The sequence below is a fragment of the Gavia stellata genome, chromosome Z, assembly GCF_030936135.1.
Source record: "Gavia stellata isolate bGavSte3 chromosome Z, bGavSte3.hap2, whole genome shotgun sequence".
Classification (NCBI taxonomy): Eukaryota; Metazoa; Chordata; class Aves; order Gaviiformes; family Gaviidae; genus Gavia; species Gavia stellata.
In genome coordinates, this window is record NC_082637.1 from 13,777,703 (window position 1) to 13,899,598 (window position 121,896).

Below are 121,896 nucleotides of genomic sequence, written 5' to 3' on the forward strand. Positions count from 1 at the left end.
CCCTTTTAGTTAAAGAACCCAAGTAAAGATGAGAAAACAGCATAGAATCCAAGTATAGAAGAGGAACAGTATCATTAAAGCAGAGTAGTTTTCTTCCATGCAGTCAGACAGCCAAGCAAAGGGCATGTCTACAATACTAGATGCTGACCATCACATGTCCACCTGACCTAGAAAGTGGATGGACCACACATGAACAAAAAGTAGTGTAGTAACATCATTGTGACACCGAGTTTGAGTTATTAGGCCCCACTTCTCTGCAGGGCCTGTTAACTTCAGCTCAGGATGATGCTTGCAGTTTTGATGTCTGCTATCCTTTACTGGCCAGTTCAGTGATGACTTCCCTTATTCCACCTAAATACCTTTGCTGGTGCCAAGTCGCATTTTGCCGTATACTTAAGCAATATTCCCTCATTTCAATGGTGACGTTTCCAATTTCTGACTGTTTCTTGTCTGATAATTGTGCTCTGATATCTCCTTCTTTGGCAATATGTTTTTTTTACCTCTGGTCTCTTACACAACTCTCTATTCTTACCCCATTGCTTTTTAGGACTCTTCATTGGACTTTGCATGATTTTCTCCTTTGGTTAATTTCTAAAGACTCAGTTCTTCTAGACCTCTTTCTACCACAAGTTCTGGCTCTCAAACATCATCTACAGCTCTATGTTTGGCTGTAACTTAATAAAAAAGTTCGTATTAAACAAAATTTGGCATTTTAAAAATGCAATTTGCTACATTTAGGAACAATGTGTATTTCTGAAATTCTCTAATGAATATAACTGAACAAATTAATATGCTACTGAAAGTGATTTTAAGAGAAGAAATATTGTCTAATTACTAATCAGAATTGCAAAAAGTAGCTGATTGTACCACAGTGCTTTGGGATTAAAACCATAAAAATATTGCAGCATCTGTAAGCAAGGTTTAAAAATATGATCCATCAATTTTTTTTTTTTTACAAAATGTTTAATTACAATAATAATAGGCCATAAATATAATACAACATGTGAATCATGCCGTAACAACTCACGTCGCTCAAAATATAAAGGAGTAAGATACAGATCTAGTCAATCTCTCCAAGCATGTTATTTCCTTATTTACCACCAATGTAATATAGTACAGTTTTGTTTTACTAGGGCTAGTTTCATGCCAACTAAAACTTCAGTATGATTGATCACACTTGATGTATGTTATATATCTGCATTGTGTTTGCAAGGTTATAGCTTTGAAATGGCAAAAAAGGCCAATGTCTTTAATAGTGTTTGGAGTGTTTTATCTCAAATATCTGAATCAAGATTATATTTCTGTTATGAAAACATGCTTTATATTCAGCAAGTATATGTTGTTTTTCTTCCTCCCACTCCCCAAATGCATTAGTTACTGTTAGCAGATAAGTGTAGTTTATCTGAGTTAGACAGATGACCATTTCTTGACTGGTATTATAACAAAGTGAAGATTACTTATAACAATATTCTGACACTTAAGGTGAGTATATAAATATATTCTTTCTATTTTTTTTCAAAAATAAAAAACTATTCTTACCCAGAGGAAGGACAGCTGAAGTAAACGACTGCTGAAGCAATTAGGAAGCAGAGATGCATTTCTTTTTATAAAGACAGAGAAATCTAGATAGACCGGAGCATTGGGCAATCATCAATGCAATGAAATTTTACAAGAACAAATGCCAGATTTTGCACCTGGGATGGAGTAATGCTGGGCACAAGTATAGATTGGGAGAGGAGTGGCTGGAGAGCAGCCCTGCAGAAAGGGATCTGAGGGTGCTGGTCGAAGCAGGCTCAATGGGAGTCAGCAGTGTGCCCTGGCAGCCAAGAGGGCAAACGGCATCCTGGGGTGCATCAAGCACCGCATAACCAGTCGGTCAAAAGAGGCGATTATCCCGCTGCATTCAGCATTGCGGTGCCGGGTGCAAGGGGATTTCTCCACAAAGCTTGCACACCGGGTTAAAATCATGACAGGTATTTAAAACAGTTAACAAAGTTAGTTACGCTGACTGGTTCTACCCCTTAATTAACTATTGGTTAATACTTTTCTTACTTCATCTTAAAGTTACAGTTCTCTTTTAATTCACCACGTATGCTCAGAGAGTAGGGGGCTTAATTGGGTTGGGGCTTTTCTAGCTAGGAGGTGTGTTTTTTAGTATTAAAATGAGATTATAATGAGACAAGTTAACTCTAGGGCACTATTTTGGCAGTCCCTTCTATTTTTCTATGATTCGTCCTTGTGCTAATCATTATTGCTAGTTAGCAGAGAGTCAGTGGAGACAGTCTTTATCTCTAAGTGCCAGGCACAGTTCTTACAAAGTATCTTCTTTACATTCTTCTTTCTTACTTTTAACCCTTGTTTTTCAAGATGCCCTGTAACAGCACTGTGTGCAGTTCTGGGCCCCAAAATTTAAGAAAGATGTGAAGGTCCTTGAATGCGTCCAGAGAGGGGCAACAAAGCTGGTGAGAGGGCTGGAAGGAATGTTCTATGAGGAGTGGTTGAGGGCTCTGGGCTCGTCTAATTTGGAGAAAAGGAGACTGAGGGGCAACCTCATTGCTCTCTACAGCTTCCTGAGGAGGGGAAGTGGAGAGTGAAGTGGTATCCAGTGATAGGAAGTGTGGGAATGGTTCAACGCTGCACCAGGGGAAGTTCAGACTTGACATGAGGAAGCATTTCTTTACGCAGAGGGCGGTCAAACACTGGAACAGGCTTCCTAGAGAGGTGGTCAATGCCCCAACCCTGTCAGTGTTTCAGAGGCATTTGGACAATGCCCTTAATATCATGCTTTAACTTTTCGTCAGCCCTGAATTGGTCAGGCAGTTGGACTAGGTGATCATTGTAGGTCCCTTCCAACTGAACTATTCTATTCTATTCTATTTTATTCTATTCCATAAAAAAATACTAGCAGCTAATTGTCCAGAGTTGCTCACAGCTGGAGTTTCAATCCCATTGTTATTGTGTGGCTCAAACGTATTGATGTTTGTGACAACCTTAGGATAAAACATTAACCCATACCTTCTCAGAATAGCAATGACAGATGCTTGATAACTACTATATGTAAACATATAGACAGAACTTTTTAAATGTCTTGGAAGGATGGGGGTATGACCCTGACCCCAACAATCCATGTACGTTTTTATGTTGACAGTGCTCGTTTCAGTGCCTTTCATCACAACCTACACTACTTGTTTCCTCCCCTCTGATGCCACTTCAGTTACATCTGCTTATTTATTCTGCAGGATCTATTGTGAACTGGATCTAGAAACTGGTCAACCTGAAACAACTTGCAAATTTCATCAGACCTTCCACAAAATAAGAGTTTGTTAGTTGCTTGCTTCAGTTCACAGTCTCACTCCACAGTCAATTGTGTCAAAACAAGAGAGAGGCAATGCACTCTGACTTGAAATGAGGGGGGGCTTTTCTTAATCTATGAAGAATGACTAAAGAAAGTGTAATTTAATGTAGGGAAGTAAAGACTGAATGAAAACATTCTATATCTTCAAATATTGAAAAATAGAAAGGTCTTACACCAGTGCTGCTGTTGAATGTGGAACTTTACCCTAAGAATCACTGCAAAATACGGTCAGAAACAGCCCTAGAACAGCATCTGCTCTATCTCCAATAGCAAAGTGCTTTCTCATTCCTGAAAGACATTTTTGTAACTTAGTCTTAATGATTCAGTGATGGATTTCCACAGTCTGCCAAGAAACCTAGAAATCTTAAAAAAAATCTGCCTTCTCCTTAACCTCTCCTAAACTCTTACATGATTCCTAATCTCTCACCTGAATCTCCTGGTCTGTGATTTGGAACTATTTCTGTTTGCTCTATGTATCACAGACAGAGAACAGATTAACCTGTTTCTTTTTGCAGTGGCTCTTGAGTATTTGAAAATTCTTATCATATCCCTGTATTCTCATCCTCCTATCTTATCTTCTCAAGATTAAAGATTTCAATTTTTTCCCTTGCCATAGATGTCTCTGAATTTCTGAGAGAGCTTTCTGCTTTCTCTTAGATTCTCTGAAATTATTCTACCTCTTCTTGTAGCAAAATATCCCCAAAATGAATTAAGTACTTCAATTCAGTCATTACTATTACTGAAGAGTACAAGGAAAAATACACATCTTACAAACTGTATTCCTCTTTATAGCCGACATAATGCTTGCCCTTCTCACGAATGAGTAAACGAGGAAGTAGCCGTATGTCTAACTCAGATAAAATATGTTTATCTGCAAAGAATAACTGAAACATATGCCAAACCAGAAAGTCTTCCTTTTGCAAACAAAGCATGGTTTCAATGTGCAAACAGGTTTCATATTCAGACACTTGAAGTGAAATACATCAAACAGTATTCAACAGGCTTAACTCTTGCTCAGCTTGTGATCTGCTGTATTCTATGTATCCTTTTATTTTTTCAGAATCAGTATTTAGTTTTTCCCCATCCTATCACTGTGTGGTTATTTTTTCCTACCTACATTCATAAGTTCCCATCCTTTCTTGTGTTGTCTCCTACTTTTTTGTAACATTATTTCAATTTTGAAAGGCTATTTTGGATTATCTGCCATTGCAGCTCCACCACACGAATTTTCTTTCATTTGTTTACTTACTATGCTGATGTTTAAGGATGTTAATAAAAATCTTGACTAGTACTGGATACAGGACAGACGCATATAGAACTCCACTTGACACAGACTTTTGATGCTGAACCATTGGTAATTACCTCTGGTTTGATTTTCCAACTAGTTTTGTTTTCACCCTAACATAAATTCACCTTGACCATGTTTGATCATGTTGACCATGGGTGTTGGTCGACAGCCGGCTGAAGATGAGCCAGCAGTGTGCCCAGGTGGCCAAGAAGGCCAACGGCATCCTGGCCTGTATCAGAAATAGTGTGGCAGCAGGAGTAGGGAGGTGATCGTGCCCCTGTACTCGACACTGGTGAGGCTGCACCTCGAATACTGTGTTCAGTTTTGGGCCCCTCACTACAAGAAGGACATTGAGGTGCTGGAGCGTGTCCAGAGAAGGGCGACGAAGCTGGTGAGGGGTCTGGAGCACAAGTCTGATGAGGAGTGGCTGAGGGAGCTGGGGTTGTTCAGTCTGGAGAAGAGGAGGCTGAGGGGAGACCTTATCACTCTCTACAACTACCTGAAAGGGGGTTGCAGAGAGGTGGGTGTTGGCCTCTTCTCCCAAGTGACGAGTGACAGGACTAGAGGAAATGGCCTCAAGTTGCGCCAGGGGAGGTTCAGACTGGATATTAGGAAAAATTTCTTTACTGAGAGAGTGGTGACACACTGGAATAAACTGCCCAGGGAAGCAGTGGAGTCACCCTCCCTGGAGGTATTCAAGGAACATGTGGACGTGGCATTATGGCACATTGCTTAATGGGCATGGTGGTGGGTTTTTTTGGTTGATGGTTGGACTTGATCTTACAGGTCTCTTCCAACCTTAGTGATTCTGTGATTCTGTGATTCCCTGCTAGCTCGTGAGAATGGCATTTGATACAGCACTGAAAGCCTTACTAAAATCAAGTTATCTAATATTTAGTGTTTCTTTATCTATGAGGTGTGCTATCCTCTCAGAGCAAAAGAGATACACTGCTTTGACATCATTTTTTTCTGACAGAGCTGTTAGGTTACTTATCTGCTTGCTCCCTCTTGATGTTTATAGGTAAGTAGTTTGATTATATTGTTCTATTTCTCTTTTTCAAAATTGAACAGATTCCACTAGCTCTCCCTTTTGGTATTAACTGCATTCAGCAGCTCACTGAAACTGACTTGTTCAGTGAAAGCTAATTAAAATCTTTGGCCTTTCCACTTTTTAGAGAACTAAAATTCTCTCGGTGTTTCTCTTACTTCTCTTGGTGTACCAGAGAGATATTTCACATTTGCCAAAGTGTTCCTTTTCAGTCACATCTCATTTCATGTCTTGTGCTTGGGAAAGCTGATGATCTTGAATTATAAGAAAACCAAGAGCCTATGCTGTTAGTAAGTTGAGGAAGATTCATTCCTATTCAAAGGCTTTAAACAGGGACTAAACCCAGGAAGATGAATGTGCTGTATTAAACTTGTCCCCTGAGGGAAAGGATAAGCAGGGCATGGAAGGATCTCTGTAAGGAAAAGAAATATATTCTACAGTAAAATGTGAAACAGACTCTCCCGGCAATATCTACTATAGTAAACAAAATAAGGTCATGGCACAAGCTCAAGCACTAGTATGCATCTGTCCATACTATTTAACAGTTAGCACACTCCTGGTCCAGTTTCAGCCTGTTCAAATCAGCACTCTTCCAGAGGGTGCACTGGAGCATTTGGGAAGTAGCATGGACCAGTTACTGTTCCCTACAGGGAGTATGGGACAAGGCCATACTATTTCGGAGGAAACAGAGTTTAACAATATGGATTTGGGATGTGTGGTGCCACATGTTCTTAGTGCTGCAGAATTGTCCCTGGCTCATTTTATATATTGGTATAGACACAGCCACTAATCTTTGTCTAAATAATCAGTGGTTTCCTTTATTTCGAGTACTCCAAGTGTTCTGGATTTGTCTGAATTTGTCCCTGGTTTATACAATTCTCAAACAACAACTTACAGTTTATGTGGGCTGTTGTTCTTTACGCTGTATAACCTCTGCATTGGAGGAGTGTGTAGTTAATATAATAGTATACTGTATTTAAGGTGATACCTGTTTTCCTTTAGTCTTTTGTTAGGCTAACCCCCTGTGAAATATTACATATTAATTTTCAGAGCTGAAGTCTGCTAATTTGGAATCGGATGGTTTTATTTCGCTGTATTCCTTTCATCAAAAGATATCTGAGTAGTCAAAATCCTTCACTATCACTATCAGTGGCAGGTCATTCTGTTAGTTGCTCATTTAAAGCTTTGTTTTCTTAATCTTTTTAGGTTAATTGTGTTTACTAGGCCCTCACCATGATAACTGTCTATGTTCTTGTCCCCTTAAAAATTATCCCAAAATTTCAGTATGTTTGTCTGCCACTGTATTACAGACTCCAAACCAAGTATCCAAGCAAACATCACTGAGACTTTCCTATATCTATTCATATAGTCAGTACAGAAAGTACAATCAGCCTGTTTTGAATTGATATAGCAGAGAATCAGTAGGATAATATGTGTTACTATAAATCAATGTAGCTTCTTTGTGAAGGACAAAGGGTGGGAAAAAGGAGATGGTGTTTGCTTGGACATTGGAAACAATGCAATCATCAGCTATATACATTTGGAGGAAATGATCTGAAGTGTGAGTTGGAAGAGCATTCTTAGGAAACAAGAATTTTACACGTGAACAACAGTGAAACAGGAGCATATTAGTTTGGAATGCAACAACAGATAGAAACACGCTTTCTGAAGTGACAGAAAGGAAGGCAGCCTCAGCATGCAAGGACTAATGAATTCTGTTCATTCAAAATCTACCTTACTGAAAGCTTCCAGCAGCTTGTCATAGAACATTCTCAAGCCCTGAAGCTCACTGCAATGGAAGGCTGTGAGACAGAGGCAGCAGCCCCAGATGAAAGAAAAACAAATTAAAATTAAAATGCAGTGGTGTAGGTGCTAAGGAGAAATTGTCTAAATACAAAAGAGCAAAGAATGTAAGGACCAGAGACAACCCAAGAAGTCTCCGCTGTGGTAAAAGAGAAGGCCTAACTGAGTAATGCAGCAAAATCCCAATGGTTTTAAAATATTTTTAGTAGAAAAAAAACCATAAAAGCACATTATATATGTATAACAATATATACAGCTGGAGGAGAATTTCCCTAAATAAACAGTAGTTTCAAAACCATAAGCAAGAAACAGCTAGAATAGCAAAAATACAAAAAGGAAAGGACTCTGATCCACATCTCTCAGTTAACCTCTCAATTAATTGTATGTTGCCCGCTTGCCCCATTAACTCTTCAGCACAGAGATTTCTGTTTCTGTGTGTCTAAAAAATTAATAAACTACATCAGTAAATTACACTTTTATGTTTTTAAAGTGGTTGTCGATGCTGTGATGGAATCCTGCAGCTCTTGAACTGGAAAAACTACCATTTTTCAAGTTGTAGTTATTTTCTGTTACAGATCTGCCAAAATGATTGGCCTAGAAATGAATTATTTTACAGAAATATTCTCTGTAAGCTGATAGATATCTTAAAGTATGTGTAAGAAAGACGCCAGCACAGCTTCACCAAGGGCAAGTCTTGCCTGACCAACCTAGTGGCCTTCTATGATGGAGTGACTACATCAGTGGACAGGGGAAGAGCTGTGGAAGTCATGTATCTGGACTTCTGTAAGGCCTTTGACATGGTCCCCCACAAACATCCTTCTCTCTAAATTGGAGAGCTATGGATTTGATGGGTGGACTGTTCAGTGGATGAGGAATTGGTTGGATGGTCGCATCCAGAGGGTAGTGGTCAATGGCTCAATGTCCGGATGGAGATCAGTGATGAGTGGTGTCCCTCAGGGGTCCGTACTGGGACCAGTACTGCTCATCCTATCTCCAACAATGACATAGACAGTGGGATCAAGTGCACCCTCAGCAAGTTTGCAGATGGCACCAAGCTGTGTGGTGCAGTTGACACGTCTGAGGGATGCGATACCATCCAGACGGACCTAGACAAGCTCAAGAAGTGGGCTCATGTGAACCTCATGAGGTTCAGCAAGGCCAAGGGCAAGGTCCTGCACCTGGGTCAGGGCAACTCCCCTGGTATCAATACAGGCTGGGGGATGAAGGGATTCAGAGCAGCCCTGCTGAGAAGGACTTGGGGGTACTGGTGGATGAAAAGCTGGACATGAGCCTGCAACGTGCGCTCGCAGCCCAGAAACCCAACCATATCCTGGCTGCATCAAAAGAAGGGTGGCCAGCAGGTCGAGGGAGGTGGTTCTGCCCCTCTGCTCCACTCTGGTGAGACCCCACCTGGAGTACTGCATCCAGCTCTGGAGTCCTCAGCACAGGAGAGATGTGGATCTGTTGGAGTGGGTCCAGAGGAGGGCCACAAAAACGATCAGAGGGCTGGAGCACCTCTCCTCTGAGGACAGGCTGAGAGTTGGGGTTGTTCAGCCTGGAGAAGAGAAGGTTCCAGTAAGACCTTATTGTGGCCTTTCAATACTTCAAGATGGCTTACAAGAAAGATGGGGACAGACTTTTTAGCAGGGCCTGTAGTGACAGGTCAAGGGGTAATGGTTTTAAACTGAAAGAGGGTAGATTTAGACTAGATATAAGGAAGAAGTTTTATATGATGAAGGTGGCAAAACACTGGAAGAGCAACGTTGCCCAGGGAGGTGGTAGCTGCCCCATCCCTGGAAACATTCAAGGTCAGGTTGGATGGGGCTCTGAGCAACCTGATCTAGTTGAAGATGTCCCTGCTTATTGCAGGGGGGTTTGGATTAGATGACCTTTAAAGGTCCCTTTCAACCCAAAGTATTCTATGATTCTAAGAATAAACAAGTATTTTACTTTTGTAAGTAGATATTATGACTAGTAAACTGTAAGTGGTGTTTTATACAACGTCAAAGCTGCATATGCTAAGAAACTATGATGATCTGTAAGACATGATACTTTACTGTCTGTTGTTTTCCATATTTCAGCAATGTAACCTTTCTAGCTGTCCAAATGGTTGTTCTGTAAAATGGAGCTAAACAATTAGAGGGCAGCAGAGAAAAGTGTGTGAATTTTAAGAGTGTCACTGTTTGTTTTTGTTTTTTTCCTGTAAGCTCAGGCAAAGTCTCTCCATTTGTAAAGCTGCAGAGGTGGGGGTGGAGAAGAAGGAACTATTCCTTGAGTCTAATGTTCATTACTGCTATCTGTCATATTTTCTGCATGCTAAAGGAATGGGATTAAGGGAATACCCTCAGATTATAAAGTACTCTAATACGATTGAACTAACAATCTGATTACAGAATGAGCTGTGCGGTGCTCAAGAAACACACAGTGAAAACAGTATGCATGCAAACATGCACATACATGTATATCATCATAAAAAAACTTTGCATCACAGTACTTCTGATCTTATTAACAATTTAAGGATCATTGTATTACTACTACATCCTTATTACCCCGTAAAAATTCTTTGTGTTTGAAAAACATAGCACACTGTTCATTGGATAAAGAAAGACTGATTAATCCCATCTAATTTTAGTCATGTAACACACACATATAGATTATAAACACGCTTTTCAACAGTAAAATGGACAAAATGTTAAAAGGAGCTGAGCCATCCCCAGCTTCCTTTAAAATCATTCCAAGCACCAAAACAATATTCTAGGAAAGACTTGATTATTTACATTTATTTAAAGAAAATCTGATTAATTGCTCTAAGAAAAACATACTTTCCTGAATAGCCTACTTATTAGTTATGCACCCTGTTAGTGTATTAATTAAAATAACAGGAATGGCTGTGGCAAATGCTAAATGTGTAATATATGCAAAGATGTTCGTCAGCCTATTAACAGCTGCAGTGTTGATATAATTGGTATCTGGACTTCTTTACCTACATCATTGTGTCTCTAAGAGCTGAATTTTATGGTATTTTGTAAAAGGCAAAATATTTGGGATTGGATTTTGCTTTGGCTCTTTATGATTTATTGAGGAATTCAGAAGTTCTTCTTTTCTTCCAGCTTAATGTTAAAGGTAAAATCGCAGGGTGTCTCAAATAACACTTGGAAATTATAATAGCACATGAGACAAAGCAATGAAAGTCAGGGAATTGAAAGAAATTTTATTTGCCTTTTGACATTATGAGAGCTGGTGGTTTTTAAAGAATCCCAACCCCACATATTAACTGATGTATGCTATAAAACGTGTGATTTAACACGTTATTAACTAATTAAGATGAACACCAGGGAGCTTTGGCTTCAATAAGATTACTTAAAAGGTTAAAGTCTTTCTCAGTGGAGTCAAAATTTTCAGTAAAGCCATCTTTGTTTGGATAACCACCCCCCACCCCATTCAAACAGAATATAAATAGTTGCCTGAGACTGATGTACGGTTTATTAAGGTAACTTCTTATTTCAGCTGAAAAACACAGAAATAGAAAAATGCCTTTAAAATTACTAATGCAGAGTCTAATCCAGATTGTGTATTAGAAGTCTTAACTGTTTTACCTTGTTGAAATAGAAAAGCATACAGAAAGATTATAGATCCAAGATCCTGAGATACACTCAACCCAAATGCCAAATAAAGAAATAAAAAGGGGAGTTTTCATTTTGGCTATTCATTGTACTTTCTTCATTTGTAGTCTATTTTTACACTTTTATTTGGGTGTTCATTTGTTCATAAAATTCAAATACCTTAATATAGCCAAAATAAGAATAATCATGCATATTAAATATACAGCACTATCAAAAGAAAAATAATAACAAAACCAAGAAATGAGTTGTATATGGATATTGGAGGAAGTTAGGTGACAGTTTCTACCTTAGTGAACAACTGTCACTAAGAGACAATTAATTATAGATAATTTAGTCCAAACCAAAAGCTGATTTTGCCACCTGGCCTGTTTTAGGCCAAGCAGCTGGCAGTTAGTAAAAGTAACCTAAACTGAACCCAAAATGTAACAAGACAATGAGCACCTGCCACAGTGATTTATGTCTTCTTAAACAAGATTGAAGGAGATAAAGAAAATAGCATAAAACGTCACGGAAGTACAACTGCTGAATTAAGTGAAAACATGACAAACAAGGAACTGGGAAAATTACTGAAAGTGACCAGAACAATGAACTTGTGAACACTCAGAACAAAGAAAAGCTGAGTACTTCTGAGTTACATAATTTCCAAGCTCTCCAGACTCCCAGGACATTTAGAGAACAGATGTAAGATCTTGTTAACAGGGATTATACATTACTGGTGAGTTTTGCATAGTTATATGTGCAGCCAGTAAACTTTGTCCATTATGTTATGGACAGTCTTTAGGTCACTGGCTGCTCAACTACCCAATCCCCAGAGTGACAGTTTGGACAATGGATTTCATATCCATGGGTGGGTTTGGTGGTTGAGTGAACCAAAGTAAGCTGTTTGGATTGAAAGACTGTGACCTTCCAGCTCTTACTGATCTCAAACCCCCTATTTAATGGGGCAATAAAGCTATTCTGTATGGTTAATATGTTAACATCCTTCAAAAATAACTCACTTTGCCTAGGAAGGAATGACCCAGAAACACCAATGTATGTGAATTCTTCCTTCAGAACTTTCTGCATAACAGTTTTCATTCACACTTGATTAGATGAAATGCTTTTTTGAAAAAGGAAATTGAGTTATGATCTTGGTACTTAAAAGAAAAAAAAAGACAGCTACTATCATCCAACCTTTCTCAGCCATTAATAAGCCATTAGCAGTTATTAATAATATCTCCAGAACATCATGATACATGCAATCATCTTCTCATTAACATACACTGGAGCTTGGATTTTAAGTCCAATCAATCATAAAATTACTTATTTAAAATTAAATGTTGAACTATTAAGTTTTTCTTAAAACTCTTGAGTTTTTCCTATCTACTTAACTTTCCATATGACAAACTTACTTCTCTGAGCATAACTTTGTTTGTAAGAATATGTATACCGTCTGCGTGCCAGACTGTGCCCTGAAGATTTTTCAGGCTTGCTTCTTTTCCTCTCCTGCTGCTATTTATCCTCCCTTACAACTTCTGTTATTTGAGTCCACTGGGCAATCTCACTCCTTGCAAGCAGTATAAGTGGGTCTAGATCCCAGGAACTGCCACCCAGCATAGCTGCTATGCATGGGAGACAGTCAGCAGCTCTAATGGGTAAGCTCTTCTGGCACTTTCATTTTTCTGTCATTCCAGAAACAAGATGAAGACAGGTCACTGTTTATTGTAAAGCCTGTTTTGCAGAAAACGTGCTTTTGCAGGGAAAAGCTTGTGGCAGAGGCCCCTGGGCTATTGTATATCAATTTAATCTTAAGTCTTGTCATATTTTTCTGTTTCAGCATTCCTATGCAGGCAGGTAAGATGCAGCTTGGCCAGGTTTTCTAAAACCTCTGTCAAAACAGGAACTTTTGTTGCGTTCTTTTCAACTTTTGAGCAGGCAGGCTCAAATGACTGGTACAGCTAATAGGAGTATAACAGTATGTCCCAGTAATCAGTCAGACCATGAGTCTAAAGTATGAGACCATCAAAACTATGGGTATAGAAGACAGGACTAAGAGCAAAAAAGCAGGCCTCGGGATGGAAAAATCTCAGGAACAGAAAAGGCTGGGAGGATGTGATGTGCAAATACCTGCTTCCACCAATCCACATTCCAGCTGTTGGATGTACAATAGCCCTGCAATCCACAATGAGAGAAATAGAGTGGAAAATCTCTTCTCTGCATTCATAACTACAGTCTCTGCACAACAAAGATGCGAGAGCAGAAAGGATTCTCAGTAGGAATACATTCTGTCACAGCAGATTTCAAACACCTCTTTAATACTCTTGCATATATTTCTGATTAGGCAAAGAAATTAACACTGTAACCATGTATCTCTTTAAATCCTTCATTTCTGTATGTTGTTTAATTCCAAAACCAAAGTAGTGTACTTATTTTCAGAAAAAAAGAAGAAAAAAATCAAAATGAAGCAGAAAGAACTGACACTTACACCTTGGAGTTTTTCTTCACTCCTAGAAAAGGACTATTCTCTTTCCTCCCCCCTCTGCCCCTGCACATCCACCTTCCCTATTTTTTTGGTTCTACTTAACCGATTCATCATCTTTCTCTCACAACTAGCTATAATAAATATTTTTTCCATGAATTAAGTAACATGCATGCCGTTTCTGGGTAGATAAGAAGTGGAATCAATTGAAACCACCTCTAACTCACTAGTATCATTGCACTCATATTTCCTTTTTGAGTCACAGAGCAAGAGCAATATCGAATCCAGGAATTATTAAAGTGCAAAAAATGCTATAGCAAAATGAACAGCACTGTCTTTTTCCTTTTTTCAGACCAAAGCCCCAGCTAGTCTAAAAATTTGTTTTTGCTCAAAGTCTATGACCATCAATAGGGCCCAGAGATAATACCAGAAATAAGACATATATGTCTTCTTTGATACTTGAAGGTAATTTTGTAGAAATATTTTATTACATGTAGTCACTGTTACCTAACTTTATGGTATTCTCTATTTTGCTACCACAGCGGTGAAACTGGAATTAGAAATTACAAATGTACAACTTTAAGCAAATCAGATGCACTAAAAATCATGCTCAACCAAAAGCTTATGCACAGACCTAGCAGCAAATGCAAATCCTGTATTCTCCACCAAATGTAGAAAAAAAGTATTTCTTTGCAATGGAAACAAACGTTTCTGAATTACTGTCAACCTACTGAAGTCATGCCAAAGAAGAAACAGCTGGACTAGTATATAAAAGAATACCTTTGCATTGAAGGATTCCATTGAGGAAGGAATTTTCCATGTCAACTTAGCAGCCTGTGGGAAAGAACTGTTTTTATTTTACCATGTTGTGATCAGAAATATTTCTTTCTTTGTTGACATTTACAGAGTTTAATAAGCAAACATAAAAATCTTCCAAAAAAGCAATGGAAACAGTTTTACAATCATATCCTTTCAGAAACAAAATGCACTATAAGTCATCATAATCAAAGGAAAAATATTTCCATCAATTTTTAGTTATCTCTTACCATTTTTGTAATTTTAGTCATCAGCTTGCAGTTTGAAATCTCCTACTTATCCACAAAATACATAAAAAGCTGGCATCACTGAGGAAAGATATTCTACCTCTGCTTTTTTCTTGAAGAGACCAAATAATTTGGAAAGAAATACCTAAGAGTAAATTAAAATAATGTGCTCAACAAACACTGTAAGCCTATCTAGATGATACCTAAGCATAATAAATGGTTCTCTTTTGTTTCCGTAATCTTCGCAATTTTGTAATATTTCAATAAGAATTTTTAGAAATACTTCAGGAAGAGATTAAGAAGTCCTTGTAACTGCAGCAGCTTAAGGCACAGTGATTTTGCTTTAGACCTAAAAATTCTATATGTAGAATAATATCACCATATATTATGCTTTATTCAATAGGAAAAATCTATATTTTCCTTGAACTCTTTTTAAACCTATGAGGGATAGTTAGGTTTTGTGTGTAGTTCCACATCTATTAATTCATTTCTCATAGGAGTCTTTAGCCAGTTTACAGCAAAATTTACTAAGAGGTGAACAAAAGCAAATGCACAAGATAACTCTTAATTATACTTCATTTCTCACTATGTTGATATAACTGAAAACTACTGAATTAAATTCACACCACTGATAAAGCTCAATATTAACATAAATATTATTATTCCAGGTATATCTTGTCAGTTTCCTTTAATCTTAAAACCTAATTAGAATTAATTTAAATTACCTAAAACCAGGGGATGTAAATGTAGTCATTTAGAAGGAATATAGAATCTCATAAATCACACCTGAAATAAGAACTCAGGTGGGCTAAGACACAGGTATGCATCCTGACAGCAGAATAAGGAACTGCAAATTATGGCAAAATGAACTTCAATTATTCTATTTAGTGAAGAGCAGCTGTATTAAATCTGAAGATGACAGTTCCCTTTATGAGTGGAACAAATGAGCAGTTCCCTGGTGCTGAAAGGGAGAGGTCTTTCTTCCTCACTTTTTCTTGGTTCCTCTTGCTTTTGATTCAGTTCCTTCCATCCCACCCTCAGTAATGCAGTTTCCCCACCCTGCCTCACTGTCCAGGATACAGCATCTGTATGATCTCAAGATTAAAGATTTAATGGGTTAAACTGCTACTGTTTTTCCCAAACTAGTTTGCTGACATTTTAGTAAGCTGGCTATGATCATGTGCAAGGTAAACAACAGACATTTGGGGCCAGAACTGGGGAAAGGGAAACAAGATACGGGATTTCTCATTCTGTCCTGGAGAGTTGTTAATGTGTCTATGTCTATTTCATGTAACCATGTTTTATTAGTGTAGTTTAAAGGGAAATATACTGTTCATTCATTAAGTCGTAGCCTGTATCAAAGTTTCAGGTTCTATTAATATTTGCAGGGAAAGAGAAATTAAGGCAAAAGATTTTCTGCTCAATAAATGTAAAAAAGGTGAATCTGAAGATTTAGAGAAATCTGTAGCTGGAAGAAGCAATCCTGAAAGTACTATAGGCAACTAGAGGACAGCAAAACACAGTCAACTCTGTCAAGTCATTGTAACTTGCCCATCTTGGAACAAAGAAGTAGATTGTGTGCTCCCTAAGAGATAATACTTTCAGAATGACAAATCAGGATTCACCTCACTTAACCAGATGCCTATAGCTGAGCTTGTAGCAGAGCTATATAGGGGTCCCTGTATCGTCAATATAGAGAAACAGGCTCCTACAGAATGTGCCTTATCTTACCTGTTTTAGATAAAGGATAAGTCAAATTTATCTGAGAAGTGCCTGTTTCTTCACTGACTATGAACAGGAGTCTATGCAGGCTGTTGTAAGTATCCACACTTGGTCGGAAGAATTGCAATTACAGTAACAAGTGGGATGGAGTTGAGAGACAAACAGGAAAAAATCAGAAAAAAATAGAGAGAGATAGTAACTAAGCCTCATCATCACAGACAACTGCAAACACCCTCTAGGGGCACATCTTTGGAGACTGAAGCTTTCACCCATGTCCAGGTATGATACCCAGCCTTTTTTCACTCTACCCCCCTGACTAGCATAAAAATAATGGCAGAATCCTGTTAATCTTGATGAACTTAGGACTTAGACCTAAAGTCTGAATGAGATGTGGGGTTACATTTTCTTTTAATAAAATAGTAATGAAAGATTGAGGATGGATGAAAAAAGTATAAACTGTAGCAGGAAATATACACAAGTAGTAAGGCCAACATACTTTTTATGGTTTATGTGTGAGTCTTCAAAGAACACAGAAGATAAAAGGGAAGCTCAAATGAAAATTAAAGAAATCCCTTTTATGCAATATTGCCTGATAAAATATATTAGCTATCTTTCTGTCTCTCTCTTATATCACATTTTATTGTTGATTATTTGGATCATAGGATGGATATTAAGGTCTCTAAGACAAATATATTGTGAGTGAATCTACAGAATACCTACCCTACATGCCCAGTTTGAAAGCAATCTTATTTTTGCTGCCAATTTTTATTAATAATTTTTGGCAACTTCCACATTCCGTTCTATTTTGCTTCTCTAGTCAAGTTCATAACCTGGTATGTGGAATGCACCTACCTGGGGGTGAAACAGCAGGCCTGTTCTTTATGCTTTGAAGACTGGGCAAAGATAAGACAGAGTAAACTTGGGTTTAAGAAGGAGCACTTCAGTGAGCGTGGAGGGCAGAACCAGTCTGAAAGTTCATGTTTACTAACATTTACTAATTGTAACCAAACAACACAAATCCTAACAGCAGGCACACAATACACTGACACCTGCTTTTACAATCTGTAAAAACAATTAAAAATTTTTTCTTCTAATCATAGTATTTAGGATTTTTCCTAACAGAAAAAAAATTTCATATTATTAATAAAACCATTTACTGTAAAGTAAAATGGCATACATTATACCTTTTATAAATTAAACATTAGTTAAGCTATTAATTTATTTAACATTCCTAACATCATCTCACTGATGTTTGGAAAGAAATACTAATAACTTGCAGTTTAAGTTCCCTTGTCAATCAGGCCAAGGTCAGGGACTTGTGAAAAGAAATAGATGAGGGGGCTAAGGGGGAGAAAAACATTTACAATTTTAATTCCAAGGAGTAACTAGAATAATGCTTTTGGTTTTGAGAAATTCTTATAATTGTATTGCTTTAGACAAGAATACCAATTTTAACTTTCCATTATGAAATCTGCATGTACAACCTTAAAATTACCTTACTAAACATAGGGTACAATTTTATGCGAAAGATGGATGAATTGAATGTGCTGGCAGACTCTCCTGATTTTGTTTCCTGAAGTGCTTTAGAACTGTAATGATGGCTTTTTCATTATGGTAATGACTTACAGATTGTTTGAATATCTGTAATTACGTAAATTCTGTTTTTGACATAAGCAAGGGCTATTGCATTGTAATTGGACATCTATTTGTACTGAAAATTCATGTAATTTGATTTTTTCTATCTCTGTCAAGATCTACTGTCTTGCATTTATGTTTTCTTTTGTTATGAAACAGACGACAAAACACAACCAAAAATCCTTCTCTTGATGCCCTTACCTTTCCACTCAATAAAGAAAACAAAGCAAAATAATTTCCAGAAGGCTGTAATCAAGCCAAAGAGTGCCATATAAAAGGAAACTTTCTGCATGAATGTAATAGGAAAGGGGAGTTTCATGCATCCAGCACCAGGCTAAAATCTAAGTTGTCTTTCCCAGATCCTCTGAGTTTAAAATAACAAAATAGTGACTGTGTGGTTCATCATTAATTCAGATCTAAAGTACTGCTAAGCATGCTAAATAACACTGAGCATGAATATCACTGAGCCATTTAATGCAAATAGTCTCACACTCTCAGAGGAAATGGCTGCTACAATACCTAGAAAATCAGAGGAGGATTAAAGTAGGAAATAAATAAATATTTAGCAAAAAAAAAGCCTCCGTTTCCTGCTAACTTTTTGAGCAGGCCTTTTATTATTTAATACTGGAAATTCAATTCTTTCATAGTCTCCTCAGTTTCTTGAAAGTGTAGAACAGTGAGTTGAGATACCAGGAAAAAAATATAGAAACATGTATGAACTATTGCATAATTACATTTCTTAGTGCACCTACAAAAACAATATTAATTTGTCTCTACTAGGCATGATGAAAATTGTAGCCTTCTCCCACAAAAGATACGTCAATTCATAAACATTTCATAGTCATACTTATGTGGCTCTGCACTCAAACTTTAGAATTCTGATGTAATTGCTTCCCTTTAATTTTTGTATCGGATTTTCTTTTTAATCTTACAGTAATCAAATATGGGGTAATTTTGTCTCAGACATACTCAATTTTAAGACAGTAATACCATACAGTTTATATTGCACTGGTGGAAGTGAAGGGCAAGTTAAGAGTAAAAGGAAATATTTACCTGAATTGTTTTGTACATATGAGAGAATTCAGTTTATTGGTTAGTTAACAATAAAGTCCCATTTAAACAGGGTATGGTAACTCAAAAAATACTATCAAATGTATGAAAACACACAAGTACAAAAAAATGAAAAAGTAAAATGGGGGAAACAGAATGACTGTTTTTAAATTATTTTAGTAACATTGTACACATATAAAAACATGGTGGAAGAAAAATAATAAGTGGAATGCTGTAGTTCAGTACACAAAACATAGGAAAAAATATTGTTGACTCCAACAGAGGAGTGGTGTTAAACGCTAAAATAACTGAATCAAATCAGATAAACAAGTTCACTGCATTAATAAGGAGAATAGGATCAGTATGGATTGGGATTCCACACTTAAGTAGGAAAGCACAGGATTTTTAAGACTATAATGCTGACAGTGGAACTAGGATGATGACAGTGACTGTGAGATAACAGGAAACCTGAGAGCAAGAAGCTAACAATAATGCAAAACAGATAAATTCCACAGGGCTGCACTTCTGAGGCAAAAATTTATAATACTATAACGGATTATTTCACTGAATCCAGTCAGGAAACCCACAAGAGGAGAAATAACTCCTGAGTTAGTCCTCCACAAAGTACAGGACATGATTCAAAATGATATTAAGGAGCTAATCTGTTACTGTGTCCACCATGGTCTTCATTTCATGGGCAACATAAGCTAAAAAAAACCCACAAAACCCCACCAATCTAGGGTTTAATTTCAAAAAAAGTAAATTATTTTTAGATGAGTGGCCTTGTTAAAAACAAACAAAAAAGGAAATTTTATATCTTATCTGCTTGTAAGTGCCATGAAGACTTTTCAGTGGCACCACAAGAGTGTTTCAGAAAAAAATAGAAGGAGCTTTCCTTACAGGGGTTATACTGGAAAATCTGTTTCAAATATGTGTGGCAGTAGAAGACTGGGAACAGAATAACAAAATGAATTGTCGCAAATTGCCAAAACTGAATGAAAAGTACTAGTTTTGAAGGAACACACCTCCAAAGTAACAAAATTACTAGTGTAGATGTGCAACCTACCTTGATTCCAGTGGTTCCCAAAGCAGGCTGCCTGGGTACATGCCTGGGTTCCCCTCCTTTTGCCCTGAATGTAAGCTTAGTACTATGTTTCCCACTCATTTGCAGTCTGACAATGCTGCAAATGAATTCAGTTCACTGTGGGAAAAGCTGCAGAATAGAACAGCCACAGCAACAAAAAATAAGTGAACATAAAATGCTAACAAATCAGACAATTCTATTAAAATAATTATTCTTGCAGTATCTTAGAAAAATAACAAATCATATTAAAAAAGAAACACACAGAATCAATGGCATCTGGAGATTTAGTTACTCCATTCTCTCAAAGCTATTGCTTTTGCTATTGGTTGAGACTGAATTAATATTGTGCATCTTACTTAACTATTAAAATCAATTTAATAGCATTGTATTTCCTTTTTGCAACAATACAAAGATTTAAATTGTATCACCTGTCACTAGGTTTCCAAGAGGGAGCTTAGACAGCTTCATGAGTTACATATGTAATCCATAGGACGCAACACAAGGAAGTGAAGAGAGATAAGGAAGATAAACAAGAATGAAAGAAAGTAGAAATAAGATAAGATACAGGTGCGAAACAAAATGAACTGTCACAAAGATCATGTGTATTGTTACTGGATGCTCAAGAAAAGATCAAAAAAAATGGAGTGCCACCTTTGGTCATTTAAACTTCAAAATTGCACAATGGACAGTATTCTAGGTCACAAAAATGGAGAAGTTCAAAATACTAGTATTTTTTAATCGAGCAGAAGAATGGGAAAAATATGATAAGTATACTTGGACAAAGAATACAGAATTATTCTTTAAAGAAGCCAACAAGAAGTCGCAATAATAAATACTAAATTTGTAACAAAAGATTATTTTATTAAATACACCTGGTTTTCATACCTGAGGAAGCAGAATATCTTCCATTAAAATATCTTCCAAAAATAGACATGCTTTTAGTAAGTTCTTTTTTTAACACAACAATCTGGCTGCACTGACTCAAAGTGACTTACACTGATTTAAAACAGTTAAAACAGTCCAGACCAATAAATTTAAACTATCTTCTAATAATACTCCCAGTTAGGAAAAAAGCAATGAAAGTCAATACACTGAAGGGGCAAAACTTTAACACAAATGCAAGTTCTATACTCAGTGATCCTGGTATACTCACTCTTCCCTTAATAGCAGAGGTTTTAATCATATCCTCTCAAGACCCATGGAGTTATCAAAAGCAGGCCCACAAACCAGAAGTCTTTCCAATTTCATTTGTTCGGTAAAATTAAATTTCACTCTGATTTTGAATAATGTTCAGTTTTATTACACATATATGACATATATAATATCAAATTGGTTATATGTTACTAGACTCCATGAGAACTGCCAATTATCACCGAAGAATACAATTATAAAGGGTAAGCAAACCAGTATGATCAGTAAATGGTTCATGTTTAAACAAGAAAGTCACCAAAACCCTATGAAGAGATTTCATGGGGACACAGGAACCATCAAAGAGTCATAAGAACAGGAATCATTCTTGAATACCATAGTAAGTTGGACTAGATGATTGTTGTAGCTCCCTTCCAACTGAACTATTCTATTCTATTTTATTCTACCAAAGAATTACAAATTTTGAAAAACAATCTTCTTGACATTTCTGCCCATGGATTGGCAAAGATTTGCAGCCCAACCTGGGATTAATGTCCTACCTAATTCCTTTCATTAAGGTTCTGCGCAGGATAAACTTACTGCAGACATGCCAATAAGAGAAAAACTTAGAGATCAACCAAAGGGAATTTTTAGCTAGAATAAAATAATTAGAGACATTAACACTCATGTATGGGAACAGCTGAACACTACTATTATAAAAAAATACAATTATAACAATAAAACTAAATGAATCAGAATATTTATTTCAAAAAACCCTGCAATACCTGGAGTTGCCAGTTTCTGGAGTTGCCAAAATGCCAGTGAAGTGATGGGCTAATTGAACAGAACCTTGTTAAGAAATGTGATGCAGCAGTCATGTAGATATGCCAAATTATATTAAAGGTTTACGCGCAGCTCACATTGCCAGCAAAACAGGAACTACGTATCTAATACCTGTGATTCCTGCAGATCTCCTACCTGTCCTAACCAGTGAAAGTTACTGTCTTAGCCAAAACTGAAATCTGATATTTGAATGTTTTTTTAGAAAAAGCATAGGTTTAAGTTGCAGAATGACCTTTAAAGGTCCCTTCCAACCCAAACTATTCTATGATCCTATGATTGCTTGTATGTGGTACAGTTTAAAATACAGAAGTAACTGGTTTTCTTCTGTTGGGTTCTTCTGAAGCTTGCATATAACTATATTTTTAGAAGCTTTGAAAGACAAGTAAGTTGAAAATTCCTGGAAAAAGTTCAAGGAGAACATTTAAGCTGCAGTTAATGAATGTGCTCGACTAAACAGGGTGGGACCTATAAAAAAAAGAATCAATACCACAGGCTAAGGAATTCAACATTGCTTAAGAAGGGAGCTGTAGTCCAGGAAATCCACAATCCTGAACACTCAAGAATAGACCAGTCACCCGACTAAAAGGACCACTGGATGAAAGAATATCTGTTTGCCTAACTGTATTCTGGTTGTCCAGACACGACACTGCTCTGTTAAATACACTATCTGCTTTGACAGATAGGGAGTTTGTAACCTAGGCTCTTAAAAGTTGAAAGACACATTCTAAAAGGAAAAAAAGAAAGGTGGGGGTGTCAGAGAATAGCACATGCTATCTTATGATCTCAAGCAGAGAGGACTAAACTGCGAGAAACAAATGACTAAGTAAGGTAACAGCAAGAACCTCTAGTCGCACCTCTGCAAGCTCCAGTGTATGATGTATGCAAATTATCTGTGCTTCGTATTTAAGCTCTGCTCTACAACCAAGAGAACATAGACAGACTTCATTTCCACTTCGAAATTAACATGAGCAAATACAAATTCCTTGATAACTACAAACCCAGTGGACACTGGAAGAAAAAAAATAAACTACTTGTACATGTACTGGAGATGGGATGGAATGAAATGCACCTACTAAGAAAGAAACCCCTCTTCTCAATATCCAAAGTTGCCCAAAAGCTTAAGCAAAAACAAGGCATAAGAATTAGAATGGAAGAGAATATTATCAGTGTTCCTATGGACTACAGAAATCAAAGACATATCTATGCTAGTAATACTGATTTCAGTTCTAAGAATCACATCTCAAAAAAAGAAGAAAACAGGAAGAATACAAAAATAGCAGAAGGAAGTTCAGACAGGAATTTTAAATATGTTAAAAATACAAAAAGAGGTATAGAAAAAACTACCATACAAAAGGGAAAAAAATGTTGCACTCTGTAATTTAGAAGGGAGATGACTATGTGGGCATACAAAACAACAAATGATGCAATGAAAATGAACTAGGCTGCTGTTACTCTGAAACCAAAAAATGTTAAACTCAAAATTGACAAAAGGAAATGCTGAAAACTCTTTTTCACAAGGGAAAAGTTCTTGTTCTTGTCTTGTTTACCATCAGGGGCTGAACATGGAGCTCTTCAGATAACACATAGATTTCTTATCACTGTTACCTAATAAGCTGTGTATCAGGAAATGTAATTAGCATCAATCAATATTCCCAAAGCCTCTTCCTTCCCCTTACAATATATCCAAGGTTCTCACCACACTCATGACAGACACAATCATATCCTCTCCCTGAAACTGTATTCTACCCTATTTCTCCATTCTTGTTCAGGCAGTCCCCATCAAATACTGATTATTCAGAAGACACTGTCAGCTACTTGTGTCATTGTCAATCTGAGTCTCTGTCTTTCCTCTTCCTTCTATCGCTCTTCCTTACTCTTCTCCTTTACCCAGCAGCACTATGTAACTTTTACCTTTCCTTCATTTTCTCCATCCAACTCAACAGAGCAGAGTCTTCGCATATAAATCAAGCCTCACAAGCAGTGACTGGGAGAACCTAACATGAAATTTTCTTTATTAAGCTGATTATTCTGTAAATGCAACAGATTCTTGCCTTTTTCTCTGAAGAACGGGTTATCAGCTCCAATCACAGGCTGAATATCAGAAAAATGAACAAGAGCTTTGACCCAGTACAGCAATTTCTATGTTCTTGTGTATGAAAGGACTTAAATACCTCCTAAGGAAACACAACAGTTTTGTGTTAGCAACTATGTGCCTCAGTATAAATCCTAAGCAACAAGCACTGAAATAATCAACTCCTTGGATGTGGGCCTGTTAATACCCTTAAACCAGAACTGGTAATCAAAATGATCCTCTGTGTGGTTTTCCCAGCCAACCTGAAGGGCTGTTAACAAGATGAATGTTATTACTTCCAAAAGAATATTGTATCTCTCAGTGAAAGCATCACCAATATTTACTCAGGTATCAAGACTGCAAACTGGAAATGGAGACACCAAAGAATGTCAGCAAATCAGTTGAACCTGTTCTCTCAATTCTTCTATCAATAATTTTCTGGATTTCGTTCTATCACTTCTAAAACATTAAACTGAAACACTGTCACTTTAAATAAAAGTAGTAATGGAAAATATGCATGTTGCACATTGTTTCAATAAATAACCTGGAAAAGTCCACCACACGTATCAAGAGATCAAAAAACCCAACAGGCATTGTGGCTTCCCAAAAGACCCTCTTTCTTAAGGTGTTTGACAATGAAATAGCAAGGTAGTAAGTTATGCATTGCTGGCAAGTATTACATTTAGTAACTTCCAGAAGTTACTAAGCCAAACTACCTTGATTCTGAAATTAAATACCTTCCCTATCTGCAGACAGAAGACAGCTGTGAAAGCCACTCTTCCCTCTCCTCCAGTGCAGACCTACAGCTTTACAATTCTGTATCTCTGCAGCAGGCTCCTTGCTCTCTGAGCTAAGATGTGAACAGGCACGGGAGAATGCAGTCAGCTACTGCCCACTATTTGAAAGCCATTTGCTGTCTCCTGGAAGAGGCACTGAGCTGAATGGGAGCATCCTTAAGCCAGTCCAGCTTGTGGACTGCTTGTTGGATCACAGTAAGCCACAGTAAAATTATCTTAAATATGATTAACTACTGCTGCTGCCAAACAATTTGAATTTAGGAATGATATGGATTCAAACATAGTGATAACAGTCTTACAATTGAAGTTTTGGTTTGGTTCTCGATCTAAGTTTAAACTGGGTTGTAAATTGAAAATCAGTACACACATGCAAAAACCTCACTCACAGTGAATTGATTTTTAAAAATATCCATAGATCTTAAAGCCTACTGCTGTCTATTTTCTATTTGTTTTATTATTTTTGTATAGAAAAGACACATAATATAAATACTAAAGGAGCAAACACAAATAAAAAAATGTGCAGTCAAGTATGCAGAAGAATACAAAAATATTGATGTAAACATTTTGCACAGTTTTCTATATAACAAATGTCAATTAGCTTCAGGAAAACAGGGCAAGCAATTTGCAAAAGCATGAGGTACTTTCTGGCTAGTTGTTAGATTAGTACCCTTGATTTCTGTTAGGATTACCTATTATTCCAGTGATACAAAGACACATACTACAAATGTCTTTAGTTGTGTTGTACACAGATAGCTACTGTGGCTGAAAGTCCTTGACTTAAAACTGCATATTGCTATATGTTATTTATTTAAAGAAACTACACATCTGTTGATTAATACACTCACCAAAAAATCCGGATTTCATAACCTGAAAAAGTGTGCTCAAGTTTGAAAGTTCCACTCATCAAAACCTGTTCAGAAAGTGATTTATGGCTACTAAGCTACCCTCGTGAGAAATTTACTTTTAGATGTGTAAATCGGATCAGAGATCTAAAGGTAAGTTAGGAAAAAAAAGCACCTGAGGTACACATTTGTATATATGTTTTATGAACCAAATTAAAAACATTCAAAATACTACAATACAGTGCAAAACTACAAAGTTTCTTAATAACAATGGAATTAATGCACCATAATCTAAGGGGATATAATACACATGCAAAAGATTCAAGAAGAACATATGAATAAATTAATTTGACTTGCACATATTACATTCCTCTTTATTTTAACTGTAATTAAAACTACAGTTCTCTGTTCAGCCCTTTGGTAATAGTAGCCTAAGCACTGGAGGTCTTCCACAGACTCATTTTTTCTGGGGTTTTGATGTCAACGTTAAATATATGCCAAATGTGAACACTTTGAGTTGATAAAACTGTTCTTCCATTTTACAGAACTGTAAATAACTATGTAAGATGAAAGATGAAGAAGAATTAGACATGAGTACCGTAGGTCTAGTTCTGATTTCCTCCATACTGATATTACAGAATTAATTTGATTTCACAGTAGTATGTTTCCAGTGACTACTCCTGAATTCAATGTCTGAATTTGATCAAATAAATTAAATCTCCTCGGTACAATGCACTTAGAATGAATGGACCAAAGTTAAGCCAATAATTTAAAATGGAATGAGAAAATCATATTTGCCAGCATTTCACATGGAAGAAAAGATATCTACTACACAAGTTGGAACACCTGGACACATGGTTTTAGGACATGCACAGATGGCCTGCTGTAAATCTACAGCATCAGAAATATCTTAGACTTGTTATGCACACACGGATCAGTTGCACAGCACATGCACAGGAGGCATGACATGTCCTGGATGCGTATAACTGACTCTATAAGCAGGGAAAGGCTGATCTGCGTATTTGTCCACAAATAACCCAACTGGAGAGACTGCTGCTCTTCTGCCTATTGTTCAGGATTACAGATTATCCCAGAAAGTGGCAGGGTAGTAGATAACATGCAGTAATTTACTGGCACACTGTTAAAGCAGTTAGTTGAAGAAAAAAAGTTGGATTCTACTTGTTGCTCCCTAATTTAGTGATAACTGGTCAAGGTAATTCCTATTAGTCATCTCTAGATTAAAAGTTAAATCTAATTCACATCAAACTCCTTATAGAAGCCAGACTATTTTACAAAAGCATAGATTTTTGTGATTGGAAAGCTAAGAAAAATTACAATAAAGTTAGAGATAGAAGATGGACCGAGAGAAAATAATGACAGATTTCTGCACGTATTCTAACAACTTTGATGTTATGCTCTTAAATACTTAAGCATTAAATATGCTCTCGTCTCTAACTTTTCTATTGCACATTTCACATAGTTAAGACTGACATCATATTCAGCTCACAGAAGTGGCCAAGTCTTCCCTGTTCTCTCTGCTTCATTTATTCTCCTGATGTTCTGATAGAAAATCTTATCAGGAGAGTGGCAACTCTCAGAAATGAAGCAATGAAATCAGATCAGTTTCAAGTTTTCTATAATGGCCTTAAATGTGCTGCAAAATGTCTGAACTTCTCTCTTTAAAAAGAAATACCTTATACACAGAATTTTCCTGTAACATAGTTGAAATGGTAAAAATAGCAATTCTGGAAAAAAATCGGATATTTTAAATAATCAGATACAAAAAAAAAAGAAATGCAGAAGCACTGAAAAAAAGGAGTGGGATGCAAGAAAAGAATAATCAAAATCTGACAAAATCCATTGGCTTTGGCAAGTTTAGATTAACCTCTGTAGGAAAAAAAACACCAAGAAAATAAATAACAAGATGATGTTAGACGCAAAATCACTGTGATAATCAGATGTGTCTCATTTCACAGTTTGCTTCCTCCCTTCTTTCTATAAGACACTGGACAGTATCACTATTGAAAAAGGTTCATCTCGCATTATCTGCAGATCATGGATTTTTTTCTTAATGGGCATGTAACACCACAAAAGATATTGCACCACAAGAAAAATTACAATGGTTGATACAAATAAATCCAGATTAACAATTAAAGCATAGTGTTAATTAAGAAAGACATTTAATCACCTTTGATGTTATGTGACAATGTAAAAAAAGAAAAGCACAATAAACTCCAGAGATTCTGCCAAAGCATGTAAAATTCAGTTGCTCGTTCACTCATTCTTATTTATTATGAACCTTCAACTAAAGTGTAACATTCCATTTTGCTTTAGAAACAAAAAGGAATAATATTTTAAAGTTTAAGCAGAAAACAATTAACTTTTGGCAGAAATTTAAACAACTTTTCCAACTTTCTTCCCCACCCAGCAAAAACCTATTAGGCATCTTTCTCTTGCACTTATTTATCTCAGTTCCATTTGGATTTTGATTCTTTTAGATATGAAAAACTGGATGAAATAACATATGTATGTTGGAGTATGAGTTTACTTCAGTGACACATGCATTATACTAAAGAACACCACTGTGGTTGAAACTGTTGACAACTGTTCTGCACCTCAGTGTTCTATAAACTTTGTTTCTTATCATTGGGAAATTAACACATTTTTATAGTGGCACACTTCTGTGTGAATTTTAACCTCATTATAAAGCTACAACAAAAATCAAAAAGACTTCCAGAGTTCACCATACTTCAATTATCTCTTCCTCATTTCATAGCTTATAGAAAAACATGTCACATTAATTCCTTCTCTATTATTTAATTTTACTTTATATAAACGTTTTACTTACACAAATGCAGTCTTTTAATCCATCTAACTGGGAAATGCATTCATTTGTTTGAATAGTCCAGGTCTGACATTTAAATCAAGTATATTGTATGTATGGTTTTGCCTGTGCATATCTCCCTCAGTCCTGAGGGACACCTGCACAGTGAAGAACAGGCAGATCTTGTTGCTCCCTGATAAGGTCACCGAGGCTTAGCTATAATATAGCCTTGCTTAATCCTCATTGGTTTTGCCTACTGAGCACAAGGCCGTTTCCTTGACAACACAGCTGCAGTTGCCACAGCATCCAGAGCCACATGTGATGTCCAGGTTTAGGGTATGGCCCAGCTGAAAATCTATTATTCAATGCTATTTTCTACAAGTCATTTTAGGCTAAAAACAAAATCAGTGAAAATCTTCCTTACGTTCTATATCTTCTGTTAATGTTAAGCCCTTTCCTAATACTTACTTGCAAAAACATTTCCTGTATGGGATGGACACTTCTGAAACTCAGGAGCCATGACAATTCCTGTCTTGGTGAGCACACAGTCTAAGGGTATTCTTTATTCAAGGCATGTCATTTGCATGTGATACGCAAGTAAGAATTAATCATCAGCTTGCGATATAAGAACGCAGACAGAATTAGGAAATATACATAAAAAATGTAGTAATAATCTGGAAGGTGGAAATATGACTAATGACATCACAAACGGAGACAATTTTACTTTTTTTTTTACTTCCTGAAATGTTTTTTCAAAAAGTGACTGGCATACATTATACCCAGTGAACTAGTTTTGAAGTTGAGAACCATGCAAGACCATGCAAAGCCTATCCTATTTCTTAAGCCTCTCCCCACATCTTAACCAAGGTGGTCAACTGTCTATACTGTTGATGTTAATAAGAGATTTGTCATCTAACAGTGTCACTATAATGACTTGGTACTAAAATCACTTATGGGCTTTCTCTGCTGAAATGGCTAATGCATTATAGGAAAAGTGACCCAGAGAAGTTCCTTTCTGCTGTTTTATTATCACTGAATTAGAAAGAGGTTATCCGATTTATAAATGCTCACAGTGTGTTTATCACTTACATGACACAGTAACCTTGCTGACCTTGTGGTTTTGCTTAATGAATTCCACATATTCCTGAAGCTTTTACACGACAGTAATTAATCTGGATTTAAGTATTTCCTGGAAATTTCAGGGATGAGTTGAAACTGCTAGGTGTATATGTATGTAACTGCTGAAAACCATCTCACCTATCCCATGGGACATGGATACTGGGCAATACACAAAGATTTCAGAAGCAGAAGTATGATTAGATCCTCTTGTTAGAAGTTGAAGGCAGACACATTGAGGACAGATGTAAGGCACAGAATTTCAACATTACTGACAATTAGGCATTCAAATAAACTGCTGGAGGCCTGTGTGGAATATTCCATGAATACTAGATTATTTTCTAGGTTATACATTCTACTTTAAAAAAACAATAAATGCATGGAAATTCTACAGCATCATACTATACAGAAAAGCTGATTAGGTGTTGATAGCACTATAATCTATAACTTCTTACTGGGGAAAAGAAGTGTTCAGAATAGATCCATATACAGTAATCTTTTGCACTAGGAATTTTAAAGATGCACATATTTTTGAGTTTCATAGAAATAGAGCAGACTCACCCAAGAACTATACATGCAAGGTTCCAGTGATCAGCTAATTGTATGTATGTACCTTGTTTCTGTGAAATGCAAGAACACTGAAAATCTGTCTTCCACCAAGTTTGAGCTTAGGAAGACATAAAACTTGGTATTCAGAGGTTACAGCTGTACTCATAACTTAACAGTGCCCAGTACCACTCTCTGGCACTCAGACTAACTGCCCTAGGACAGTACAATATTATTAAACTCTAAATCTTCCAAAAGAGGTTGTCTGCAAGCAAACTGCCAACTGGAAATGACCCACAACCTGTACAAACTCCCAAACTTTGGAAATTTTTAGTAATGTCCTGCGTAAAACTCTACTCCCTTGTAGAAATAATAAAACAGTATCGAAAACTGACTTCCAGTGAGGGGGGAAATTCTCTGGCACTGAGCAACTTACTAACATTCACATAATCAAGAAGGTGAGGCCTCATGTGGCAGAAATGTTCTGACCTCAGAGGTTGGGAGGTTGTCGTGATCCTGCATCTGTCAATGAAGAAATATCTTATTATTGTGAACGGCAGGACCAACCAACTTCTACTGAATTTAGAACTAATATGAAATCTAGCCTCTTTCAAGCACTGGAAATAACAGTAATAGTGGACTATGGTGTTTAGTTCCATTCAGAAACCCCAGAACAAAATGAGCCTGATGGAATTTAAATTGAGAAACAAACCAAAAACTTAAACCCAGAAACGCATGACTTGTGCAAGTAGAAGACAGAAATCCTCCATTATTTCATAAGTCGTATGTCTAAAGTAGGGCTCAAAGCCATGATTGAATAATCTCTAATAAAATAAGCTAAGAATTCCAAATTAGTCTGGGATACGAAGATTTCATAGGAATTTTTTTTTTTCCTGAGGAGGAGGGGCATTACTGCTACTGTAAAACAGTAGAGCTACTGAGCATCTGATATTTGTCCTAAAAATATTTCAGAATGAGTATGAAGTGAGGATCAGCAAAAAGTAGCTGAGATTGTGTGACAGTTGATCTACAAAGCTATTTGTACTACCTGAAAATACAAGCCTGGGAATAATAAATGAAATATATCAAATTAAGAAAAACATGGAAAGGTATAAAGATAATGGCGAATGCCTGACGAGTCACAGCCATACAACATTAACTGATAAATCCAAGAGATTGTAGACTGTAATTTGTAATGTTCTACCAGCTTCAGTTAATACATTTCGGATCTTCTCTGGGTACATGATTTGTTCCGAATGCTTAGATTTATATATTTGGATTAAAATTCCAGTTTCACATAAATCAAGGGCAAAACTATGGTGAAAGACTAGAAATTGATATAGACAGGTGGGGAAGACTGAAGCAATGAATACAGTGATCAGTATTATAGGCTGTAATCTCAGCAAAACCTTGATCTAAGCATTATGAACTTTGCGCAGCTAGAAGAGCAAAAGTGATAGTAAGAAGACATGTAACTAAATGTTACACAAATTCCTATCAAGTGTGAAAGATAACATGAGAGAAAGCAAAAAAATTACCTTTTGAAAATTTAACAAGTGAGCGATAATGGCTGGCATAGAAAGGGAGAGAGGCAGGGAGGGAGGGAGCATTGGTAGTCCAAAGTGAAAGGTTTAGGAACGGGTTTAGAGGTGGATACAGAAATGAGATGGTGACAAACTACACACTGCAGCAACATTTTACATAAATACACATGGAACAAGGCTACATTTTTCAAACTTCAAAAAAAAGATTTTACAATAATTAAAATAAACGGTGAAACAAGAGAAAACACGTTATCAGTTCTGTAGCTGAGTAAGAAAAGTGCTATTTTAGAAATACTATTCAGTAAGTACAGGCAAAAAGATTATATAGTATATCTAGCTAGATAATTCATTTTACTACAAAGTTATGCAGTACTGCAATGCACAGAATAGATCCTATATAATATGACTTTATTGGTTTAAATTTGTTCAAACAATGCTGAAAGTAACTTTGTATTGGCAGACTTTCTATCTGATGACATACCAACTATCATTCCACATCTAATAAAAAACCAAAAAGCTGTTAAAAAGCTTTTCCTGTGTGCCTATTTGACAGAAATGCACTAGGTGTTTTAACTCAGTTTGCACTGGGCAAATTCAGTACTAATGACGGTGAAACAAGAATGAGCTGATGATGGCACCCAGGCTCCAGTACCGCGTGACAAATGGATTACCAGGATCAATGCAAGAAACAGGAGAGGGAGATAAGTCTGGAGAAATAGGAAGAGTTTTGTTTTGTCCCCTTTTGAACTGGAACTTTATACTAAATGTTCATGGAGAGTTGTCTGAGTGATTTTAGTTTAGATGGAGAAAGACTGAAGTAAGTAAAGAAGCAGATAATAGCTTGACCTCATAGTTAGTGGATTTAAGCTCTCCAAGCCTGAATAAGGCATTACAATGTACCTTGTGGTAAAAACACTTAGAAGATAAGGATTTAATCAACTGAGAACACAGAGGTTTGTTTCATAGCAACACAGGTCACCAAGAATACATCACTCAATACACATCTTGCCAGCTAACTGAAGGAGTCATTAGAGCTATGAACACCTGGTTTAAATATAAGCTACTCAGGATTCCCAATTCATTCCCCTTGCCTTGTCTTTAAACAATTTAATTACGTCCTCTCTACTACAGAACGAGCTCTACTACCCTAGCTCGTCAAGAAATTCCTCTGAAAATTCTATTACCTATTTCCTTAAGTTGTTATGAATGTATGTTCCTCAGATTGTAACACAGATTAGTTCAAAGATGCTGATATTCTACTTGCAAGGGAGATTCTCTGCTAATACTGTGTTAACATGGACACTGAACTGAAAATTGACACTCTTTTTTGATTCGTGCAGAGAACTAAATGTTTTTCTCCTACGAACTCTCCATTTGATATTTCCCTATATTACCTATATCTTATATTTTGGAGCCTGTTTATTTATTTTATGTGAGATCACTTCTTTTGCTGGTTCCACTAGCAAGTAGAACACCTTCCAGACAACTGGGACTTGAACACTGAAATTGTAATTCAACAGCTCCAAAAGAATTAAATGATTTAAAACATCATCAAGCAGATAACAAGATTATAAAACTGCAGCTGATAACAACACTTACTTGTTAAACAGCTATATACATTAAATGTTCAAAACATTGTAAACCATTAAGTAACAGTCTAAAAACGGTAAGTAACAATAAGCAGTCTCACATGCATCAGGCTTAGGTCAGCTGACATTACTTGTGAAAGTGTTAGAAATCTAATTAATAGTTTTAGCTGGAAAAATAGTGAAGTAAGGTTTCATTTTATAATTTCTTCAAAACAAGTCTTCTGTACTAAATTAACTTCCATTTAAAAATAATATTAATTTTTTCATCATGATTGGTAGGGAATTGAATCAAAACAAAGCATTCCTAAAAATACAGAAAACAGTAAATTTTCATCATCTATAAAGGAAAAAATAGACATAAAATGGTTAAATGACTTACATCATGTCACACAGTCAGCAGCTTGGGCAGGAGAAGGACTTCACACTTCTTGTTTCAAAAACTCTATGGATTCTTTCAGCCTCCAGTATCTGAAAGGAGAGTTAAGCACAGGTTAAGAAGGGAGCAGTAATACAGGTACTAAAATCAGACAGAAAATTTTCCATTTCCTAAAAACCGATGTAGCTATCAGCAGTACAGAATGTATTTTTTTAATGTGATGGTAATAGGTTTTTCTTTTTGTTATACTTCATGATGCCTTGTCAAGTGCGTTCAGGTAATTGCCAGAGGTCTAATAGCAAAATGAAACAACCCAAATTGCCAGCATCTCCACGTATCTGTCATACAAGTTTTCAATCATGGCAGCTCCAATTTCAATTTCTGTATCATAATTATCCTTCGTTACAGCAACAACATTAAGACATGAAACTAATTTCCACTAATCTTAATTGTCTTACAGGAGTAATTCATGTTTAACCTCCTGCTTGTCTCTATACTCCTTGTTTATACTTTTCCTACATGACAATATTTTTTTGATTGCATAGTTATAACGACATCACATAATTTGCCCCTTTTCTTTGAAAGAATGAAGTTTTAAGATGTGGTTAGCACATCATACAAGGAAACACAGACATCTAGTGATATCTTTTGACCTCACCTTTCTCCCATTAAAGTCAGTCTTCTAAAAACAGTGCTAGCAGAGTCTCAAACTCTTCAGTGATGGGATATGCCATGTAAAATTTGTAAAATTTCAGCATCCTTCTCAATGCAAATGTAAAAAAACCATGAAGTCTTACATAGTCTGTAAAGTGTGACAGATCAAGTGATTGTCTCTGGTTTTGATGAAATTCATCACTTTAGAAAACATCACTAACTTAGAATAATTCAACTGATTTAAACCAAAATATTCTTTATACAATGAACACATTTCAACACAATGCAGCAAATCTATTGTAATTTCCTATTAAGAAATGAGAAAGTTTCAACAGTGTTAAACATTTGGTATATTTTTTCTTTTTCAGAATTAATCATGCAGTCAAACCACAAAGAAATTCCATGCCAGAAAATTTATACTTATAGCAATTTCAGTGCTGCTAACTTAAAATACAAATAGGTTATCTTGAGATTATTAGTTAAGTGCTATCTAACGTTTGGAGAGCCCAGGAACATAGTGTCATATGCATCAACCAACTTGCTTTACCAGATTGTATATTATTACCTGAAGACACTCAATGAGTCGTTAGTTGTGACAAATTTGAGGACAAAGTCTGCCAAAATGATCAATACTGAGAAAAAGAAAGAAAAGAATATGCTTCATTATTGAGCAAATGTTTTTTTTTTTTTCTTTTTTAATTCCAGAAATGTTAAGCAAAAATAGCTAGTAGCTTGATAATTACTTGATAATCACTGAATATGAGTTTGCTGGTCAGAAGCTTTCACATTAGTTGCGACAAGAAATAAGATAAATCACCAAGAATGCAAAATAGTTTAAAGCAACTATTTTAGATTATAGCCTGCTCATTTTCCAGAATTCTTAGACTCTGGTGAACTAGCACATTAACTGCACACCACTTTATACAATTTAGCTTTTCAACACATGGTGACAGCTGATACAACTCAGTGGTCATTCACTTCCATGTATGAACCAACAATTAACAACTTTTTATGTAGATTTTTGTGTATTTCTATTTCCTTGTTTATTATTGCCGTCTAAGTTCATAATTTCTATGTTCTTTCCCTTTCAGTTTTTCAGAAATGTCGTTTTCATTAACAGATTACAGTCGTAGTTCAATGATCTTAAATGATAGAAAAGACTTCCTAATGAAAAATATAAACAAAAATGAATGTTTTTTTTTAAAAAAAAAAAACAAACCACAAACAGTTTTTTTCAATTTCATTGAGTGTGTAGCAGATGGATTTTTTGTAATCTTGCTGTTCTTACTGTCTGTAAAATTCCAGCAGCGATAGGATCAGAAAGACTGGAGCTAATATATCTTCCAAAAGTGCATTTGTTTCCTGCTCCAGTCTTCTGTATGTTATTAGAGTAGATCACCCCTTCCTAAGCAGAGGGACAAAAATATTTAGAACTGGTTAGTAATCACTTCATCTATAAAAAGGCCTAAAGGCAAGACACACAAGGATAAAGTGTATAATGTAATAAAATATTACAGTATTCTCAACATGAGGAAAAACCTAAATTTTAAGGATATTTAGGAAAAAGAAAATCTTATTATTCCCATAAGCTAATAACAATAGGCATCATAAGAAAATACATTACTTTCATGGTCACTTTGCCTAGTCTCTTCCATTTCAATCTCCGCAGCCAACACAAATCTGTCTCTTACCCCCTTTCCTGTGTTCTTACACCTCAGTTATTGTTGTCTACATCCTTTCACTCTGTCTAGCAAACCCCAGCTTCTCCATTTTTCCAACTTCTATCAGAGCTGCAACTCTCTCACACCAAGTGACTCTCTACCATTCTCTGGCTTCCTCATTGTTTCCTGTCCCCTGCATGGCTTTCAATCCTACTCTCCTCATTCACTCTGTTCTTGACTATAAAATCATCTTCCCAGTTGCATGGAACCTTTTTTTGCAGACAGAAATGCTATGCTTTTAATGGGAAGTGGCTTAACTTTCACTTTTTTAATATACAGTGGCAAGATACCTCCTGCCTTGTACATTAACTTTACTACGTGCAATACATATATTGTACTGTCTCGGTACAGGTCCTTTTAATATTTTTTCTTCTTCATTTAATAGAAAGAAGTGAAGTAGTTAAGTCTTTAGCCGGCCTGAATTTTGCAGCAATGCAAAATTTTGCAGCAATGTCCAAGTCAACCAAACTGTACTTCCAAAGTATGGAAAGGGGTGCCTTCCCTGTCATGGGGATCATTTTACTGGAATTAGCACTGACTGTCTTGGAAGAGGGATGGTAAATGTTAACAGAAAAGGATGCATTAATGGAAAAACCCAAAGAAGAAGGAAGAAAGGAACAAGCTGCTCCCCAGATCCTTTCTTTGTGAAGGGTAGAAAATAGTGTATTTGCCATTCTTGATTGCTGAAAAAAGTATTTAATAATTTGTCATATCAACTGGTTAGAGGATATCTTGGGGCTTCTATTCCCCTGGGAAAGAAAATTTTCACTCAATCTGCTTCAAGATTGATCACATTAGTTAAGCCATGTCATTCTGATAGCTGCCAGTCAAACTTCTATCCCAATCATACACTGGGAAGTGTAATGATGACTTACCTGCTGTGTAATTCACTCACAAACTGGCACTATTTGATTTATCTATTGTGATATAATTATGAATGCAAATCATACTATCTGCAAAGACAAAGATGCACAGCTTTTCTCATTCTGTTTCAATGATGATACAAGCTTAAGCAACCCAGAATGCAACAGACAACAAATAATCAAGGATATTGTGATTACATGTGCAAAACTTTTGGTTACTCTGGCTGGTGCAGAAAACCTTTGCTGCATCTCAATAATCAGTTGCTGGCATAGCTGAAGTGGCTTCCCTTCTTTGAACCATACAACAGATCATCAGTCCTCTGGGGACATGATGCAGAGATTTGAAACATATCCACCCAACCATACTTCACAGTAATTGTGCTTTCCATATTTATGATATCGCCTTCCAAACAACCCCGTTCACTAATTTGGTAGGTGAACAACTTAATCTGGGTTCATGGCCAAACAGCAACAAGTCTAAGCAATTCTGCTGCCTTGCAGTTCGGTCCTCAGTAACTTCTTCACAAAAAAAAGAGGACATAAATGTAAATTTCCATGAAAATCTTGTTTTCTCAGTCAAGCTTCCTTTTTAGCTCCCTATGCTTGGGCCCATATTTATAGTCAATTTCATAAGCTCTCAAAACGTTGATGCTGAATAGTCTTAACAAATATTCTTGCAAAATATTGTCCAGATTGTATCTATCAGCAACTGGTTAGAGAAGTTTCAATTGTACTCAACCATTTAACTCATTTGTTGCAACATTTTTAAGAATGCTGCTTGCAAATTATATGTGTTGTTTTGTTTGAGATGTTACAATTAATTTCCACCACCTTGAGCCAAGACAGGCAAGCCAAATGGGTTACTGCAAAAAGTAATGAAAAGAGTAATGTCATTAATGTCATGTTAGATGAAAAGCTGCACGAGATCAACAAAGAGCTCTGGAAAAATTAGGCCAGCTGCAAGGTAAGATATTAAATGCAACCAAGACAAGCTAAGTTGAAAAATATTTTGTAGAGATGCAGAGAAGCTTAATCCTTTCAAATGGCAGACTAACATAGCTGATGGAAAAGGTACAGCTGTTTCATAAGCAAATACATAATTAAATGCAATTAAGCATTTAAACGAATATGAATCAGCTCTAATATTAACTGCCACAAAGCTTTAGCCCAATTAATTTCTGAAGAGCAACTGGCATTATCTACAGATCACTACTGATATGATTAGCATATCAATAATATGTACTAAAATTGCTGGAGAGGATTACTTAAATAATACAATTGCTCCATGTTCCCTTTTTGGTTCTATTGTTACTCCAAGTAGACTTAAAAATGACAAAAAAGAAGTGGCTTACAGAAGGCAAAAGGAAGGAGTTGAATTTGGGAAAAAAATTATGGTTACACAAAGTAAACTGTACATGTTACATAGACTGTGCATCATATATACTAAAATCATTGTTGGTTTTACACACACCTATTCAGGCTTTCATTGTTTATGAAAGAACTCTTTCTTAGTACACTCAGTTGTTCATCTAGATGATACTACATAATGCTTTGTAAGTCTCCAGAGGCAGCTGCTCAAGACATAGTCTACCCATATTTTGATAGATCTCTTTGAAATCCAGATCGAATACTTCAGGGATTGAGATCGTCATCATGGTACTTTCCTATTTTTAATTTTGTTTGTGACTCCACAATTGCAAAGATAACTTCTTCAGCTCACTGAATCTCAGCTGATTCCAAGAACAAATTTTGACTTATCACATATGGTGAACAGTTTGAAGTGCAGCAGCAAAACTCTTCATTCACACACTCAGACCTGGCTATTGATGCTTTCTCTATATATCAGTCATAAAACAGCCAGTCTTAATCCGGACCAGAGTTTGCATTTCAACTCACCTCACAGGCCACCAAGTGCTCTATAAACAAAACAGCAAACAAGCCATTTAGACCTGACATAAAGTACCAACAACACCATATTCATATGGATAAGGAGTGAAGGGAGCCAATATAAATTCTTTACATTGACTTATATTTCTGTATCCAATAATTTATCTGTACGTTCTGGGACTGCATGGCTTTGTACATCTAACAGGACTATTACTTGCAATGATTGGGGGAGGGTGGGCACGGAGAGCAGGAAATACACACTTTGCTTAGTGTGTAAGAAGTACTAATTCTGCCTTTCAGGCTCGTAAGAGGGTAAGCCAATAGTCTTACAGGTATACTATTCCTTATGAATTTAGAAAAGGCTCATTTTTTATCACTGTGTCTGCAGCAAGGTTTCCCTTGATTTCAAAACCATGTACCTGTCTTCAGAAAAAACCCAAATCAACAGACAGCATCAATTATTACAAAGCTCACATCATCTCTTTGAGCAGGTTACTGTTCCTCATACACAGTTAAATTATACAGTACCAAGTAATTTATGATACCAGCTTACTAACATAAGTTAAAATATTTAAAAGACAGTAGAGGACATTATTTCTTTCCTAATATCAATACAATATTATTAAAAAAACAAAGTTGGAAAAGAAACAGACTTTTATGCCAGTTCAAAATGAGTTTTCTCTCTCCAAAATTATTGCTCTTTCCTCTTTTGACAATGACTACTGTTAAAGTGAAACTAAAGTAAAGATTTTCTCACAGGGTCAAGAAGAGTAATTGCAAGTTGCATCATTTTCATTTTTTTAAATGTATTTTTTGAAGTATGTCTTTCTTATGCACAAAGCAAAAGTCAATAAGGAAGCTAGTAATGATGAATGTTTTCTAACAACTCTAGGGTACAGATTTATAAAGAGATAGCTTCATATAGAAGGGGTAATACTACATATGTATGTACATGAGTTATGTATATTTACATACATATATATACATACACACAAAAAAATAGATATATTCACTAAACTTTATTCTGAAATATAAGAAAAAAATTATATACATGTTCTATCAATGTTTAAAAAAACCTCACCACAATGCAAATACACATTTGCCTTTATAGTCATATCATCTGCTTCCAAAAATTAAAGTTGTGTGTGCAAAAAAGCCTGTATTCTAGAAGAAACCAGACAGTTCATGACTGAAAAGTAAAAAAAAGCCAAACAAAAAACCATGCAAAGAATACGTAAAAACAAGTCCATTCATAATAACATTTGATTTAGCACTTCATCTAAAAACATTCAAAGGAAATTCAGAAACTTAAGGTATATACAATAACTAATTCGACAGCAAAAATACAGGCAACGTGTTAAAAAAATGAAAAAATCCTTTCAGACTGACTGCTCTGGGATTGAAGTGAGAAGCAGATAATACACAAGAAGGGACAGAACAGGAGAGCACTAGACTGATAATTTCTTTTGTAGTTCAATTTCTTGTAAGAAAACATCTTCTAGACTAATGTAGCATTATAGAATATTGCTTTAAAAGGCTGTAACACCAGATCCACTTTCAATGATGTAAGCCAATTTAATATCAAATATTCAGAAGACATGCCTAAATTAAGACAAATGTGGCATTTGCTGTATCTAGCAGAAAGGACACAGAATTTTGATGAAACCTTAAAAAACTAATTAAAGTTAAGACTAAAGAAAAGGTTATTGGGCAACATTAAGATGAGCAAAGCAGCACAGTTTACATAGCAACAAATATGGTCTACATCTGCTAGTTTAAACTGTGTTGATTTCCAGAGATTGTCCCTCAGTTAAATGATAGACTACACCATATTTTTGCAGGGAAAATAAACTAAATGGATAGCTCAGCATCCATCTGTGGATAGCACACTGAGAATTAGTCCCAAGTTACATTAACTGATGAGCTGCCACAAATAAACATGTTTAAAGTCAAATGCTAAACTAAGAAAGAAAGAAAAAAAATAATCCCGAACTAGAAAGCATGTTTTTAACCTTCAGCTCATACATTTTCTCAGGCATCATGATCTCTTGTGTTAAAATCCTATCATAAATGAATTTCTGAGTCATGGCGAGGCAATAAACAGTAACTACTGGCAATAACGATAAATTACAACATATAATTTTCTACTCCATTTAAACATACAGTCTGCCTACACAAGCCATCAATGGACCACACCTGTCACAAATGAGATCCAGTATATTGATCATAATGTCAGGTCAGACTGGCTCCTAATGATTTAGCAGGCTCCCATTTTGTTGCAAGGACTAGTATTTTGTGTCCCAGCATTTGATTTTATTTTCTTAAAAAAAAAAAGTAAAATGGATCTACCATAAAGTGGATTAAATAACAAACAAGTCCCCAAATTAGAAAAAAATTAGAATTTCATACTATACTTAATTTCAATTTATAAATAAAAAAATACTAAATTGTGTAAGAACAGAAATAAAACCGTTCACATATATGAAAAAGAATTTCCAAGTTTACAACTTGATTGAAAATAAATCTTCAAATCAAAAAATCAGTGGCACAGTAGTCTAGCCAAAATATTAAAGGAAAAGATAATCCAAAATCCTTTAAGTAGATTGCATTGTACCTCAGCAATGGAGCTGGAAACCATTGTGCAGCGGGAAAACTATGATACAGTTGCAATCACGGAAACATGGTGGGATGACTCACACAACTGGCATGCTCCACTGGGGCATGAAAAATAATAGCCAAGTTAATCCTCAAAATGTGTGTGACGGGGATATATAAAAGCTAAACTTAGCCACCTTTTAATCAAAAACTACTCATCATCAAAACTTTTCTTAGATTTTTAGATTATCAAAATTATAAGGATTAGGCAAGGAAACATACCAACATTTGCCAGCTAAGCACATAGCCCCCACTTTCTTTGCTTCTCTTTTCTCTCTCCAAACACCTTATTTTCTTATTACTTACAAACGGACTCTGAACTAAAAGGCCTTTGCTTCATTTATTTTATTATTCTACTGATTTGTTTGTTCTACAGCTTCACAATTAAAAGTCTAGTCAAAATGGTGATTTCAAAAAAATAAAATAAATAAAAAAAAAATTAACCAGAACCTCTTCCTCTAATTTTCTGCACATTCAAGTTTACTAGTCATTGCTTGCTTTCTTTGGGAAAGTGGCATTCTTATTCTATACAGCGTGTTCTATCCAGAAAAACTGCTTTAATGAGAATTGCTTCAATAATGGTTGTGTAATCTCTATCCAGAACCTGATTATTAACGATTTTATCTTACTGCTTTACCTACTTGCTACCTTGAAGGTATTGAAATATTTCCAGGCTTTCAATGTGCTAGCAATACAGCATGCATATGTTTCATACTACATAATGAAAGTGTTTATCATACATCAGTAGCTTATGAGAACAGTGATAAATCCAGGTTCAGTAAACCATTTCTCTGGTTTCTTTGGCTAGCAAATTTCTGTTTATCTTAACAAAATGATATGTTAGGAAAGAATGTGGTCCACTGTTATTTACTGTGATATACATGCCTGTTTAAGCTTTAAATTTTATCTTGCTCAGTAATGACAATACTTCACAAAATCACCTATGACAAGGATGATTATTTTAGGGCCTTAAGCTTAACTTTGATCACAAAGTTAAACGTTAAACACATTTTTTCTACGTAAATATGTTATTTTCTTCTGGCTGCTGTAAATGAGCAGATTGTTAAAGAGCTGCTGACAGAACTTGCTAGACTTCCATCACGCTAGGGCAAAATTATTTCCCTTAAACTCACACATTCTCTTCTTTCTTTTGTGGAGGTATTCTACATACTTAGATTAGGAGTTCTATTTACATTGCCAAGACCTGATGTAAAACTCATTATAATATGAAAACTTTGTGGAAAAAGAATCATTTTTACAGACTGGTTAAAATGTAGAAGAATTTTAGGCCTTCTAGTATTTCTGAAATATGAAATAAATATGAAAAGAAATGGAATCTGAACTGAGTACAGCAGAAAAAAATCCTCTCTTCAGTGAAGAAATATGACAACATAGAAAGAAGAGGGATAGCAGAAAGAAGTGTGAAGGACAATAAGCAGGTCTTGCATAGGAGAACCCAAAAGCTGGCAGAATTAAAGATCATATGCTTCCTGAGTACTCAACAAACTTGCACAAACAGCCGTCAATAAAAGTTATAGTAATATCAGTTGAATAAGGAGGAGGAAGTAAGGAACATACTAGAAGGCAGAGGCTGGAGAAATATTAGTAAGATTCAGCTAGGGTCTGAAATGGAACTTCTCACAAAGTGAGAAGTGGGGGGTTTTATTATTTTTATTTTTAGGAATTTTGCCATTTCACACAACAGGGTTTGAACTGTTACTACATTTTTTCCCCAAACACTATTCCAGAGAATTACAATTACAACATTAAGAATGTAAGCAGAATATATATATATATATATATATGGAATACATACTATACCTGAATATCTAGAATATTAGGATAAGTAAGATTTGCAATAGGAATATTACGGCATAATATCTACAGTTCTCATAAGAAGTTCTTGATACCTACACGGACAATGCATGCAAAGGAAGAAATCAAATAATTTAGAAGCTTACCCTCCTCAGTTCTCCCTTTTTATGCTTTAACTCTGAATACGACCTTAGAAAGGGAGACAGGTCTTTCAACTACATGAAACTAGCACAGAGACAATTCTGTGACATGACACCAGTAAGACAGGTTCAGCCTAACATTGCGGTAAAGATGGTAACTGTAACTTTCTCATCAGGGTAAGCAGCAATGCCTTGTGATAGGATGAATTTCTGAAAAAGTCAAAGATGGATCACCATTAGAAGTCAGCATAAATTTCTAAATGGTATGCTTAAAAGTTATGGCCAGTACACATAAACTGCCTCCCCAGTTAACCCAGGCTGTTATGTAGTGAGCAGGTAGGTGAACTATCAACAGATCTACAGAATTTGATGAGAATTTCTGCTAAGCATTATCATTGTCTCTTCCTTTACTACCACATGTATTTTGCTGATTATGACTGAAGGCACATTTAGATGAAAACCAAAATTCCCTTCATCTCCAAAGTTTTTTTTCCTTTAAGTAACATTCATACCACCAAATAGCACTTGCTAAGGCAAATTGTAATTACAAACTCTTAATACAGTGTTTACATCTCCATTATTTAATAATTACATCCTTTATACTTCCACTATTTGTCCTGAATTTCTTGTAGTCTATCACCTTGCAAAACATACATTTTTTTCTGCTTGTTAAATTCCCACATTACAGACTTGTCTCATAAACCATGGCTGAACCACACCTGCATACTCTGAACATTGTAAGGGATCCTCCCCGAGAATGAATGTTCAACAATTAAGTCTTCCTCACTAGTGAGGATATCCTCATAAACAAAGCACAAGCTGTACAATAAATATGGATCATCATATTCAGCTCAAAGATGAAGGGAAAAGACTAACCGTATTTAAAAGTCTCTGTTGTGTAATACAGACAGAGTATAAGAAATCACAAAGCTGAACAAAACAAAATGTTACAATTATTGAAAAGCTATACCTGTAGCAGCTGCTGTTCTATATGCTGACATGTTATACACAGGACAGAAAAACCTACTTTTAATCTTACAAAAAGGTTGTAAATAGTAACTCACAAATACAGACGTGATAGGGACAATAGAAACAAATTATCTAAATATCAAAAACTATCATAAGGAAAGCAATGTTACTTACTCTATTTCACAGCAAGTGAGCCAGAGATATCTACAAAAAACTGCTACACTCATTCTCTTCTCTTTGCACAAACCAGCTGATGAATGATAAATTAAAAAGACAAATGTTTGATGAAGGTGTATTTATATAATTATTCAAATATCAAAAATATGTCATGAAGGAAGAAAATATTATTAATTCCATTAATTACATTTAGAATTCAGAAAAAAAATATAATTATTTATTTTCATTCGAATATGTAACTTTATAGGAAGAAACTACATTGCAGCAGTAAAAAAAGCAATCACTATTTTTTTGTTTATTGGTGATTTGAAACACTGAACTCTGTGTTTGCAAAAGAGCTTTTAAAATCATTGGATGTTTTAAAAAATATTTTAAAACATATACACATGTGCTTGCACACCCACACGTAATCTATACATAATTTTTCTTATTAATCTCACTGGTTTCTGTAAAGCTGGGTGTCATGAGACAGATGGGATAGAGTTTGACTTTACAAAATGTCCTTTTATTTTCGCCCTGAGTTGCTTTGGGGTGGTTGTGATCACCAAGATCCATTTCCACTGGTAAAGAGTTTTCCATATTAACATACCAAAGTAAAAGCAAACTTCCTTCCTTAGCTTTAGACACAAATGATAAGATGACCAGATCTTGAAACAATTGAATCAAAATGCATATGAATTTAACTCCGGCACTGTCCGATTTTGTTTGCATGAATGTCTGGGTCCCTAAGAAAGCAACTACAATGTTGCAATTTAATTTACTTGCTTTTTGGTTATGTTTGGCATTCCTGGGCTTTCCGTATCTGATTCCTCTCTCAGCATGGAACAGAAACTGTTAAAAACATTCTTAAAATGGATCGTTGAACAGAGTTTCCCAAGGCAGCTAATCACAGGAAGCAGCTGCATAATTCCAGAAACAGAATTATATGAATTTTAGGTTCCAAGTAACATATTATGCAGTAAATTATTACATTTTATTTGCATGGCCTGTACATATAAATGAGATTAATTTGATGCTGTATAAGCAGTGAAGTCCGTCAAGTATGCTTATTTCTTTTTTCAATTTTAAAACTATTTTTCTGTGCTTCACCTGGCCCATTCAAGTAATACCATGCATTAATCTGTAAAAAAAAATAAATAAAACCAAACAATAGAATTTATTTGATTTAAAATAACTTAGTAAACAGTATGCTGCACTTGCCTTTTATAGGCCTGGGCCTTTTTTTATTCCAAATATGATGAAGAAGAAATCAAAAATGTATACCTAAATCTTAGAATGGCACCTTTCTCTAAATGGAGGATATGGACTACTCTGTCTCTGTAAGATTCTTCTGATGTGTGCAGAATATATGGATTATGTGTCTGCAGCAGGTATGAGCTTTAGTGAAAGAATTTTCTGCTGCCATCCAATGGTAAACTGACCAAAAGATGGCATAAGTGGGCTTCATTTACATATTTTATTATCTACCATGCAGGATAATTCTTGTCAGAGAAAATGTGAACTTCTTAATTTTTAAAATGGAAATGAAAGAAGAATTTATTAAATTGTTGTGATCAGCAAGAATTCTGTTCAAGGTTGTACTAAACCTTCAAATCCTCTACTGAATATAATTTCAAAAAAGAAGAAATTCTACCAGCGACTTACTAGTACTTGTATAAGAAAACATTTAACATCAGTAAGTACCCACTCTTAGAACTGTTTTGAGTGGTACAGCCTCAGCATCTGTATTTGGTATTGTGAAACAGAATTAACAGTACGGTGAGAGGTAAAACAAGAGAAAGGGCGGAATGAGCTTTACTGTCAGAAGTCATCAGTGAGAAGAAGAAAGAGAAACAGTGATGTGGCATATCACCTCTTTACTGACACTGAAGACCGGCCTACCTGAGTATATACCTAGACTAACGCTACTTCAAACTCTGAGGTTTTCAGAAGAGGCAGGAAGAAAATGGAGCATTCCGGATATTGTTAATGCTTCAGTTTGATAAATGCTGCTACTGTGCTGCTAAAAAGGAACTTGTCATTGATAATCATCTCTTTTGGAGCATTCATCTGCATAAAAAGCTAAATACACTGACAACTAGCTGATCCTAGTGGGAGGAAGCAGCTTTTGAAACCCAAGGGCAGAAAAAGATGTGCCAGACTTGGAACCTAAATTGCGTAAGATAAATTAGAACTTATATCATAGGTTCAGAATAAGGCACAATATACATATGAACACAGGCACAATTATGCAAATTTGGGGATAAATGATCAACGGTTTCCCAAGAGACTTGGGAAAAAATATACTCTGTCTAGTCTCAGGGTTTTTATAAAGCTGGCATATTCACCAGCTGGTTTTGTGCATACCAGACAGTCCAACCATGATTTTGCTTGGTTTTAATTTTAAATCTCATTCATACAACATTTCTCTGGGATGGAACAGGACACCTACCACCCCTCTGTGGAAGGAATTTCAAAACTATAATTTGCAAAAAACACTAAGCTGTGTAGATAGGCATGTGCCAAACATCCGTATGCCAAATAATAGCTTACAAAGTACTTGTACAAAATGAACAACTGAAGGGGTTTTTGGCCTACTACTCTGCACATGACTCAAATGGCAAAAGGGACAAACTCTTGCCATTGAACCTAAAAAGCAATTCTAACAGTTTCTACCACCACTCTGGAGAATAAGGAGAAAAGAGAACGATCAGAGTTGTTACAGTAAAAATCTGACATGACACGTAATTCAGAATGTGTATAAAATACTTTGAAAACAAAGTGTGCATACGAGCCTTGGTAGGAAAGAAGGATTAGGGCAGTAGATGAAAACAAGAAGACACATCATCAGATGCGCAGACCTGAGGAACATGAAGAAGGAAATCACAGAATCATAGAATCATTAAGGTTGGAAAAGACCTGTAAGATCATCAAGTCCAACCATCAACCAACACCACCATGCCCATTAAACCATGTCCTGCAATGCCTCGTCCACACGTTCCTTGAACACCTCCAGGGATGGTGACTCCACCACTTCCCTGGGCAGCTTATTCCAGTGTGTCACCACTCTCTCAGTAAAGAAATTTTTCCTAATATCCAGTCTAAACCTCCCCTGGCGCAACTTGAGGCCATTTCCTCTTGTCCTGTCGCTACTCACTTGGGCGAAGAGACCAACTCCTCTGCAACCTCCTTTCAGGTAATTGTAGAGAGCAATAATAATAGTAATAATTAATAATTATTATAAATTATTAATTATAATAATATAAATGGAAACATATGGGTAAGAATAATTCTGATTGATGGAGAGAATAAGAATCAATGCAGCAGAAAAAGTTGGAAATGGGAAAAAATGGTAGGACAGCCAGAGAAAATCAGAGGCAGAGTAGCACACTATTTTAGATTCTTACTACTGGTTTGAATGTAGAGCATTCTACGTTATATGATTTGAAGTGATCCATCAGTAACAGTAAGGCAGCCATTGCTCAAGCACAGAAGTCCTTAACAGTTATAATTTCTGTCATTTCTTCAAAATGCTTATTTGTGCCACAACTTAAAGCACGAACAGTTGGATGGCGTTTTTGCATCTTTCACTAGTGCCTGTGTTCAGTCATTCTATATTAAATTAACTTTTTTACAGAATTTCACTTATTTTAAGGTAGACTGTTTATTCCCATTTAAATCTTTTATTCAGGGTACGTAGTCAAAAAAGAAACTGTGAATAAGACAAAGGTATTGTTAAACAAGATTGTATTTCAGTAGCCATTAAACACAAGCACAACATTAACCCTGTCATTATCAGCAACTCTGATGTCCAAGAAGAAAAAAACATCTATTGGAATCAGCCCGAGAACATATCTATTCTGCATAAGATGACAGAAATGTGGAACTTGAAAGATAAGTCATTACTGTTGAAAAGAAAGTCTACACATATCTTCTCCTTATAAAATTAAATTCAGTGTACTAGCATTACCATGCCATGATTTATCATTAATTTATTGTTAAAAGGAGCAACTGGGCATGTTAGCCCATGGTCTCTCCTTTGTCTAGCTACATCAACATCACTTTGATTTTTTTAAAACTATTTACATCATCAGTTTTACTCTAATTATCTAACAACTGCTGTGGATTAAAGAACAATTGTGAAAGCCTAATGTTCTACCAAGAACATTTCCAATGTACGGTATGGTTGACCAATGTTCTCATTCAACATAATAAGAAAGAACAAGTATTCAAGGGTTTTAAGTGCTGGCATTAGTTGCAAGGACGCTAGCCAACTTCCAGATCACTTAGTTACACTGTGCTTACTTGCATTCCCTGTCCACTCCAGAACAGACATACTATTCTTCATTTTATACCTTAAAAAAGTAATTGAACAGAATTGTTAATGCACAATAGCTGTCCTATACTAAAAGAAAAAGCAGTTGCATTTCAGTAATAGCCAAAAGGATTATAGTTACATTGCCTACATTCTTTAATAACGCTAGACAAAAGCTACAATGAAAGAACATAATATGGTGCACAGTTAATGAGCTTTTATTGAACGATAAAATATTAACCGATGAGGCCTTGAGTATTCCAAATACTATTCAAAACATATCAGGTCATTGTATTTAAAGTAATACATCCATAAAATGATAAACTCACATTTTGTAACTGTCTAGAAAGGTCTGGTTTCATTAACTTGATTTGTATCTCACAGGAACACTATGCCAGAGACTGAATTCAACTGTGCACAGCAAAAATGCAACTAACTGGAGAGAACTTCCATTCATCCACACCAAACGCATAGCATCTGTGCATGAAAGAATGACTACAAGAAAAACGTTCCCGTAATTTAAGTTCTAACTATTATGACACAGGTGTGTGTGGATGTGGGTAATTATTGGGATTGACAGAAAACATCTTTTGCCAGTATGTTTTACATACAATTTCCCATGGTAGAGAAATAGTGACTTAGAATTTCAAGGCTCTGTTCAAGCCAAAGAAATAAGGCAATTTGTGTCGCCTCAATTCCCTTTGTTCCATCCTTAATGGAACCTTCTTCTTGGCTAGCTATCTGTACCAGTCGCATTCTTTTATGAATATTTATCCAATTCCAGTCTCTAATCTTCAACTTTTTTTACCCCTTACCTGCTGCCTTTCCCAACTACTCCTAGCATCCTGCTAAGGGATCACAGTCTGCATCCTGGAATCTCCACCTTTCTGATGGAAAAAAATTACTATACAGGTATTAAAGGAAAGAAATCTGTAATAAAAAGGAAAATAAATTATTAAGAAGAATGAGATGCTCAAAAATGGGTAACCAATTCAGTGGCATCACAGTGACCTCTTTAAAATAAAAGCATCCTTAATTTCCCATTCCTTTGTTTCACACACTTGCTTACAGCTGTATCTACATGGCAGTGTCTGATTTCCCTGTAATTTACCGTGTCCTGAAGACATGTATGTACTCATTATTCAGACAGATTCTAATGAGCTTTCTATTTCCTTTTGCTTATGTGAATTTTCATTCTGTCAGGCAGTTTGGCTCTTTACTTCCATCGCTTATGCTCAGCTTTTACTGTTTTGATGCTTTCTGTATAAACTGTTCCTTCACTCTTGAAATGGTTGAGAAACACTGTCTACCGTACAGCCACAGAATCACTTCAAGAACTTTCAACAAAAGGCAGTAATTCTATACGCTTTAAAAAATAATTTAAAAAGCTGCTTTAGTAAGTCTCTAAGTATTCTTACAAATGAAACCAAACAGCATCAATATTTCAGAAGTTATTCAATATTATATGCCACTATCCACTCTAGTGGATAGTGATTCCTGACAAACACATCACACTGGAGACACTGAATTCTCATTTGAAGCTGAAAAATTCTTCAGACCTTGGCTTAAGTGTGGAAGTGCTATATCTGAACTAAACGGAACCGTCTTTTCTTAGTACAACAAGCCAGTTACAGTTCCGTGCAATACATTAGCTGCTTCTTTACTTGGTTACCAGTATGGAAAATAAACAAAACATCAGTCAGCCATAACACTGCACTTGCTCCTCATACTGGAAGCATTTCGTCTTGTTCCTTCTTCATAATGTCAGAACTTCTCTGCAGTTTTCTTACCTTAATGTTGCCCAGTAATTTACTGAGGTTTATTCAAGTTGAACCTACATACTACTAATCCACTTTGCAGTACAGAAAACAACGTACCCAGTTACAGTATTTTCCTGCACACAGTGTACGTGGGATTTTCCAGACTGCATCATACATTGTCATCAGTATTTGAACACAGGTGACACACCTGTTTAGAATATAACAAGGCTACTTAAGCAGTAACTGCAGTTCTTTGATACATGTTGTATGTAGCCACATTAGCACTGCCAAGTGTTTGTTCTACAACTACTTAAAGCAGGGGACCTTTTTTTTACAGTATTTGTACAGCACACTCACACCTTAGCGTCCTTCATGCAGATACTAAAAAGAGCAGAATATGCCATAGGACCCACAGTTCCTCTCCAGAGACTCAACCTCCCAAGCCCAAAACAGGGAAGGAGAGAGAATAAAGATGGACAGTAAATGTACATATAAAATATATCTATTATAGAGGTATCGGAAGCATGATAGCTCTTGAAACATCAGTTCAACCTGCAAGTCAGATGCCTAATGTTCTTGTTTAAATATAAGAGAACTCCTAGAGCACTGAAAGCAGTGAGCAGAGAACGCAGCTTCAAAATACACAAAACAATGTACTTCACATAATGAAAGGTAATATAATTTCTTCATATAAAGCCTGGTTAAGCTATGGAACTCCTTGCCACAGACCACTGTCAATGTTAAACATTTACACAGATTCAAAACTGTCTGCATGTGTTCATGGAAGGAAAAATTAATTGTATTAGCTTATGTGGATGCAGAAAGTCCTTCACCACAATGTTGTCTGGGAGAATGTTCTGTGGGGCACCTTAGCATATGCTAACAAGTCTTAGTATACACTTTCCCCTAATTTCTTCCCCAGAATCTGTTACTGATCATTGTCAGAGACAGGAGACCAGACTAGACAAACATCTGGTCTGAATTAATATAGCTGTTGTCTTGTGGCAACGAAGAAAACCAAGGCAGGAGTCAGGACAGGGTTCCAGAGTCATGGTGTTCTAAATGGAAGCATGGTCAATGGAGCTGAGAGATGTAGCTAGCAAACAGCTGAGGAAACAGTGGTGAGCACAAACCTCAAGACCATGCTTTTTTCTTTAGGGATTATTTCTCTCCTGTCCTCAGTACAGACACTTATAAGGATCCAGAGGTGACAGGAGGAGAGTATCTGTGCAGGATAAGTGTACTTGAAACTAAATTTCAACGGGGATGTGATCATTTGATCATGCCAGAGGGAATAAATAATGTTAAGTAAAATGAATAATCAAACTAACGAGGGAAAAGTGAAAAAAAAGCCCTATCAGAAGTGGAGGCTATTTTGCCTCTTTGTAACTTCCCAAGAAAGAGAGAAAGGAAGCAAACAATAAAGAACATAAAATTACAAAAAATCCAACATAAGTATGTTTATAAACAATCTTAGTGATGCAGCAACAAATTCTGGTGCAAAAAAGGAAACTCCTGAACCCACACATTCTTTAATTACTCTGTATCAGTTTAGTGCTACTACTGTCTGCATAGCTTCAATAGAAATGCAATTTAACCTAAGAATTCAGGCACTTCTCCATTTGACTTTTCTTAATCTTGGTTGCCTTAAGATGAAATCATTCCTACTAATCAACTCACCCTTCAGTTTAGAATCTTGAACCTTTAAAAGTATTTTGATTGTCCTTTTGTGACAAAAGATTAAGTTTATTGATAATAACTTTAAAAACTGAATTTTTGCCCTTTTATTCTTCATGCATACGAGTATTACATCCAGGTGACTCAAAACTGATATCTACAAAAGCTCTAGGCTTGATTGCGTCATAAGCTCTTTTTTTGTTCTTTATACATACAGTATCTTTCAGGAGGGCAAAAGGAATGAAATGCAACAGATAATCCCTGGCACTTCAATTTCTGTGCTCAACAGATTGCTGTTTGATGTCTCTATTCCTTTGACCATTATAAATACAACCTATAGACAATTCTCTCCTCTCTCAAAGCAAGTCCACAGGAAGATGCATGAAGTTTAAAATACACAGTTTTAGGTGAAAAATTCACATGCATTCCACAGCCCAGTTTTACTGTCTAAAAGCTACATTATCCAAAGTACAGTGCCCTGTGGAAAATCAGTTTGGAATTTCCAGGACAGTCCCACTGGCATTCCTAGCAGAGAAGTAAGAAATTAACAGAACACAGAATAAATAACCACATTATTTAAAAATAATATGTGTTTTCAGCAAGGGTAGAATTAGGGAAACACAGTTACCTTACTTGTTGTGTGCAAGTATTTTCCTTTAAACACTCTCTGGACACAGCCTTCAGAGTGCAGAACATAGACATCTTTCCAAGTTCTTATATTCAGGGAAAGAATGAAGTAAAAATTGATTACTACATTATTCCATCACTACTCAGAATTCTGTAAGAAAGCTACATTAATTTCTTAAGAGCTAAGACAGCCTTAGATGAAACAGCAAACCACTACTGAATTTAAGAGAAATTCCACATCTCTCTCACAGTTCTAGCTTATTTGACTAAGATTTTATTATGGCCTTCTCAGCAGACAGAACCACCAATGTTATTTTTAAACAAAATTAGCTGTTTAGATATCCATTGCATATGATAATGAACTTGAAGGAATATATTCCATAAAAAAATTCTTAAAAATACAGGAAGTATTTTCAAAGCAAAGACGATATGGAAAAAGTTCTAAACTTAATATAAATCAGTTCTGCTTTGCATTTTGAAAATCAACATAAACTTCTGTTAGTGACCACATACATTTAACTGTATGTAAATATAAATACATTGACATTGATTTCTGGAGCTGAATTCCATGATGAAGCTAGAATAGATTTGTTCTTTGGACTCTATCAGAAACACACTGGTGTGTGTTACTCCCACTGCAAGCATTATTGTAAAAAGAAAAAAAAAAACCACAATTTTTTTTCTTCCCCTAAAGTGTGCATGTTTTTATAACTTAACATATACACAACACTTACAATCTTTAAAAGGATACAAATAGTAATTTAAACATCTGCCCTGGAAGTACATCCCCTCTCTTGAAGTTTCCTGTTACTTGACTCATTCATGTGCTACTAATTCTACGATGACCTTCTCAAGATAAAAATGACTGGCCAATTACACATTTACTCTTAAAAAACTCAGTAATTTATTTTGATTTAAAACACACCCAATCAAAAGACTTCTAGAGGAACAGAATCCATAATATTCCAAGTTGTTTATGTTAACTGTTAATCATTGTCACTTTTGAAAATTACATTTAGTTTGTTGTCTGCCTGTTATTAACTAGATCCTCTTGTTCCTGTCTTTTCTAGATTAAATAATCCATTAGGATTCTGTATTGCACTGAAAGGTACTCGAAAACTTCATTAAATCAACTACAGATCTTTACCAGAGAAAGAAACTGACTAATTCAAATTCCCATGGCATACGCTGTATTTTCCAGATGTAGCTCTCCCCTCTATGGTCTATATTTTTGTAACACACTCCTCAAAATGGGGGCACCAAAGGTATGCATGGTATTTCAGTGAGATTCCAAAACAAAGATGACCTCATACAAACAAAAGCAGAGCAAAAACCACTATCAGTGAAGCTTATTTCAAACCAAGCTCGGATCCCCAAACTGGCTTACTGCAGAACCACACAGGCAGCTCTACTGGCACACAGACGCTTCGAGACTTCTTATACAAACGGTACTGTTGAAGAACATCCTTGTAAACATGTAGCACACATTTAAACCAGCAGAGTTTTTTCAGCCGTTTTTGCTCTCCCTCCCCATTTCATACAGTGCCAACATAGTTACTTGTGCTGCTATGTGAACTGATTTGGGAAAATTACCCCAGATTTTTTTTTTTTTTCCTGTCAGATTGTTTTTCAGCCTAAGAGTCCCCTGCTCTACACTATCTGTGCTAGCCCAAGAGCAAATTCAGCAATGAGCAGCCTACAGTTGGGCTGGAATGGGGAAGTAGTGATTTAAACACCAATTAAACAAGCAGCTAGACACGCGGCCACGCAGCCAGGAGACGGCGGCCGGGGCAGGCAGGGAGCGCGGCGGCGAAGGCAGCGGCTGCACCGTCAGCCGAGGCTGACAGACCTCACAGAAAATGGCAGAGGCCCATCGAACAAGGCGCTGAGTGACGGGGGCTACCGGCCACCTATGACTAGAAAAACCCTGCTGCCCGCCAGCCACGCGCTACCCTGTGCGCAGCCGCCCCCTCAGCCCACGGGGAGCCCCGCGCTCGGCGAGGGAGCGAGGGACGCCCGCCCCGCCCGCTCAACGCCTAACGGCCCCGCCGCAGGGCCGGACAACGGCCCGGCGCACGCCCCCTCAGCAGCGGCCGCGGAGGCAGGCACGCGCCCCTCGCGGCGCGCTCACCTTCCTCCTCGTCTCCCCGCCCCGGCCACGCCCGCGACCCCGCCCCCCCTGCAGCGCATGCGCAGCGTTCCCCGTGCCGCGCGCGCGCGCTCCTGGGGGCTGGCGGCTGCCGCGGGCGGCGACGCCGTCCCCTCCTCCACCGCGCTTGCGCCGGGCCCGGTCGTCGTGGCAACGGGACGCGGTGCCAGGCGGTCGTGAGGGCCGCCGCCGCCGCCTGTCATGTCGGAGATTTTGTGCGAGTGGCTGAACGAGGAGGTGAAGCTCTCCCGGAGCGTGGGTGAGTGGGGGCCCCGCTGCGTTGGGAGGAGGCGGGGGCTCAGGGGGCAGCTGGCTGGCCTGCCGGCGCAGGGGGCTGCCGGAGGGTCAGGCCTCCGTCCCGCCGCGGGATTTAAGGGGTTCCCCGGGGCCAACTCCTGCTGACCTACTCATGAACCCTCCCGCTTTCTCGCGCCCAGATACATCCTCAGGTACATTTTTAATCTTCATGTGCAAGACAGTGATTTTCGAGGTGAAGTTAATGTTTTCCAAGGCGCAGGTGCTCTCGGGAGATATGAGGAGCTCAAGCTTCATCTGCTAATAAGGACTCCAGGGGATAAAAGTATTTTAATATGTTTGCAAAGCAGTGCTTTGTTTTCAGTGGCAGGTGTTGTGCTGACTTTGGAGAAGCATTTGTTCTGCAAGGATGGAGCAACTTTCCATGGAAGAGAAGCACATTAGATCTAGCTTTGTTTTCATTTGCATTTTTTACGGAAAATTTAGTAATTATCATTTATAGATATTGCCACCATCTTAATTACAATTATGACAGTGTTTACTTTTTAACACTGAAAATGAGAATTAATTGACTACCTAAAGCTTATGTTGCAAAATAACAACACTGAAAGCAGATTTATTTGTGACTTGAAAACTAGTTACTGCTAGATCAATCTCCTGAAATTCCTCTGAATTATTTAATAAAGTTTGGACTTAATTTTGTTACAAAAAAAATAAAAATAATATTCTTTTAATTATCTTATTAAAAAAAAAAAAACAAAAAAAAAAAAAAAAAAAACAAAAAAATCTGAACTTAGTTCCAGGATCATTTTCAGAAGAATTTTCTACTGGCTACCTCCTAGGAGAACTTCTACACAAATACGGTCTTCAGGATGACTTTAATCAATTTTCACAGAGCAGGTTAGTACATATGGGTAACATGTCTCTTACAGAAATTAGACAAAATATTTATTTTTCAGTTAGGATTTGCTAATGCAGAGTGGGAAAGACATCTAGAACTTATCAAGATGTGATACATTTATTAGTACGTCAGAAGCTACTTGTATTTGACGCACGGATTAGCTTTGTATTTCCAGAGAGACTGATCATACTGCTTCAAGAAAATTATGCATTTTGATTGTAACTACTATAGTATCAGGTTAGATCAAAAGTTCAACAAGCCCTTCAAGGATGACTTTAAGATTGGAGATAGTGTCCCCATGAGCTGTGTAGAGCCAGCAATTCAGAGGTGTGGTGTGGTGGTGACCATTACAACTTCACTAAAATGAAAATGGTGGACATGCATTGTGAGACTCTGAGTGAAGCCCTGGTGGAAGATCATATAAGAATTTATAAGTTTACAAGTAAACTGGTGTAATATCCACAACAAAGAAGAACAGAAAAACAGGGAGTTGAAAAATCTTGTGCAGATCTGTGAGCCTTGGTGTATTGGTGATGCTGTTCATGGGGCTTACGCTCCATTTTGGCAGACCTTGGTGCACCTGTAAACCAAGTGTGCCAGGCTGTACGTCCTCTTCCTGTTTCTTCTGAACATCTTTTTTATGTTCTTTGCACTTCTCATTTATTTATACCCTTTCCTATCCAAGTCCCACCAACTTGTAGGAGAGTGGCTTGAGCACAGCTAACAAAGGCAGCCAACAAACACAGCAGTTTTGCACAGCAGTTTTTGGGCTCTGCTTCCTAGGACTTCTAGATCTCTCAGGAACTTCTGGAATCATTGGAGAACTCCTGGTAACTCTTTGAGGAACTTCAGAGTGCCTGCTGCTGCTGGGAAAGGATAGCTTCAGGAGGCTTTTACTTCTAGCAAGCTCTAGCAGCTTCTAACAAGTTCTGTCAACTCTTCTTGATAAAAGGGTTCTTTGAGCTCTTGTCTCCAGCTGACTTCTGATTAGGGAGGTGCAATTAGTGAAGATGCACTTCAGCAGGTGCAAGAAGAGGTTAGAAACTCTGCTGAGAGAAGTATGCGTGCTCAGCAAAGGTGGTGAGGCATGACAGGGCACGATCCCCAGTACCCACTGGAGCAACTACTCAGAATGTCAGAGGCCTCAACTCAGATTGCTTTCCAGAGAAAGCAGTCAATCCTCCATGTCTTAGGCTGTAGGGAGTGCCCAGAGTCTTTACTTAGCCTTGGGCAGGGGCAGGTGGTAGCTTTCCCTGCAGAGGTGTATGCTCATGGAGGATCTGTGTCACCAAGTCAAGCTGCTGCAGAAGGAGGTCAGTGGACTGTTCAGTGTCACTGATGATGAAAAAGAGATTGACTGGATCTTCTCTGAGACACTGCAGATAAAGGAACCTGAGCCCACAGCTGTGCTGAGGGAGAGGCAGGCAGAATCTGTGCTTGTTGGGTTGGGAAAGGAGATGACTGGTAGCTTGTGACTTCTGGCAAGAGGAGGAAGGTTCCTCCTCCACCTGCTGATCCACAGCTGCAGAACAGGTTCATTGCCTTGGTAGCAGATGAGAGGCTGTTGGCTCTGTGCAGCAAAGCATCTGAGCTGGCAAAGTCTGAACCACACAGGAGCACCAGGAGGCAAAGGTGAGTAATGGTAATGGGAGACTTTCTCCTGCAGGAGATGGAGGTGCCCATCTGCTGACCTCATGTGATAGCCAGGGAGGTTTGCTGCTTGCTGCAGGTCGGGTCCAGGACTGAGGAGGCTTGTCCAGCCTTTGCACTGTTACCTCTGCTGCTCTTCTATGTGGGCACCAAGGATACCGCCAGAGAGACCTGGAACGTATCAAGAGTGTCTCTGGAGGCAAAAGTCAAAGGCATGGAGGCCCAGGTATTTTTTCCCTCAATTCTGTTGGTGAGGTGGAAGGACTTGGTGAAGAGTGGATAGATTCTACAGGTCAACAAGTGGTTGTGCAGCTGCTGTCAACAGCAGGGATTTGTTTTTTTCAGTCATGGGATCCTCTCTGAAGATGGAGGACTGCTAGGAAGAGATGGGATCCACCTGACCAAGTTGAGCAGAAGCATCTTTGCCAGCCAGCTGGCAAACCTGTTGAGGATAGCTTTAAACTAGGAATGAGGGGGAAAGGACATGATTACTCTTAAACAACTGAGGGAGTGATGGCCTAGACTGGCAAGCAAGAGGAGGAGGGTGATGTGAATAAGAGGGGCAAAACAGTGCAGAAGGCTGCCCACCCCAAATGTATGTACGCAGTTAAGGAAGTGCTGGGAAGACAGCATTATGGGAGAAGCATTCACACTTTTTCTGGTAGATCAACACAACTGGCTACCTCTCTGAAGTGCCCGTATACTAATGCATTGGGAACAAACAGGAGGAATTAGAGGCCTGTGTGCAGTTGGAGGACTACAGTATCATTGGAATCACACAGAGGCAGTGGGATAGCTCACACAACTGGAGTGCTTCCATGGCTGGGTATAGGCCCTTTAGGATGGACAGGCTGGGAAGGTGAGGAGGAGGAGTGGCCCTTTATGTGAGAGCAGAGACAATACACAGAGCTCTGCCTTGGTATGGATGATGACTGATTAAGGTCCTATGGGCTAGGGTTACCAGGGTTAGAGGAAGGACCGAACTGCGTGATGCTGTGGTGACTATTTGCCACGGATCACTTTAACAGGAAGAAGCACATAAGGTTTACCTGAGACCACTGGAAGAATTCTCATTTTCACAGACCTTGGTCTGAATAGGAAACTTTAACCAGGTTGGTATCCACTGGAAGAGAAACACTGCCAGGCACAAGCAATCCAGGAGATTACTGGAGTGCATTGATGTTAACTTCCAGAGGAACGTGACTGAGAAGCTGAAGAGGGGAGACATCCTGCTAAACTTAGTATGTACAAACAAGGGAGGTCGGGCGCAGCATTGACTGCAGTGACCATGAGATGGTGGATTTCATGATCTTGAGAGGAGTGAACAGCATCAAAACTCTAGACTTCAGGAGAGCAGACTTTGGCTTGTTCAGGCATCTGGTTGGAAGAATCCTATGTAAAATGGTCCTGGAGACAAGACAGCGGATTGTTTGGGGGTTTTTTTAATGATTTTTTCTGAACAAAGGCAGCAGGAGGCATGAATGGAAGAATAAGGTGCTACTGACAAAACTCAAACATGAAAAGGAAGAATGCAAGATGTGGAAGCAGGGTCAGGCGACCCAGGAGGAGCACAGAGACACTGTCTGTGCAGGGATGGCTTTAGGAAAGCCAGCTACCATTAGGAGTCAAAAACAGTGAAGGACATGGAGGGCAACCAGAAGTGCTTTTACAGGTATCTCCACAGCGAAAGGAAGGCTAAAGTAAACATGAGCCTACGGCTGGCTGGGGCACAGGACCCAGTGAAAAAAACCCATTACTGCTTACAATGAGGAAAACACTGCTTATGCTCCTGAATTTTTCAGCATTCTTCCCAGAGCTCTGAAATCTCTTTAGATTGACCTAAAACTTTTGGTTGTGACACCATTGTAGCCACATGAAAGAGCAGGAATGGATAGTAGTCTGAAGGTTGTACGAGGCTTTTCAGTCTTGTGGTTGCGTCCCTAATTGGGGCCCCATGGAGGCAGCAAACTTCCCTGAAAAGAGGGTCTGGTCTGCAAATGGGCACTTCCGTTCCACACAGGAGGGGATTACCGATAATGATAACTCACGGTTGCTTCTTCTTGGCGCTGGTCTTAACGCAGGTTTTGTTGCGAGGGGTTGGTCTCTCTGACCTTGTCTTGAAAGCAGCTTTGCAGAGAAGGGCCTGGAGGCCCTGGCAGAGAACAAGTTGACCGTGAGCCAGCAATGTGCCCTTGCAGCAAAGAAGGCCAGCAGCATCCTGAAGCACATTAAGAAGATACAGCTCTGGTGAGACCATATCTGGAGAGCTGTGTCCAGTTTGTGACTCCCCAGTGCAAGGAAGACATGGATATATTGGAGCAGGTCCAGAGAAAGACCCTGACAATTATTAAGTTCTGGGAGTATCTGTCATATGAGAGGAAGGAAGACTGTATGTGGTATTCTTTACCACAGTACTCCATGACTTTGTAAAGATAATTTGATGTTTTCACCTTTCTTCATTATTTTCTTTTCTAATAATTACTAACATTGATCTTTTGACAACTATCGAGAATTGAGACAGTGTTTTCTCAATTCCAAGATATGTCTTCTGCACATTAAATCAATTATTACTGTGTAATAGTCATTTTATGGTTCTGGAATCCTGCAAAAGCCTATATCTGCCTAATATTACTTAACAACTAGAAAGTAATACTTTAAAAATTTCGAGTGTGCTATTAAGGAAAAGCATATTATTCATGGATCATTTGGTAAGCTGGCATCACTTTAATATGTTTTAGCACAGCCCAAGGTAAGATCATACCTGTTGGGGTGGTGGTGGGAGAAATGTAGATTACTTTTTTAGGATAGGCAACTGTAACCTAGAAGGCACTAACAGAAAAGAGTATGGCGTCATTGTGACTAACTAGTCAGGGTCTACTTAACTAAATTAGCTGCTTTTGTTGCACAGTTCTTGGACATATAAGCAAGGGAATAATAATTGAGAAAGTGATACCACTTTTTAAAAAGGAAAACTACTGGAAAACTTTTTCCAGTTTGGCTGTCCATATTTGAAAAATAAAATATTCTAGTTTTCCCTGAACTCTTACAATGATCTTGAAATAATATTTACAACATTTTTGTGTTATGAGGCAAGGTTAAGAAAATCCATCTGATCTAATTACAGAACAAAAAGTTTAGAGGTGATATCACCATAGCTTCTCAATGAATATGAGGTGATTTCTGACAACAGGGCTCACCTTAACCTTGACTCACTGGCAGAAAAATGTTCAACAGTTTTAAGCTGCAGTTATATATAATTGTGTAAGAAATTAGGAATGGACTATTATAGTGAGAATAATGAGCTCTTGGACTGTTTCATCTAGGAATGAGGAGAATACTGTGTTACCAGAAGGTTTTAAGTTAAAATTAGACATTTTTGTAGAATTATGCTGTAGCTTGGCTGACCTCAAAAGCTTGTTGGTTCATGTGAAGCAACTATTGTGAACTCAAGTGATAGAGCAGTATAGAAAGCATGATGTTCTGACTCAGGTTGAAGTTATGGATTTGTTGGATGAAATTTGATGTGTTAATTGTGATTCAGTGATAATTTATTGTTATTGGGTTTTGTCCTGTATAACTATCCACAGGAGAATCTACATATCAAGAGAAACATTAATCTGCAATCCGCTATTTCAGTTTTGAATGTGAATTGCTCATTAAGACCATAGTCTTTGTTTACAGCACTACTCCAACTTATGTGTCCACTTCTTTTTATTGTAGGAGAAATATGACAAAGTGTTTTGATTGTTAATACATTATATAGACTTTTGAAATAATTTCCTATATCTTGGCTCGTTAGAACTCAAGTTAATTGTACAGTTAATATAGAAACCTCATTCTAACCCTTTGTACTTTTTGTGGGTGGTATACAATTAGCTGCAATTGGGAGTAAGCTTTTGCTGTCAGATGCACTTTGTGTGTGCATGTATTGGGATTTATATAACCCAATGTGCTCTCTATTTTTTCCAAAAGTTATGCCTAGCAGACCAATGCAGTTATATGTACTGCAATATAAAACCTAAGCCAAAGTGTTTATCACATTCCTTTAAGGAAGTCCTTTGTGGTATTTTTCCCCTCCTATCTTGGTATAAGATAAATGTCACGACCATGCTTATTGTAGCAAGTTGGAATTGAAAATAAGTTTATGTTCTGATTTTGTTGTTGTTGTTGTTTTTAATGATACAGGCTTGCAAATGCAAAACTTAACAATTTTTCTCGCCTGGAGCCCACACTTCACCTCCTTGGTGTACAGTTTAATGAGAATGTGGCCCAAGACGTCATGACAGGACAGCATGGGGCTGTAACAAAGCTTTTATATGAATTGTATATTGCTTTAGAAAAAAAGAAAAAGGCAAAGCTCACTGGAGTAGCCATGGAAGCAATGAGACCTGCAGGCACTGCAAAGCTGAAGTCTATTGAAAGTGTTTTGTATCGAGAGGTAACTAACTATGCCTATTTTCTACAAATATGTAGGAAAAAAGATAGCATATTTACATGTACCTCTCAAGCATGTTGCATGCTTCCCCTCCCCACTTTTTAAATCTCCTATTCAAAACCCAATACTTACATGGAAAGGAAGCAGCAGTCCTTTGCGATGTCTTATACATAGACAGTGGGATTGCACCATTTACCTGTGACTCATAAGGACATTGATCATCTGTGTTTTGTGTTCCTTTGTTTTGGCTTATTCTGTGTTACCTGCTCTGTTTTTAAGCTTTCTGCAGGCTTAAAATTCATATAGCAACAAAGGCTAGTAGTTGTTCAGCAGCTGCCGTTTTAGTCATTTGATCAGTACAGATTGCAGACTGCATTGCAGTCTAGGTATCAACTAAACTAATTTCCCCTCCAGAAAACCTATTTATAACTGTATTGAGCTTCATGCCACAGTGGTTTGGTTCCTTTTTCCATATAGTTGTACTACAGTCCAGCCTGCAATAACCATAGGATGAGTAATATGAAGAGGAAAAAACAAAGGGGAGAGTATCTAAGAGGAAGTCAGTATCAATGTAGTAGATTCTATTAAGGATGTTCTTCTTGTCTTCAACAGTAATGTTCAGCACGTGCAGACTGTAATTTGTTATCAGGATGAGCAATCTTTAAGAAGCTATATATCGTAAATTAAATTCAGCTGGGTGAAATTTCACATTTTTCTGACACACTTCCTGAAAAATAGTTTACAAGCAGAAAGTTTACCAACAAGTGCAAAGATAGCACCAAACATTTGAAACATCCATTCACCTATAGAGGGATAGCTTAAAGAAGAGAAAGCAACTCACAGTAGCTCCTGTCAATAGATAGATTCAGAATGGCATTTGAATCATAGAGTAGTTGAGGTTGGAAGGGGCCTCTGGAGGTCGTTTAATCCACCTGCTCTGCTCTAAGCAAAGTCAACTAGAGCAGGTTGCTTAGGACCTTGTTCAGTTGGGTTTTGAATATCTCTAAACATGGAGACTTCACAGCCTGTCTGGGCAAATTGTTTATCACCCTTTCAGTAATATTTTTTTATCTTATGTTTAAGTTAAATTTCCTGTATTTCAGTTTGAATAGAATAAAATTGGAAGGGACCTACAACGACCACCTAGTCCAACTGCCTGACCACTTCAGGGCTGACCAAAAGTTAATGCATGTTATTAAGGGCATTGTCCAGATACTTCTTAAACACTGACAGGCTTGGGGCATCAACCACCTCTCTAGGAAGCCTGTTCCAGTGTTTGACCACCCTCTCAGTAAAGAAATGCTTCCTAATGTCCAGTCTAAACCTCCCCTGGCACAGGATTGAGCCATTCCTGTGCACCCTGTGACTAGATACCAGGGAGAAGAGATCAACACTTCCCTCTCCACTTCCCCTCCTCAGGAAGCTGAAGAGAGCAATGAGGTTGCCCCTCAGCCTCTTTTTCTCCAAACTAAACAAAGTTTGCCATTGTTCAAGTTCAAATCTGCATGTTTTTTTCAATGGAGCTAGTCCTGTTTTTTTGAAAAATATTTTACCATGTTTAGATGTTGTGCTGTGTACATTAACACAGGAAAACACAGGAAATGACTACTGCAAAAATATCATTTAAATATGTTTCTTCTGTTTCTCACTCTTCATTGCTTGTTTAATTTTAGCGTTTGAAAACTTTAACACCACGTCAGGCTGATTTGCAACTACAGCAGATTTCAGAGCATTTTGAAATAAAATCTAAGGCAATAGAAGATAAAATAGCTCGTATACATATTGCAGAACGACAGAAAGTTCAGAAGCTCCAAGAGGAACAAAGACCCCAAGACATTGAAAAGGTAACTACTTATTTTTATAGACTTCTGAAGAAGCATTTTCTTAAGGTCATATACATATTAAGTTAGTTAAAGCCACTGTGAATGCTTGTTAGTTCTGTGCTACACAGTCATGTTTATACAAAAACAAAGAAAAGAAGTATGCATGGCAATCATTAATACGCAGATATAAAGCCAATATACTGTTGTAAGACACTTAAAAACATTAATATTAAAAAATCACTTAATGTTAAATTGAGAGTATTTGTATGTTTTCATGCATGGAAATTATTTGTAGTTTTGAAGACAAAGTGTAAATTCCACAACTGTATGTGTTTAAGGTGTCTTTGTAAAAGAGGTTTGTGACATTCTTCATTTGTGAAGAAAAGATGAAGCATTGTTCAAAAGCAGGAAGAAGACACAGGGAAGGGAACCTATAGTGGGTATGGCCTCAGAACCTCTTGTAGCTCTGTATAGCTGTTCGGATAAAGTAAAAAGAAGAACTAATTTCTTAAGATATGGGAACACTCATCCAAAGAACAGCCTGTAGTTTATATAGAGGAACTGGCCATCTACCCAAGGGATGTTGAACCACAATGAAAATGAAGTTGACTAATCTGAGATGCATTTTATATGGCTAATTAAAGGGAGAGAGTCTTGCTGTGGTTATTTAGCTGTCCTATTGCCACTGCATGAACAAGAATGAAAAAAAAAAAAAAGTCCCTTCATGTATCTAGAAAAGAAAATGCAAGCAATATCAAAAATATTAAAACTAAAATTTTAAAAGAAAATTTATTAATATCTTATTTGATATATTACATATTTATTTTTTAACTGTCTTTGACACTGTAAAAAACCCCTTTTTTGCCACTCAATTCCACCTTTAACTGCATGTATCTGTAATGCACTTTTAACTAGTGTAATTTAAATGTTTGTTACTTCTTGATCATCTGGGACTCATTGTTCAGCGGTAATATTACCTAATGGTATTCTCAGTTTCTGTACCAGGAAACTGGTATTCTCAGTTTCTGTGCTGAATTCTGACCTGAAACAGGTACCATACTAGAGCTAGAATTTAATACAAGCCCTTAAATGCCTATTAGGCACTAAGCGCAACTGTTTTTTTTACAGATGTGTGCCTATTGCACCGCACTATTTGTTAATACAGAAATAGCATATATAGATGCACTGTTTTGTGATAATGGTACTTAAAAAATGTATGTTCACCCTCAAACATTGAGAACGTATACTAGCATATTGCTAAGCTGTAGAATTATTCAGAATGTAGAGTGATACTTGAATTTAAAATGCATTTTACAACATCTACTCGATACAAAAATGGTGATTTATGAGTACAGTGGCTGAGAATATTCTTAAGACAAAGTTTAACTATGGACAAAAGATTAATTTTTTGCTTTCATGCCATTTCAATGATCCACTTAAAAAAAAAAAATAGGGCTATACTGTGTATTTTGTTTTAACTCGAGTATCTGAACACAAGATGTTGAATATTCAGCATCACATAGGAAGAAGGAGACAAAATGAGATAATGGCCAAGATTCAAGCAGCCATTATACAGAGTCCAAAGCCACCACCAATCCACATCATAAAAGCTACTGAAGCCAAAAAATTCTTAAAGAAAAAAAGAGAAGCAGAGGTAACTATCATCTATATTCTTTTAATGTTAATTATATGAACTTGCAAAACATATGATTTCTGGGAGCATTTACACTTATAATACTGTACTTGCGCCATCCAAAACCTGCTGATCTAACTGTTAAAATGGTATAGTAGACTCAACCAGTGAAAACTGGGCTAAATATTAATATGATTATGAGTCTGCATTTTTTACTGAGTAAAAATTTGTTTTTATTTAAGAGAAAGTTCTTATTGGATAAATACCATAAGTAGGTACTAATTTAATTGCTGACAGTATTTTAGGTTCTAGTCTACCACACAGAATATGTGAAGTAAAAGCATTAATGTTTCCTTCTCATTTGTGCATGATGAAGTTTTGCACAATAGTGTATGAACTCCTTCATCATACACTATAAAACTGTCTACTCTATCAAAACTATTAGTAACAGCTGAAATTGACAATAGTCTTAGATCAAACCAAGAGACAATGGCAATTCAGCAATAAAAAAAATATCTGTATTATCTAGTGCTGAAGAGTACTTGGATTGTAATCTTACAGTTCATGGATTGTATTTTCATCAGGAGTGCAAACATTACCTGTTTTTATAACTGCGCAACCATGACAGATGCGTTTAAATGTAGAGTGTAGGAACATAGTTGCTTGAGTAACTATCAGGGATAAATTCAAGGTACTAAATCTAAAGCAGATCAGAGCCCGCAATATCTTGTTTCAAATCCCTGAATGGCAGGAATTATATAAATTGCTAGAGTCCTGTGTAAAATCAGAATTAACCTGCAGAATGAACAACTGCAAGATCTTAAGATTTTCTGGCTGGTGGACATAGATATAGCCAGGAAAAGGGAAGGGGGAAGGAAATGAAAGGTAGAAGAAGGAAATAGTCTTGCCTTTTTTCTTGATCTAGCTGATGCTTAAAATATTTTCAGTGTAAACATTTCTGTTGTGCTGACATGACATAAAAATAATTCCCTAACACTTAGTCTGTTGAACTGTCCTTATGATGCTTTGTGAAGAGAAAAGAAACATTAAATTTTGCGTTATTTCTTCAGGACATGTACAAGGAGATTAAAAACTTTGAGAAGTCTGTGGCAGGAAATGCCTCTGCAGTACACAGACAAGTCACTGACAGGTAATATTTGGATATTAGATTGTTAAGATTAGACAGGACCCTACCTCAGGACCCTACCTACTATATATGTAGACAGCTACTTGAGGAAAATGTAGTGGCTTGTTTAGTTTAAACTGTGATTGTCCTTTGAGTGATTGTCCCACTAGCACTGCAAATATTCCAACTCCAGCACTGTTACAGTGTTTTTAGCTTACCTTTAGTTGTAGTAGGGATGGTTCAAGCTTCCTTCTCTCCTTTTTGCCATGTATGCAGCAACAAAGGACACAAAGTGCATCTCCTGTTCTCTGTTCATTTCAGTCATTGAGTCTGTACAGTCAGTTAGACTTGCAGAGAGACGAGAATGGTTGTGGATGTACATACATGGTAACACATTTCAAAGAAAATAGAAGAAACCTTTCACCTTAGACTTATCTGTATGTTGATTTATTTGTGAATGATTTTAAGTAAAGTCATTCTGTCACCTTTAGCGTTATGTATACCATACTCAGAAGAGGTGGCACTTATGCATGCTGCTGTGGATACTTCCGTGTGTAAACAACCTGTGATTAATAACTCCACAAAACAGCTCTCAGAGTGTATGGATATATTGAAGAGTAACCCATCTTTCTTTGATATTCCATGAGCCTTCCTAATTTCCTGTTTCTGCAGAATTTGGCTTCATATTAGCAAATGAACTAATAGACAGTTTGCTCAAATCAGTGGTGGAGCCCTCCTTTGGACTTGTTGCTTTTGTGGCCCACAATGACCACTAAGTAGCCACAGTGTCCACAGAGAATGCTGTTGTGCATTTGTCAGACTTGCACATAACAATACAGGGATCTGTATGAAAACACCTCTAAGAACCATAATTCCTATAAAGTCAGTGATCTTCTTTTTAATGTTTTCAATCAGAGATATACAAGAATCATTGCAAACACAGAAGTTGCAAGAAACAACTCTAGAAACCACAGCACCGACAGCAACTGAGCTGTTAAATATTTACTCAGATGATGAATATATAAGGAAAATTCAAAAACGTTTAGAGGAAGATACGTTTGCTAGAGAACAACGAGAAAAGAGACGGCGAAAAATGCTAATGGAACAGTTAATAGCACATGAAGCTGAAGAGGTGAGAAAATGTATGCTGAAGTATTTAACCCATGCACAATCAGGAATCTAAAAATTTGCTTACAAATATAAAAGAACCATATTTTTGGAGGGCTGAATAAAATTTGGAAGGGATAAAGGGAGGTATATACACTTATCTCTGAAAATGATTTTTATGCCAACCATTGCCTTCCCTTGAAAAATATGGAAGGTTATCCATTCTTTCTTGCCACCTTTATGTCATATTCCATCCTCATAAATCATAATGGATTGAATGAAGACAGCAGAGCTAGGATTATTAAAAATCAGTCGAAGACCTGCCTTGAATTTCCCCCCACACACCCAAAGTTGAACTTTAAATTATCAAAATGTATCACTGAATCATTAAGGTTGGAAAAGACCTGTTAGATCATCAAGTCCAACCATCAACCCAACACCACCATGCCCATTAAACCATGTCCCGCAATGCCACGTCTACATGTTTTTTGAATACCTCCAGTGATGGTGGCTCCACCACCTCCCCGGGCAGCCTGTTCCAATGCTTGACAACCCTTTCGGTGAAGAAATTTTTCCTAGTATCCAGTCTAAATCTCCCCTGGCACAACTTGAGGCCATTTCCTCTTGTCTTGTCACTACTCACTTGGGAGAAGAGACCAACACCCACCTCTCTGCAACCCCCTTTCAGGTAATTGTAGAGAGCGATAAGGTCTTCCTTCAGCCTCCTCTTCTCCAGGCTGAACAACCCCAGCTCCCTCAGCTGCTCCTCATTAAGACTTGTGCTCCAGACCCCTCACCAGCTTCGTCGCCCTTCTCTGGACATGCTCCAGCACCTCAATGTCCTTCTTGTAGTGAGGGGCCCAAAACTGAAAACAGGATTTGAGGTGCGGCCTCACCAGCACCGAGTACAGGGGCACGATCACCTACTTATTAAAAAACAACAAACATGGCATTCCTTGGTTGAAAACCTGTATTTACAAATGTGTCAAGTTTGTGATCTGGACTGGGTGAATTCTGAAATGGTTGTGCTGGGTGATATGGAGAAGCAAAGCACTTTTGCAGATCAGATCTTTGATTTTTGATGTGCTATGGAATAGAAGGTATGCCTCTGAAGGATGTCTGTGTTGCATCTAAAAATGGGTGTGGCAGGTTATTCCATTTGAATCCTGTCTCGTAAAGCACAAGGCTTTTCGGATTCCTCCTCAGACACTTGTCATTCAGAAAGTAGCTCTTAGGTTATTGACTTCACAGATCTTCTCTTTCATAATGATTATATCAAAACAGAATCGTGTAACTTACTGGGTTTATGTGATTTCTAATTATCTTTCATCTTAGTATTGCACTGTGAGTCCTTAGCTTAGATCATATGTATTGAACCCTGTATAGCTGAGTCTGTCTCCACTGCTGTTGCATAATAATAGCACTTCAGATGTGTGGCATCTCTGAAAAGGAAAAGTGGCATGTAATGTCTGGAGATGTTTTTGGAGTTGTTAAGAAGAAATTAAATTTGTTGAGGTAGGCATCTAGAAATTAGATGACTTTTCAATACTATCCCAGACCTATATTCTATGAAAAACACCTATAGTGACTTAGACCAAGAGCCCATCTGTCCATGTATCCTGTCTCTGAGCTCTCATTCAAAAAGATTCTGTATCATGATCTTGTTGATATGCATAGGCCATAAAGTTTTGTAACCCAGTTGTCTGAAATCACTGTAGTCCCAAAGCTTGCTCTTCACCTGCTATCAGCTGTTGCAGCCCCAGCACAACCCCAGCAGCCTGGACTAGTGGTTCTGATAGCCATAGCTATCAGCTGCTGGCCATGTGGCCAGCAGCAATCGCTGGTGCATTTGGTGGACATCTTTAAGCCAGCAAAGCCATCCAGTGCTGTCGAGGAGGTCAGACAGCTGGTCCACCTGCGGTTGTAGTACAAGCCTTGTCAGTTTGAAATGGAGGAGTTGTTGCAATGTACTGCCAACCAGACTGGCTCCAGTGAGGCTCCAAAGCGAGGCAAAAGTAACAACAATGTTCCTAACTTCGCAGGAAGGAAAATCAGCATTGATGTAGGAACAACAGAAGTCACAGGCTGCAGGAATTAGAAGGAAAGGCAAGTAGGCAGTTGACTGGAACACTAGTCTAACCAGATTAGAGAATCTATTTAGTGGTAATTTGGCTCTAAATTAGCAGAGGAAGAGGTGTCTGGTTGGAAGCTTGTGAGACTTCAGAAATTAGATGTTGCTTGACTTCAGGGGAGTGTGAAGGAAACTGAGGTATTTTCTTTACAAAAAGAAATAAATATGAAAAGTAGTTGAAAATTACTTTCTCCCTCTGTTAGACATCAAACCAGAAAGGATTTGCAGACTGAAACTGTAGCTTTCTTGTAGACATTAGGGTCAGATTTTTAGCTATACTGCATAAAACTTGAACACAGGGCATGGTATCATTTAGAGTCAAATGAGTTTCATTCCTTCAGAGTGCTTTAATGTGTTTCATGTCCATACATATAAATCTCTACTAAAAGAATCTTGTTCAAATTTTTGAGTTTTGGCACATTACAAGTTGGAGCCTGGGAGAAAAAATACTTTACAATTACATGACACTCCTCTGTGTGGAGCACAGAGTGATGTCAGTCAGATTTTCATAGGCAGGAGTTGAAAGAGTTTGACAGTAACATGGCTTCATCCCAATTGAATTTTTGGTCTCCACCATTTCAGCAAAGTATTTGTTCTAAATACTCGTTATTTTTAAATGCTCCGTTCAGATTTTATATCTCTGAATTTAAAAAGTAATCAGGAAGAAGTTACCATCAGCAATAAATTGAGAAGATGAAAATGGGAGGGGAGATTAATTGTACTAGATTGTTGCTTGTCAACCAAATAGATTTATGCATGCTAAGCTATAAGTTTTAGTCATAAATTTTATGACTACACAACAGGACAGAATTGTTTCATTGGTATGTAAATTAAACAAGAAAATACAAAAATAGAAAAATGTGATATAGTAATTATGTATGAACAACATGAAACATAAACACATTAATGTTTGGCCACTGGATGCCACTGTTGTCTCAAGTAGGTAAACTGAAAAAAGTGTGTATTATGCTTTCTTGGTAGTAATTTTTCAAATGATTGCTAAGATGTCCCATTTGTGTTTTCTTCAGACACTTCACAGTCCTCTGTGAAGAAGTTGATGTAAAATGCTAGGTCAAAAAATTGTACTACCATTTTTATTTTGTCTCCTAGTGTGCCCAGAAGTTTCAAAACTTTTCAACCTTAGGTTTTAGTACTTTGTCCATTCTTGTTTGTAAGAAAGATAGCTACCAATGCTTCACTCCCCTATCCAATAAGCACCCTTTTTGAAGTTATGAGTTTGGTGTTCTGAACCCTAATTTATCCATTGTGTACCTCTGAGTTAGTTGCTTTTTTCTGTATTCCTGTTCCTCAAAAATTTCCTGCTGGCTCTTTTTAGGCTTACTCAGCATGTTGAAATATTTGATCACTTAGAATATCGAAGTTCTCTACCCTTCAGTTAACAAAGAAAAGGTCTCTTTTGGCTGCTCTGAAGTGTTCTAATGGAGCATCTTCCCATTTCCTTTAAAAAGAGCATATTCACCTGTATGAGGTGCTTTGATTTCTCACTGGGCCAACTATTTGCACCATACAGTTGATGGTTTGAGTATGACGAATGACCACTCTTGTAGGGAGGCTCCTTCAATCAATCACCTGTGAATTAGGATTTAAAGATCCATTTTCCTCTGATGGAGTACTTATTGGTGTGCTAATCCGTGGTTGATGATAAGCAGTTGCAACTAAAGAAAACAAGGATATTTACTTGTAATAGGAAGCAAAGTCTGTGCATCCTCTACTCTTCTTTGAAATCATAATGAAATACTAAGTCCAAAGAAGCAGTGGATATAACTGAGGCAACAAAGCTCATCATGTCTCCTTTTATTGCCTTGACTTCAGGAATGTAAGAGATAAATGGACAGATTAACTCTTCAGTAGGCAAATTGGAAAATTTTATCACCTGAACTATATCAAATGACACATAGCATGAATATGAAAATATAAAGTGCATATAAAGTTGTTACTATTGCATTGTTTTCCATTTCAGTTGCATGCATGATAATAGTTCTGAGCATAGAAAAATAGTGTACAAACAGTACACTTCAAATAGAGTACCAAATGAAACACATACAAAATTAGATCCTCATTTTGTGATAAGTTTGCAGAGAGACAATATTGCACGCAGGTGAAGCACTCTGGGATTAAAGCCTGAGATGACTGCATCTTCACCATTAGAACTATCATGCAATGTCATGAGATTCAGTGCTAGGAAAGGGGAGTGCAAAGCTCACATTTTGGCTAAAATAAGCAAAATGTTGAGGGGTTTTTATATCAGCTTAGTCTTTTCAAGGCACCAGTGTTTAATTGGAATGTACTTTATTCCCAGCAATTGTAAAGGGAAAGGAACTTAAAAATATGGAAAGAGTTTTGTTTGAAAAATATTGGCTTCTCCCTAACATCAGCATTAAACATCTAAATTAATTAGGAAGTTGTTGTCCTTATTATAACAATTAAAATAGCCCTGTTTTGCAGCTTTGTGTTAGAAATCTATTACAGATGTCCTGGTTGCATTGTGTAGCACCTATCTAGACCTCTTTGTAGAGTTCTTTTATACATAGTATAATAATATGTAACCAAGTTTGATTTTGCATTTGTAGGTGAATTTATGTTCTGCCTTCTCTGTCACAGACAGCTGATGGAAAATAAACCAGAAAGAAAACAGAAGTGATAGTTTATTTTGGTTAGGTTTCCCTACTACTACTAACTGACTTTACCTGTTCCTCTGTTTTTAGGGAACTGAATTTGAAATCTTCAGATCAGTTCCCAATTTAGGTCCTTAAATTTGAATACATTTCATAGCAGTTTTGCTGCATCTGAAACAAACATCCAGGGAATCAGAAATTTCCTCTAAAATTCTGCTGTAGGAGTGATATCTGGCAATGTGGCTTGAAAGGCAAGCTGATGCTTTTGCTTAGAACTCAGAAGTGATTTTCGGCTCTCAAAGTAGTGAGGCAAAACTTTAGGTTAGGTGAAGCATTAGTTTAGATACCAAGAACAGTCTAGAGAATTGTAGTAGTAAGAAGATACTATTATGTTTTGACAAGTACTTTGAGAAGTAACAGTCCACAGCCTTCAAAGTGTCTGTACACACCAACCATGCTTCAAGTAATGGTTCAGAATGATTTTCTTATAGTACTGAATAGGGGATTCTGTTCATATTCCAGTGAGAACACTGAAACTGTTACCTAGAAGTCTTCTGAATGCTTCCTCATATTCCCAGTCTCCTGAATGGAGGAGAGTGGAGGAGGTAATTACTTAAATCCCAAGGAAGAAGGAAAAAGTTCAAACCTATAGAAGAATAGACTGATCAAGGATCCAGCAGAGTGTGGCTGAGAATGGGGACTGGTGAAGAGCAGGGATAAGTTAATGATTTGAGGAAAGGCTGTATCTTTATGTACAGAAGCAATTATTTGAAATATGTTGCAGTTTCTTTGCACACGGGAAACATCCATGTTAAAATTGAGTTAATCTGAACAGATGTATTTTTACTGAGTATCCCAGTTAAGACATATTTAGAATTCATTTCTATAGTTCTGCAATGCTTATATAGTTTACAAAAATAGTACTTATAAATAGATATGTATGTTGTTCCAGATTTATGTATCAAATGAGCAGGTAAATGCTGTTATATGACTCCATTCATATTTCTCATATGAGACACTGATGAGTTGTCTATGAAACAGTTTGTAAGCTGTGCTTAATACTACTATTTTTTATCTTTTAGGAGGCTTACCGGGAGGAGCAACTTATTTACAGGCTAATGAGACAATCTCAGCAGGAGCGGAGGATTGCTGTTCAACTCATGCATGTTCGACATGAAAAAGAAGTGTTAAGGCAAAACAGAATTTTCAGGGAAAAACAATATGAACAAAGAAGACTGAAAGAGTTCCAGGAAGCTCTTGATAGAGAAGCGGTAAAAGATTATTTTCTCCCTGAATTGCTGAAGGACTGTTACAATAACTTCCTGTTATAAAATGGAATTTGTGTTGTCAACGGTTAGAATTTAGGACTTCACTAGGGACAGGGTGATTTAATGATGAATATATTTTTTCACCTAGGTTCAAAGTTACAGCTAAGTTAATAAGGGATAACACTGAGCAACTTAAAGTCTAATTTTGATCTTTTCTTCCAAACTAATTTTAACTTTGTAGGAAAACATCTCTGTATGCTAAGTTTAAAAGGCAGTCTTGCAGATGCAGTATGACAAAAGGCAATGACATGAGGTCTTGTTTCAAGAATCATGTTTTTCATTTCCTTCAGATGTAATCTGCTAGCATCCATTTTTGACAAATGCTGGAGAAGTTTCACTCATGAGTGCTAATTTCTACCTCAGAGCTTGGAGCTGATTAATAAATTAAAAGGACTCATAATCCTGTAGCAAACTGCCAAGTGCTACGCTCATAGTAGGCTATAATGTGATAGCAGAAATCTTATTTTGCTCCTGCCAAAAATGATTAGCAGCTCCAAATCTTCCAACACAGCTGGATTGCTATGTAATCAGCAGCTATAGCTATTGATTACATCTCTTTAAGTATACTTTTGGCCAAAAGGAGCACACCATCGCAGGAACTACTGATAATTTTCTACCATGACCAGAAATCTTTCTCAAAGATTGAACAGCATCAATAATATCAAATTATTTGTAGATCAGGATCTTGTAAGTTAAATTACTTGTCACATATTCTAAATGAGTATTCCATTGTGGGTTTCAGTGGAACTAAGCCTTTAGCAATGCATCTGCATAGTTGTTCCTTAGGCAGAACAGACAGCATCATTTCATATTTCCCTGCCCCCTAAGCACTGAATATGTTCTTAATCTGTTTGTCATTAAAGGAGTAATAATTTCTCCTTTATTACGTAATATTTTAGCAGTTAGAAAGCAAACTGGAATTTATAGAAGGAATAAAAATTTTTAGATTTGTTTATGTGTTAACCTGCTTGCTGGCTATCCATTGAGAAGGTAGCTGTTTTAATTTCTTGACTTAAATGAGCAAGTTCATTTTGTTTCCAGTGCACTTTCATTTTCTTTGCAATCTCAAATTTACTCTTTAAAAAAAATGTAGGCTCTTGCAAAACAAGACAAAATTGATTATGAAGAACAAATTATCAAAGAAGGACAACTTCATGAGAAAATGGCTGTTGAAAGAGCTCAGGCTCGTTATAGAAAGCATTATTCTATGTGTTGGGAAGTGATCAACCAAATCATTGATTTGTCAACAAAAGTAGGAGAATATCATCTGCTGACAAACAAGTGAGTATGGTAGCTGTTAGGCAAAAATAACAGTTGTTAGGTAGCTGTTAGGCTTCATATTCAGACTGGTTTAAGCACCATAACATCTTATGTAGATTCTTAGATATCTTAACAGGAAAGCTCCAATTAGTTTGTGTGGGAAAATGATACTACTTTCATGTGAGGATTCACTGATGTGTAGTACAGGGTGAACTAATGCTAAAGCTTTAGCACAATTTCTTCAGAATTCAACTAACTTGAATCCTTAGGAGGCCAAGATCCAGTAGTTCTGCAGCTTGTGGAACTACTGATTTCCTTTTCTATGAACAAATTCTTCAGTTTAAAAGTTAAAAACTGAATGATGCTCATCTCATTATAGATTGCTCCACTAGCTGAACGCTTGCGCAGTGTAATACAAACAGAGTGAATTTCCTAAGATTTATCAACCTGCCTGGACTGTCCTAAGAGTAGCAACTCAGTCTAAAATCTTCCGAGTCCTACATGCTGTGATTCCCTCTTCTGACATGCCCTAATTGCACAGGGTTTCTGAGAAGGTCCTAAAAAGGCAGTAACCTCCAAGTGCCTGTGCTATAGGAGTGTTTCCAAAACCACAGAGTGGGACATTGTCGGTGTTGTTTGTTCATTAGTATTCAGTGATTAGACTATGGGGTAAAGGTTTACAGCATTAGAAATCATCCCAAAATCTTCATTGCCTTTTAGTGTAATTTTATGTTAAAATAATAAAGCTGTAACCGTATGAAATACCTATGATTATGTTTTATGGAAATGATATAAATTTAGGCCCAGTAAGTATATGATAAAATAATCAGCCTAGATGCAGTTTAGTGATGATTTGATGATCTCCTTGCCTGACACAGTCATGGTTCCAGTGTAAGCTAGTGTCACATTTTCTTGTACCCAGTGGTGCACAATATGTACAGATGCTCTGTAACAAGTGGTGTTCCCCAGGGGTCAGTACTGGGTCCAGTCCTGTTCAATATATTCATCAATGACCTGGGTGAAGGGATAGAGTGTGCCCTCAGCAAGTTTGCCGATGACACAAAACTGGGAGGAGTGGCAGACACATTGGAAGGCTGCGCTGCCATTCAGCGTGACCTGGACGGGCTGGAGAGTTGGGCAGAGAGGAGCCTTATGAAATTCAACAAAGGCAAATGTAGGGTACTGCACCTGGGGAGGAATAACCCCATGCATCAGTACAGGTTCGGGGCTGACCTGCTGGAGAGCAGCTCTGTGGAAAGCGACCTGGGAGTCCTGGTGGACAACAGGATGACCATGAGCCCGTGAGGGCAAGAAGGCCAGTGGCATCCTGGGGTGCATCAAGAAGAGTGTGGCCAGCAGGCCGAGGGAGGTTATCCTCCCCCTCTCCTCTGCCCTGGTGAGGCCGCATCTGGAGTACTGTGTCCAGTTCTGGGCTCCCCGGTTCAGGAAGGACAGGGAACTGCTGGAGAGGGTATAGCGAAGGGCTGCAAAGCTGATTAGGGGACTGGAACATCTTTCTTATGAGGAAAGGCTGAGGGACTTGTGTCTTTTTAGTCTGGAGAAGAGAAGACTGAGGGGGATCTTATTAATGCTTATAAATAGTGAAGGGGCGGTTACCAGGAGGATGGGGCCAGTCTTTTTTCAGTGGTGCCCAGTGACAGGAGAAGAGGTAACGGGCACAAACTTGGTCATAGGAAGTTCCATCTAAACATGAGGAGGAACTTCTTTACTTTGAGGGTGGTAGAGCACTGGAACAAGCTGGCCAGAGAGGTTGTGAAGTCTCCTTCTCTGGAGATACTCAGAACTTGCCTGGGCGCATTCCTGTGCAATCTGCTCTGGGTGAACCTGCTCTGGTGCGGGGGTTGGACCAGATGATCTCCAGAGGTCCCTTCCAAACCCCTACCATTCTGTGATATTTGAAGTATCTTTCCAAAGTATGCATATCAAGGTTATATCTGCATTTACTGCCACTATAGGTAAGCTTTGTCTGTCCTTCCGTGCACTGTGTTATGCAGGATGCATACAATAGGTATTGAATTATTTTTGAACAGCACATTTAGAGTTTATTTAAAGCTATAACACTTAACTATCTACAATCATTACTAAAACAAAAAAAGTCCAAATTGTTGTAATCTTAAGAAATGGTAGAATCTTTCATTTTGACCATTTGTTAAATTTAAGCTGATATTTGTATTGTTTATTTAGCAGCCATAGAATTCTAATGGCACATGTGTCAGCATCCTGTTTGCATTTAGCTTGCTACTATATGCAGTTTGTCATCTTGTTTCATATGAATATTTTTCCTTTCTAAAAGAAAAAAAAGTTGAGTTTGATTACTCATATAATTCTAAATTAATTTTAGCTTCCAGGAAAAAATTCTGTAGATTTTTGGTGAGAGGAGGCTTTACCCCACAAAAGGGAGGAATATTATGGAGCAAGGAAAAACAGCTATAGCAAAACTGTTACTACACTGCTCTACCAGCCAAATACTGTGTGATGACACATTTGTGAAAATACTGAAGAAGCCTACAAGTGCCTACGGCTGTCATATAAGTTACCAAGCACTTACAAAAAGCTGTAATAATTATAGAAAGCATTATAAACTATATCTAGTTTAGCATATGCTTGTTTCATGATTGTGATTCTTGTAGAATTTGGGTCCACTATTCTCAAATATCTCACCCCTTTAATTTTTTGTTTGAAACTCCTTTTTTTTTTTTCTTCTGCAGCAGAATTCCTTTAAAACTGATGCTTGATTGGAAGGAATTTTTTTTTAATGGAAAACCAATGTATGAACAAGCCTCAATTCAACCTTTGCCAGATGAACCAAGCGCAGAACAACTTGTAGAGCTGAATAAAATGAATCTGTTAGATGAAAAAGATTATGGTGAATACAAGGTACATCAAACTGATAAGACATAATGGAAGATAATACACGTTGATTTTTCATAATCATAAACATTTTGTTGTGATGTTTCATTTTGCTCTTTTACTAGTTTCTGGTATCAGATTTTGACATGCATTTTCTTTTCATTGCCTAAGGTTCTATATGAAAGATATGACTATTTTTATGTTAGTAGCACTGGAAAACTGGTGTAATTTTAAAACACTGTTATAATTTTACTCTTGTATATAACATTGATTATATTTCTCTCTTGAGTTTGTAGGACCAACATGTTAATTGCAATGCAATTAATTTTTAGGTAATTGGAATTTGAAAGTGTGGTTAATGCTACCATGTTTAAAAATGCAACAGAAAGTAGCCAGCAAAAGCAAGTAAAATGAAATACTTTATCTTTTACAAAACCTGATAGTCTTAATTTCAGCAATTTTGAGTGGAAGATTTCTAACAGGGTTTCCTGGTTTGAGTGATCTATTTATTTTAAGATGGTAACATTTGTGAAAATTATTAAAAATGGCTGACACTTTTGTTAACCTTCTGTTAGAATACAAGTAACTATTTTTCAGGGTGCCTTGAAACTTATCTTCAACTTTACTAATACATTAATGTAAATTCACAAGTGAAAGATGAAGGATCAATGTTTCATTGTTAAAATATATTGTACAATTTTTTCCAAATTACATTAATGATGCTTTTCTTTGGAAAAAAAAAAAATCCCACTACATATTTAGTCTTTTCAAATAATCTGTTTAACTAGAATATGGCAAAATTATGGCAAATAACCTGTCTTTGACTTCTTGGGAAATTATAACTACAATATATATGTGCTTTTATCCACATCCTGAACCAATTGGTACATATTCTTTTGCAATGAATATAAATGTTTGTAACGCATTTTTGTGATGAATGCCAGACAGCTCAATTTACTTTGGTTTCAATCTTAACATATTTATCTGTTTATAAGGTCCTTGTTCAGACCATATCAACTTATGTAATGAATTTCATGATCACTTTCTTCAGGTGAAAAAAGGCATATATACAAGACTAACAGGGAGGTAATGCAGGACAGATAGGCAGGAAAGAGTAGAGAAAACCAATGAAAAATTAAGTTTTTCAGTCATATTGTTGTTTATATTACAAAGTCTCAGTAGTCTTCTCTAGATGTAAGGGCACTGAAGGTCACAAACATTTAATGACACATTTAAAGCCTCTTTTTCACTACCAGTCTGTTTCAAACGTGCATTCACATAATTAATCTTTTTCCAGATGTTGTTAGTCTTATGCCTTTCTGAATCATTATTCATCAAAAGCTGGTATCATATGATGTGTAAAATTTTTGGCACCAATTAGTACTTACATGTTCTAAAAACCTAAGTGAACAGCTAATACCTTCAAAGGATTGCTTCTAGATAAAACTGTATTGGCAGGGCATTCTGGCAAAGTTTATGCTGATTTTCTTAACCCTTGAGAAAAAAGCCCAGCAGAGGCAATTCGGCATCTCTCAAGAATGCTAAGTTTACATTAGGAATACTGACTAAAAGTGTCAAATATATTTGATAAAATATAAGAACAAAATACAGTGCTATCAGTGTGTTGCACATGCCACATTAGATTGAGCTTGAAAATTTTTGGAAACTACCACATCATCAGTTGTGGCTAATCATGTAATAAATTAATGGAATCACCTAAAACAACCATAACAGTAGGCACTGCTCAAAATATCAAATAATTTCCAGTTTGGATCGAGAGTGTTGACCAGGAGTTATATAACTCTCACCTGGATACCTGAAAGCTTGTTTCTGACAGGTAAGCTACTATAGCTCAAGACAGGTACAGTCTAGCAATCTTCTGGCTAAAAGGGCAAGAAATCTGAAAGGTGAGTACTTCGAATGGGGAGCCCCTTCCATTTGGAATTACTTTTTCCTACAGGCCTGATAGAATATAAAATAACGGATCCAACTCTACTTATATGTTTAAGGAACAATGGTTCAGATAAGACAAAGATTTGGGTTTTTTAAACATGTATTTTTAATTACATATTAAGAAGTATGTTTTCTGAAATATATTAGAGAGGGGATATTTTGCAACTCAAAAAGATTTTTTTGTTTGTTGTTACTGATTAAAAACATATTTTAATTTAGAGTGTGTCGTGGTTTAACCCCAGCCGGCAACTAAGCACCACACAGCCACTCGCTCACTCCCCCCAGGTGGGATGGGGGAGAGAATCAGAAGAGTAGAAGTGAGAAAACTCGTGGGTTGAGATAAAGACAGTTTAATAGGTAAAGCAAAAGCCACACACTCAAGCAAAGCAAAACAAGGAATTCGTTCACTACTTCCCATCGGCAGGCAGGTGTTCAGCCATCTCCAGGAAAGCAGGGCTCCATCACGTGTAACGGTTACTTGGGAAGACAAATGCCATTACTCCGAATGTCCCCCCCTTCCTTCTTCTTCCCCCAGCTTTACATGCTGAGCATGACGTCATATGGTATGGAATATCCTTTGGTCAGTTGGGGTCAGCTGTCCCGGCTGTGTCCCCTCCCAACTTCCCGTGCACCCCCAGCCTCCTCACTGGTGGGGTGGGGTGAGGAGCAGAAAAGGCCTTGACTCTGTGTAAGCACTGCTCAGCAGTTACTAAAACATCGCTGCTTTATCAACGCGGTTTCCAGCACAAATCCAAAATGTAGCCCCATACTAGCTACTGTGAAGAAAATTAACTCTATCCCAGCCAAATCCAGGACAGAGTGATAATAAGTTACATTGTGTTATTCTGTCTAATGCATATATGTTCGAAGTCAACACTGATCAAGTTGTCTTAGTAGAATATATGCTGTGGTGATATATCATTTGTGATAGTAAGTTCAGGAAAAGGTTGCATATTCTACCTGGAACATGAATTAAAAACATTATCTTTCAGTGGAACTTTGAAACTGGTTGCTTCTGTTGATGGTGATTAAGTATTTTATTTATAGAATTATAGAATTATTTAGGTTGACAGGGATGTGGAGGTTATGTAGTTCAAACTCTTTGCTCAAAGCAGGGCCAACTTCTGAGTCAGATCATGTTGTTCAGCACCTTGTCTGGTCAGCTTTCAAGTATTTCCAGGGATAGAGATTCCACAGACTCTCTGTGCAACCTGTTGCTGTGCTTAACCACTCTCATTGTGAATATTTTTTTTCTTCATTTTTTTCCCTAATTGGAATTTCTCTTGCTGAAGCATTTAACTTTGCCTCTCAGCCCTTTATTGTGCACCCCAAGTGAAGTGAAAAGCTAGAATCTAATTGGGAAAATTATTAGTCCGCATATCTTCCAAACAGCTATTTAGTAGCCTGCAACCAAATAACAATTAATACAGAACTAGTATTATTTTGCATACTAAAATGTTCTCTTTTAGCTTCTCATAGCATAAACTGCACATCAGGACTTTCCTGGTGTTACAAGATCCAATACTGGTAGAGTATGTATTAGGATGGCAAAAGCACAATTCTGTGGAATCCTTCCAGTCTCATCTTTTTTCCAATGTGATTGTCAGTAAGAGTATCTTTACTAGCAAAACCTCATTAAGCTGTTTGCTGGTAACTCATACCACTGACAAATTTATATTGGTCTCAGAGTAAATGAACTGGAAGTTTCTACTCAGTATTTCCTTCCCTTAAAATTGTTCGAATTGTATGGTGGTTTGTTTGGTTTGGGTTGTTGGTTTTGGGGTTTTTTTCTCTATATTGAATGTGTGTTAGGCAAATATATGTATATTTGAAATCTTTGTCCGTAAAGATTTTCAAAGATTTATGTGTGATACTGGGCAATAATGTTGCCCAGTTTTTAGAATGCCGAATTTTAGGATACCGGGCTTCTCTTCCAAAAATCTGCTACTGATTCATTCTGTGGTATTGGTGAAATGATTTTTCATGTTTATGGAACTAAAAAAAAATTATTCTAGGAATCTATGAAAATGGTTGTAGGAGTACTTGTCTCTCTCTAACACTAGATGTTAGTGAATATCAATAAATGCTTAATGATGATGACATAATTATAGCTTTTAACAAGGGTCTATTCTAAAAAGTATTTTATTATTTAGTACTTATTCAGATTTGGTTATTTTATGTATTGTGTTTGTGTATAAATACATGTATCTAGAAAGATGAAAGACAAGGCATATTGACAAATTATTCGGTTATTTGTCATTTATACAGAGTATGACAGGGGAATGGTGCCCAACTGAAGAGAATAGTGAAAACAAACCTCCTTTTAATAATAACATATTGGGTCATGTGCTTCGTAGACTGATGGAGATTTTCTATCCTCCAGAACCCAAATCTTCACCACCTGTATTTCCTCCATTTCCTATCAAGGGATGTGTTCTGGGAAAAATTTTTAGTGGAAAAACTACCTGTGTAAAGTTTATTGAAAAAGGTAGATTTTTTTTTTTCCTAAAATTCTTAAAAATGTTTATTTGTGTTAAAATTCCACTCTTACTATGAAAATTGTTCGGGCAAATCCTTGCATTGCTACTCCTTGCATCTCAGATGTATCTGTATTTTGCAGGGGTTGGTTGCAAGTCATTCATTCATTATCTTCCAAAATAAGATTAAAAACACCTGAACTTGAATCTAATGTCAATATAGTATTGCTTCTGCATTGAGAATTCGAAAATGCTTTTGGCAATCTTCTCTAGGGATGTTTATTATAGAAGATACTAGCAAGATAGCTATGTGATTGTGGATACACACTGAAGTGGTTGCAGAGAAGAGAAAGTGGAAACAACTTACATCAAAAGACCAAATGAAATCATTAATTTAATTGCCAGTAATAGTCTCTCTGTATGTATACTCAACTCAAACTGTAAAGTTACCTAATTTTTTTGTGTATTAGTTTGCAATATTCAGGTACTATCTGTTGATACTCTGGTTCAGGAGGCCATCCAAGCTTTTCTTAAAAATGAAATGAAAACTGAACACAATGTGATTCTACAAGAAGCAGAGAGTTCTGGGGAACAAAATGAGGTAAACATTTTTTATAATTTTGGTTTTGGCTTCCACAGGCAGATGAGAATGAAATGTATAGGGAAGAAAGCATATTTTTTCAATTTTTTACTCAATTTCAAACTTAATTCTAAGTTTTGAAGTACAGGACTTCAAGAGTCAGCTTGAATTGGCAGGATTGTTTTTCTTGTAATATGAAGTTTCCTTTCTAATCCATTTCCTTTCATAATTAATACAAGGTCCAGAAGAACTTACTGAAATCACCACTGAAAGTTCTGAAGAAACTGCAAACAGAAACACCTATCAATGAAACCAAAGGTGTGTATATGTTTTATTTATATATTCTCCTCCTCAAAGCAGAGTCACTACTGCAGGCTGTGCAGGACTGTGTTCAGTTGGATGCTGAACATCTCCAAGGATGGAGACTCCACAACCTCACTGAGCAACACGTTCCAATATTCCATAACCCTTACAGTTAATATTTTTATGTTTAAATGGAATTTCCTGTGTTTCAGTTTGTCTGTTGCCTTCTGTCATTTTACTTGGCACCACTAAGAAGAGTCTGTCTCTCTTTTCTTTACTCCCCTCCCCACCCCAGATATTTCTACGCATTGGTAAGATTCCCCTCAGGCCTTCTCTTCTCCAGGCTGAACAGTCCCAGCTCTCAGCCCCTCCTTGTGTGTCAGATACTCCCAGACCTTAGAAAACATCAGGGCCTTTCTCTGGGCCTGCTCCAATATATCCATGTCTCTCTCGCACTGGGGAGTCCTGAACTGGAGACAGCACTCCAGATGTGGTCTCATCAGTGCCATATCTTCTTAATGTGGTCCAGGATGCTGTTGGCTGCCTTTGCTGCAAGAGCACATTGCTGACTCGTGGTCAACTTGTTCTCCTCCAGGGCCTCCAGGCCCTTCTCTGCAAAGCTGCTTTCAAGAGAGTTGGCTCCCAGCTGGTACTGAAGGCATGAGGTTTTCCTCACCAGAAGCATTTCCCTTTGCTGAACTTCATGAGATTCCTGTCAGCCCTTTTCTCTATCCCATCAAGGTGCTTCTGAAGGGCAGCATAACCATCTGGTGTATCAACCACTCCAGTTTTGTATCGCCTGCAGACTTGCTGTGGCTGCACTCTGTCTCATCATGCAGGTCGTTAATGAAGATGTTAAGCAGTATTTGTCTCAGAATCAGTGCTTGGGCTACACCCCTAATCACTGACCATCAACTGCACTTCACAGTGCTGATCACAACGCCTTGAGCCTGGCAGTTCAGCCAGTTGGCAGTCCAAGTCACTGTCCACTTACCTAGTCCATACTTCATCAGTTTGTCTATGAGGATGTTAAGGAAGACAGTGTCAAAAGTCAATGTAAACAGCATACACTGATCTCCTCTCAATCACTGAGCCAGTCACTTCATTGTAGAAGGTTGTCAAGTTAGTCAGGCATGATTTCCCCTTCATAAATCCATGCTGACATCTCCCAATCATCTTTTTGTCCTTAATATATTTGGAAATTGTTTGCACGCTTATCTGCTCCATCAGTTCCTAGGGACTGAGGTGAGACTGACTGGCTTGTACATCCACAATTCCCCCTTCTTGCCTTCCTTGAAGAGAGGAGTGGCAGTTGCATTCTTCTAGTCCTAGGAATCTCGCCCAGTCACCAGGATCTTTCAAAGATTATTGAGAGTGGCCTAGCAATGACATCGGCCAGGTCCCTCAACATGTGTGCGTATATGCCATGAGGTCCCATGGACTTGTGTATTTCCAGTTTATTTAAATGTTCCTTAAGCTGATCCTCCTCCACCAAGGGTAAATCTTTCTTGCTGCAGACTTTCCTGATAGTCTCAGGGGCTTGGGATACCTCAGTCTTCTGCATGTCTCTTTCAGCAGGCCCACATTTTCCCTAGCCTTCCTTTTCCTGTGGAGGTATCTGTCAAAGCCCTTCTGACTAGACATAAGACAGGGCCTTCTCCCCCTGAGAACCATCAAGCATGGAAACAAATTGCCTGGAGGGGTAGTGTAGTCTCCATCCTTGGAGGTGTTCAAGATAACACTGGGTAGGCAACTGAGCAACCTGGTCTGACCCTTTAACTGATGCCACTTAGAGCAGAAGGTTGAACTTGAACTAGATGACTTCCAGAAGTTGCTTCCAACCTGAATCAATGATCCTATGATTCTAACAATTGTATATAACTTCTGTGTTGATTTGTTCAAAGAACAATAGGGGCATACACTTTTATTATTTATCTATAGTAATAAATACTTTAGTAACAGAATTGTCAAACTTTGTAATGTACCCATTTTAGGCAATTGTCCTGTCAAAAAGGATCCATCTGGGCAAGAATTTAAATCAGATAACAGTCAGGATGGCCTATCCAAGGTTTGTAATCCAATTTTAGCTTCTACTTTATAAAGATGCATTAGTTAAAATGGTTAAATTACTTAAATGGTGACACTTTTTCATCAGTCTGAATTTATTGACCTCACTGTAAGCATTTTCTATATGAAATAAGAAAAGAGTTTATTATGAAAATCTATTCCTGTGTATGTTGGTTAGAATTGTACATATTGTTAAAGTTCTATATCTTCTTGTTAAATATCACATTTACGTGAGACATGGTACTTTCTATGTCATTTCTGAGTTAGCAAAAATGTATTCCTGATCTTGCTGCTGCCAAGCAGATTGTTCATCCCATGACAAGGTTTCTTTTCTTTATGTTCAAAAATACTTAATTCTACAATGATCTCTTTGACTTTACTGCTCACTGGAAAATACTTCAAAAGCTAAGATATAAAAGAATCCCAGTAGAACTAATGAAGTTAAATGCTGCTGTAGCAAACCATCAGTGGATTTATGGGAGTGAAAATCAGAATAAGCTTATAACCATGACACTTTTTATTTCTTGGCCTTCATATCCTTTGTTTCTCCACCTTGTTTCTGTCTGGCATATTCATGGGTGTAATGATGGAAATCAGTCGGAGTTTTCAATTAAATTAGGCCTTTTTTACATCAGCTGAAACTCTTTCTCCTTAATAAATAACAATAAATATTAAACATAAATAAATAACACAATAAACATTAAATTTAAATAAATAATGTATAATATACAATATTTAAAGTAGAATCATACTCTTTTTAACAGTGAGTTTTGTGAACATTCTGAGCATATTAGTCTTACGCTCCACTCTTCCACAGCTATCTGTACGTGCCCAGCTTGGCGCCGCATCACAGAAATTGTTGAAGAAAGGAGAAAGTATTCCCGATGAATTACTAATTGACATCCTATTGGAAGCCATTAAGTATGAAATTGTATAGCTTTTTTTCGTCAGTTATTTAGAACATAATTATCCAGCTTGTAGTCCAGATTCAGCCATTTCTCTTTATTAAGATATTTTTTGAACAGTGGCATCTTCTACTTGGGAAATGGAGCTAATTGGTGAAGTTAGTTAATGCTCATTTTATGCTAGCAGTAGAATGCCACCAGTAGAGTCTAGCCCTGAAAATATGAGTAAAAATATAAGTAAAAATATGCACATGACTATCACATAGTCATTAAATATAACTAATGTCTCTATTTTGTTTATTAGTTGGAAGCTATTCAGCATGTGCTAGTATTTTTTCTTTCAAATGTTGTGAAATGCATAATCCAAGCATTCATACTTCATCAGTTAGGTTACTTATTTTTGTCTACTCTTGTTTGACAGAAAATTTTCTCAACTATCCTGATGTATAATTAGCGCTTAAGTTCCCACATGAATATCATTTAAGTTATATTACTCCCATGACTATATCTTAAACTTACTAAACAGATTTTGCTATTTGTTACTTCAGTGCAAAAGTTAGTAGAGGAAATAGTGAAATTACACCTCTGATGATAGTCTCTATAGAGAGTGTTTTTGAAAACTTTATCAAGACAGCAAAAATTGTTTTGTTTTTGCTTTTTTTCACTTTTAGTTAGGCTTCATGTTATTTTTCTGATTTAAAATCCATTGCGTTAAGTTTAACTTTTAATTATGTCTGTCATATTCTGTATTCATCAGGATATTTAATATACTGAATTCAGAATGAAAGACTGCTAGGGCAGGCTCTTTTTTAGGTTTTATTATTATCCTATCAATTCACTGTATAATTCTTCTTCTTCATTTATTTTTAGCCAAACGCCACCAGAGAAGGGGTGGATTGTGGATGGGTTTCCAATGACAGTTAATCAAGCAAAGCTATTTGAAAAAGCCTATACAGGGATTGATCCAGAAGCAAAAGATGCAAATTCTGGAAAGCTCTCACTTGTTACAGATCCTAGAGCCCCTAACAAACCTCCTGTTACCTCACCTGCATTTGATGTTTCTGTATTGTTGGATATTTCAGACACTGTGGTACTGAAACGTGTGGCTAACTTGAAGTGTAAGTTTCCAACTACTTTTAACAAAGTAAAATGACAAGCAGATGCTGATGTATGGGGGATTTAAAGATTGTTATAATATTGAAATGACTAAATTATGAGTACTCTGCAACATAATAGCAAGTTGCATATTTTTATTAAAATACTAAATTATATAGTATCTATATTTTCCTTTGACAATTATGAAATTAGAAATTGTTTAGATTTCTTGACAGCTTTCTTCTCCATTTGTAAAGCCCCTTTTAACTTTAGCTGTCCAAAAGTACACGACTAGGTATAAGTAACACATTAATCCCAAACATTATTTACCAGGTATACCTGTAAGTTGTACCTATTGGAGCAAAATAGCATTACTGCAAAATTTCTCTACATCTCACAGTATCACTTTTGTCAATTGTGCATTATCACCTTGAATGCTTCCAGATTATTTCAAATACTTCTATTTGTTTCAGTCAAAGGCAGATCAGAAGTGTGCAAGTGCATTTGTATACACTTGTTTGTATTTGTATTGAATTCTCACTGGAGCTGAGATAGCAAGCACAGTGACTAGTGTTAGATATCACGTAAAACAGCAGCTGGAAAAAACACAGGTTACAACAGATGCAGGAATATGCCCCATTACAAATGAGTATGTGTAAATAGTATTTTTCTCCAGGAGACACGTTTGGAAAGGGATGAAGGAAAGGATAAACAAAGGGATGTGCCAACATGCATTCTCTGTTGTTTACTGCCTTTGTTTTGTCTTCAGTTACCCAGTGAACAATCAGAAATCGCCAATTTTGGCCAACAAAGGCAAAGGCATTGAAGGCTTTTTGAGGGCTGTTTCACTTCCAGACCACATGTTTTTAATTCCCCTTACTCGCCTTGGCAAAACATAAGTTCTTTTCATGAATATGTCCCATATTGTCTAAATGATAAGGGGATTCCTCTTCATTGTTTTCACTGCAGCACTTACATGGCACATGCCTTGATTTAAAGCACCATTTACCTTTAGCTTTTATGCATAGGTAGGAGTGAGGATGATGCAAAATCATTAGAGCTTCTGCTAACAATGTGGTGAAGATAAATGTATAGACACTTGAAATTCTTGTTAAAGACCTTGTGTTGCCAAAACACTTTGAAAATGTGATAATATGTGATATAATCTCAGGAATCCAAACATAGTTTATTTCATAAGATGTAATATGGTGATAGAAAGAGTCAAAAGAACAATAAAAAAATCAGAAATCTATAAAAAATGGTTTATTTCTAATCAGTTAAAGGGTTTTTTGAATTTAGAGAAGAATCAGAGAGAGAATACCTTGTCTTCTGACGCAGAGGAATAACTGCCCATTGTGAAAAGGAGTAGTTACTTCAAGGAAGATTGAGATTAGACTGGGAGAATACCTTCTAACTGTTAGAATAGATAAGCCTGAAATAGTCCACCCACAGGAACGCTCCCTCTCTACAACTGGAGATTTCTTTGACTGCAAAGCATCCACCAGGAAATGTTAGTGCTGTAATTGGCTATGCATTTAAACAGAGGAAGAGGCAAGACACTGTCTTCAGGTCCTTTCCAGGTTAATTTTATCTTTCTGTGATTTTCTCTGACTCTTCCTTTCTTTTAGGAAGTTTGGTACCCAATTCTTAAATGAAGAAATGTAAGATCAAGGAACACTGAAATTTTTCTTTTAATCATCATCTTACTTGGGGCAAATAACTACCTGCATAATTGCCTTTTTCAATATATGTTCATATATGCTGTTTTCCACACAGCAGATAAATCAAAGTCATCTCAAACTGAACAGGAGAACAACAATCATAATTCAGATGGTGAAATCCTAGAGGAGAAGATTGGCTTAGGCAGGGACCAGGTGCTACATAGGTATGTTGTATGAAGTACAAAGAAGTTGCTTCAGCCAGATATTTACTCATGTAATGAATCTGAATCTCATATGTGATCCATGATAGTACTGATATGCCTAATGTTAAGAATTTTCTTGGGAGTTTCTCTAATGTGGAGCCTAAAGAGTACTTTCATTTTTGGCACAATATAAATAATCCTAGAAGATAAGAATTGATGTGGTTTGCTTTTCCAAGGTATTCTTGCAAGGAGAATTTATTTTTTCAGATATGTATTGCATGAACCATAGGTATACATATATATATCTCTATGCATACATATATCTAAGGTATGTCATACATCATCTGACTGCCGTTGAGTGAAATGCACTTGATTTGAGTTACAGATTTTCTAAAATGGTATCTTCTGCTTTTACATTTATAAAAGAAATTTTTTTTTATTCAATCATTAGATGTTCAACTTTACATAAAGAGCAAAATCAAGAACAAGTTTTGTTTTTAAATATTTGATATTAACTATTTCAGACTACTATATTATTAGTATTGTTTTAGTTGTGATATAAGAAAGTAGGTTTAGCTTGTGATAAAAAAGAGTAAGAAATATATAAGATTAGTTAACTGTAGGATTTTGAAAATTTTCCTATATTAAAAATGAAGGGGTTGATATGGATGGAGTATTATTTTGCAAAAAATATGCCTGGATTTGTTTTAGTATAAAATTAGATGGTCTGCTTTTTCTTTTGTTTATTCATTTGGGGAAATGTTTTATTTTCCATTAGTTAGATTTTAATTTTATACATTAATATGATATTTGTAGAATTTCCGGCTTTCTAGACACGTGGCCAGAATTAGAAAAATGGTTTTCAGTCCATCAAAATATTCTAGTGAAAGTCAATGCAGAGATAGAAGAAAGTCTTGTGTGCGAAACAGTGAAGGAAATTATAATGGAAGAAATTGCCAAAAACCAGAATAGAAGTAAGTTTTCTTGTTCCTACTTTCTACAGTTCGGTAAGACTTTGTTCCTTATAATTAACACTAATAATTAATGTACAAAACTATATGGAAACATGCATTATCACTGGCCCTGCAAGGCTTTGGGGATGTATGCGTTAGTGACAACTGCACCAGAACTCTGAACTTTTGTGTTGTGTTTTTACCTTTTCAGAGGGTATGGACCAATTGCACATGATTGTAAAGATCATCTGAGAAAAATTTTTAAAATATTTAAAGGAAAGTGTCAATTGGATTTATTTAAATTCCATAAAGGATTACTAAATTCAGTTCTTTCTTCCTGGATTAAATATTACAGCTAGTATCTTCACCATATCCGATAGCATAATGGTATAAAAAAGACTAACTTGCCATTATCAACATATATTCATTTATCAGCAGCAGCTTAAAAACATGGATAACTTGGAGTGGTTTTGACATGTGTTTTAGTGCATCTTTATTCCATTTTTCCTTTTAATCACCCAAAAGGAAAGAATAATTTAAAAATAAAAAAGAAGAAAATATGAAGTATCCAGGGGAAAAGATGCATCAAGTAAACCAGGATTAGTAGACTTCTGAATAACCATGTTTTTGCTTCAAAATTATTACAAGAAAGTCTTGATGTGTCTTCTACCACCAAAAAAAAAAAAAAAAAGTATTAGCTTGAAAAGCATTTTTAACTGTAAAAGTTTAGACCACTACTCCTGCACAAGGTTTCCAGTTCATGAAAAATTCTTGGAAATATCACACCTGACAGAAAACTGGATGGAGCATTTTCAAAGAACTACCTGGTTGGAATTGGTTTTATTATGTGCGTGATATAATTCATAGCCCTGCTGGAGTCAGTGGCAAAATTCCTATTGATGCAAATGGAGTTGAGATTTTCCGGTTAGAATCCAGCTATCTTGTAGAAGTACTTTATCCCTATGGAGAAATAATCCCAGTGGTCAGATAATAGTGTCTAATTTCGTATTTATGTTGATAGATTCCAAGCTGTCCTTCACTATTCAGTTTATATAAGCAGAACAGAGGTATGAGAATGTATATTAATTAGTCAGACATCAGTAGCATTCTGGGAGTGACATGGTAAAGCTAAATCCAGAGACTGATTCTCAAAATATTTCGCAGAAGCTGAAGGGGTTGGAATATTTTATGTGGCCAACAGTTTTGTTCTTTTTATAAACTTAAATCAGGAGAATGATAGCAGTTTTTCCACTGAAGCACCCAGCAAGGCAGTGTTTTTCGGAGGCATATTGTCACACTTAAAGTAAAAGAAAACATATCTATTCTTTAAATGTTAAGCTTCTTTCAAACAAAAAGGCAAGACTGTAATAACAGTGGTTTAATGCAAGACTATTTATTTTCTTTGAATATTTTCAAATCCACAGGAAAACTGGCCAGAATTCATGCACATGATTCTGAGTAGTTAATTAATGTTAACTTAAAAATCTAGTTGTTTTAGAAACCTTCTATGGTCACTGAGGAGATGCTGATATGTTTCCAGAGGTCCATTCAGATCCTAGCGTTGAATCATGCTCTGAAGCTGCTAACTACATTCAGTGTTATTTTGCTATACTATAGGTTAATAGGGTTAGTTTTTCACTTTTTTCTTTCTCTACCACGTTTTCTGTCTCTCTTTTTTTTCCCATCCAGCTTCTCCTCAGAGTGAGGTGTATTTTCCATATTAGGCCAGATTTAGCTCAATTTATCTCTTTCTTTCTTCTTCAATGTTTGTTTGTCTTGATTCACTCTTTCCCAAGTTTAGCATGGAAGCTGTGTTTACAACTGTTCTTTCATTAAGCAGGGAGTCCTTGAAATCATGATAGTTATAATGAATCTCAGAATTGTATCAACACTGGCCTTGGTTTACCTGGTAAAGAATTTGTTTCATATGCATACATACTGATTCATTATCTGCCTGTTTCTCTCACAGTGATGGTTTTAGAAAAGTATCAGTCCTGCAAAGTATAAGTTTAACTGGAAAGTGATTTTATAATTATGGCATCACTGATTTGATTAGTATATTTTTTGATGAACAACACCTAGGTAATGAAATATTGAATCTGTTCTGTTATTTTGAACTTGTCAAAGTAGCATAGATGTCTAATTCTGTTTATTGATACTTAAGATACATTTGAAGGTACTAATTGTATGCTCATATACAAGGGTCTGCTCAAGAAATATCATCAGGAAAAAATCTTTTACCGGTTACATGTCGAGATCTGCTTCCTCCCATTCCTGTGGCACCACTGCCAATTGAACCAGGATCAGATGAATGGATTTATGTAGATGAACCACTTCCCAAGGTACACTCATTCATGATTAAAAGTCTTAGATATCAAAGTATATGTTTTTCTCAGTATTTTATGCATATTTTACCTAAACCTTTTGTCTCATTGCACATTGTTTTCTTTAATATTTTTCAGTGAAAGGTACTCTAGTACTGTATTATAAATATCTAAAAAAACAAATAACAGGTGCTACTAAAATATATAAAATAAGGAAACACACTTTAAAATTTTGAACATTGTTTTTTTTTCTAAATTCTTCACAATGATGATGAAGAATAGCACTTGGATGCGAAAATAGTAATACTTTTTAACATTATGAAATACTAGCATAGACTTACTAGTTCAGTTTCCTGTCTCTGACAAGGGCCAGCTGTGGATCTCGTAGAAAGAATGTAAGAATGGGGAGAGTGTGCACTGATCTTTCTCCTAGAATACTTTTTTCTAACGTGTTTTCTCCAAGGACATCTTCATAGTTTCCAATGATCTGAAATGTAGAGGTTTCCTGAGATGACTCTATATCTACATCTTTGTGTTTAGTAACTCTCAATAGACTTCTCTTCCTATTACGTCCTCTTCTGATTATGTCTGGTTGCTTTTTTTGAAGCAATTTACTTTTTGGTCTCCATGATATAGCTTGTATAATTATGCTTATTCTGAAAAAATATTTCTGTCTCTTTCCTTTAAACCTGTTGTTTGCTTGGGTCATTTGATTACCCTAGTTCTTGTATTGTGAGATACAGTGAAAAATAATTCTGTAATTACCCTCTGAAGGTATTTAGGATGTGACAGGCATTTATTACATATTCATTTTGCTCAATGTTGCTTTGCTTCTCCAATCCAGTCATAATCTGTTTAACTGTCCTCATGTAGAGCAGTTCATATGTTCAGTCATGATCCTTGCCCTTCTGTCTGTCTGTTCTACTTCTACTGTAAATTTTTTTATATGGGGAGCTGGGACTGCATGCAGTATTTGAGATGTAGATTTGAAGGGTGCATACTGATGGTTTGTATTTTATTCTGTAATTCCTTTCCTAATATTTACCAGTTTTGCCTTCATGACTGCCAGTAGCTCGCATATGCTGGGTTTCCTCTGGCCATGGGCTTTATTTTGCATTTCATGGCCGTCAGTCAGACTAATGTCACTTTTGCAACCCTAGACAGCTTAGATTTTTAGCAGCTTGAACAGTAAGTACTCACCTGGTATCTTCACGTAGTTTATGAGTATATCCAAAACCACAGATATTGGAATTTCCCATTCATTTTGAGTACTGCCACTTTTTTCCCAAAGAACTGCTCAGGATAAACTATATGCTGGTAAAGTGTTTATAATCAGTTGTAAATAGTTGGAAATCAAAAGAAATACATAGTGAAAAAAAATCAGTAACATGATTTCATGAAATAGTCTTTCTTATATTTGCTAATCTTACAGCTAAATGGGTTACCAAGAAATATATCAATTAATTTTGATGTTTTCAAAAAATTCACAGGAGATACCTGCGTTTTTAGTACCTTACTGGGAAATGGTAGAAAATGCATATGTGAATACCATCAAAACTATACTTAGATGTCTAAGGGATGAACAGCACTCTGTGATTTATTACTTAGCAGATGTTAGGTGAGTAGAAATAGTAGCTTATTACATTAATATAACTATTTTGTATTTTCCTTATGGCATTCTTGGTCTTTTAACACCAAAATTATTTTTACCGTACCTTACAGAAAAAATTTCCAAGATTATTTGAAGCGTCCTGATCTTAAGCAGGAGTTTGTATCTCAGTGGCAATCAGATTTTAATTCAATTGCTGATGACCTGCGAGAAGATGAGGAAACAAAAGCAGAACTACACCAAAGAGTTACTGTAAGTAAGTGGCAAAAGTTATAACATACCCTAATGTATTATTTCATTGTATACAAGCTCAATGTAACATGAAGGATATAATTATTTACATATTTTTCCTTTATACCAGTCCTCTTAAACTATTGCACTTCCTCTTGCATATAAAGTGTTCTTCACAATTATTTCTCTGGTGTTTGGCCATATATTTCTTCTGTCTTGTTTCTTTTTTTTAGGTTATACTGTGGTATTCTGGCTCATTGTAAAATAAATATTCCTCTGCTTTCTTTTTCTTCACGTTTTATGGTTTTCAGACATTTTACTCACGAGTTTGGACATTTCTGTCACATTCTAACAAATCTTGGCAGTTTTTCCATAAATGATATATGGTAGTGTATGTTTTCTAAAACTGATTCATGCAAAGTACAGAGAATTTCTTTGAAATGTTTTGATTCAGGTAGATCTTTGCTAGGTCACACATGTCCTGAGAGTTCTTCACAAAAATCTGTAAGAGTAAAGGTCCTAACAAGTTCAGAGACAGATTTAACATAGGCAGGAAGTAGAGCTGTCTTTGAATTTATCAGATTCCCATTTCAGAACAGACATGATTTTTAGTTGAAGTTGTATCAGGAAATGCCCCCAGAGAAGGGGAAAAAAATGCTAGCAACATTGTTAGTTGAAGGGAACACTGCTGGAATCATGGATGAATTCACTGAGACAGAAAAAGCATTGGACCTCCTTTTCTATAGCATTATTTCAGTAGAATGAAGTAGAGGACTTAAAAATCATCACCCATATTCCTAATTTTTACTAAATGGTATTATAAAAAGACTGGAATCCCTTTGTCCTATATTTTAGAAAGCTAAAATTTAAAATATTTGGCCTTTCACTCGTAACAGAAATCTGTGTTTGACATTGTCCATTTCAGATTAGGTTAAGAGGAGGTGACAGTCCCATATGATGCAGTGAGACTCAGATACTGTGCTAAGGCAGTAAGTAAGGCAGTTTGGAGTAAATATATGATTTCCAGAATTTCTGTTTCTGAATGACCCATTCTAGTCCTTGTGGATCCCAAATCTGTGGGTGAATGTGAAGATGATACTTCCTCGAAGCTTTTAAGCCCTGCCCATTGTACCTCCCTGAATGTGAGAATTCTGTCATCCATCCTTCCTTGATGCTAGAAAAGGAAAGAGAGGAAATAAAAGAGTGATAATCTGTGGAATGTTTTTCTTCAAACATTTTCAGCTTTCCCAGGCTGCTCAACTCTGTCATCTCAGCTGGACCCTTTCTGAAACACTACACTGGTTTCAGCTGTGAAACCTGAAAACCGAATATCTTTGATACCAGGTGAAAAATGTAAAAATCCACCCCGTTTTGTCATGTGTGAAAAATTCCTCAAAGGCCTGAAGCCCAAAGGGCAGCCAGAGGTTTGGCATTCTAAAGATCCAAACTCAGAATCACTGTGGATAAAATACACTTCAGCAGCCCATCTCTGTTACACTCACTGTCTTTCAGCAATTTCTCCAAATTCCCTCTCACTCCATTGCTGTCATCGAACATGGTCAGTCACTTGGTCCCACGAGTTCTCTTGTTCCAGATAGGAGGGCACTTAGCACATGCATCCATTTTTTTCTTTTTTTCACCCATCTGAGTACAAGGAGAGAGAAGCTGCTTCACTTTGAAAAGAGGGAGTGGTGGGAGAGAAAGAGACACATAAAACATGCTTTTAGCTTCTCACAGAGGAAGATACCTCATTCTCTTCCTCTCCAGTTATCTCCACTGCTTACAGTAAATCAAAACTGTGACTTGAATAACATAAGGACAAAGAAGAAAATGCTCCTCCTTATGTGTCTTGGGAAGGTACTAGAAAGAGCTGTGCATCATTTTATTCAAAACATCAATTGGTTTGTTTGTATAGTATCAGGTTTATGTGGCAAGAGTTTGGTAGCAGAGGGTCTGCAGAGGTGGCTTCTGTGAGAATACGTCAGGGGCTGCACCCATGTCAAACAGAGCCACTGTCAGCCAGCTCCAAGACGGACCTGCTGCTGGCCAAAGCTGAGCCAGTCAGTGACGGTGATGGTGCCTCTGTGATAGCATATTTAAGAAAGGGTAAAAAAAGCTGCATGGCAACTGTAAGAGAGGAGTGAGAAAATGTGAGAGAAACAGCTATGCAGTCACCAAGGTCAGTGAAGAAGGAGGAGGAGGAGGTGCTCCACGTGCCGGAGCAGAGATTGCCCTGCAGCCTTTGGAGAAGACCATAGTGACGCAGGTTGTTCGACTGCAGCCCGTAGAGGATCACAGTGAAGCAGATATCCACCCTGCAGCCCATGGAGGACCCCACACTAGAGCAAGTGGATGTGCCCTGAAGGGAGTGGCAGCCTGTGGAGAGCCCACACCAGAGCAGGTTCCTGGTGGGAACTGCAGCCCGTAGAGAGGAGACAATGCAGGAGCAGGTGTTTTGGCAGGACTTGTGGCCGATGGGGGACCCATGCTGGAGCAGTACGATCCTGAAGGACTGTACCCATAGAAAAGACCCATGCTGGAGCAGTTCTTGAAGAACTGCAGCCTATGGGAAGGACCCACATTGGAGAAGTTTATGAAGGACTGTATCTGATGAGAGGGACCCCACTCTGGAGCAGGGGAAGAGCGTGAGGAGGAAGGAGCAGCAGAGACAACGCATGGTGAACTCACTGCCACCCCTCATTCCCCATCCTCCCTGTGCTGCTTGGGGGGCAGGAGGTAGAAGAGTCAGGAGTGAAGTTGAGCCTGGGGAGAAGAAGGGGTGGGGGAAAGGTGTTTTTAGTTTTGTTCTATTTCTCACTATTCTGCTCTATTATTAATTGGCAATAGATTAAATTAATTTCCCCAAGTTGAGTCTGCTTTGCACGTGACAGTAATGGGTGAATGATCTCCCCATCACTATCCTGACCCACAAACTTTTCCATCATATTTTCTCCCCCTGTCCTCTGAGGAGGGGGAGTGATACGGAGCAGCTTGGTGGACACCTGGCAGCCAGCCAAGGTCAACCTACCTCTGCAAAACAGATAAGTTGTATGCTTATATCTTTTTTATTCAGTAGCATATCCTTACACGTATATTCTACAGTGTGGACAACCATGAATATCTGATAGCCTTCACCTTGGCTACCTTCTATCTATGCCATCACTGATACATTAGGTAGCCGAGGGACTACTCATTTGTCAGCTTTCCTGTGGCTTTTGTCCAACAGAGGACAACTGGATTTGTCTGAAGTCTTTGGACAGGGGGAGAGAAACAAGATCTGACATATTAGGCGGAGACCAAGACCTAGTGAATATGAAATCACTTATCACCTGAGGCCTAAGCTCCTCATTGCAGGGCTAGTAGTCTGGAACACCTTGTCTCTTTATCCTGAAACAGGTCAGGTGGGTAGAACTGCTTGGAGCCTGACAGGCAGCTCATCTTAGCCTACTTTAGCACTGCATTTAACAGCACTCTTCCCATCGCCTCTTATTACCTAGGTCTGTCACATATTTCCGTGCAGAGATGTGATGGGGAACAGAGGGTTTGCAGGCATGTTGTATGCTTAATAGGTCTGTGCTGTCAGTGAGCCACATAGTGCTGCTATTAGATATAGTCACTAGTTGAAGAGCCCTTAGTTATAAAGAATGTTAAAGAAAAATGGCACGGAGCTATCCAAATTGGAAGAATACTTTAACTCTGACATGATTTTCTCAGAACTTTTCATATTGCACATCTCCTTAGAGTATTCTTCTTATAAGTGTATTAGTTAGCAAACCATTCAAGTAGAAAGTTGTTGGGGCAGTTGGGAGCTTAGCTATTCACATTCTCACGTCTTTGTCTAGCTTAGATAGGTCTTCTCTGCCTGAGGAAAACAAGGCATCCTACACATTAATCTCATACTTTTGTATTCTTCTGCCTGGCACATTTGTAAAGCTACTTTCTGCCAGTTCTCTGTAAGCACGTGACTTGTTGACCGGGCTTTGACATTTGTAACAACAAAGAAAAAGCCCCAAATGGGAAGATGCCCTATGCACAGGCAAACATATAATTTTTAATAATAAATATAAAAAAGCTATTTAAATTTTCTTTCATAGTTATTTCTTTTATTTGATTTTGTGTTTTAGGACCTAAGAGATCTTCTCTGGGATATCTGTGATAACAGAAGGGAAGAAGCAGAGCAGGAACGTACTGATATCATGAATGATGGCTGGTTACTAGATCATAGGGGTATTGCAATGAACCACTTCTTTTCACTTATGCAGGTATGGATCTACTACGGAGTTTGCAATGGAAGGGGACAATGATTTAGATTTGGAGGACAGTAAACCTCAGAGGAATTTCATATGGTTAGCTCCAAATAAGTGAGGGATTGAGAATTAGATAAGCAAATGTTCATGCCTTTTCTGAATTTATCTAGAAAGTTAAGACACAAAAAGTAGATGAGATTCCATACATTTAACTGTTTGGCAGGCAGAAAAGCTTAAGAAAAATATCATTGTTATTGTTTTACCCCCCAAACTTTCTATCTGTAGTGTATAGTGCTACTTTCTGCAATTTTATCATTCCAGTGAATCATACGAGTTTTGTACAGAAATGTTAGAGCTGTTTATCCTTATGTGATCATATTTACATCGGCTTTTAATTTACAAATGACATAATTCACTGCTGTTGTAGACCCACTTGCTGATAAGGTTGTCCTGTATTTCCCATATCACAAAATTACTTCAGTTGTAATTTTACCAATGTGGCCTGAAATTTTACCTACAGACTGAAAAAAAATTGCAAAGAATGTTTCTGACAATGTGATGTCATTTGTTGCTCTTGAGCAAATCTGTTCAAATATGACTCAGCTTTCACGCATCTAACTTAAGTTTTCAAGAGACTGTCTTCAATTAGTTGGCTCTCCCCTCCCCCATGTTAAGCCTTTCCTGTCAACTCAGCCTGACGATTAATTACTTCAGATCCTGAAGTAAAGTAAGATTTCCCTGTGACTGCTGGTCTAGGTGCATAAATTTGGTTTAGGGCTGGATTGGACTGGAATAGACTAGACTAGACTAGGCTTTTCTGTAAACTGAGAAACCATCCTGTGAAAGTTTCGGCAACTTTAAAGAAGACAATGAAAACAATGCTTTAAACATGTCCCATGTGATGCTAATCTGGCTGAAAAAATCAGGCCTAAGTAGTTTAGGGTGGGCTTTCTCCCTTTAATTCTCTGTGTTATTTTTATATGTTTAATAAACAAGGGAACTAGTCTCTTATCTCATATGAGTGTTGTGGTAATTTAAGTAAAGTTTGTGAAGTAGTCAGTTGCTATAGTAAGCAAACTAGTAACTCTGTTTTCAAAGAGCCTAAATAATGCCCTAAATAAAGACTTAAGGCCACCAACTAAAGAGAGAGGTCGAAATACCAAATAACTGCTGACTAACTGAACCACATTCATCCTGTAATTATGATATTTACAGGACCGAGTATTAAAAAAATACATCTTTACTTATATGCATAAGGGAGCCAAATAAAGTAATATTGCTGAGCTTAAATCTTTTCTTTTTCTCCTTGTATATTCACGTACAATTTTGCAATCCTGACTGTTTTCTAGCAGAATTTCATGGATATGTATGATGCAGTCCAGAGGAGATTCACTATGAATCTAATTTCATCTGTCTTGTGTGGATATGCAGAATAGCCATTTCAAATTACAAATACATGTATTAACCATATATAAGCCTTTATTTTCCTGAAGAAAAATGCAAAGGAAACCATTTTTACTCTCTTTACTTTATATATACTCCCCAAAATAAATGAATTATTAATGCTAAAACTACAGAACTAGAATTATAATAACTATATGTTATGGCTTTGTTTGAAAAGCAGCCAAAAATAGGCTTCTTTGGTCTTGAGTTCTCCATCTGTGGGTTTTTCTGTGGGAAGGTACATATGTTCCCCAGGTGGCTCTGTTACTGTATAAACACGTAGGTTTGTATAAATGCCGTTTATCAGATTTCTTGCTACCTCTCTGTGTACACACTGTTATACTAGAAGATATTTTCTCCTTAACTTATGGATAAGTGCTGGTTTACACCACAAAGGTTTTATCCTTCATTTTGTGAATGTGGTTTTGTGCATTTTCCCATGAATATTTAGTACTGTTTTGTCAGTTAGAAACTAACACCATACTGTATCAATAAATCAAAACATGACAGGTGTTAAATATTTTTTGAATCTTACTTGATTCCTTCCAAGATGATTCACACAAAAAGATCTTCAAGACACTTAAGTGTGTAAAGTCTGTAGATTTCTTTGGTGCAGAAAAACTATATTTGTTTTTAAAATTTCCTCCATCACTTAACCCTTTTTATTTTATGCTATTAAGGTTTTCATTTCTTTTGATCAAAAAGATCCCTATATTTTGTTGGTACCTGTATACTTGCTACTATAGAAATATATATACATCAAAATATATTGTAATTAAATTTAATGCATCAAACATTATTTATTGTAAATAATTGTTCCTATTCTAGCAACTAAGATTTTTTATTAATCCTTAAAAATACCAGTGTGAAGACATTATAGATGCAACTAGAAGGATGCATTGAATACACTATAAATTTTCAAATTTGTTGCATTCCCTCAAACTCTTAGGATTTAGTATTGCTTCTGCTATCATGTATTTAAAAATGTAACAGAAATCTGTTCTGTCCTGTTTTGAATTGCAATCTTTTTGCCTTTTCTTCGTGAGGTTGAAGTGGATCGTTTTCAAGATACAAAGAGACTTCTTCATGACTATTATAGGGCAATGGAAGGAAAAATCCCAACAGATGACGGTCAAGATTTTACTAGACTCCCATTGTTAAATATTATTGATGTAGAGCAGAAAGAAGATCAAAACAAATCAAGAAGGTAGAAATGCATTATTAAATTATACAAGTATCAACAAATACAATGCACTGATAGTGTTGTGGGGGTGTGTGGAAATACATCTGTGTATATTTCAAAGGATGGGGAAATAAGAATTTTTAACCAGGGATTATATTCAAATGATGAATCTTGAATCATCTTATAGGTTTAATTTATTCCTGATTTTCTACTGATTTACCTATGTCATTTTCACTAATGCATCTCTGAATTACAAAACATTTTAAAAGCTGCCTTAGAAAGAAATCTGCTATAGGAATGTTTCCTGCTTCCTTCTGTTGCTGACAGTTTCCAGAAATAATCCTCACATAACTAAGTTAAATATTACTATGGAACATTAACAGATTTAAAATTTGCACCAACAAACATAATTAAATGGGTTATGTAATGACAAATGTAAATCAAAGCAGCCTACAAAGATGCACAGAACTGAATGCCATGTTAAAAGGTAAGGGATGCCATCAAATAATTTCACAATATAGAAAATGCTGTCAATAATGGCACTTGCTTTTTTAAAATACTTACAGTTCATTTAGAAAATATCTATCTGAGTAATGAGGCTGAGCTTCTAGCCCATGTAGAATATATCGGCAGATCACACAGTCATTTGATGTAGTTTTATCCATCTATTATTATTCCTTAGCTTCTGTAGTTACATTAGGCCATTTTCTTGTCATCCACACATTTCACTACTTTTGGTCACAAGGAAAATTCATCCCTTTTCTGTTGCTATGGCAAATTTTGAAAACAGCATTCTCATTCTCTTAGCATATTCTCCAATGTAGTTATAAATTAACACTTCATATAAAGGGGCGTGTGAATTATGCCTTATATTTTATTTTTAAGGATTCCTCTAGTTTCTTGGAAACTGCCTTCACCAGAAACAAACAATACCAAGTCAAAAAGCAAGGGATCTCTACAGAAGAGTGCTAAGGATGAGAATTCTGAAAATGGAGTGGCCACTTTTGGGAAAGATGAAAATCTTATTACTGATACCTGGCAAACAGCAGTAACAGCAGTATCAAATATGGTAAGGAATGTTTTATTTACTTAAATGTTTCTGGATTGGACAGTCAAAGCCTCCCATTCAGTAGGCAGCCTAAACACACAGCCTTTTCACTGTGTATCTCAATTTCATGCCTCTTGCTCCACCACTAATATTTCCATTGAATATGTTTGCGTTTCTATGAGGAAAAGTTTGGAATCTGTCTATTATCAGCACCTCAGTATTTATAACTGACCCTTTCATTTCATTACTGAGAGAGATAATTTGAATGTTGACTCTGTATGTCTACTTCTTCCACAATAAACTCTCCCCTTATCCCTCAATAGAAGCATGAGAAAAGGGACAAGTTTTATCCTGTGGTGCAATGTTTGCTCAAACTTTTCACAGCTTCAAAAGCAATGGTTACATTCTTTTTTATATATAGCTAAAAGTCAATTAGGTGGGCTTCTCAAATGTTTGGTTTCTAGGTTCGCTTTTTCTTTACTTTTTGATCATTTTAAAAGAAGCTAATTTCTGCATCCTTACAGTGTAACTGTAGTCTTGCTTTGCATGCTGTTGATTCTTGTATTTCTCACTTTTTCCTAAAGTACAGATAATGGGTTACAAGAATTAAAATCTCTATCTCTCTGTCTTGCATTTTTGCTGTAGAATTTTATTTTTGATAAATAATCAAAATGTAATCAATTTAATTAGTTAAAATATCTCCTTTGTTTTATTTATGTGTGTATGTCTCAGCAAGTACTTTCAGCAAGTATAGACTATTTAAAACAGTAGTTGCACAGTGTTGATACTATGTACTTTACTGTGTGTGACTGGTGTCAAGGTAACAGCTGAAATACAGTCTAAAGAAATGGAGGAAGAAAAAGAACGTCAGCAGCTAGAACTGAAAGAACATTTGAAATCTTCACAGACACTTTCAGGCAAAGCTACTGGGAAAGATGCCAAAGATACCAAAAAGCTTTCCCCCAAATCAGCTACAAAAAAGAAAGGTATTTGAAATGCAGACTTTGTTTTAGTAGTGCTTGAAATTACTAAAATGTAAATACGTCAGTAATACAGAAAATCGTAAGCCAAGACATTTAATTTGGATTTAATTTCTCTTTTGAAATGTCAAATGTGATGTATCAATGTGAAAAGCTGGTAGTGATAAAGGAGTGCAGAGGCTTTTGAATGGCAATTGCATTTATTTAATCACGTGTGTTATTATTCTTATTACGTAGGAATAAATATTCTAAATAGAACCTAGAAAGTAAATATTAATTTTTCTCCATGTGCTGTTTTGGAGTTGAATAGAACTAGTTTATCAAATTAAATAAAATTCCATTAAATTCTGCCTACTTTGCAGTCATAAGTCAAAATATTTCAAATATTAAAATAAAAGTATTGGAATAGAATGGATAAATTATCCAATACCCCAAGATATTTTGGAATTAATTTATCAGCCATATAGTAGCATGGATCTCTCAAGATCTGTCATTTTTATATATATCTGTAACATGGTGTAAATAAAGAACATAAAATCTAATGGCATACGTAGTCCTAAAAAAGAGCAGACTCCCATTGAGGTAGATCTTGCTCATAGGCTTGGCAAGAATATGTCCAACCAGGTGAGAGTACAAAATTTGTTTGCAAAAGAAAAACAGACCTAAATACCATATTTCTTTAGCCTAGCAATTCAGGCAGTCTGCTGGAAGGAATCCTGGCATGCAATGCTGTTTATACATTTTTTCATAAATATTTCCTTGAGCAGGTAGTGGTTTAAGTAACTTCCACTTCTTTCTGCAAAATGCCATACCTCCAGCAGGAAGCAAGGCTAGTAGCCTAAACTTTGTATGTTTTGTAAACACATTCTACATAGCAAGAGAGTGGCTTAAGCCCTGCGGGTGTGAGGGTAGCCTGAAATTCAGGTACTCCATTTCCAAGGGAGAAATCTGTAACTGCAGAGTTATTATGCATAAAGTGGCTGACTTTTTTTCTTTGACAGACATTTTATTTGCACTGTACTCAGTGTTCTCTCTCTGGTTAATTCTGCTAATAGTACCGTGAACAAGTATAGCCCTGCAATTACTTAACCACATGGATACCTAATTTGTGAGCCCCAGGGAGCCTTAGGTGTGTGCTTAGCATCTCAGACCAGCCAAGAGAGTAGCAGATTTTTCAGATTTCTGGAAAAGTTTTGAGATAAAAAATTCATCAGCTTTCACCTATTGTGTGCTAAGTGGCTAGGTTGGGGTTTGTGGATTGCTTCTTGGAACTAAATCTTTGTTCAGACCTGGTACTAGATGACTTACCTGAAATCACAAAACTGTAAAGTGACAGAACTGCAACTAGAACTCAGCTGTGCATTCCTCATTGTGGAAGATGAAGTATCAGCTGATGTATCTGTAGCTGAAGTATAAACTTTGATTTCATGCCAAATACAGTATTACTGTAGTGCTCCTGTAACAGAAGAATTCCCTAGAAAACAGCTATAGGCTACTGACTGAGTGATACAACTTATTACGTGTGATTTTCTAATTTCTAGATTTGACTGTTTGCTTTATGTTGACCTTATGTATCATGCAGATGCCATTATTTTTTTCTGTAACAGCTCCATCTGCTCTTCTTCTAGGACAAAGCAGTTACAAATATTTTAATATTTTTGAGTAATTGTTGAAGTGTTGTGACTGCAGAATTTCATGCAATCTTTAAAAACATGATAAAATACCTTTACATAGTCTGTTCATTGATACCTAAGTTAAAACAAGCTGCAAAAGCAGCTAACAATGATTTAGAAAGACATGAAATAACATACCTATCTTTTTTTTTCTTCTACATATTATGATTTTTTTAAAATAGCGTTATTGTTCTTTTCATTGCTTTGATGGTAACCAATGATATTTACTAACATAGCACTTTTACTATAGTTCGCTAAAATTGAATTTGCTCCAGAAGTGACAGCTATCATTCAAAAGAGGTTTATTTATGTGCTGGTTGTAATAAATCGGTAGATTTTAGGCTCAAAGAGGATATTTTGACCATCTAGGATCACAACAGAGGCACACCTACTCAGTCATGATTCTCCATTCAGAAATACATTTTAGGATGTTATTTCACCAATTTTAATACAATTGTATATGCTGGAGTAATTTTATGCAGTGTCAATCTTAGCATGTCTTGCAGATGTAAACCACATTTGAAGAAATCTAAATATGTTATGCTGACATAAGACACCTGAGTAACTACCGTTGTATTCTCATAAATGGTCACATGAAGTAAGGTGGAAAGTGCCATTTTTCATTTCAAAAAATGTGCTGTCTTGTGGGTGCCTGTGTACGGATACACAAACTTACCAACAAAGTCCAAAGACTGTGAGAGGTCTATTTTCCTGCAGGACCACCTTCTACTGCATCTGTGGTTGAAGTCAGTCCAGTTCCTATAAACCCAGAAGAAATAAAGAAACAAGAACTGACACTTAAAATAAAGCAAGAATATTTCAGTGCCTTGAAACAAGAGGGTATGTTACTATTTGGTTGCTTATATTGGGGGGTGATTGTTATTCCTAATTTAGGTAGTGTAGTATTCAAAACTATCCAGAAACTCTAGGGAAAATGGATGGATAAGTATGAAAAAGGAGGGGAGAGAAAGGAATGTCTGGAGAAATTAGGATTTTTTTTTTAGGGTAGTAGTCATCAGTGATTTTGTGGTAAATATATTGAAAATAGAAATTTGGTTTTCATTCTTTTTGTCTCTTCTGTTTCATTTTGTTTAATTTCATTTTCCTTGACTAAGCAGGTATTCAACATGAGAGAATAAGTTTCACGTAGGTGGTTAGCCACTCTTCGGTATTCAATTGAATTGAATTCAGTATTTGAAATGTTTTGATCTGGGAAAGAATTTATTGGCAATTATATATTTCATTGATGCTCTTCTCTCTGATTCCCTCTTCCTCAAGCCACATGGGATTCAAGCAGCAAGACACAGATTTTGTTTATTCTTCCAAACTCCTTTCCAGACAGACCCTTCCAAAAACTACATATAGTTCAGTCATTCTGTCTCTTTGTCTATCTTACCCAATAACTTCCAAGCCAACTGGTCAATTTCAGCCAGAACTAGATGTCTGAAAAAGAGAAGTCCCAAATTGAAAATGGGTTAAAATTTTTTTTGAAGAGGGGTTTAGGGTAGAAGAAGATGACCTCTTTCTCACTAAAGGGAAGATAGAACCTAGCTGTTAGAGATTCTGTTTGGCAACAGTTGGAAAGCCCATCATCATGTATGTTACCTCCTTGGTGGGCTAACTTTCGCACAGTATTTATTATGAAAAATAGAGGGCAAACAGCAGTTAATGAACAAAGCACAAATTCATAAGGCTTCTTTAGGTCCACACCAGACCAAATGCTTGTACACCTACCAGTTTCAACATGGTTTAATCCAAAAGCAATTTAGGAATAAATATTCTAAGATTTTTGGGATAATGAGGAGAGGAATGGTGGTAACTTTGAAGATCTTAATAGTATGAAGATGAATTTTAGGATTCATGGACATGAATAACTTTCCTTGAGGTTGCTTCATTTTCATCTTATATTTTAAAAAAAAGCCAAAGTAGGAATCTGAGGAAGACTAAATATTTTGAGCTGTATTTCATAATTGCACAGGCATATAGCTGGGGCATTTGAGGATCATAGTTTCACTTACAGCTATGGTATCTGGATGCTTGTGCTTTTGGTTACACACATACACAGAGACTAGCAGAGTCACTAGTTGTGGACAGTTGCTAAGTTTTTAATGTTGATTTCATATCCTGTTTCTCTGTCGCATCAACGTGCCTTGCCTTTTGCTCTGCTACTGTTAAGAGAGCAGCTTTATAAGTGAACTGTGCAGTACCTGCTTCTGAAAATGCAGGGAGACAAAAACTGTCATACACTTATCTTTGTAACATATTGATAGCAGCAACTCAAAGAAAATGCAGAGAAGTGCCAAATAAGGCAGCCTTGAACCGTATTAAAGGTTGCTAGACAGGCACAGAGCATCCACTAGGTACTTTCAGTTGGTTAGAACCTTTACTCTTATGTCTTTGCCATCAAATATAATAACCCTCTGTGAGACCCAAATCCATTCTATGGTTAACATTTTGAACGTGAACTCTTTCTTGCTCAAAACAGAAAGTGTGCAGAGTTGCATGCTGCTGTGACTGAGAAATAACATTAAAAGGACATGCCTTATATTTTTCAGGGTCCATCTTTCTACACTGATTGCCTAAAGAAAGCTTCAGCCCTAAACCTAAGTATTTTGAAAACTTAGTAGCATATAGAATAAGGATGAGAATGTAAATAATTTTACAGTCTTTAACTTTGAAGTCACTGTACCAATTACTATGTAATATTAATTGTTTAAAAGATTCTGCAGTACAGAAGGTTAAATATGAAGAAAAATCAAGTTGAATACTGAATTTGCCTTCAGGATTGAAAATAATCTCTAGCTACTGGTCCTCTTTTCGTACTCTTCTTTTGTAAGGCTTTGAATATCTTTCAGCACCCATTCCATGTATCTCTTAATACATTTCCTTAGCTGTCTTTTCATCCACTTGGCATAATTTTCACTTTGGGCATTGCTGACTTGTTCCCATTTCTTGTCCTTTTAGCTCTTTTTTTTTAAAGTATTAGCCTCTCAGTGAGAGACTGATTTTTTTTTTTTCTTAGTTCTTCCCATTCTGAAAACTAAAAATCATTAAATTCTCAATGTTTTTAAAAGTTTCATGTAAATACTCAATGCATAATTTTGGTAGAGGTGAATATTTTCTTAGTGCTCACTAACCAAACTCTTGTCTAATGCAGCCTGAGTTTTAGGATATAAAATAGTCATATGTAGGCAGCTTGGAGCAAAACCAGTGAGGTTAATTTTAAAGGGCTGGAGGTTAGAAACAGAAAACCAAACTTTTATTGTGATTAACATGCGTAATGATTTAGATGTGTTTTCTCTAAAATTTATCCATAACAGGGTACTCACACTTGCATCATTAAGCTTCTCGGTCTCTTGCTGTATAGTGTTAATTTAATTCAATGTCACTTCTACTTACACATCCCGGGCACCTCTGTATTAGTTTTATTATGATGTTTGTTACCTTGTGAATTCTTATGCTTATAGAAGACACACTTTTGTAAAATTCAAATCACAAGAATTTTTTCAAGAATATGAGAAATTAAATAAATATTTTACTGCCCAAGAACAGGTTAACATGTTAAATGTTAGGGTCTTAAGACTGAGAATTTTCCTCAAATTTTACAAATATTAATTATTATGACATTACTGTTTAAACAGAGGTAGCTGCAAAATCTCGACTAGAACTTATAAAAGAAAAAGGTTTAGCATTTGTTGAAGAGCTAACAATGAAAGCAGAAGAGGCTTATAAAGATATGGAAAAGTGGCTCGGATCCAGGTTCTTGGCAGAAATGTCCAGGTAATGTATATGCAATTTTAAACAGGAACCTTTTTTTTCAAACTAGACTATGCTAGTAAAGATAGTTGTTTATATAGAAGCAAATAATTTGAAAAAAAAAAAAGTCAAAAATAATAATTTAATTTAATGAACTGGAATTTAATTTTATCTTAAATACCTGAATGGCAATAACTCATTTTTTGGATGATTAGAAGGTTCTGCTGGCAGCAGAAGAGGTAATTATCAGTTCTGCTGTTTTTCTAGACTACCAATTTAGCAGATTTATGGGCATCAGCAGACAAGCAGTTATTCCATTTAGTAGAAGCCTCTGTATCACTTCATTGGCTTCTGTCACTTTGGATTGTGGGGTTATTTTCATTCCTGTGCTTTACACATGCTGGAAAATTCCACCTACTCTTACTACCACCATGTATAACATTTCTCAAAATTATTTCAAGGTCCATTAAAAAAAAAAGCTCTTCCTTGCATTTTTCCTGTCGTAGTAGATAAAATGTGCTTGGGACCACTCTATGACACTTAGGCCATCTGGCATAGAATGGCTTATGTCCATCTTATTAAAGGATTTTACTCTCCAAACGAAAGGGCTCACTTTGCCTTTTGGAAAATGTTTCTGGCCTGTACTAACTTTTGAAGCATACCTGGGACAGTGCTAGTTGATCCATGTCAGGGCAAGCCCAAGATGAGAGACAGGAATGTAGGAGATGAAGGCTTTAACAGGCAACAGCTCAAAGAGGCTGAGCCTCTGCCTTCCAGTCAGTTTTATTTCCTTTCCTGAGAGCAAGCGCTACGAAAGACACAATGTTTACAGAACATCATGTCGTTTGACCTGACACCCCAGGCCAAACCTATTTCTAGTTGAATGTTATAGACAGCTGACGTCTTTCCCTGGATAAGTTGTACTCATTATACTTGAAACAGGAGTTCATATGTCTCTCCACAATGCTACCCTAGAAAGTGCTTTGTACATCCGGGATTTAGGGGCAGAGCAGAAGACAAGGCATTGAAATAGGCTAAAGGATGATTACAGATGGAACATGTATGCTCAACCCCTATAAAATTTACGGAGTAAAGAAAGTCTCATGCTTTCATATTTTTGCATCAGGTCTCTTTTGTGGTTTAGATATGCTGTTATATAAATTTCCTACCACAGTCAAAGGATTTCTTGCTGCCAGAGGAGGACTATATTTCATAATGATTTTGCTGAGTGCAGAATTCACACAGAGAATTTGTAATTCTTACTTCAGGAAAGCTCTCAAAGTGTAAACACATTAAAATTTGAACACAAGTTATTAACACTGTATATTAAAAGTACTAATTGTTTTCTGCATTTACACTTTCACAGTGTTGAAAAGCTGATTGAGGTTGCACGACATCATATAGAGAGTTCTAGCAAAATCCAATATGAAATTGCTTTAGAAGAAACAGATTTCTTCATCAGCAGTGATGTAAAAGTGATTCCTGACCCTGTTCCTTCACCACATGCTCCACACATAGAGACCTCTGGAAGTGGTACTCTAACTATTTCACAACTTACTGCACTTCATAAGCAGTTTCTACAGGTGGCACCTAAAGGTAAGAAAAATCTTTCCTTTTCACTCCTGAAGGACTGTTAGTTACCTACTTAAAATTTAAAGTAACTGCTGGGAGCGACTAAATATTAGTAACCTATATTGTTAAAGATCATACTACAGTTAAAGATCCTGCTACATTTAAAAGTAAAGTCATAGTGCAGAATATTGAAAATGTGAAATACCAGACCACTTGAAAGCTTTTAATGTCTTTGCTGTGGGCTTTATATCCTCAAGACCATGTACTTAATATTCCTCTAACAGCTGTCTTTGTAATATGTTTATGAGAGTGGTATGTGTCATACTGACTTTGCTTAAAGATGCAAGTCTTTAACTTGTTTATGAATTCATAGCTCAGTGAACATTATTTTAAAACACATTTTTAAAGGCATCAGTACTTTCATGAAACTATTATATAGGTTCTATTATAACTATTAACCATTATATTCTTCAAGTCAATATGTGCCAGTTGTTTTGGGTGATTTGCAAGTGTTAACTCAGATATCTATTTTTTTTTTCCTTTGTACATGCATTTATTGCGTGCCTACCCTCTAATTATGGGAACCTTAGGCTTAGGATGCTTGAAAAGACTTTTCTTGCAAAACTTCCTACTGCTCTATAAATGTTACAAAATACTTTAGGTAAAGCAGTTTTAAAATGAGATGGAAAGTAGTTAAACATATGTTTGCAGAGGGTTTCATTACTACCAGTGTTCCATATTATAATTATAATTTTAGTATGATTGCCACTAAGATCATGCAGTACAATTTGTAAACATGTACTTACAATTCTTGATTCAACTCTTCAATGTAACAAGGCCACAAAGGCACAAAGAAGTCGAATTTAATTCTTTATTCAAAAATGCTTTTCATGGATATTTATAGAGAAATTCCAATTACCTTTTGAGCATGAACCAATTTTAGGCAGAGAGATCTTTACAGTTTTCCTTTAGAGAGATGCATATCACCGTATCTATAGTGTAGGAGCATGGGTGGGTGGGTAAGCATTCCAAACTCATCTATAGAGATTAATTTAGCAGATAGTATTGCATGCATACTGCCATGTAAATCTAAAGATCTGTACATTTCTAATGATTAGATAGTGCCATAGAGGTGAAATGCAGATACCAGTTTGACTGGTCATTCCACCTGAAAGGTTTTCTGTTGTTTTTAAATCATTTACTCATTAGGATATTTAAAAGCAAAAAATTTTGTCTAATACAAACTCTAATATTCTTGACATGGTTAAGGCAGAACAACTATTTTCCTTGCACGTTTGTAATAATTAGCAAGAAGACAAATGAAATCTTTATCTTTCTACAATATTATCCTTTTGATAATATTGTATTCACTAAAATGACCCAAGATGCCTGGTACGGCTACCCAAAAAGGCAAATATCTTGACTTAATAGTCACCAGACAGCAAAAGATTGCTGTTGCATGTTGTCTGGGGCAATGGTAAGGAATTGTTGTTTAAAATAAGGTCCCAAAGAACATGCAACAGCATTCTTCTACCATCTGGTGACGATTAAGAAAGATATTTACCTTTTTGGATAGCTGAACCAGGATGGGAAGCACAAGCTGTGCAAGTCATCTTTAAAATACTTCCTCCCATTCTTTTACACATTCTACGACCGCATAAATCGCATCCCAGATTTCCTAAGCCAACAACTCCCCTTTATTACAGAGACTCCACAGGAGGAGTTAAATCCTTACTGTCCTAAAACATCTGGAAATTTTTTCACATCCTTCTGTCACCCCTTGTTCAATAGAATGCTCAACAGAAAATTCATGCCTCCTTAGCAGTTAGTCTCTTACTGAACAAAAGAGGGAAAAACACTAAAGGACCCAGCACACTGGCAGTGAAACTGTTGGACAGCAGATCTAAAGGAGAAACAAAAAAGCAACAAACTAACCCCTGTCTTGGAGAACCTCTAAATAGATTTAGATTTGCTGCCAAACATTTTAGTCTTCTAATTCTTACTCACCTGAGCAGTCCCCTGAGCATTCATAATGGAAATCCACACAAACGAGCACTATGTAAATAGCAAAATTCCTAAAGTTTTTCTGAAAATGAAATATTAGGTTTATTTTCTATAGCATTATGGAGATTACATGAAGAAGAATTTTACCTAGAAATACAAGCAAAACAAAGAGTAACAAAGAAGAAATTATTATGTTGGAAGAAATAAACATGTAAAGAGTTTTCTCACAGGATATTTGTTAAATGTCAAAAGGATGTCTTTTCAAGTTATGTTTCACAAATTGCCAACATGAAAGCAAAAAGTAGGAGTGCCAATATACTTAAATATTGTTTGGTATTTACAAAAGAAATCTTATAAAAACTGTAAACAGTTTTGTGTTTCCTAGGAATTTAAAGTATTAAAGACCTGCCGATTCATCACAGACAACTTTGTTCTATCCTGCATACTTGGTTCTCCGTGGAAGCACATTACCCACCATTCTAAGCACCGATGGACAAAAAATGCAGCCTGTGCTGGACCTTCCTACCTATTGACATAGTCTTTCATTTGATAAGGAAATAATTAAATTACTATTTTTTTTATTATTCCAAGTGCCATTGCCCCAACTCAAGGTGGCTCTGCAGTATTTGTTAATTTCACTAACTCCTTTGATCAATTTGTTAATAGTGCTTTAATATATTGCCTCAGGAATGTGCTGCTTTTTTATAGGAAGAACTGTGGCAGGTTTTAAGTCGCGCTTCTAACACTCACTTTTTTTTCTTTTCTCTTCTATAGTTTCTTTGTGTTCTGTTCTCATCAACAAAATTAAACTAACCATCTATTACACCTCATCCCCTTTGATTCCCTTTAGCACTATATTCTTCTTATGACCACATCTATTGCCAATTCAATTAGTACACATCTGGAATGTCTCCGTTTTCTTCTAAAGCATTCTGCTTTAGAGAATCCAATTTTGGTAATGTTTTGCATTACCAAACAGATCAAAATAGCTTCTGTCCCAGACTTCCGTTCTCCATCTTATGACTGAATTACACTAGGGAATTTTAAATTTTGTTTTTTCACAGTCATGATCCTAATGAACCATTCCAGTTTGAATTATAGAACTGATTATTCATCAGAAATAAACTTCAGTCAGATTTAAAAAACTTCTATATCCAATATCCAAAAAATGTTTAAAATGCTTATTTATAAAACTATAAAATAGTCTGCTAAGATGCGAACCAGTAAAACATAGAGGAAAGCCTATGACCAAATTGTATTGTTATTTCTTTTCAAATTGTAGACTTGTCAAATGAGTTTTACTGTGTAGCTAAATTTGTAATAGGCATATTAAAGTGTGCTTCTAGTTCAGCTGAAATTTTACCTTTTTAATAGAATATTTTGTTGAGTGGAACAGTCAGAATTATATGCTGACCCTGAATAATGTCTATAGATTATGCTTTCTCTTCCCAAGCACTTTTGCAGAAAAAATTCAAGATCTTACAATAGTAATCTTCATGATCTGACTTTGATGTGACTGGAGAGTGAAGTCCATATGCGAGCATAGAAATAGCTTTATAATTTCTTAACTTATCTTTTGTAAGACTATACTTCTTTTCAATGTGCTTCTTTCAAAACTTGAATATAAGAAAGGTTAAGTTTGTAGACAGAGGAAGTATCTTTGGATGTGGATATAAAATTATGTGATGTGGATATAAAATGCCTGAACTTTTGGGATATAAAGCCCTTAATCAGAGATCCAGAATAGATACGATACCTCTCCCTGCAGATAATAGAAATAATTCTACTGACTTAGTTTCACTTACACCTCCTGATATGTCTCTTACTAAATCATGTATGTTATTTAATTTCAGAAATCTGTGACTGTTTGCCTATGGTGTTTAAAAATCTTGTTTACCCAATTACTTTTATGAAACGTATTTAACATTTTTGTATATCTTTCTGTGCATTTGAATGTATATATCCAAGTATTAAGATTTCAATTAGCATGACAGAAGAACTCCCTTTTCACCTCATTGCATCTGCGCAGCAACAGGCATACCTTACTCTGTGTGATTCTAAATTTAAAATCCCAATTCTTGCTAATTAATGAAGATTGGACATATAACATGGCAGAATCAGTAATAATTAGTGTAGCAGGTGATGAGTGTCTTTTTTGTCTAAGGGCAGAAGTATCCCATATTACTAGCTTTTAGATTAGTGAAGTTAGATGAATATAATTGAGCCTCAGGGTTTATTTCACTCATTCATCCCTTGTAGCATTGCTACAGACGCTGGTGCATAACTTGCATAGATCATCGTCCAAACTTCTAGTCAGTAATTGCTGTGGAAACATTTTTCTCAGTGAAAATGGAGGGGAATAGGAATCTGTTTAAATGTTTTGGTAAAATTTGGTGAAAGGGAATAAAATGTTAATATAATTCTCATCTCTAGTGTAGGTTTGCAATCTTCATATTTTGTTGGCTGTGTAAATTTATAATCTGAATCTTTACTACAGTTCCTCAGTTTAGGGAAACTGCTGACTAGTGTATCACTAAGAAGTAGTCTATTTTGTATATCTGTGCCTTATAACTGAGGCATGGTGATTGCTCTTGTTTTCTTATGTTCCTTTAAAATGTCACAGTCCTGGTTCATAGGGTATGTGCATCTAGTGTACACTTATGCAGCTGTCATTCTTAATGCTCCTTTCTGAATGTTTATTTTTCTGTTTTCAGTTTCACTTGTGGTCATAATCTTAATTTCTTCACTAATTATTTTTTGTATTTGTTTATTACGTTTCTGCACTGCTTACCGAAATATATATAAATGCTTGTCAATGTCACCTTGTGTATCAGTGAATGATACTCACTTTTAAAAAGATTTGAATGAAAAAAATTCTACCTTGTGTAGCTTTTTCTACATTAGTTTTCCTTTTGATTTCATTGATAACAAACTTCTATGTGAAAAAGAGGTTGCTTCATAAGTAGTATGGGCTGGCTTCCTTTTGTATCCTGTGTTCTTTCCATAGTACCACTGCAACAAATCCTACCTTTTCCCATGTTCCCAGTTTACTCCCACTTGTCCATCTCCTCTTCCTTTCCATGTCTGTTAGCCTCATTTAAAAAAACCCCACAACTGTTGTCTTTCTTTCATGCCATCTTACCTGCGTGTTTTGCTTGCACAACTGTGACTAGGATGCACTGGATGCTGTGTGTGGTCTGGAACTGAGTTTAGGCTGACTTATGCCTCTTGGCCACAGAGTGGATAAAAGGTGGTCATCTCCCCACTTTTTCCTCAGTGGGAGTACAGGATCTTTTTCCTGTACCTTGAAACAGATCTGAAAGAAATTTATAGGACCTTCATAACTCCACCCTACTGACAAACTTGGTTCAAATTGACCATTCTAAAATTATCACTGGCAGACAGACAAATTGATGTAGAGATATATAGACAGACAACTGAATAACCTTCATTTCCTTAGGTAAGCATGGTAAGAATATACTAGAGGGAGGATTTTAATGAGTATAATCATAGTTTAGATGGGTTGTAGAGCTATCTGATGATTTATGCCTCTTCACTATATACTGTTCTCACACACTGAAGGATACGCTGTCTTTCTAAAGACACATACAACTGATCACTTACAAACACATGATGTCCCAAACATATTTTTCTGAGAGTTCAAACCCTTGTGTTTTGAAATAATAAATCCCAAAACTTGAAAAATTTTAGTAACTTCGAAGGTCCATCTCACAGGGCATCTTATCCCTGACAGTGGCTCACAGAATCTACTCTGATCCCTATTTTTCTAATCAACAGCAAATTTCTACAGGTGCCCATACACCTCAAGAAGCAGTAGGCACTATAGAGGTGTTTCTACGATTTTGTCCCTTCCATTCTCTGACTTCTGCAGTTGCAGATCCATTAATCTTGCCCCCATCTCTTTTTCACCTCTTCTTGTGGTTTTGTGGCTGCCTAATGTTAGGGAAGGTTTATAATCTTTACTGTATGCTAAGAATGCTTCTCCTCTCTTTTTGGTCCTGGGTATGGTACTTGGGCACAGGTCAGAAAAAGCTTCTGTGGTCAGGTTGATTTTGCTGTCCATGTGGACCACAGCTGCTACCTCAGATTTAAAGTTCTTTAAAAGAATCAGTCATAATGGAAATGTATTTAAACTGTATGTTCCTAACATTTTTTAGTATTATGGTCTTTCAGGATACTCAGAATAGAATGGAGCAGAAAAACTGTCATTTTTATGACAAATGGAACAGAACAGTTATCATAAATTGTATAATAATGCATATATGAAAATTTGCTCTTTCTTGTAAAATAGAAAAGAGTGGGGTACAAGGACTCTTTTTCTTAAGACCTTTTAAAGCACCAGAAATGGCATTTCTTTCTATGATTAGCTTAATGTAATTGTTAATTTTGCCTTTTGACGTACACATCACAATAAGGAGGGTGGGGAGTCAGATTATTCTTAGGTCATTTCCTCAGCGCTTTACTTCTGCTATTTCCCAATGAATAGATTTTTAGTTTTATTGCCTCAGTTCTGCACGGAATTTCATTATTTGACTTCTTTCTTTTCAAAGTCATGACCTTATGGCAACAGTGTACTAAAAGAATCATTAAATTACTTGCCGGAAGTAGGAGATTCATGAGCTCTAGAGATAGAATTTTCAAGAATGTCAGCTTATGGCATCTGCTCCTACAAAATACAAGAACAACCGTCTTGAGAACAACTTGGGAAAATAATAATGAGAACACTCTCAATGCTTTAAGTATGTTTCCATTTTGAGTACAAAATGTGAAGCTTCTACAGTTCCTCTTTCTCAAAGCAGTAATAAAATCATTCTGCAGATAAATATATTTTAAGAAGATCAGGTCGGCTACATGTGCTGTAGAACATCGTAAGCATTCTGTGACAGGTATTTGATTATGTATTTACGGATTTGCTCCAAGTTAACTTCATAGGTTTGTGACCTCAGTAGTATCTTCTGGAGACATTTTGCCTGAAAGACCATTCTGAATTCCATCCCCTAACTTTGTTTTTCTCTGTTTCAGAAATGGTACTGATGCTACTGCAATTTATTGGTTGCATACTCTGGCAAACTTCTGGTATTCAAAAGGAAATCAGAGTCAAAACTGACCATTTCTTACAAAGGTCCTGGGTAGCCTCCAAGTGATTTAAGAGTAGATCTCAGTTTTCCTTGTTCTCTTTTATGGCTGTTTATTTCAAGTCACAGTCTAGTCCCAAATTAACAAAGTAAATGTGGATGAAAAAAGAAAAAATACAATTGATAATTTATGCAATAAAAACTATTTTATATTTAGTTGTTTCTTTCTAAATTATAGCCATAAGAGCACTGAAGCAATTTAAAAGCAAGAGTAATTCTTCTAGCAAGAGAGAAGTTGGTGACAGAGGGAAAGAGAAGAAAGATCTGGAACATCAGAGAACAAAGAAGAATCGCCAGTTTCCAAAAATATGGTTAACAAAATACTCCTGGTTAAAATATGATGATGAAAGGGGAATAATGTTTTGTGCTCCATGTCGTAAGCATAACGTGGATTTGGGGGAAAACATTCATAATTTTTGTTCTGGCACTGATGACTTCAAACTTGAACTTATAAATACACACCAGAGTAGTGAAGCTCATGCCTGGGCTAGTTGCATGGAAGCTGCTAGTACTGCTTCACCAGACACAGCTTCTGCTGAGCAGATGTTGAAGAGCATGAACTCATAACATTAGGTAGAGCAGAAAATATTTTTAGAACATGCCATGCTATTGCTAAATCTGGTCGTCCCTTTACAGACCTTGACTGGATGTGCAAACTAGATGATATGAAAGGAGTGGATACTGGTTCTGTATTTAGAAATGACAAGTCGGCAAGAATGTTTATACATTTTATTGCTGAAGTAGAAAGAAGAGCTTTGAAAGAGAAACTGGAGAAATGTAAATTCTTTTCTGTTATTAGTGATGGAGTCGCAGACAGTACACTCAAAGCAGCTGCAGTTGTCTATGTACGCTTTGCAAAAGAAGGAAAAGTCCATTGCCAGATTGTTGGTGTTCAACCTGTTCACAAAACTGATGCTTCAACTATAAAAAATGCAATTGAAGAAACATTACAAATAAATCTTCAGGTCAGTCTGGCAAGCCAAGACTGGTCAAGAAAATTAGTTGGATTTGGAAGCGATGGGACAGATGTCATGGTAGGAGAAAACAGTGGGGTAGCTAAACTTCTGAGGGAAATTCAGCCTTGTTTACAGTCTGTGCATTGTTTTGCTCACCGCCTAAAGCTGGCTTACAAAGGAGCACTGAAAAATATTCAGCTATACAACATCTTAAGCAATGTCTTGAGAAATACATATTACTTCTATCACAACTCACCTCTGAATAAGAGTAACCTCAAAGCCACATACGAAGCCATTAAGTTACACCCAGCTATTCCTTCTCGCATTGGAGGCTCCCTGTGGCTTCCTTGTCTACAAACAGCTCTACAAATTCTCCTTAAAAGTTATCCTGCGATTGTTCTACATCTGAGTAAGGTAAATTATTTAAAATTTGGATATAACTTCAGGAAAAATTATTCGCTATGGCTAATTTTGGTACATATACCTGATGCTTGCTTTTTCTGTATTGATTTCCAGATTGAAAGAGATTCAAGAGCCTCAAACCATCAGAAAGTTAAAGGCCTTTTACACCTCCTTCTGAGAATGGAGGTAGTCAAGTTTTCTCACTTCTTGTTGGATGTCATCAATGTCCTTAACATTTTGTCACGTGTCACTCTGGATCACAGCTCCTCCATTGCAGATGTATTTGCAACTGTGCAGTCAACGCTGGAAACACTCCACATGTATCAAACAAGGTCCGGCATTTCTAACAACTGAACTGTAATCTCTTAGGATATAATAAAAGAGTATTATATATTGTTTTGTATTTTGTATTTTTCAGAACTGGTCCAAAGGAACGCCTGATGGAGACCATTCAGCACTTTCATGGTTATCAGCTTGTTGGAAATGGAAATATTTCAGCAGAACGAACCAAAGTACTGAGTAATTTGGTGAAGAGGCTTCGTGATTGTTTTTGCGATGCAAGTCAAGATGTTTTGAGAGCAACTACTGTTGGAAGTTTTAAACTATGGCCTGAAAAAATGAAACAAGGTATAGAATTGTGATAGTGGCTATTTGAAGTGCACCTTCTAAATTTTTTAAAAGCATAAAAATATTTTTGTTTTGCCTCTGTTGTAGAATTTGGTGAAAAGGAAGTGTCTGTCTTGACTAAACATTATGAATTCATACTAGAAGCTGCTAGTGTGAAAATAGGTGAAGTAGAAACTGAATGGAGCATGTTGAAATTAGAGCTGTATAACAGGTAATAAGAAAACTGCATTTGTGTTTGTTTATTGATTTACTCAAAAGGATTATGGAAATACATTTACTTCTAGTTGTAAATATATTTCTTACCGTGCTTTTTAGATTTCAGAACATCCAGACCTTGACATGGGATTTGGTGAACTCAGATTGCTCAAAGAAGTATCCCAACATCCTGACATTGGTAGATTTGATCCTAACTCTGCCAGCAAGCTCAGCTGAAACAGAGCGAGGCTTCAGTCAAATGAAACTCACCATGATGCATTTGCACTCTAAACTAAGGTCTGAAAGTGTGACGGATCTTCTGATAATTCAGATGAACGCTCCAGATATCAAAAAATTTGACCCCCAGAAAGCTATTCATTTGTGGAATGCTACTTGGCAGAGAAATAGAAGACTACAGGGAGGTGATACGATGACAAATGAAAGACCAGATGACTTACTCCTCTGAGTTTGATTTGGAGAGTCTCTGTGGAAGTGACTAGATGAAAATTGTTAGGGTTTTTTTTTTTTCACAATCTTCTTGTAACATACTCGGACACTTTAACAGAATACCTTGCAGGGTTAATAAGTGTAAAATTTGTATTTTTTTCATAATGTATTATAAAGTTAAAATATGGCTTTTCTTTATGTTCACTGCTGAATCGCCAGTAGATGTTTACATTTGCCCTTCTAGACCTGACTTATAAATCTGAAAACAATGAACAAAAATAATGGAGTACATTGTTACCTTAGTGACACGTGGACAGAGGGATGAATCATAACTTCTATCTGATTGTTTATTGCATTTAGCTGAGTCATAATACATTATAACCACTGGAGTTAACTGTCATCTTACTATCAGTCTTTAATAGTTCAAGAAACTTCATTGATTCTGAAAACCCTGATTTTCTTTTGATAAATGTGTGGTAAATCAGTGCATTATTTCTGTTAAATGATTGCTTGACCTCTGTAGCCTATGAATTCTGGGTCATACCTTCTCTCAGTATCTATCTGTTGCTACTTTTTATTCTCTTGTGGGTAAGGTTTAACATGACCTTTCACAGATTTTTGTCAGAGCTGTCTTTCAGAAGACTTTTCTACAGAGGCAGAACAGATCCATTTTCCATTGCTGATTATTAATTGCACAAATCAGTCTTCCCATAGCAAATACTCTTACAGCCAGGATATGACTAGTCCTATGACTTCACAGCTTGAACCACTTTTTTCCTCTGTAAAAATGTTTGTGAGGGTTGCAATAAGAATGCTGTATCTTGATTTTTCATGTAGGAGCTGAGAATGAGAATTGTTTAGAGAAGTAACTGATTTCATAATTTCATAATTCTACATGTTCTAAATGCAACTTTCTACTTGAGTATTTCCAATCAAGGTAAAACATATGAGCAGAATATATTTCTACCATCAAAGAAAAAGCAATGATTTATATAAAAAGATAGATAAAGTGAAATCATTAATGACTTTTCTTAGTTCTTCCAACAGTGATGAAGACGAACTAGAAATAATTTGGGAGAAATTAATGTGAGGTCATTCACCTTTAAATCAACCATTTTCTAAATCAAGATCAATTCTCTACTTTCAATATAAAACATGTCTAGAAATTGCAGAAGATATGTATCTCTGTGTGTTTGTATATAGGATATATAGTCTTTTTTTATGTGTCTTGCATATGTATTCATGCTACTTCTAGGTCTAAATAGTATGTCAGAAATAGAGTAGGTTTTGAATGCATGCCTCATTAAGGGATGTTAGTCCACTCAAGTAGAATTAATCTGTAGGGATCAGAAAAAGAGATCAGTACTATGCATTGTTTGGTTGATTATAAAAGGTCTATCACCGAAATATCTTCGTTTGTGATTTCTCAGATAACAAAAATGTTTAGTTGTACTTCACCTAGTAAGCAACAGAATATATACTATACAGGATACCTTATTAGATATGCAGCATTGCTA

The 121,896-nt window shown here is 36.6% G+C and overlaps 1 protein-coding gene across 1 annotated transcript; it reads left to right on the forward strand.

Moving 5' to 3' along the window:
• Positions 1 to 55,374: 55,374 nt before the first annotated feature.
• Positions 55,375 to 120,223, forward strand: SPEF2 (sperm flagellar 2). The gene is given in 35 exon segments (XM_059833990.1): positions 55,375 to 55,432; positions 56,226 to 56,328; positions 62,165 to 62,417; positions 64,088 to 64,258; positions 65,751 to 65,891; positions 66,941 to 67,020; positions 67,912 to 68,128; positions 73,953 to 74,141; positions 75,292 to 75,479; positions 78,188 to 78,356; positions 82,551 to 82,770; positions 83,230 to 83,360; positions 83,579 to 83,657; positions 85,637 to 85,710; positions 86,527 to 86,630; positions 87,485 to 87,732; positions 89,486 to 89,594; positions 90,390 to 90,547; positions 92,729 to 92,868; positions 94,341 to 94,468; positions 94,573 to 94,711; positions 98,815 to 98,952; positions 101,427 to 101,587; positions 102,449 to 102,632; positions 103,432 to 103,597; positions 105,982 to 106,104; positions 108,906 to 109,044; positions 110,387 to 110,616; positions 117,931 to 118,311; positions 118,314 to 119,122; positions 119,225 to 119,442; positions 119,529 to 119,737; positions 119,792 to 119,948; positions 120,053 to 120,182; positions 120,185 to 120,223. Coding segments are annotated over 35 exon segments (6,183 nt in total).
• Positions 120,224 to 121,896: the final 1,673 nt, after the last annotated feature.